The sequence below is a fragment of the Epargyreus clarus genome, unplaced genomic scaffold, assembly GCF_041222505.1.
Source record: "Epargyreus clarus isolate Ecla_fem2 unplaced genomic scaffold, WU_Ecla_fem_2.2 ptg000032l, whole genome shotgun sequence".
In the NCBI taxonomy this organism is placed as follows: domain Eukaryota; kingdom Metazoa; phylum Arthropoda; class Insecta; order Lepidoptera; family Hesperiidae; genus Epargyreus; species Epargyreus clarus.
The window spans coordinates 45,295-187,998 of NW_027332237.1; the positions used below are offsets into that span (position 1 = coordinate 45,295).

A 142,704-nucleotide genomic window follows, 5' to 3' on the forward strand; every position below is an offset into this window, starting at 1 on the left:
TGTTGTTTTTAGAGCAAATATGGTAATGACCTTCAACGGAATAATAATAATCTATCTGAAATTGAACTTTACAAATCTGTCTCACCACACTCTTCAATATGAAAATTGTACAGTAGAATACAATGCAATCTACTCTTCAATATGAAAATTTTACGGGTGACCAAACAACAAAAACAAACAATTTGAGCAACAGGCTCAAATTAATCTCGAAATAGAAAATTTAATTCGTTTAAATGAATTGAATTTTATCTACGTTCGTTATAAATATTCAATGTATCCAACATTTTGTATGTATTGATGTAATGTAATGTATTGACATTTTGCCTAGATATATGAACATTTTGATGACTGGTAGAAATAAAATCATATATTGTTTATTAATGGCAAGCGCTAATAGAGCATGATTGTGTTGTTTAAGACATTCTCCATATTTGACCTGATCAATGCGATAAACGGTGCCCTACCTACTTAGGAAATAGTGGCGTAATTAAAACTCATAGGCGGTGACATACCACATGGCCCGTGGCTAATACTGTTGGTCACATCGTGAGCGGCGCACAGAGCCACCGCGACCCCTGCGCTCACCACACACTGGGATATACACGCTTCATGCTATGGGATGATCGCGTTGAAAAAATAAACATAAATAAATATTTATATAGTGATAAGTAATTGGTGATAAGGTTGTTAATTATAATGTCGTTATGATTAACGGTTATGTATTAATTTTAAAAAGATGTGGTGGTAGTCCCGTGATATTAGGTGATTCCACTTAGACGAAGGGATGAAATTTAGTAGATGACTGAAGCTATGAGCATAATAATAGTTACTTGCTCTTCTATCCTAGAGAATATAACATTATAAGGAGGCTGACTCTATTCCCTTGACGTTTTATCAAAAGCAATATTAACCTTATCCCATTGTAACACAAAAGCCAAGCATCGAAAAGCGCATGTAGTGGATGATATCGAATAACATAGACTCTTGCCACTAAAACATTGATTTGTGTTTAATAAATATAACAAGCGTGTGTTAGTCCCAGTGTGCGTCGCGGCGAGGCTATCCGGTGTAAAGAAGGGTACAAATCGCTGTATAAACTTAATATCGGCTAAATTGCCGGCGCCGGCGGCCGCGGGGGTGGCGGGGGGTGGTCGGGGCGAGGGGTGAGGGGCGAGGGGGGCGGGGGTGCAAACATCTGGAGCTTTTATTGCGATGATCGCGTATTGATTCCATTCATAAGCCGCTGTTACAAGGATAATTTCATCGGCGACTCGTACATTTATTAGTTTATTCAGCGACTTGTGGGGAGTTACCGGTGTCTATAGAAATCTGTCGGGTGCGGACACAGATAGGTGGCTTACCGGTCTGCTTGCTGGATATATAGAGAGGATTACGGGTTTTTAAGGGTGAAGAATATTCTTAATTTTCATTTTTAGACTGGATACATTGGATATTTGTAACAATTAAGTTCAAATATTCTTATAACTTAAACGATAAATTGGCTTTAATATTGACCCCGATAAGGTTTATTCACCTACTAAATAAGGAAAAATGTTTTTGTTTAAATCAATATGTAATACCCATAATCGGTATTTTTGAAGGATAAGAAATTAGCTAATGGCATAATGTTTACAATATAGAAAAAATATGATGCTAGGGTAAGAATAAAAATAAATAAAAACTAAAAATATTAATTATATTTAGTAGTAACAAAGATAGAGTAGGTACTTAGGTAGGTGCTAAAAGGTATAATAATTATGTAAATTAGTTAGTAGTTTTTCTCCTACAAAATTAACATCGGTACAGATTCTGTAAAAAGTCCACCTACAGTAGCACCCTGTGGGTATTCTATGGGTGTTGCAGGGTGTGGTAGGTGAGGCTGCGGCGTTTAATGAAGCTTTTTCAATAGCGGTGGTAACCGCTAACGCAATTGCAAGGCTCGCGGCCACCGCTCTGGGCGGGCGGTGTTGTGGGAGAAGAGGTCGTCATTTCACTCCACTGTTTGTAGAACGATTAAGGCACTCCGCTTTATATCACTTTTATATGATCTGCATTTATCGCTCTCTGATGCTTTTTTCGGAACTAAATAATGTTATTGACAAGAGTAATTATTGTGAACTTACAGCGAACTAGCAGACGAGCATGCAGTCCACTTGATGGTTAATGCTTAGTGCCACCTATGGATCTTTCTTATCAACCCCAAATGAGATAAAAATATTTCTGCCCAATTTTGACTAGAGATGCGTTGCTACCCCTGAGAACTGTGTTGGAACGCCTCCAATAGGTATGTGTGTTTTATAGCGTATGTGTATTCATAGCTTTGTTTAAAGTGGAACAGAGCAGCGCTTAACACTGTTTTTATAAGTTAGGAAAACAGTAGTTAGTAGGATAGTGAAATATGTTTTCATGATAAGGGTGTCGTGCCATGAAAAAGTTTGAGATACACTGCTCTAGATTACCCCTAATCCATATTAACGTGAATAAAATTGTTCCATTTATCGCAAAATGTAGTTTGATTGTGATAAGAAACATAATTATGTTCTCACATAACGATAAATAATGATAACGCACTCATAACGTAATGAAATGTTATTGATTACATGCAATAACGAGGTAATGAGTCGGGCGCGAGATAATGTGATGGAGTCAATTGATTGCGTTATGAAAAAATATGTATGTACCATGTATATAGAACAAGGCTTGTTAAGTTATGATGATGATGGACTTGAAATTCGTGTGTAAGAAAATATAGTTACTTGCCTATGACGTTTCAACTTTATCTTGAGGGGTCTGAAGCAAATGAATGTCGACGACACAGAATGTCGTAGACGTAGTCATAACGACACTTCCGAAGGTCGTAGGGTTAACCCTCTGTAGTTCGACTCTGAGGCTGGGAGTCCCAGCGCCACCTATTTCTGCCTAATAACAACAATGTTAAGCATTGCTGTGTTCTGGTTTAAAAGCTGTGGTAAGGAAGACTTCTACTTATCCGAAGCGTTCCAAATTAGTCCTCGGTGGTAGCAAACCTTAGGCAGGGATCTAATCTTATCTGAGATTGATTATAGATGTCCATGGTTTATCTTATAAAATAATTTACATTACAAATGGTATTAACTATAAAAAACTCAATATATGTACAATGTAGGTTTTATTGAATAAGCGATAATCCGTCTCGTTAAAAAGTATTAAAGTGTAGGAATGCCGCTAATTGGCGATACGCTGCACACAGGGGGCGCCACTGAAACATACGTGAGATTTATTATATTTAGTCCATCTTTTTTGTAATATTGTTATAATATTACAAAATAGTTGGTGGGCGATTTAAATTTTAGGACCTTACCTAAAATATTTCACTAATAATATATTAATCAGACGCATTTTCAGAGTATAAACAATGTATGATTTCAAGGAAATGTCGGTTGCACATGTAGGTGTAGATTTTACAAATATTTATAAAAAAACAATATTAGTAAATGTATTTATTTATAAATAATCAACCTGTACGATCGAGTCCAGTTAAACCAATCCGATGGTAATTGGCGCAATCAATTAGTGAGCTCTATGTAGAGTTACACTGTTAGTACGGGCGCCGGTATGATTGGTGCAGCTCTCATCTGGTTGTATTTTATCTCCTATGTGCTTGCTTATGGCGAGGGTAAGGGATATAAATAATTCTAAAAATTAAACAACTTCTATTTTTTTTAAAAATACATATTATTTTTTGTATATATTGCAATAGTATTTCTGCCACATCTATTTCTGATACATTCCACTTGAAAGGGTGTGGTAAGGGAAACATGCTTATTCGAGGCGTCCCAACTCCAACTTGGCCACGCTACTAAGAGGTAGTAAAATATTTGTGGCCAACCTCTGGTAGCAGTGTAATCGTATATAGGGTTAATTACGTCCACGGGCGGCGGTAGCTACTTCAAACATGGTAGAATCCTTTGTGCCTCACCTATTTCTGCCTCAAAACAGGAGTCTTAGGCGCTGCTGTGTTCTGGTTTGAAGGGTGTGGGAAGAGAGATACTTTTCCGAGGTGTTCCAGCTTAGTCCTCAGGGGTAGCGGCGCATCTGTGACCGACTTCAGGTAGGAATATCTAATCCTATCCGGGGTTGATTACAGATGTCCATGCGCGGTAGTAGCCATTTACCTGTGGACTGCATGCTCGCCTGCTACTCCTATAATTATTATATAAATAAAACCTCAAGTGGACTGTATAGTCGCCTTCGACTCATCAATTATAATGCTGCAGAGCCCAGACGGGGCACTCCGATGGCGGGCACGCTGAGCTCGGTGGGCGGCGGCGGAGAGCACGCGCCGCCGATATACCGGCCTCCCTCGCAGGCGTGAGTACAATCACATGTTAATAGCATTGGGTATTTACCTAAAAACCTTTAAAAATCTACTACGATTATTTTAAAAGAGGTACATCTAAGTCATCGAACTCGGTTTGTACATATAGAAAACAGGTTTTTTATAATACATTTTTTTGCATAAAACATAAACGAACAATAAATAGATCTCAGTTAAATATTCTATTTTTTTTCTGGGTAATAAGGGTCCTCAAAACCTCTACTTGATGGGAGAAATTGTCTTCTCAAGGGCTTGCGTCTCAGCGCTGCGAATAATAGACTTTATTCCTAAATCTCCAGATACGTAGTCTCCCAGTTCGTGAAGCCGAAGCCGCCCCACCAGTACTGGGAGGAGGAGACATCGGTGAGCATGATCCCGGAGAACCGCAACTGCTTGCTGTGCGAGGCGCAGGACTCGGGTGCCTGCCGCGCCATGCCCTCCTGCGTCTACTGCGAGCCCACTGTCACCGCGCTCTGTGAGAGAAGCACACCGTGTCTACGGTGTACTGGTAGGTATAATCCGCGCAAAACTTCTAGTCCGCTCTGAAGTTTTACCTGTGGGCAAGAGCGGGCAGCGGACAGGTGCCAGTGGGGGTTCCGCACTGTCTTCGTCTCGCTAATATCTATAATTTGCTGTTACGACGCGACTCGTTTCTATATTCAGAGCGTACTAGTACTTCAGCGCTGACTTCACTTGAAATACAAACGCTAAACTTTTCAATTCTAAGGTTATCTGGATCTTACTAGGTCACCCTGGCAAGGAATGTAATAAGCTGGTTACACTTTGAGTTGGCAGACAGCAGCTGTCCAGTGGACAGGTCTGTCAGTACAGTCCTGATCATCAAAATGCAAGGCACATAAGTTCATAGTGATCATTTAGTTAAAAAAGTCGTACTAATGTTAATTGTATGTTGACATCGCCAAAGCTCCTCATCGGAAAATCTTTGGACTAAAACTTCTTCAAAGTTTTTAGATAATGTTATTTGTAATTTGTGTTTCTCCAGTGATAAAGAACCCATTCTTCAAATGCGTGCCGGGCGAGAAGTACATGGACGAGTGCGACTCGTGCCGCTGCTCGGACGGCCACGCCGGCTGGTGCACCAACCAGTATTGCGAGTTCCGCTCGCTCCATCTCTACGCGCTCAAGCTGTCAGACGGGGAGTTCTATTAAACGTCTCTTGTATTTATGGTGTTTTAGTATTCTTTTTTATATATAATATAGAAGTCGCAGAAGAGCATGCTATCTGATATTAAGTAGCTACTGTCGTCCATGGACATCTGCAATCAAACCTAGAAAAGACTAGATTCTCACCTGAGGTAGAGCATAGATGTGCTGCTACCTCGGAGGACTAAGCTGGAATGCCTCGGAAAAGTATGTCTCCCTTACCACACCCTTTAAATCACAACACAGTAGCGTTTAACACTTAAAATAAATATAGAAATAGGTGTGGCGATGGTGCCGCCGGAGTCGAACCACTAAGAGTTCTACCACCTTTAATTTAAATTAATCACTTTTTCATGTTATAGAAGTTAAAGTAAACAAGTAAGTTTACAGTTTATCTGATGTTATAATTACGATGCCTATTTGCCATGGGCATTATGGTCATCATAATACCCTGCAAACAGTTGATATTTTGCATTGCTGCCCCCTGGGAATTTGTTAAAAAAACATCGTGTACCTAAGTAAGTCTGCATGACTAAATCCATTAAGTTTAACTCCTTCATAAAATGATTTATTCTTGAAGATTTTTTTCTGTTTCGTACTATTAACCCTTCATTGAACGAACCAAGCGTATGCCCCGACTTCCTGCTTCCTATTTCACACTTCAGCAAACAACTATGAAATGTTACTACCGCTTTCACATTCGAAATTACTATTTAATAAACTTTCATTATTCACACCGATATTTTATATACTGCTGTCATACCGCTGGCGATATGAGAGGGATAAAGTTAGCTACAAAAATCAAGTTATTGTTATACTATTTATTTTGTTGATAAATAAATAAATAAGTATTTACCATATTACTTTTGTAATCAGCGAAAAGTAAGAAAATTTCGTATTATTAAAAATATTGCAATTGTTTAAAAATTACGATAGTTTAAACGAAAATCATTCTTAATTTATGTTAAAACGAATGTTTGTTGGAATAGTTTAATCTCGTCATCAAAATGCATTAGGTACTTACGGTACCTTACAAATATAGCTACAAATAAGTTTATTTTACTTTAAATCGATAATCTTTTCTCGTTCGCGGTGAAACATCAACAACAGCATACAATTTATTTACAACCAAATCCTGATTGAATCATTGTAACATCAGAAACGCCGACACCAATACGGTGACGGAACCGCGCTCGCAAACTAATTGCTGCAAATATTTAGACTCCGTGTGAACCAATCAACCGTGTATCCTCTAACAACACTATTACCTTAACCACAGGATAATAGAGTTTAGTTTAATTTCTAGTCATAGTGGGTGGGCGAAGGGATTATGACCACAAAAGGGTGTAATCGTTAGGATTTTGTTCTCGGCTTAAATCGATACGTTTCGTAGTAAATCCGAACGCTTTCTTGATAAGTTTTAGCCTCTTGTGTTACTGAAAGCAGTTTTAAATGTTTTTAAAACGTTTTTATACTCAATGTTATAACTACTAACTGCTAAAGACGTATTAAATTTTAAGGATTAATAGTTAAAGCGAACTAGTAAGAAGGCACATAAGTTATATGTTTATTATTTATTATGAGGTGTAAAACAACTTCTACGTTTAATTTCTGTTACACATTAATTTCCCGCAAAGAAAGGAAATTACCTTAGGTTCAATCTCATTAGGTATATTATGTAAATCATTTATTTATTTAAGATAGAGAAATCTCTATAGTGTAACAGTCTATGAGTGATTAAAATTAATCACTTTATTTTAATCAAAATAAATCAATACGGTTCTAAATTTTGGGCAAAAAAGTTATAGATTCGAAATGAGTACGGTGTTTAGGTCGATCTTGACTTGACTTTAGGTGGTTAACTGTGAGTTTATAGTTCTTTATTTTGATATTTTTTTGTCTTCGTTAAAGTAACAGAATATCAAACTGTATATATATATATCCCGTTTTCAACAAAGAGAGTTTAAAAGTATCGCATGTGTAAATCCAGGTCATAAACTATTTCTGTGCCAAATTGTTTTCAAATCCTATTAGTAACTTTTGCGTAAAACAGTAACACATAGTACGTACAACATCTATCATTCCACCCATTTTCACAGTTTCTCTTTTATCAATTTGAAAAATATATAAGATAAGATATGTATCCCCAACTTTAATTAAACTAGAACTTGTAGGTCTCTCCATATTACTTCACTAACTGACAGATAATGAGGCATAATTGTAAGCTCTACCATATACACACATACATACATACATAGGAACCATTATCATGTCGTGAATGAAATCGTTGAAAAGCGTAACATGGATACCTTTTTCAAATGACTATTCCATTTGTACACATGAACGATGGAGGTATAATAGTTAAGGCATCGGTTACACAAAGCAGGCGATTTCATTTGTCACCACAATGGGCGGCAAATCGGCCCAATTGTTTGTGTCGTGCGGTTTCATCTCACTAAGACACCTCATTTGTCTTTATGCACAGATTTTTAAGGTCGAATTTCCTATGTACCATGTGCCGTCATGAGATGCAAAATACACAATTGCATTTGTTATAATGACAATGTGTCAAAAGCGATACATTTCGCCGGAAATGAGCGATTTGTCGCCAAACTACCAAAGAACTGACAGTTTCCTTACAGCCGTCGATAAATGTAAGGTAATATTGTACCCGAGATGTAACCTTACTGGATGTGGCTATACTTAATACTAGATATTTTTTACTGTTATTGAAGGTACAGCCTAGAAAAAGTTTGTGAAGGAATATTTCTATTGCAAAGCAGTTCTACATTTTGGTGGAAGGGTGTGGATGCTGATTGAGTATATGAGGTGACTCGTTTAGTCCTCGGATATGGTCCGCATTTGTGATCAACGTTAGGTAGAACTCTGATCATATAATAAGTGAATTAAATAATGGGAATGTGATATACCTAATGTTAATGTGGCTATCATATTACTCAGCGATCTACGCAAAATAAAATGTTTTATTCCAGTATTCTTTAAAAAAATCATTTATAGTATTCTGTACCAATACTTGCTAATACCGTACGGCTTTTTAGTTATGTATTTACATATTATTTTTTATCTTTATATTGGTATTTTAGGCTTAAGGTATAGTAGATAAGTAGATAGTCATAATAAAATACGGGTAAAAAATCATCATTAAAAAAAATTACATACAACAACAAACTTCTATGTCCCTTCCAGTCATCTTTAAACTCAACATTCTTAATACATACTTAAACCTCATGTCGGTACAAATTGACCCGCTTTGTGAATGTTACAATTTAATATACTTTGACCACATTGTGAGGCAAAAAATGGAAACATACGAGCTTATTGAGACCTCACGGTTGGTGGTAGAATGGCTTCTACTTGCAACAAATGAAATGAAACTGTAGGCTAATGTATTAAAGTACAAATCAGTTTGTACCAACTCGATTTGTATTGTAGAGATGCAAAAACCTGTGAATACTTATAACACAATCTGTTAAGCACTTGTCATACAATTTTAAAAGCTATGTCATAAACATAAGGTCGAAATTAGGTTGGTTTTAAACGGTATATTTAGATATTTCATGGTTGAAAAGTGGTGCGGTACCGCCCGTGGAGACATTGTATGCGCCTGCGCAGGGGGTAGTAGCAGCTATTAAACAGCCATAACCACAAATATCAATATTAGGAAGGATTAGCCATTGTGCTCTCATTGTGTTTGTACAAGTTTTTGTAGCGATAATATTTATGGCTTTGTGTTGCAAGTAGCTGGGAATAATGCCGTAACTCGAGTAGTGTTGTAATGTTATAAATTTTAGTAATTACGGGTTGAAGAGTTATTTAGATTGAACGGTTGAGTTATGTAACTGTTATGTTAAAAAATGAAATTATAATCCACATTGATCTACATATAAGGACCTCAGTTGATACCTCCAGTTTAAATGGAGTTGATAGATGGGTAGCAGTAACCACTTTAGTCTGTTAAAAAAGTCGAATGTTATGTCCGTGGCCGTGAAAAAGTCTCTAACCTAACGGCCTCCAGTAGGAGAGGCACTTCAAGAAGAAGAATCTAATAACGAATATTATTAATAAAGGTGTGTGGAAATCTGTAACTTAATAATACGCAGATACCTCATTTTTACCACAAGACCCGTCTATTCATACCACCTAACATGAAATTTTATTCTTTGCTATCAAAAAGAACATCAAAATACAACAAAAGCATTGTAACATCCTCCACAATTTGGTATCACATCACGCATCACTCGCTCTGTATGAGACAAACATCGGAACAGTTCACCTTGATATTTCCCATCATTATAGTTAAACGGCTCCATTGACGGCTTAACCTAAAAACCGAATTCGCATTAAAGAAAAAATGTCGAAAGCAAATTATGAAAAAACCGGGCAAGTGCGTTAGACTTGTGAGGAGAGGGTTCCGTACGTTGATTATTTACGTTCCATTAGTTATTTTAAATCTGACCCAAATCGAAAATATGTTTACCAACTATAAATGTAAGTTTTGTTGCAAAACTCTGCAATATCAAGGGATTTCCTGTTTTCTTTTTTTTTTCAATTTTCATAGCTTTTCCTGTAAAATTTAGGTAAAGAACTATTTTCTGTATTGTTTTTACAAAATTTGTTTCCGAGCTAAAACGTTCAATTTTCGTCTTCTTTGTTAAGTAATTTTGAAATTATCTCTTCTAGAACTATGACTAAAATATACTTAAGATCACTGTAATCCTTACAACAAACCTGCTCTTTTTATATGCCACACAATATAGATTGCAAAACTTTTTATTTTTTTCATTCCGATCCTAAAAGTCAATTGTTTAAAAAAATATATGTCTTACGTTATATCTTCGTGTTTGGGTCACAGGAAATCATATGAGTTAGACAATTTTGAACTCATTTGGGCTAGTAGTTATGGAGCAAATAAGCTGTGACAGACGGTCGGACAGATACACGAGTTATCGTATAAGGGTTCCGTCTTTTGCTTTTTCGTACGGAACCCTAAAAATATGAAAAGAAACACGTTTGTCGGTCGCAGTGGGCCAGCGTGGGCGGGGCTGAGTAATGACATATTCGCTCAATGAGCTTCCAGTGACATACATTCGGGTTAATAATACCGCACTACGTTAAAGCTCGTAGAACATATTCGATTTCGATATGGAATTTTATCTTATTATGAACGTAATTTACTGTTTAATAATAGCGGTTTATTACATACTAATTTATTTAAAAATATTTATAAGCTGTGTAGAATTTTCATAGACTCTAGAAACTAGACGTTTATGTACCTACTGATTTGATGCTTGAGTAATTATTATTATTAATTAACTTAAGGACATTCAGTGTCATAGTTCAGAGTCATAATTTAATTAGTAACTAATTTTAATTTATAATAATTTTGTTGTATTTTGCAAACCATAATATCTAACTAGTGTTCCGGCGAATAGTGTTCTGGCAAATAACTTAAAGAACTTTGGAAATGTATAGAAAAATATATTTGAGTCGCATTTTTCGATTTATTTACTTTTGTGGAAAATGAAGTTTTTGTTTTAAACCCGTGTGTGTTAAATAAGAACGATACCGTGATAGGATTTCTGAAAATGAAAATGTCTGAAACCGAATTTCGTATTGTTAATATAAATAAATATTATCTAATATTATTATTACAGGGCAAAGACCATAAGTGGTACTAGCTTTTTTTCTTTTGTTCACGAGGGGGAAACCTTCAAAAGGTACCCGATGCCTTGGGAGCGACACAGGGTTATGTGGACCCCCGATGGCCGTCCTCAGCGCTGCGTAGAGGACTCCGGGATCTCCAAAGGAGAGCAACCGGAGTCCTCTTAGCGCATTGCCCCGTCGGGCTCCGCGCAGGTGAGCTTATCGCTCACCGCACCGTCTTGTGCGTACGACACACACATACCGCCGTCCTTCCCGGGGCCGTTGGCCCCGACCCCAGTAGCCCCCTTTTAGTCACCTCTTACGACAGGCAGGGGACACCGTAGCCCTATTCTAAGTGGTACTAGCTACGGAATATCATCCTCTATTTATGAGTAAGCTTCACTACTTTATATACAGAGGTATACGGATAAGTTTAGATGATTATATACGTTTGGCTACACTGAGGCGCGATAGTTTTCGAATGAAACATCTTGTAATAAAATGCATTGATTCGATGTCTACCATGTATCTAATATGTATGTACCTTCTTTGTTTTCTTGGAAATCTTCAAAAGGTACCCAATGCCGTGGGAGCGCCACGGGGTTATGTGGGACTCTTACCGCACTAAAACCCCCCTGGTGGCCGTCCTCGGCGCTGCGTAGAGGACTCTGGGATTTCTAAAGAAACGCAACCGGAGTCCTCTTATCGCACGGCCTCTTCAGGCTCCGCCCAGGTGATATTGAATCACCACACCTTCTGATGTATCTGACGGTATGCGACCACACTACTACCGTCCTTTCCGGGGTCACTATTCGGGCGGTTCGAGCTCCCACTCTTGTCGCCCGCAACCCCGAAAGCCCCTTTAAGTCGCCTCTTACGACAGGCAGGGGATACCGTAGCCCTATTCTGGACCCGGAACTACAGGCATAACCTATGTATGTACCTATAGAGTCAGTAAGGTGTAATCCTTCTGAATCTGCAATTGAATAAAAATTAAGCGTCTCTCGGTGATTCCAAATATGACACCTCGTAAATATCCAAACATAATATTGCACGCATAACTGGCATACACTATCTTTCTACATAGCGAGTCGCGAAATGTACTTCAATAATACGATTGAAGATAATTATTAAATGTACCACTTAATCTTTGAAACTAATATAACAAATGAACTCAACGTAAGAACCGAACTATTTTTCAACATAGTAACATTATCTTTACACGTCTAAATATACTCATCAATAATTAAAAACTGCGTAGCTACTCTATATGTACATAAGCTATTTTTATTTACGAAGATTTTCTAACAATTTACTGAATAATTATACAACGTTCTACGAAAATACTTTTAAAAATGAAAAATTTTCGAAATTATACAATTAAATTAGTATCACACCACGAAACCACATGGAGAGGTCGAAATAGATCCAATGCTGGCTACTATACGTTGTTTGCTTTCCATTACTCGTTCGATCCGCAATGATTTTGAATAGATCGATGTATTTACGAAATGTACAACAAAATGAAATAAAACAATACGTGCGGCCACTTCAAGTATTTCTGTGTAACTGGGGGCGCTGAAGCGCGCGCTGAAAATTGCGCTGGAGTCGGCCGACGGGATTACAGACGGGCCGGTTACACAACTGATGATTATCTAAAGTTATTATTTTGAACATGTTTCTGGGTCAAACAATACACGCGAGTTTCTTCATTGACAATAAATATAATATATTGAGTAAGACTTACCTATTTATTTTTGAAAAAACAAATATACGGATTGTATATTTGTTCAAAAATAATGTGGTTGTTATGTCTTAGCTATGCTTGTATTAAGTGTACCTGTGTAGAATAGCAAATAATAATTAATTAATAAAGGAGAACAATATTATTTATCATGTCTATTTCTCTTATCGGTGGTAGAGAAACGTGATCGATGAATTTAGGCCCCCTAGCGAATCTATTCAATTATCTACTTCTGATTTATACTTTATATTATTATAAATAAAATGTCACAAGGGAATGCTGAGGCTTTTAAATATTTTGTTATCAAAAAGTATTTCGCTAATGCTATGTCTTATTCTGAGATGGTATTAAGCCCAGCATGTTACTTTGCCATAGATATGTTAAGTGAAATTTAGTAGTAATTGATAAACTCAGAAGGTCGTTGAATTGATTTTAATAATTATTTGACCATTACAAAGTAGCGTCCATTTTACTGGTCATGACATCGCGCATGAAGCCGCGGTTATTTAGTTAAATGAAAGAATATCAAATATTTAGTCCAAGTTACTATATTCGGAGTATACTTTAGTAGTCGCCAAGACATATTAGTGTACAATAGCAGAATAAACAGTAACCAGAGTTTAAAGTTATTTCCAGCACAGTGCCACTGGTCCGCTCCCACCCACACATTAACATGATTTCACCACACACGTATCCTACGTCACACTACATGCCTACGCATACACATAGTCAAAACTATACCAGTTAATCTTGAGTTATTGTTATATTTCAAAGCTTAGTAAATGATTTATGAAAAGAGTATGGTATGGAAGGTCAAGTTATGTTGGACACGCTGTTTGTAGTATTTACAGTAGTAGGTCTCGTACTCGCCTTATTTAGTGTGACGCATCAGACATCAGTTAAACGCCGCCTATTTTTTTGTTTCTAAAGTAAATATTTATAAGAATAATATTAAACCACTTGTTTTTAATTATAGTGAAATATTAAATTTAGGTATATTACGATTATTAACTAATGTGTCGAATACAAAATATATACAGTTGTTACATTGTGCTAAATTTTGTAATCGTAGTTATTTATCATACTTGTGTACCAACTAATAAATAAAAATGTTAGATTTTCACATTTACATTGAAATTGAACTTCCGCTAAATATATGTGCACGGTTTTCAATAGTTATAAGCGTGCAAATTTCATGAAACAATCTATTTTCATACCATTCTAATGTTAATCTAAGAACCAAAACTTTGAAGTGAATGAATAACAGTTTTCCGAAAATCACATCTTAAAAGTTAAACCCGTAGTTAAACGTGAAATGCTCCTTCACCGCTCTCCGCGCTCTCCGCTCTCACCAAATAAGCCAGCCTCGCATTCTGCAACATTCTATTAATACCTCGACACAATCCGCCCGCGCGACTAACGCTCTTATACTGCTAACCATAACGGCTACTATTCCCTGAATGGCTCCCTCAATTCTTCTATTTTACCTGCCCTGTTATTATAAATCGTATCTCGTAAGCCTGCGCGCGTTTTCCACCTGCCGACACACAGCGACACCGTGCCCCCGTCGGCAAACAGTTTAAACTCGGCCCGAGACTTCCCCGCTGTTCTGTGTTGTAACTTTGCAACACACAATCCACAATATGAAGTGGGAAAGCAGACTAAATCGTGAATACGCTCCGCGGCTGCACCCACAATATTTAAATTGCACTTTAAACTTTTAGCGGTTGAAATGAAATTTGTTCCTCGCACTGTGTAAATCCAAAAATAACCCTTCCACTTTTCACAGCGCCAATATATACCTTATAGCCCGTTAACAAGACCGAAATTGTATTCTTAGATTTACTGTTACATACGTTATCTGTATAATTACGTAGACGCGCGCTTCGCCTGAAATGGTGTCGTGATGCAGTCATGCTGTCTTATTCTGTCGTGTCCATAAACACATTTGATGTTATGTCTATCTCGTTCTTGCTAAATTAGTTAGCCGTGCACGTGGACGTTTTAGTCAATAGAATATTTTAAGTGCGCTCCGTAATGCTATGTTTACATCGGGGCAATCACGCCTACGCGCGAGTGTGGGAATGCCTTAAACGTCCATAGTAGAGTAGTGTGGAAATGGATTATGAGTCAACGGGTTTTGGCGATTGTTTCTGGCGTAAACCGAGCACATATGTAACGATTTATGTGCGAATGTGAATGAGTTAGTCATTCTATAGCTACGTTACGACATACACGCTAAATACCTATTAAATGTACGTTACTATTTCAATCATTGTTTCTGATATTAACATAAGGAAATTACATTATTATGAAATGCTATTTGTTTATATTTTTTGCTCCTTTGACCTTCTGCATCTTGGACTTTGGGTGTATTTAATAATTATTATTATATTAATAATTATTCTTTACTTGTGTTTACAATGCACATATATTATATACAATATACATATTTGTACATACGTAGATATTCGTATTCGTATGTTGGTTTGTGATTCAGAAGCATTATATAAGTTTATTGTCATACATAGAGTCAATATTCTTACTCACTCATGTAGGTACGATTTTTTTCTCTTCGCCCTCTTACACTTATCTTGACAACCATTGAACAACCATTGATAGTACCTACTTTTATTTGAAGTTAAATAAAAGTTTAAAAATTACACAACTTTTTATAGGCATGAACATTTATTGAAAACAACAGGTACCAGTATATATTTTTTGTTTTGATATTTGTAGCCATGGACAGTAAACCAAACAACAACACCAGACACCATGCAGATGTAAGGACGGGAGATGTCATATTCGCAGCTTCCGGGACACATCTCTCTATAGACATCTCATAGACGCGGGAACGCTCTCCCCGCAGACTGTCCCACACTGACGCTACCATCTGGTATCTGATATAGGTACTGGAAACACGTGACAATTGCATCAATACTATGTTTACTATTTTGTATTTTTGCAAATATAATATCAATGTACTTTTAAAGATGGTAGAACCCTTCGTTCCTTATAAAAGCATCGTGCCTTATAAAAGCAGTGTTAAAAGATGTTGTGTTCTGGTTTTCAGTGTACAGCAAGAGAAGAGCCACTCATACTAAAAGTTTTAATTTAGCCATCGGGCATAGTAATGCAGCTGTGTTCGACTTTAGGTAGGTCTTCAATGCTATTTTGGGTTGATTACAGATGCCATTAGAGACAATTACCATCTATCATAGACTGGTACTTCTAAAATAAAAAAATCATAGAATCATACATCATTGATCTTCGATATTCGGTCACATCACGTCTCATAATCATCAACTATACTGTCCATCTGCTAGGCACGGGACACTCGCTGCAGAATGAGAAGGATTTTAATAATTGCTAGACATAGTAATTGGTAGACTTCACATACGTTTGTAAACTTTTCTTTTCTCAGGTATGCAGGTTTCCTCACGATGTTTACACCGTTTAAGCCAGTAATATACTGCTAACACACATAACTTTGAAAAATCAGAGGTGCGTGCCTGGGATATGAACCTCGGACCCCGATCGAGAGGCCGTGATTCTTAACCAGTAGACTATCACTGCTGATTTCTTACAAATCCTATTTTAGACATTATTGTATTAAAATAATACAAAATATATTAAAAACAAAGTTATTTTCAAAAATATTTCGAGCGTCAGTAACCTACTATCGTTTCGCTTCAAGGTAGTGTCCTTGACGTCGTTGCATAAATTGAATGCATCGTCATAATCAGAAATACCTTCACATGAATATGAACGGAGTTTATTAGTAATGTTGTAACGCGAAATATATACAGTATTTTCATGTTTTCATTCATAATCATTTTCACTTTAGATATACCTATAAAATGTATACGTCTTGTTCCAAAAGTTCTAGAGCACACTTAGCTATTGCTTATATATTTCTACCTTCAGAGCAGTGTAATCTTTTTTTTTTTACAATATAAGAGTAGCAGACGAGCATGCAGTCCACCTGATGGTAAGTGGCTACTACCGCCCATGGACATCTGTAATCAACCCCAGATAGGATTAGATATTCCTACCTGAGGTCGGCCACAGATGCGCCACTATCCCTGAGGACTAAGCTGGAACGCCTCGGAAAAGTCTGTCTCCCTTACCACACCCTTCAAACCGGAACACAGCAGCGCATAACACTGCTGTTATTAGGTAGAAATAGGTGTGGCGGTGGTGACGCCGGAGTCGAACCACAAAGGGTTCTACCACCTTCAGGTTCTTTTTGTTACGGCATAGTCCATCGCGGTGCCCAAGTGTAAATTAGTAGATTTCACATATACTTGAGAACTTACAGGCATGTAGGTTTCCTCACGACGTTTTTGTGCATCGTTTAAGCAAGTGATAATTTCTAAAATGCAGACAATTACCAAAAATCAAAGGTGTATCTGGGATTCGAACTCCTTATTGAGAGGTCGAGTTTCAAACCGCTAGGCTTCTTACTAAAGACTAGTAAATCAGAATTGTAAAAATTATTGTGGCGGTGGTGTCTCCGCTGTAAATTTTAACTCTCCTTATATTATAGCGGTAAAGTAGCCAAGAATGCAATCCATCTGAAGGTAAGTGGCTACTGCCGCCCATGGACGTCTATAATAAATCGTATAATGACTCATAACGCCTCAAAATCCAGCTTCTATTCAGCTTTCTGTGGATAAGGAAAATTAAAGGTCCATACATTGCTTTCAGAACAAATCATAACGTACAGTAACAGGAAATATGTTAAATATTGTGTTGTTCCAGATCGCGTGACGTAACAAGCGTAATGAATATCAGATGTATTATAGTTTGTGTGGAAGCCGGCGTTATTTATACGCGCAGTCGTATGTGGAGCAGTTCCCACGCTGCTGACATACTGAGCGATTTGGGAGCGACACCGAAAATCACTGTTATTTGTGTGTTTGGATATGTATATACTTAATACATAAATAGATTTTACAGAATTTATATAATTAACTAGCTTACCAGGCAAACGTTGTGTTGCCATATAAATAAAAAAAATGTTAAGGGTGAACAACCCTTATCACTTAGTGGTATGAAAAATAGATAGTAGCCGATTCTCAGACCTACTGAATATGCATAAAAAAATTGGTGAAAATCGGTAAAGCCGTTTCGGAGGAGTACGGTAACTAACATTGTGACACGAGAATTTTATTTTATTTTATATATAAGATTTTGGATGTCGATAATTTAGTAGATAAGGATACTAAAGCTTCTTCTACAAAAGTCGATATACTTATATAATAAAGAATAGATAGATAGATAGATAGATTATTTATTTCAGGAACTTAAGCAACAACAACAAATTATAACACACAATAAACAATGAAATCCAAAAATACACATATGGAAACACAAACTTAAATTATGAACTTATTGACTAAATTTTCTTAAGAAATAAAATTACACAATATATAAAAAAAAAAAACTGAAAATAATAAAGTAAATTAAAAAATAAAAACAAACAAAATACATAATCGAGTGTTGCAGCTAAAGTCTGTGAAAAAGGTTCCGGAGCTCAGAAAAAAACCGAGATTGGATCTCGGCAACTGATTTTCAGCCCGGACCGTATGCGAACGTTGCTCGGAAGGCTGTGCAGTATACATCGTGCCAAGTGTTGTAAACGGGAGAAAAAAAGAAAAAAATCTTCTACCCTTTTTTTTTATTAATTTTATATTAACCTACTATAAACATTGTGATGCTCAATAAGTGCCGTTTTGTGTTACAAAAGTGAACTAATATTAAGAAAATTACGATTACGAGTAAGAACGAGTATGTTAAACGAAAAGTTAGTATATCTTTTATCTAAGTTCTATTAGAGTATTTAATTTAACCTTGTATTATATGTAGTTTAATTTTTAAGGTGCCGAAGCGTAAGGAAGGATGCTGGAACATGCTATGCGCGATAATAAAGTATAACCTACAATTGAACAGATTACCGTCGGTTACCCAGCTGCTGGAAATCAGTTTAGGAACAACGCCAACCACTCATTAGCAACACAGAATAGGTAAGTAGATCAACAGGTTAATTCATAATAATTAATAAACGTATTGCAAATTACTTTAACGAGATATATACCTTTATCTACCCTAAATATACGTAAAATTAATAGTATAATTAAATAACTACAGTTGTAATATAAATTGTAATGTATTAAGATATGTATGCGATTTATGAAATATGTAATTGTGGTGAGTAATGTCTAATAATAATCCTAGGATATGCTAAATTGTTAGATATAATAAATTAATAGATTATGTTAATTTTATCTTCGGGTATACGTATATATAAAGTTCCAAGTATAGTGGCACTTGGTTGATCTACTTAACCACTCAATTTTTGTTCATCCAATAAGAACAGTTTGTAATTTTTATTGAATGATATTATTGTTTTTTTTTAGGCTACGAAGAGGCGGAGGCAGATTGTTCCAGCATTTCGTGGCGCTGTATTTGAAACTTCCTCTAAAAGCAGCCGAGGAGCTATACGGATATAGTAGCGGCCTACAGGTGGACCTAGAACTATGCGTCTGATTATAATCTCTTGCCCATTTCAACTTGTCAAACAGGTATTTAGGCTCCTCTTTCTTTACAATACCGAATAGTAAAGTGGCGAAGTGTAAGCGCCTACGGAAGTCCATCTTCAATATATTTGCGCTATTTAAGAAAGGAGTAACGTGGGCACGTGGTGGAATATTGAAACAGAACCTTGCACAGGCATTTTGAACACGCTGTATTACTTTTTTGGAATACACACACATATATATCAGTTTTTATAAGATTGAAGTAACAAATGACCATCTAATAAGTGTTCACTGCCGCCCCTGGACATCTGTGACCAACTGCATGTTTTATTAGAAGACGATCATTGATTCATTACTAGTTTTAAGGACCAAGATGGTCGCCTCATGTGTAAGTTAGTCGGTCTCTATACTCTTCTATTGAAAGCGAATTAATTAACGAATTAATTAATTAATTAGATAGATACCATATTGGTACTACCACCGTTATTTGTTACAAATATTCATGTAACAGGCGGTGAATTGAAATTGAATTTTTTAGATACATAGAACGTGTTTGGGTTACAAGTGGTTGCAAAGTGATATTCATCCGATAAGTAGAATACATCTTTTGTAGTCTCTTGCTATTAACAGGCTATGAATATGTAATAAACACGTCCAAAGCAGTCTTTTTTCGAATTTAAGTAGATATAAAAATTTATAAAGTGTACTACTCCAATTGAATGTTAATTACGTTTACGTATATTTTAAAACTCAGGTACCTAAAATTTAAAAATGCGGCCATATGGCAAGAGTTGATACAACAAATCCTTACTTAGTATTATAAAGCCGAAAGTAACTCTGTCTGTCTGTCTGTCTGGTTGTCTCTTCTTCACGCCTAAACTACTGAACCGATTTTAATGAATTTTAGTACAAAGATAGTCAGAGACCCGAGAAAGGAAATAGGATAGTTTTTATCCCGGAAATCCCACGGGAAATAGGGATGGCGATCTAAGATCGATTAATCGGAGAATCGATCTTTTGGACCAAAAAAATCTATTATTTTAATCGATATTAGTAAGAATTGAATCGTAAACTATGCATTTGATCAAGTGATGATCTTTAGCAAAGTTGTTGTCCATTCCAATGACGGTACGAATTTTCAGTTTTATGTATGTTAATATGTCATATTATTTTCTCTTAAACGCGGGCGAAGCCGCGGGCAAAAACTAATTTCTGATAAACTAAAGCTCTACTCTGCCAATGAATATCCTACATCAAAATGTCACTCATGTTTACTAAGTTAATTAATTCGGCCGTTTAACCAAAAGGTCGCTACATTATTGAGACTGCGTCGGTCCGCAACTCTATATTGTTACTGTAAACACCAATTCGTGGGAACTCTACCCCCTGTCATTTGTCGTCACCGGTGGCCCGGGGGCTGTAGTTTGCAGATTACTGGTATTATTGGATAGAGTAGAGTTTAGTAGAGTTGGCAAAGTTAGATAGAGTTTCACAAACTTAAAAAGGAAAGTAACGTGGTGCACACGTTTATGATAATTAAATTATTTTAATACCAAGAGTATCAAATATTTTGCTCTACATTTTTTCATTAAGTAATATTTGGTCTTCTATTTATTACAGTCATATTAGATTTGTTAGTATGTATTCCATACTAATATTTGGCAATTAAATACTTACAGAATGTACGTCAATTCAATTTGAGAATTGACGTACATTGATTTCCTAGTTCAACATTAACTATACAGTAAATTTAGTGCAAAGAAACATTGTAATAAATATTTTTGACAATTTCTAATAAGAATTAATTCTGTTTTCAAAAATAAATCACATGACAATACCCCTAATAATTAAATTGGACATCTATGGGCACCCAACCAGTCAACATTAAAACCAATTTGCCCCATTATGTTGACAGACAGACTTCTAATATATCCACATTTCTCCTAGCATTTGCCAACCACGTCTAATTTAGTCGATTCACATCCCTAATACTATTGGGATACAGTACCGAACTAGTGATGTGACTCTATCAATGTATAAACCTAATAAAATCAATCTGTCAGCTGTACAAAGCCGGTCACGTGACTCGCTCCCAAAAGAGCAACAATGACCAATTAATGGAGCAAACGAGTCGTGAAGATATTATCACGCGAGGGGGCGGTACAGGGCAAATGAAGTACGGCCCCATCACTACGGCAGTGATTCCCAAGGATTAATAGCAAGGCATATGTGGTACACTGGTGGACAAAATAAAGTGATTGAATCGGTTAGTAAAATATTTCTTTAAAATATTTTCAGGGTAGATATTTAAGAAAGAAAGAAAGAAATAAATTATAAATTAATATTTAACTTTCTTTCTTACTTTTTAAAAGTACAATGATTAAATAACTTGGTACTACAGAAAGTTGTTATTGTACTTTGTATTAGTTGTTGCTATCATTACTCTAATGTGCATTAACACACTTGAACTTTAATACTACAAAATATGCATATACGATGTTGTACCTGATATTACGTATTTCTATTTTTAACGATGGTAGAAGCACTAATCGACTCCGGAGGCACCACTGCAACACCTATTTATGTTTAATAAGCAGGTTTAAGCGCTAATGTGCTCTGATTTGAAGGGTATGCCAAAGAAGACGCAGTGTTTCGAGGCATTTCAGTTTAGTTTTTAGGGACGCATCTGTGGCTGACCTCAGGTAGGTATCTAATTTTATCTGTGGCTTATTACAGAGGTCCACGGGCTGCAGTAGTCGCTTACCATCAGATGGACTACATGGGCATTTTTTACTCTTAAATTATAAAAAATATGTTTTTGCACAGAATTAGGCATATTTTATTACCTCGGTAGTATACAGGTCAGTCAATTAGCGCGATAGAGCCGGCGCCACGCGGCGCCACGCGGCGCGCTGCCGGGCACCGCCGTCACACCGATCACACCAATTAACCACGATTTCTCACTCCGTTGCCTTTATTAGATCTTGTCATCGGAATCAAATTATGAGGACTAACAATTGTATGTCTTTTGATTTCCGCCCGTTATCTGTCAAATCATTCAAGTTCATCATTGAGGTTCAGGGTACACGAATGCATTAGGAAAACCTGTAATGTTAGATTTAAGCTGTAAATAAATATTTTTTATGCCTATTAAATATCGAAACTTATCAATTTCTGTCAATACTAATTATCAAATTTAGATGTTATCTTTTATCTATTTATCTTTGTTAAATACGATTATTAATAACGACCATTCGTTAATATTATATAATTGAGGTGAACTTTAGATTTAGTGTATCTTATACTGAATTAAGGCAGTGATAGCTTAGTGGTTATGAAAGTCGGCCTCTCGATCGAGGGGTCCGAGGTTCAAGTGCCAGGCACCTCTGATTTTTCAAAGTTATGTGCGTATTAGAAATTAATTATCACTTGCTAAACGGTGAAGGAAAACATCGTGAGGAAACCTGCATACCTGAGATTTATAAAAAAAAAAGAAATCTTGAAGGTATATAAAGTCTATCAATACGCACTTGGCCAGCTCGGTGGAGTATGGCCTAATCCTTCTCATTCTGAGAGGAGACCCGTGCCCAGCAGTGGTACAGTAATGGGTTGATGATGATACTGAATTTCTGAATTCCTGTTACAACATTACACATGAAAGATTCAAGCAGTTAACAGAAGAGGAATGCTTTTGCTTTATAATGATTGATTTCAATTGAGGGGTCGAAAAAATACTTTTGCTGCATTGCCTATGCTCAGGGAAAAGGCATGTTTTGCGTCTAGGCGTTTATGAATTCGGTTTTTGTGTACCTACTAAAGAGGAAAAATCCTCGTTTGGGGCTATATTGAGGTTATTTCTAAAGAAAGTATTATAATTGTAAAGTATTTCGGATAGGCATAATTTGATGAGATCTACGGACATGGAATGATAGCCGGACTGCATTAAAAAGCACCTAAAAAGTTATGAAATAAAGATTACCTTTTGCATCATTCACTCCGCACATAAATTGAACCTCTAAACCACACGACAAACAGTGAAAACACCGCGAACTATCAAATAACGGAGATTTAATACACATAAAACTAATAACTGCTATGAATGGAACCAACCCCTAATTCTATAGAGACACTGACAATTCAAAATTTACCTAATATGTTTACGAGTAGAGTTTACAATCCTCTACAATTCCGATTCCTTCGAAAATCGTCTCGCTTGTAAAAGCGAAACTAATATCCGATAACTCAATAGATGCACATGATCATCCTTTACCTTTAGAAATAAAACCTTAATACCTCCTGATAAGTCTTCAAATCGATTGTAGCCGACAATTAAAAAAAATATGAGATTGGCTATATGTTTTAAAGTTTATTTGCCAATTAAAGGGATGAACTTCATTTTAAACTTGCTGAAGTGTCTTTGTCGTCATTCTTAATTACGAGTATGTTATAGAAATAATAAACAAGCATGAAGATCACCTGATAATGACAATTGCCACCCATGAACATTTATTATCAATCCAGGATAGGATTAGTCTTACTTGAAGTCGACCATAGATTCGTTGCTACCCTTGAGCACGAAGTTTGAAAGCCTCGAATAAATTTCTCTCTTACCATACCCTTTAAAGATGTAATCAAACGCATAGTTCTATCAACTTTAATAATAGATTATGAAAAAAATAATAATTACAATTGGTATAGTCGGCATTAAACATATACTGTCATATTATTATCTAAGATTGATTAGGCAGTGTTGGAAGGTAATAAAAAACGCATCATTTAAAATGAATAATGGCAATGAATGATACCATCTAATTATGATTGCAGTAGCCCCAATCCGCACGTCGGTGACGAGCGACCACGACAGGTGCGAACACTAAATCAGTGCTCGAGAGTGACCGCTAGAAAAATATATAGCAGAATAATTACATATACACGTTAATAAGGAATGTATTGAGAATTAATGGAAATACATGCGTTTTAACTTTTGTTTTAAATTCGAGTTATTTCTTAACGAAACGGTCATGAAAACCTTATTAATAAATAATAAATCTGTCCAAAGTCTTGCATGTTTGCTCACTAGAAATTGGCACATTTTGATCTTCGAGACAAAAAATCGATGTATTAATTATTGTATTTGTAACGGGCGTACCTACGTAGTATCAAGTTATTAAATTGTAGAATATTTTTTCACATTAGGTACATTTATCACACATATCTTTGCATTGGGGTAGGTATTTGTGATAATATGGGATTAAAACTTGTATCCTTTAATATAATTGTATGTTAATTAGAAAAATTATAACTTTTTACAGGACCACGATGCCATAAAGCTTTTAAAAACGAGATACCATACGCATTTGGTCAAGGTAGTGTACGATTTAAATATCCGTTCTCTGAAAACCTCCCCTTGATCAGCTTTACAATAACAATTTATCTGCTGTTGTTGCATCACTACATTCTAGTGTGTTACGGTTTTTGAAGTTTACGTAATCCTGTCAAAAACAAATGAACATCTTGTGCTCAAAACATTAGCAGGTGGAGTTGCATTGAGGAGTGCGGTATAAATAGTAAGCAAGTTCATTGTCGACGCCGCTCGTTGGGAGGCCACACAATCAGCGTGTAAAAATACATTTACAATTTTACGGTCAAATTAAATCAAATCATTTTTTAAATTCAAAATAGGTTATTTACAGAGCTCACTTTGAATGTCAATACATCTACCGACTCTTCGCAAGGTATTTCGTTATGGAGAAGAAGGTCAGTATCTATCTTATCAGCAGGGGTCCGAAGTTCAAATCCTAGGCACGCCAGGCACCGATTTTTCAATGTTATATGCGTATTAGAAATTAATTATCACTTGCGTTCACGGTAAACAAAAATATCGTTAGGAAACCTGCTCACCAAAAAGTCCTCAAAGGTATGTGAAGTCTACTAATACGTACTTGGCCAGCGCGGTGGAATTTGGCCTAATCCTTATCGTTCTGAGAGGAGATCCGTGCCCAGAAGTCTGACATTAATGGGTAGATAACGAAATAATTTAAAACAATTCTTCATTGTGATGATGGAATAAGTAAACTGAATGTTGATTTAATTTTCTAATCCCATATGAAAAAATAAGGAAATTGACGATAACGTTCTTTTTTACCCGACTGTCAAGGGAAGGGTTATGTCACACATCACATTTTAATTTTCTACTATAAATCTTGTTTTTTATTATTATTATTGAACAAAATTGAGGTAATATAAATATTAGCAAATCTGAATTGATCTTAATTTATTTAAATTATTATCGTTGAATTGCCTTAATATCGTCAAAAATAAGAAAGTATTATTTGAAACGTATTTTCTTGATAGGTAAACACATTTCTTTACATTTTGGAGAGCTAATTATGAATCGGATTATAGTTTAATAATGAAATGAGCGTGTAAAGCGTATGTCCGCTGTGCGCATGGCCCCGGAGCCCGAGCGCGCCGTGTAAGGCGGCGTGACGCGGCCACGCGCGAACTTATTTATACCGGCTGACCGCGCGCGGGCACGCACGCGTTTATTCACTTTATATGGAGATACTATCTCTAGGGCAAAATATAGTTTAAATAACCTTAGATTTGTATAAGTCTGTAAAATAAAAAATGCGTACCTTCGGTTTAAAGTCTGTTAAGTTCGATTCAGACAATCATTATTAATCATCATAGTGATAGAAGAGTTATTTGAAAAGACATAAAATAAAAAGATGACATTGTTTAGTCATATATATACTACTTTTTATGTGTTTTAGTCACATATATACTACTTTTTATAGTGGTAAGTGGTTACTGCCGTCCATGAAGATATATAACAACTCCAGATTTCAGTAGATTCCTTACCGAGGTTGCCCACACGTGCGTTGCTATCTCTGAGGTGTAAGTTTGAACGCCGGAACGCCGAATACAGCAGCGCTGTACACTGCTGTTATTACGCACAAGGTTTGTCGTTGTATCAGTCATAGTAATAAATGCTCTATAAAAATTCGAACAGACGGACACACAGACAGCCATCAAAGTTTTAATACAATTCTGTTCTTAATCTTTGAGTATCATCATCATAAATCCATTACTGACCCACTGCTGGGCATGGGTCTCCTCTCAGAATGATAAGGATTAGGCCATAGTCCACCGCGCTAGCCGAGTGTGCATTGGTAGACTTTACATACCTTTGAAAACTTTTTTTAAGATTTCTCAGATTTCCTCACGATGTTTTCCTTCACCGTTTAAGTTAGTTTCTAATACGCACATAATTTTGACAAGACAAGGGATTTGAACCTCTGACTCCTCGATTAAGAGGCCACTCTTCACTTTCTTAACTTCTTAACTTCTTTACTTTCCATCTTTGAAGCATCTTTGAGTATGGAACCTTAAAAACTATGTGTAAAAGCTAATAAACGCGCCATGGTAAGCACTACACGCTATTGTTTGTGTTGTAGCACCCCATTATGTAAAGCGTAACCAAACAACAAGTTTACCGAAGTCTATTGATATCGTTCACCAAACAAACGTAGCGTAGACCCGGCGCGCACCTGTTCCCGCAAATAGCCCGGCCAATGCACTTGCATGCACTTGCAGGCATCTACCATGCGACAATATTAACCATAACATCTTACTTACACATCCATTGCTCGGCTACTACGACAAAGTTTAGCTTAAGATGAAGTAAAGCCGGCGATGGATGCGAAACAATAGCGAGTGGTGGTGAACAAAATATGATTGATAGCACCAAAGTACAAGTATCGGCATGTTATTGAGTCCAATCAATGAATGATCCGGTACTAAAATAATATGAAGACTGTTATCTCAAATCAAAGTGACCAGTGAACTTCTCTATGCACTAATAATAATCTGCTAAATATATTAAATACATTCGGTCCTTTCAGTCTTGGATAACAATAGCTGATCATATCGACCGTTTTAGATTTATTGTTTAAGATTCTATTCTGGATGCTCTTAATATGAAAGTAGAAGTTATAAAATTATTTTTGGTAACGGAATATTGTTTCATAGAATTGAACTGAAAATATTTTTCATGGAAACTTTAATCGTCTAGGCTTTTCAAAAATAGAATTAATTGCACATTTTATATATGCACACACAAACACGAAGTGGTTAAATTTTATGATTTAGTTGTCAGTCTGATCTGTTGTCCATCCTGAAAATTTTCACATTACCAGTATACTACGTATGACTGAACTGCGTACGTATTCTAGTCTATATCTACCGTGCATAGTTGTTGTACCTAAATCATTTTGAATTTATTTACCAAAATTTTGCTAGAATAATAATCAAATATTAAACGTATTACACTATTTCTTTCACGGTGGTTTAATGACTTGAAGAAGGGTAAGGGGAACGCTGAATGCATACAGCAGAGAACCTTGTAGAGTTAACTTGGTTGATTGTAGCATGCTACGCTCATGAGCTCGTAGATCAGTGGCACGAAAGATAGTGTTGCATGCTGGGTGATCGGGTTAGAATCTTTGTTACGCGTTACACAAATCTGATTTGTTGAAGTCATTAATTTTTTAGAGTATACGAGTAGTAGACGAGCATGCAATACACCTGATGGTAAGTCACTACTGCCGCCCATGGACATCAGTAATCAAACCCAGATAGGATTAGATATTCTTACCTGAGGTCGACCACAAGTGCACCTGAGGCCTAAGCTGAATCGCTTCTGAAAAGTATGTCTCCCTTACCACACTCTTCTAACCAGGACAACGCATCGTTTAACACTACTGTTAATAGGCAGAAATATGTGTGGAGGTGGTGCCGCCGGAGTCGGACCACAAAGGTTTGTACCACCTTAAGCTTTGAATAAATGTTATATTATACATAAACACTTTTATATATTGTGGTTCGATGAAGGCACCACTGCCACATCTATACCTTATATATACTGCCGCTACCCCTGAGGACTAAGTTGGAATGTCTCAGATAAATTTGCCTCCCTTACCTTTTAAAGCGAGAGTTATGTGATTCACCAGTACAAAAGTCTCTATAAGTTCATCAATCTATAAGTTAATTCTATAAAGACCAAACAATTTCAGTCGATAAACTTAAATTGTTTGGCAATTATGTTTTATAAAATAAATAAATAAGCAATGGTTGTTTTATAAAATTAAGATAGGAATTAGCATGCAGTATATCTAATGGCATTAGTTCACTACCGCATCATCAACCCATTATTATCCCACTGCAGGGCACAGGTCTCCTCTCAGAATGAGAAAAATTAGGCCATAGTCCACCGCGCTGGACAAGTGCGTATTGGTAGACTTCACATTTATTTTTTTACATAAATCTCTTAGGGGTGCAAATTCCTCACATTGTTTTCCTTCACCGTTTAAGCAAGTGATAATTAATTTCTAATACGCTCATAACTTTGAAAAATCAGAGGTGCGTATTTCAACCTCGGACCCCTCGATCGAGAGACCGAGTTTCTTAACCATTAGGCTATCGCTGCTTTAATGCATATCTTGTAACTCTACGATTACATGTAAATCTACGATTAACTCCAATTACAATAAGATTCCTACTTGATTTGGTTACAGACGCATTAGTACCCCTGAAAACGAATAAAGATCGAGTTTATGTACCTAAATGTATATACCTCTAAAATCCGAACACATAATGCACTGAAAACGATGTCTGAAATCACTACAATGCTGTAAGCGGTTAAATAAATAAAGAGAAAACATATAAAACATAACTTTAATAGCTCGGTGGTTCTATTTGTCCTCTCACGTTGAAGCTTGAACGCAAACCACCTCATTTAAGTATTTGTGTATTGCAAATCAATCAGCTGTTACAATAATGGCATCAAAAATATTTCGAAACCCTTAATGATATGAATTTCTTAATAATATTTTCTTAGTTATGTGTAACTTACCAGTACTGGACCAGCGTGGCCGAACATGGATTGTTTGCTCTGATAAGACTCCCGTGGTTATCAGTTAAATAATAATGATAATCATACAAAGCTCATTATTGTATTAGTGTATCAATAACTATGATATATCAGTGGCATATTTACCTGCAAATCAATATTTAACTCAATTATAATGTTACTGTTTGGTGGCTAATTCGTAAATAACATTCAATTTGATTTGTTGTTTAATTAACTTTCCGTTTTGAATGAATTAATGATTATTTGGAACTTATGATACGAACTATAGATATGAATTATATATCATTTTACTTTTCATACAACTGAATAAAATTGAACCGAATGTTCAGTTGTAACATAGTTTGGCATTTCTATATGAAAATAGTGGAGGCAGCTATTTTTAGTACAAAATATTAGTTAACAATATTTAATGCTTGTACTGAAACATAAAAGTAGGCATTATTATTTTGATTAAAGATTAAACTTGATCGAGAATATCGATCGCTTGTATCGAGCGAGCGGAAGCGGCATCGCCTGAAATGGCTCAAGGCGGGCGCTGCGTTGCGCTAACTTTTGGGCGGCTGAAACTGTTTAAAATCATTATTTAGGGTTGTTTTATAAGGCTAAGGGTGTTATTGGGGTATGATAGATAATGTTTAGTAGAGTTATAGTAGCGAAGAGGCCGGAGGAACGTCGGCGGCAGCGGCGAGGGAGGGAGCGCGCGCGCGCCATGTATGGAGCGCGGCGCGTGCGCGGCCGCCGCCTATATAAACCTGGGACTCCTCTCTCCGCCGCACTCGCAGTCTCGCTGCCGTAGAGTCAACTTCCAGCGCGTCCCGACACAAACACAAACCGCCAAAATGTGCGACGACGATGTTGCTGCGCTCGTAGTAGACAATGGCTCCGGCATGTGCAAGGCCGGTTTCGCCGGCGACGACGCGCCCCGCGCCGTCTTCCCGTCCATCGTCGGTCGCCCGCGCCACCAGGGCGTCATGGTCGGTATGGGCCAGAAAGACTCCTACGTAGGTGACGAGGCCCAGAGCAAGAGAGGTATCCTCACCCTGAAGTACCCCATCGAGCACGGCATCATCACCAACTGGGATGACATGGAGAAGATCTGGCACCACACCTTCTACAACGAGCTGCGCGTCGCCCCCGAGGAGCACCCCGTCCTGCTCACCGAGGCTCCCCTCAACCCTAAGGCCAACAGGGAAAAGATGACCCAGATCATGTTTGAGACCTTCAACTCCCCCGCGATGTACGTCGCCATCCAGGCCGTGCTCTCCCTGTACGCCTCCGGTCGTACCACCGGTATCGTCCTGGACTCCGGTGATGGTGTCTCCCACACCGTCCCCATCTACGAAGGTTACGCCCTTCCCCACGCCATCCTCCGTCTGGACTTGGCCGGCCGTGACTTGACCGACTACCTCATGAAGATCCTCACCGAGAGGGGTTACTCTTTCACCACCACCGCTGAGAGGGAAATCGTGCGTGACATCAAGGAGAAGCTGTGCTATGTCGCCCTGGACTTCGAGCAGGAGATGGCCACCGCCGCCGCCTCCACCTCCCTCGAGAAGTCCTACGAACTTCCCGACGGTCAGGTCATCACCATCGGTAACGAGAGGTTCCGTTGCCCAGAGGCCCTGTTCCAGCCTTCCTTCCTGGGTATGGAATCCTGCGGTATCCACGAGACCGTGTACAACTCCATCATGAAGTGTGACGTGGACATCCGTAAGGACCTGTACGCCAACACCGTCATGTCCGGTGGTACCACCATGTACCCCGGTATCGCCGACAGGATGCAGAAGGAGATCACCGCCCTGGCTCCCTCCACCATCAAGATCAAGATCATCGCTCCCCCCGAGAGGAAATACTCCGTATGGATCGGTGGATCCATCCTGGCCTCCCTGTCCACCTTCCAGCAGATGTGGATCTCCAAGGAGGAATACGACGAGTCCGGCCCCGGCATCGTCCACCGCAAGTGCTTCTAAGCATCTCATTGACCGTCGCGCGGCCGCGGCCGCCGGCCCCCGCCGGGCCGCTGCCGGGCCGCTGCCGGGTCGCTGCCGGGCCGCTGCCGGGTAGCCGCCGGGCCGCTGCCGGGCCGCCGCCGCCGCGCGAGCGAGTGCTGTGTGTTGTGGTGCTCTCGGTTCGAGTTCGGAACGCAAGCATTTTGTACGTTGTACGTAGTGATACCTGACAGAACTGAACATCTAATATAACGCCATCTATCGTAATGTAATTTATTGTAAAATTTATATAAATTTAATTTTTCTTTTTTATTTTTATTATACTCGGGATCGTTATGGATCTCACGCCAAAATGTAATTAATAAATAAACGGTTAATTTATTTATTTTAATTACATCATTTCTTTTTATACAGTCGTTGACTTTGGTTTTTGATTGAAACTCCCCACCCGTTCCCACCCTTCTGTTGATGACGAGTAGTTCCGTCATCGCTACGACATTTTTTTCATAACATCTAATATTCTAAATGCAATACGCACCTGACCGAAAGTAGGTCAGCCTTCCAAAACATGTAAACATTCGACACCTACACATGAAACTTTTCAAAAGTCGTAGCTAATCATTTCATGATACAGGCGGCGCTGCGGGTGCCCGATCGTAGATACAGAATTAGAAGCGGAGGTTACCCCACACGCGTCAGAATTAGCCGCGGCGTGCACTACCATAAATAGTAAAGACAGCTCCCGCGTCCAAAAGCATTTCTAAATATACCGGCACCGCGCGGCGCCAGTTGCCACGGGAACCTGAGCCCAGTGAGCCAGTAACAAGTGAATAATTCACTTGAAACTCATGTTTCCGTAAATACCGTGTTTGCTCGCGGAGCCATCGACTGCGCTGGTCTAATAATACCCGGTCTCCCGGAGCGCGCCGCCACCGCTCCTACACTACTACACCACCATACCGACATACTACATTATCATACTCCACGAGTGACGAGTTATTGACTCGCATCATGAAACTCGTCAAACTATTTTGATAGCTTCGTGAACGTATCTTGTTCCCAAACAGAACGATCAACTTTGTCTATAATTGTATTAACAGTTGATCTTAGCAAACGTTTTATTTTCTGGTTGTCAGTAAACATCTTCAAAAACGCGGTCAATTAGCTTTTAATTTGTAACGTTGTTTTTCCGTGTGATAAGTGATAGGAGATATGGTCAGGAATAGAACCCGCGATGTCGGCAGCTGACGGGTTGTGTTACGCCGTACGCGGTGTCGCAAGCGCTGCGCACGCGCACTTCGCAGATGTAAACAATGAAACTATTGGTCGGTTTATTTTCGTGCGCTTATCTCCCGCGGTTCCGATGTCTTTTTATGGATCGACGAAAGTGATTGTATCATTCGTCTTTTTGCTTTAATTACTTTGTGAGTAGATGTAGCCTATACCAACGAATTAATTTCATATATTAGATTTGGTATCATTCTTTACCTACGTTACTCTTATATTTTGCAACTAGTTTGTTGATACTGTAGTATAGGAACTGTTTACAAATTGAAGCATGTGATAGGCAGTTAGATATAATTTTAGTATCTATGAGTATTCATTGTTAGTATCACAGTCACCAAACTACATAAACAATAATAGTAGAGTTAATTTAAGTAGAGTACTACGACTTTTATAAACTCGTAACATCTTAGATAAGTAGTTATTTATAAATTAAAAAGTTAGTATTTTGTTCAGTAGTTATGATATCTATTTAAAAAAAATCGTCTTTACTTCTGCTTTGTAATATCCCATAAAGTACGGCGTGTCGAGGAATTAGTATCGATGACTCTTGAAGCCGTGATGGGAACGCTTTGCGTCTTTGGGTCATATTGTACTGCTTTAGATTCCAGCACAAAACAACTGGGTTTATCTGTAATTATGTGTATCGTGATTTTGATATTCGTGGCCGTTTGACTGTTAAGCCCTTTGTGGTTGGGCTGCGGAGGCACCAGTGTCACATTTATTTCTATTTATTAACAGCAGTTTTATGCACTACTGTGTTCTGGTTTGAAGATTGTGGTAAGGCAACAGGAAGATTTACGTGGCATTCCAACTTAGCCCTTTGGGGTAGCAACGGATCTGTAGTTAACCTTAGATATGAACCTAATATTATCAGGGGTGGATGACAGATGTCCATGGGCAGTAGCCACTTACCATCAGGTGTACTGCACTGTCTAATTACTTCCCCAATATTTTTGAAAAAGAAAAAATAGAAAGTCTTCAAATTTCTTGTAATGATAAATATGGTTAAATATCGACCACCAGGCGAAAACTAGGCATGTTATATTATGGTCATTTGATTTCTTCACCAGACAAACGTAATGGTCCGAAAATTTGAGCTAACTTCACACGGTCGGGTCTGCGACCAACATCACATGACGATTAAATATTATTTTGTGAATCATTATAATACTCGTACTTTGTGAGCTTATACATTTCAGTTAATTTATAAATCATAGACATTCATAATTTGTTTATTTATCGTATAACTCCCATCAATCAGTCGATCCAATGTTTTACCACAGCTAATTAATTAGTAAGTGACTTATCACATTATTTAAACCAGATTACAGCAGCGCTTAACATTGCTGCCATAACCAAATAGGTATGATGTTTCAAAGTATACTTCAATTTTATAGTAATTAAATAATACCAGTATGTCTGAATCATACATCATAGAAAACGAAAATACAATTACGAAACGTATCCAAAATTAGAATCGCAACGCATAGTGCACCACAACGATGACCGATTGCAATGACACTAACTATGACGATAATAGAAGCAATTCGTGTGTTATTCTCGGCCGGGACTTTTATAGAAGTAAGTGTGGTGCCAAGAGAACAGCTGAGCACGCGCCTATTGGTGGTGAGCGCTGCCTGTTAAGGTATGAAGCGGTGGTGAGGCCTCGGCCTAGAGATACGAGGGTTAATAGTTCTTTTTTAAAGGTCGTAGAATCAGTATCTGTCTCAGGATGTACCATTTGTCATCAACCCATTACTGTCCCACTGTATTTTTATTTTTTATTTTTTTTTCTATAAAATCTTTCACATGTGCAGGTTTTCTCACGATATTTTCCTTCATCGTTTTTAACACATAACTTTGAAAAATCAGACAAAAATCCTGGGATTTGAATCTAGGACCCCTCGATCGAGAAGCCGAGTTTCTTAACCATTAGGCTATCACTGCTTATGTACCATCATCATCACTTTTAATGAGAAGGATTAGGCCATAGTCCACCCCGCCGGCTAAGTACAAATTGGTAGACTTCACATACCTTTAATTTTTTTTTTATAAATCTGAGGTATGCATGTTTCCTCACGATGTTTCCTTTCACCGTTTTAAGCAAGTGATCATTAATTTCTAATGCATTATGTGCGTATTAGAACGCACATATGAAAATCAGAGGGGCCTGGGATTTGAACCTCGGACCCTTCGATCGAGAGGACGAGTTCCTTAACCACTAGGCTATCGCTGTTTATCTTTTATCATCACAAATCCATTTATCACAAATCCATCACAAACGCGAAAACGAAAATGAAATTCCTTGAAGAATTTATTAAAACGTTAAAGTGTTATCGAGAATCACGTGTGAGAGTAACAATTTACATTCCAATTTATGCATCAGGAATTCAAATGTATAATATGAGATTAACTACTGGTATGAAAAGTCTTCATGGTTTATGCGGCTACTTTGTCGTTGAATTGCATGCCAACTGGGTATTGGCTAGATATGACAATTATCATTGAGTTAATAGCTAAATTACGACAAAGATTGATATAATTTGCATGTAGGTACTACTATCACATGACAGTGAATCATGTTCCTACTGATCATTGATACACTATATAATTCCCAAATTATTTATTGATTATATAAGTTCATCACTTTTTTTTATAATATAGGAGAAGCAGACGAGCATACAGTCCACCCAATGGTAAGTGGCTACCGCTGCTCATTGACAACTGTAATCAACCCCAGATAGGATTATATTCCTACCTGAGGCCGGCCACAGATGCGCCGCAACCCTTGAGGACTAAGCTGGAACGCCTCGGAAAAGTATGTCTCCCTCACACCCTTCAAAACGGAACACAGCAGCGCCTAGCACTGTTATGAGGTAGAAATAGGTGTGGCGATGGTGCCGCCGGAGTCGAACCACAAAGGGTTCTACCACCTTCCACTTATTTAACATTTTCTCTACTTTTTGTTTGTAAAAGGTCGGGTGGTCATTTTTATCGAAGGTGGTATAACCCTTTGTGGTTCTACTCCGGGGGCACCACCGCTACATTTATTTCTACCTAATGAGAACAGTGTGAAGCGTTCTGTGTGTTCACTTTGAAGGGTGTAGTAAAGGAGACATAGTTATCCCGAGGCGTTCCAGCTTAGTCCTCAGAGGTAGCAGCGCATCTGTGGCCGGCCTCAGGTAGGAATATAATCCTATCTGGGGTTGATTACAGTTGTCAATGAGCAGCGGTAGACACTTATCATCGGGTGGACTGTATGCTAATCTGCTACTCCAATTAAAAAAAAAACTGAAATTCGTCACTTATTTAATATTTTCTCTACTACTTATTTTTTTTGTAACAGGTCGGTGGTCATCTCCCTTGACTAGGGGGGCAATGTTCTTCAAACGTATGAATGTCTCATTCTTTGGCATGCCCTACAGTCCAAACGGCTTGAGCATAACATATGAAGCGTTGCTGGACTCGCCTAAATTGTAGGAGGGACATGGGCTATAATTTTAAGAAGTCAGCTAAAATTAATCATATATCATATAATGGAACAGTTCCTATTGCTGGGTACGGGTCTTTTCTCAGTATGAGAAGGGTTAAATTTCACTGCGCTGGCCAATTTGTAATCGGTAGACTTCACATACCTTTAAAACTTTTTTTAAGGTTTCTTAGGTATGTAGGTTTCCTTACAGTGTTTCACTGTTTAAGCAAGTGATAATTATTTTTTCAAATCATATAACTGTATGTGATTTAGGCGTGTCACATAAGGGACATGACAACAAACCGGCCGGGGATTGACCGACTTCTACCGCGTCACTGTACACAAACTATGTTTGATACGCAAACTTTATGGCGATCCACATACTCTTATTTAAAATAGTGGAACTAAAAGTGCTATTTGTAGAAAAATGAAGCACAATAATTATTAAATTAATAACGTCTAACCTAATAATTACGGGTAGAAACTCATTTACAAGTATTAGTCCTTAGGTAGTGTTCCAATTCATTTGGGAGTTGATTATAAATACCAATTGGCGACATATCTTCAATAACATTCGACAATCAAGCTATCAAAAACACAAGCTACATACAACTAAGCTACATAAACTTACTATTAGATATTGTCCATAGAAGCGAAACTTGTTTCCTGTTCCATGAAACTGTCAAATTGCGATCTTAGTTAGGCAAATTATTAGATCGATAATATCGAACTCAAAATTGTATTTTGTAAAAGTAATTATCTATTTTACTGCAACAACGCTGATAGAACAACGTGATTTCAAAATAAAACAAACCCACAAAAAAAATACAACAAAAATGTCACACCAAACAGAATACAGAGACATCCTCGAAACACGCTAAATGAATGAATACCTAAACAACTGAGCAACTCATTAACTAAGCGTTGAGTCCCACCGCTCAATGGCTCAGAGTTGAGCAAACTCAGTGGCTCAGAGTTGAGCAAACTCAGCCGCTCAGAGGCTAATGCGGCCGAACGACAATTTAATAAAGAAAGCTAAACCCGCGCGCCGACGACAGTAATAACGTTTGTAAAAATATCCGCAGACACACGTTTAAGGGGAAGTTGTTTGGGATTTGGATGGAATTTTTTTTAAGTATCTAATGCAAGTTAGCAAGTAGCATGCTGTTGATAGTAAGTAGTAATTGCTGCCCGTGGATATTCGTATTCAAGTAGGATTGAGAGCAACGCAATAATAACCTAGAAGTTCGAATTCCTGGCAAGTACAACTAATTTTCAAAAGTTATGTGTGTCTTAAAAATTGGCAAATTGATTTTCAATTCATCACTTACTATCATCCATGGTGCTGGAAACATCATGAGGAAACCTACCTGTTTGTAATTTATTTAAAAAATATCAATTGTGTTTAACACACAATTACACAATCGTCTACCAATCCACATTTAGCTAGTGAGTCGGTTATAGTCTGAACCCCTCTTAATCTAAAAAGAGACCAGTGCCCAGTAGGGGATAACGAGTTGACGACTAGCAGATACATTCCAAATTAGTCTTCACGATCTCTACCGCGTTTATGATTGACCTCAGGCCTTATATCCAGTTGAAGCTTTGTTACATATATCCATAAGCGGAAATAACCACTTAACATCGTATTTCTGCGTTGTATTTTTGCTAGTAACTGTAGAAACTATGCACAAATATGACTTACGACGACAGGTGTAGCGGCGTAGGCTCCGTAACAGCAAAATGAAATAAGCAGTTTAAGAATAAATTTTAAGTACAACTGAGGTAAAGTATCCATTAAAGTCTTTTCGTAGTACGGGTTGGTCCAGTACCGTACCACGCGTATCAGCAGAAGATGCAGCAATAAAATGAGACATGAAAGGAACGCGCTACGCCTAATGGGGGTGCGGTCTCATAGAGTAAATGTTGTCTCTTCATTACAGATATCCATGGGCATCAGTAGCATTTAGTATCGTGTGGACATTCTTGTCTGCTATTCTTATGTTATAAAATCCACCTTCATCAACAGAAAATTGGGGAATAAAATGAGACATGAAAGGAGCGCGCTTCGCTTTATGGGGGTGCGGTCTCATAGAGTTTTATTTGCACGCGCCTTAACCCGCCGCCGCCAATATTAAATTCTGCGTCTCCCCAGCGCCCCCTGTCGCTGCCGGTGGAATTACATTATGTGTTTGCTGTTACACTCCGCTGCTGCCGCGTTATGTTATGTAATTAATGGGTTTTTAGCGTATTCGCGAATTAATTGATGTTTTTCTATGTGGTTACTGTAAATACTCGTAATTCTAATGCCTGTGTAGGAGGAGGTTGGTTCACAAAATGTTTTAACAAGTGATTTTCATATTTTTTTTAATACAATTGAAGTAACAAACGAGTATCGTGATCTGATGATTAGATGTTACTGTTACTCATGGATCTGCAATTAATCACAAATGAATTTGTAGTTTTCAAACAAAGATACATATTTTATTTCTTGCTTCATCGATTTATTCAAGGATACCTGGAATTGTGGGTTGATATCGTACAATGTAATGGTCCACTATTTAGTTTATAAGTGAAGAACCGTTAGATAGCGGCTCTTATCAATAAATAGCCAATCCTTTAATTTTAGCCAACTAAACATTTCAATTGGACCATTTCTAGCAGGCAAAACTACATTAATATAATAATAACGCATTCGGCGTAAAGCTGATAAAACTGTGTTGTGTAACAATTATTCGATAATTTCAATACAATACAGAATTTCATACGTGTGAACACATATCGCTTACTCAATTAAATAAAAAAATCTCTAAAGAAACACGACACCGCACTTACTACAGTTTCTTTTTAAATAACATAGGATTAGAAGACAATCATGCAGTCTACCTGATGGTTAGCTGCTACTGACGCCCATAGACATCTGTAATCCAGATAGGATTAGACATTTCTACTTGAGGTCGGTCACAGATGCGCCGCTACCCCTGAGGACTAAGCTTTAACTTCTCGGAAAAGTATGTCTCCCTTACCACACCCTTCAGATGAAAACAGCAGCGCTTAACAAAACCTAAATAGTTATAATACATCGGTATGTCAGCGACCACGTTGCCGCTGCCGCGCTGGCCGGCCGCCAGCGCCGGGTTATTCTAACCGGCATTCCGCGCCTGACGGAGACATTGAAAGAAAAATAATTATATCTCCAGCACCAAGGTTGGGTGCGAACGTTAGAACTAGAAAATTGTATGTTTTTGTAATAGATGTAATAATCGCATGTTGTATAATGTAAAATACATTGAAAGTAGACCACTACCCCAAAAGCTCTGCGCTATGTGACGTGCAAATATTATATTTTTGAAATTTGGCTACTTACACTGGAAGTCCGGTTTTGAAGTACGCACGTCTATGTTATGTGGGGATTATAAATTAATTATAACTTGCTTGAAGGATGGAGGAAAACATCAAGAGAATATCTACACGCTTTGAAGTTCATTAAAAAATACAAAAGTGTGTGAAGTCTACTAATTCGGTTAATCTTGGTTGCAGCAATGTGGTAGCAGTGGGACTATAATAAGCAGTATTTTTAATATAAGTTTTTACGTTTGCACAAAAACGGTCACCGTTTAAGTTTTCGCTCACACAGCGCCGGCGTGGATCATATCGGAACTAAAATTACAGTATAACTTTTACAGACATTGTTTCTTTTATAATATAGGAGTAGCAGACTAGCATGCAGTCCACCTGATGGTAAGTGGCTACTGCCGCCCTTGGACATCTGTAATCAACCCCAGATAGGATTAGATATTCCTACCTGAGGTCGGCCACAGATGCGCCGCTACCCCTGAGGACTAAGCTGGAACGCCTCGGAAAAGTCTGTCTCCCTTACCACACCCTTCAAACTGGAACACAGCAGCGCCTAACACTGCTGTTATTAGGTAGAAATAGGTGTGGCGGTGGTGCCGCCGGAGTCGAACCACAAAGGGTTCTACCACCTTCATTGTTTTTTAAAAGCTGCTTATAAAAGTTTTTGTAACTGTACAACATTAAAACACATTCGATCAAAATTTAAGTGTAACTGACACAATATAGAGAAATCAATTTTGTGTCAGTTATACTTAAATTTTGATCGACTGAAAAATACTAAGTAGGTATGTAAATTTGTTAAACGCCAAATAGAATATACTCTTTTAAGTCATCATCAACCCACTATTGTTCCACTGCCGGGCACGGGTCTCCTCTCAGAGTGAGAAGGCCATAGTCCACCGCGCTGGCCAAGTGCATATTGGTGGACTTCACATACCTTTGAGATTTTTTTTATGAATCTTTCAGGTATGCAGGTTTCCTCAAAATGTTTTCCTTCACCGTTTAAGCAAGTGATAATTAATTTCTAATACGCACATAACTTTGAAAAATCAGAGGGGCGTGCCTGAGATTGGAACCTCGTACCCCTCGATCAAAGGTCCAGTTTCTTAACCAGTCTGCTATCACTGCTAAAACTCTTTTAAGCACCTCCGTGTAATCACATTATTATTGTATTCGTATCATTACAATACAACAATTGAGAACATTTGCAATTGACTGAATAGCATCAATACACTGCTACTGTTTTCCGAAAAAACAGCTAACAATGACAAAACTCATTTAAGTACCAGCGAAAAGGAACCCTAATAGTTAGCGAAAAAGATAAATAAGGGTTTAAATAAACAGATGCCCCTACAAAAGGGTCGTGAGGACGAATGGATTAGATTTGTTCAGTTTTTTGTTGTTTTTGTAGCAATAAGCCCTTGACTACTCGTGCGTTGAATTGAGGTGCTGGCAAACTAAAGCTGTATTGTGTGTGCGTAAATAGTAACTATTCGCTACGAAGTCATTTTGGATACGCTTTATTTTTAAAATGGTAGAAGAAGGAAATTAGCATATAGTCCACCTGATGGCAAATGTTGTTCTTGTACATCAGTTATGATCTGCAGATATTATAAGAATGTTTTATTTTAAATATTGAAGTAACAAATAAGTAAACAGTCCATCAAATAGTAAGTGCCCATGGAGATGTGTAATCAACCGATGTTAAGATTAGATCAAATCTCCCATAAATTCGCCGCTATCCCTAGGGCCTAAGCTGGACCGCCTCTGAAAAGTATGGCTTACCCTTACCACACCCTTCAAACTAGAACACAGCAGCGCGTAACACTGATGTTATTAGGCAGAAATAGATGTGTACCTATGTGCCACCGGAGTCGACCCACAGAGGATTCTACCACCTGTCGATAGCAGTGATAGCCTAATGGTAGAAACGTTGCCTCTCAATCAAGGAGTCCGAGGTTCAAATCGCGGGCACGTGCCTCTGATTTTTATAGTTATGTGCTTATTAAAAAATAATTATCACTTGCTTCCACGGTAAAGAAAACATCGTGAAGAAACCTGCATACCTGAGACATTCAAAAAGTGCTCTGTAAATAACCTATTTTGAATAAAAAAAAAAACATTTGATTTGATTTGATTTGAGAAATCTTAAAAAAAGTTACTAAATATATGTGAAGTCTACCAATACGCTCTTGGCCAGCGCGATGGACTATGGCCTCCTTCTCACTCTGAGAGGAGACCAGTGCCCAGCAATGGGACAGTAATGGGTTGATGTTGAATACTAGTCTATTATCATATAAATATGCCGTCATCTGTACAGTGGATTGAGCACTGACCCAGTTGGCGGCGGCAGTTCGGTTCGCGGAAGAGCGTCGTGCCAGCGTCGCATGCCCCATTGTTATTGTAATTGCTATTAGTCAATAATTGTTTACTGTCAATACTAATTAACAATTAATTACTACATGGATCAAACGGGTCGATAGTTGTGCTATTGATGTAACTGATATAAGTGAATGTAGTATCAACCAAACGATTGATTGTAACCATTGTAATCTGAAAAAATATTTTATATGTCTGTTTAGTAGGTAACATCAGTGTTAAGCGCTGCTGTGTTATGGTTTGAAGGGTGTGATAAGGGATACTTAGGTATTAATCAAAGAGATTTCAACTTAGGTAGTCCTCTAGAGTAGCAACAGATATGTGGTCGATCACAGGTAGGAATCATATCTTATCTGCGATTAAGTTCAGAGTCCATGAGCGGCAGTAACCCCTTACTATGAGATTGACTGCATGCTCGTTTTCTATTTCAATATGAAGTATCATATTTTGATATAAAAGTAGGTACTTTATGCGTACCTATATAGATTTATTTCCATACATACACGTTAAAGTAAGAACGAAAACATCATAAACTCTTTAGACACATACATAGAATCTCTTAAATAATTACGCAAAATCCTTTTCAAAGATTACAGAAACAAGTTATAGAATACCCATTGTCTTATTATTGCTGTTAATTCAAAGGCATGGATTAAATTCGTTTAAAACTTCCGTCGATGATAACAATAGTATTTCAATTTTGCTTAACTTGCGACGTTTATTATATTATAAGAAGTTAATAGGTAATTAGAAGTAAAGCCGGGTTGCTAAGACGATAAGCTGTTATGTAAGACATTATTAAAATAAGAAAAGGTAGCTTTGCAGGCTTTGTATTAATGTTTTGTGAAGAATTTTTAGAATGAGTAAAGATAATAGTTTTTCGCTTGTCTTGCAATTCAGGTAGCTAGAAGTAATATTTCAATGCCATTACTACGAATGCTTTATTCAATTAACAAAACAAAATTGATGAGAATGATTAGGATGATTTCTCACTAATGTAAATGTAAGTATTTTTTTTAATATAGGAGTAGCAGACGAGCATGCAGTCCACCTGATCTATGAGTAAGTAACTACGGTATCCCATGAACATCTGAAATAAATCCCAGTTAAGATTACATTCCTACCCGAGGTCGGCCATAGATGCGCCGCTACCTCTAAGGACTAAGCTGGAACGCCTCGGAAAAGTATGTCTCCCTTACCATACCCTTCAAACAAGAATACAGCAGCGCTTAACACTGCTGTTATGAGGCAGAAATAGGTGTGGCGGTGGTGCGGCCGGAGTCGCACCACAAAGGGTTCTACCACCTTCAAATAGAATAATTATGTAGAATAGAAGTAGCAAACGAGCTCGTTGCCCACCTGATGGTAAGTGGACTCTATTGCCAACAGACGTCAGTAATTAAACCCTGAGATTAGAGATCAGATTGGAGTACCACCTGATATCGGCTATAGAAGCGTCGCTACCCCCAAGGACTGAGTTGAAACTCCTCGGATAAATATGTCTCAATTAGCCCAGTACCACACCATACGGGCCGCAAGTTTCACGTTCTTTTGTCAGGATATAATTTTTATTTAAATAATAGCAATTATTACTTGCAATAACGGTGAAGGAATTCCTCGTGAGGAGCTACACACTTGAGTATTCTTAAAATGTTCTTCAAGATGTGTGACGTCTACTGTGCTACTACTACTGTACCCTTACCAGGAGTTTTTACGTTTTGACGAATATGACTGTTTTGGTATTTGTTTACGTATTGGCCGATACGATTTCCTAGTTCTGACACAATCCGCTAGGGGTGCTGATTGGAATTTGTATGGGCAAATACGTAAACAAATACCAAAACAGTCGTATTAGTCGAAACGTAAAAACTCCTGGTAAGGGTACTGATGAGTAAAAGTAGCTTTACAGATTTTGTATTAATGTTTTATGAGTGGTGAGTAGTAGTAGCACTGTATATAATTAGGAATATAATCCACCTATGACCAAAAATCCTCTCATTTTGGTAGGAGACCAATGCCCAGAGACACAGTAATGGATTGACAATCAATTTCATTTCAAGTTACACAAATAATCCGCTTACACGATAAACGCTTAATATTCCGTACAATATTAAAATTAATATTCATAATCCGTGAGAACTCCGCAGCAATATTTACGAAATTAATAACGTTGTATAAGTAATCTGTATTGAAAATCGTTTTAATAATTCCATTTCGCTTCACATCGAACTATATCAAAGGACGGCGCTACATTGTCGCCGAGCAAAAAACATCCGAATGGAATATCTGCAAAAGTTATTAAGGTCGAAATTAATAAAAAGCTGCAAAGCTCGCTCGGTTGAGCGCCTTCGAAAGAGCAACACCAGTGACACGCCATAATGGCCTCTATTGACGGCGCGCCAATTAAATTCATCCGCGCTTTGACAGATCACGGCACATTCCTACAATGGTTCCGATACAGGGCTGGGACTCGCGTTTTAAATGTTATAACATAAAACTATATCACTAAATATGTACGGAAAGAACTAGTTGATGGTTTAAGTTTAAATTAATTATCATTTGCTAGGTATAGCGCTGAAGGAAATCACTGTGAGTTAATCCACATACTTGAGAGATCTTTAAAACATTTTTTTTTATAATATAGGAGTAGCAGACGATCCTGCAGTCCACCTGATGGTAAGTGGCTACTGCCGTCCAAGGACATCTGTAATCAACCCCGGATAGGATTAGATATTCCTACCTGAAGTCGGCCACAGATGCACCGCTACCCTTAAGGACTAAGCTGGAACGTCTCGGTAAAGTATGTCTCCCTTACCACACCCTTCAAACCGGAACACAGCGCCTAACACTGCTGTTATTAGGTAGAAATAGGTGTGGCGGTGGTGCCGCCGGAGTCGAACAACAAAGGGTTCTACCATCTTCAAAGGTCCCAAAAGTGTGTGAAGCCTACTAGTACTAACACGCATTCCAAGTTACTAAGTCCAACCTATACGTACTGGTTCTACCACCATTAGAAGATGGTAGAACTTTCTGTGGTTTGATTCCAGCGGCACTACCACCAAACCTATTTCTGCCTAATAGCAGCAGTTACAAGCGCTGCTGTGTTCTGGTTTGAAGAGTGTGGAGAGAGGGAGACGTACTTATCTTCCACATTAGTCATCAGTAGCAACTCATTTGTGGCTACCCTCCTAACGAATTTAAGTAATCTTATAATGTAAAAGTAGTAACTTGTCACTTTTTAAGTAATTCGATGTTCAAAATGTACTTATTTGGTCCTTAATTCGCGTCGGAGGCTAGCAGCCCTACCAGGCGGTCCGCCCACGCCTTCCCCCGCAGGTTAATAACGATTATTAATATAGTTTATAGTCGTTAGCTGCGAATGAGCTGCCAACTTGTCTAATATCGTCGCGCGCAAATAACCGCGGTCGCGCGCCCTACTGCAGGCGCTGGGGACGGAATAACGCATGGATGTGAACTAAAGTCACAAAGTTATACACTAGTGATATATTCATTTTTAATATATAATATAGGAGTAGCAGACGAGAATGCACATGATGGTAAGTGGCTATTGCCGCCCATGGATATCTATAATCAACCCCAGATATTCCTAGATATTTCTAGATATTTAGATATTCCTACCTGAGATCGACCACAGATGCGCAGCTACCCCTGAGGACTAACGGAACGCAACGGAAAAGTATGACTCCTTTACCCACACCCTTCAAACCAGAACACAGCAGCGCTTAACACGGCTGGTATTAGACAGAAATACGTTCTTGTGTAAAAGATAATAGACAATCGACAAAGGCGGTAATACAAAAACACAAACAAACAGACAAACCAACCTATTTCAATTATTGATTTGATCACTATTTTATAATCAAACTAACCAACTGAAGGACAAACTGAAACTTTCTGCACTAGAGATTGGCACTACACATATAGGTGGCGCAAAATTAATCATCCAATTTTGTTTTGGAATAACTTTTGTACTGAATAAAAAAGTGATTTTGAGTAAGGAGAATATTCGACTGGAGTGCGAAGTGTTACCGGCGGAAACTTTAAGGAAAGTCGTGGAAAATGTGATAAAACAGTGCAAAAGTTATCCAAAAACAAAATTGGATGATTAATTTTGCGCCATCCTGTATAATTATAATAAGTTTTACAACGTGGCATCTTGCACAACCGACCCCCAGACTACAACCAACAGCGCTCTCCGCTGCCGTATATTAAACGTTCTGCAGATATTTCAATTATTCCTCGGCTTCCACTCTTCTCTCGACGTTACAACTAACTCAATTACTTTACTCATTTGATGACGTTTTAATCAATAATTATAATAAGTTAAGGAAATATATTAATTTTAAAGATGATTTATTTTCAATTGAGGGTACAGGAACTACCACACTTGTTTCTGGTCACGATCTACTCACGTTGGGGGCTATGAGACTGTACACTATGAATTAATGAATGTAAAGTAATTAATGGAAATTAAACTTAAATTTCATTGTCAACATCCTTAACTCCTACTATAAACGTGGGAGACTTCGTGTCGGTACAAGAGTACAAGTACAAGTACAAGGTACAAAAGGTACACATATTAATGTAATTAATGGCGCCATATTTTAAAGTTGCACTTAGGTATGTATCACGAAAGGTGGTAGATCCAGTTGATTTTGACCAGGAAGTTGCCATATCTATTTCTACCGTGAAGCAGTTCTATGTTTCGGAGGAAGGGTGTGTATTTCAACTAACCTATAAATGAGGCAACTATCTTAGTTTTCAGGACTGGAAGCTGTGATTGATTTCAGATAGAACCTATTTTATTCGGAGTTAATTACAGATGTCCATGAGTGGCAGAAACCACTTACCATCACGTGGACTGCAATTTGGACTCTGATCTTATAAAATAATAATTATAGTTTAAAATCAATAATACCACTCTAAAATCGCACAAGGATAATCGTTCATCCTGATTCCTGACGATCCTGATAAGGCGAATGGGATAAGATTATTAAAATCGTATATTGTCATGTATTCTTGAAAATTGTTCAAAATTTTAAATTAATCGGACCGTTCAAAGTGGGTAAATATCGAATTCAAAGATTCCGTTACATACATACATATAGGTCAACCTAATAAAAGCGTGGTAAGAATTAAAGTTAAAAGAAACATTATTTTACGCGTTAAAATAAAACCATAATCCATATAACATTTGTATCAAAACGCGCTATCTAAACATTACTAGCTCCTACAAGTATGTAACAGAAGGGTTGACTAACCAAGTATATTAGCGGATCAGAGGTCCGCCGAACTATCAACATCAACAGGCGAGCCTTTGAGCCGCACAAATTGATGACAAATAGCTTGTTTACCCGATCCTACTAGCTGGTAATGTGGAGTGATTCGGAAACTGTCGAGTTTGATCGAAATATTGACTTAGATACTATATTATTAATGCGCAATATATACATTTTTTGTTTTTTTTAATTTTGTAGTAGCAGACGAGCATGCAGTCCACCTGATGGTAAGTGGCTACTGCCGCCCTTAGATATCTGTATTTAACCCCAGATAGGATTAGATATTTCTACCTGAGGTCGGCCACAGATGCGCCGCTACCCCCGAGGACTAAGCTGGAACGCCTCGGAAAAGTCTGTCTCCCTTACCACACCCTTCAAACCGGAACACAGCAGCGCCTAACACTGCTGTTATTAGGTAGAAATAGGTGTGGCGGTGGTGCCGCTGGAGTCGAACCACAAAAGGTTCTAGCACCTTCATACCATAAGGACTTACTACGGTTATGTGTTTTAGAAAATTATAAAGACATACATAAAATAGTAAATGATGATATATCCAGTAGGTAATGATATATTAAGAAAGTAGGTTTATAAGTGATCGAACCTTTCTTGGTTCGACGGAGGTAATTTAACGCCACACCTATTTTTCTATACCTGACGTTACCATATTCTGTTTTAAAGGACAAGGTAAATTCTCACCACAATTAACAAAGGTCCTACTGGAAATCGAAAGAACACATGGTGGTTCGAATCTGGAGGCGTCAACGCCAGTTCTATCTCTGGTTCATAACAGCAGTGTTAAGCGCTCAGTCCTGTACCCTTACCATGAATTTTAACGTTTTGGCAAACAGGACTATTCTGGTTATTGTTTACGTATTGGCCCATACGATTACCTAGTTCTGACACAATCCGCTAGGGGCGCTGATTGGAAATTGTATGGGCAAATACGTAAACAAATACCAAAACAGTCATATTTTTCAAAACGTAAAAACTCATGGTAAGGGTACTGAAAGGTGCAATGCACCTTTGGCAGTTTTATAAGTGTAATACGAGTATTATTAGGGACTCATTACAAGTGTCTATGGGCGGCAGTAGCTACTTTTCATCAGGTGAGCTGCATTTTGGATTTTTCTTCAATATATTTGAATAAAAACTTAGGTAGTAGTCATGGACAGTAGCGACCACTTAACATAGGCTGCAATATTCATTTACTTTACTTCTAATAGATTTGATGATATATACGGAAACTGTACATACAGTAAGGCCAATTAACAAGGGACCGTGTGTACTCTCCCTTGGAGCTCGCTAACCGTTCAACTATTTCGACTGGTGTGTGGGTATTACGGGCTAATTGAGGTAATTAACATCGTCATTGCGAATCTGATTTACTGTTTAGCATTCATTATTAGAATTATAGTTTGGGGTCTTATTACTGTGTTATATCATAGAAAGTGTATGATTAAAGCTTAAATTTCCTTTTACTAGCATTTACTGCGATTACAAGAAATTTCCAGAACTTATTATATTGTATGTGGTACCTTACCTTATAAATTAATTGAAGACAGTAGAACCCCTTATGGCTCGGTTCCAGCGGCACCACCGCCTACCCTATTTCTGCCTGACAGCAGCTGTGTTAATCGCTGCTGTTGTGGTTGGTGTTCTGGTAAGGTACTTTACCGTCCCACTTACTCCTCAGGGGTAGCGGCGCATCTGTGGCCGACTCCAGGTAGAAGTTTTATTTGATTACAGATGTCTTTGGGCAACAGTAGCTACTCACCGTCAGGTGAACTGCATACTCGTCTGCTACTCCTATATTATAAAAATATATATATACATAGTTTTGCCGGTAATCGACCACAGAACGAACCATTAATAAGCTTCGATTGTAATTTTATTGTCAAGTAGGTATCTGTTGCTTGCCAAAGCTTTTATTGCTCACCTGATAAACCATCTACACAACTTATAAACCATAATCAAAGCAATGCAGTCCTTACCACATCGTATTAAGGGTGGTAGTTGTCTCAAGTTTTCAAATTAAGTTGGTCTTAGCGAACTGAATGTTCTCCGGTTAATTACTTTTGGAGTTTTCGGGAGAGGAGCGCCGGAGAGCCCATTACGTGCGTTAAGCTCCTCATTTGAATATCGGAAACGGAATTGCGGAATTAGGTTACGCACTCTACAATCGAAAGTTCGGTTACTTATACGTACGACCAAAATCGTAATTATTATCTAACATATTACTGATTTTGCTAATTGCTGCTATTGATTGCTTTTGTAATGCTACTGTCATATGTACCTTAATGATTATGTGTGTTAAAAACCATATCATAATTAAATAGATTAATTATTATTCACATCTGCTCATAGCAAAATTAGCCATATTTTAGTGCCTACGCATAGACATTTCGCATACTTTATGATAACATTTTGACATTACACTTTTGACAAAACGTATGGAGCTACTTATAAATAAGCGTTTATAAATCAAATTAAATTAAATCATTTAGAAGTTTCCTAATAGTATACGTATTGTCATGGTAAACTAGTCTCTTAACTTACTTTTATCGACCCTCAGAGTTGTAGCTTCTCATTAGGTTTTAGATTATGTTTATACTAATTAGTTAAATTTTGATACTACTCATAAGGATATCCAAAAAAGCAAGAATGAAAATAAATATACACACAGACAGCCGTCGAGTTACCTCAATACCGGGACAGGACTGAAAATCAGTGTCGTGGTTTCGCGACTTACGCTGAGTTCCGGTAACCTTTTTGCGAGCTTGGCCTGCAGCACGGTATGCAAAACATTATCCGTAAAAAGTAGGCATATTTATAAGTCGAAATTAATTTTGTGTGAGTGTGTTGTTTTTATAAGTGATTTTGTATTTTGTTATAATGATTACTGTAGTCCTTGTTTTCGTAAATATTTAATATTTATTATAATTATTATAAATAGTTGTTAGATGGTAAGTAGGTAATGGTAATCACTGTCGCCTTTGATTGCTCTGAACATTTCACGGCTTCAAACCGTAAGGGTGTATAAACATACGTGTTTTGTTTTGTTACGTCATTTGTTTCCAAAGTTGACAATACACAATCTCTCAGTAGATTATAATAACAGGTATGTTAACATTTTTTAAGAAAACATTAAAAACTTTTTGACGTAAAGAAAAGTTTTCTGTTTTCCTGACTTCTGATAAATACGGATGTTCCGTATAGGCCCAAATCGATTGAAGGCCCGAACTTCGGTTTCAGGTGAGTTGCTACTGTTGTCCTTGAGGACAAAGCTGGTTTGAAGGAGAGAGCTAGGTATAGCATTGATAAAGTAAAGCAGTGATATATGTTATAAATAAACTCCAAACGATTTTATTTTTTGCTGGTCTAGTTGGCTGGCGATTTCTCAGTAAATTTTTATTGTTTACATTGTTTGAAATAGCGCCAATCTGCTGTTCCCAGCGCTGACTCACATTTCACCTATATTTTCATTTTCATTTTCAATTTCACTTTTATTTTCTCTGACTATTGCGTAGCGGTTTTTGAATAACATCAGATCGGCAATCAGTCAACTAATCCGTTGTTACACATGTAAAAATAAAGTTATAGTTCTTGAAAAACAAACGAGATTAATATTAAAAGTAAAACTTATTTTCAGTAAGTTGGTTAGGTATTATTTTCACTGTTATTAAAATTTCTATTCTTGACCAAGTTTTACTAAGAATGGCTTTAGTAGGTTAATTTAGTAGGTGAATGTACCTACCCATATATCGAAGCGCACTATAGATTTTTTAATTTTTATGTTTTAATAATTATATCTTCTAATGCTTCAGGAAATAAGAACACTGCGTCAAAATAATCTTTCATAATAATTTTTCATATTTTTTTGAAATGTATTTTCGGCAAAATAACAATTATTCACCTACTTTCCAATTATTTACAGCGTATGATACATCATTTAATAGACTTTAAGAAAACTACCAATACTTAAAAAGTCTCGGTCGACCATCTGGCTTCGCGAGCGAGAGTTAAAATTAGACTATCGAGACAGAAATGATAAGTACAGCAATGCCATCTACGTGTCATTTCGCGCAACTTATAATGTACGCTACTCAACAATAGATGGCGTTGCATGAGGTGATATGTTTCCGTAACGATACGAGTTGTATTTAACAAATTACCGCAGAGGTCGCTATGGAGCATACTTTGTAATGTTGTATCTTTACATAAAAAGTAACAGCTTTGTACAATAAATGGGGATATTGATATAATTAATGAATATTTTCTTATATTTGAAGGTAGTAGAAGCCATCAGTGGCACCGCCACACCATTTTTTGCTTAATAACAGTGATTAGCTCTGCTGTTCTTGTTTGCAGGGTGTAGTAAGGAAGACATACTTATACGAGGCATTTCAACTTAGTAGCCATGGGTAGCGACGCATCGACGGCCGACTTTAGGTAGGCTTCATATCTTATCTGGGATTAATTATTATAGATATCTACTATCACTTATATTCGGTGGACTGCATGTTCAGTTGCTACTTATATGTTATAAAACAATATAATATAAGTACACCTTAAATTAATATTTCATTTAATTACATTTTTCCTCAAGATTTTCTTCAATACAATAATTTAATCTTCACATTTTATACTTACTACGTACCTACTACTTCTTTTGCTACTCTACTTATTTTACTTTTAATATAAACAATTTATCAGATAAAATAAAATAGTACATAAGAACCTATATCAATAAAATCAATTGAAGTCCAAACCAATTTAAGGTATTTAAAGACAAAATCTTTCCCGAAGAAGCAAATTACGGTGAAAAGGAAGCAATCTAACGAAGTAGGATTTGACAATGAAAACTTCAAAGTGTAATGAGTTGGCTTGATCTATTAAAGCTCTTTGGAAAGAGCCAATAAGCGCGTCGATAGCGGCGGCCTCATATCTCCAGCAATTACCCCGGGACAAATGAACGCTAACGAAATTCACCCGCAGATAGCGGCACAGGAGAGGCGTGGAGACGACTTTGTTTAAAGTTAAATTAAACAAAAATATATTGTTATACCAGAAAATTAAATAAAAATGTTGGATGTATTTTTACAATATATGATTTTAGACTAAAATTATCGCGGAATTGAGACATTTTATTATGTAACGGGTACTCACGATATGCGTTTTTTATTGCCGATATTTCGACCCAGTTGCATGGATCGTGGTCACGGCGAAACTGAGGTGGAGGGGAGAAACCGTTGACAAGTACTAGTGGTAGATTAATCTATCTACCCTACGTCTAGTTCGTTTTTCTTTTCTAGTTTACACAAACCTCAGGTGATCTCCACTGAGCGTCATTACTTTCCTCGTTTAGTAAGAGAAGCAATAGAGATCAAGAAACATCCTAGGAACTTCAATAGAGAAGATGGTTTTAAGTTAGCCTAAACGTGGAATCCAGTGGTTAGTTTACGCAAGTCACAAATAGTGCAAAGTACGGAGCGTAAGGATATTGTCAGTGTTGTGTGTCGTGATATGAAACCTAGAAAAGGAAAACGAACTAGACGTAGGGTAGATAGATTAATCTACCACTAGTACTTGTCAAAGGTTTCTCCCCTCCACCTCAGTTTCGCCGTGACCACCATCCATGCAACTGGGTCGAAATATCGGCAATAAAAAACGCATATCGTGAGTACCCGTTACATAATAAAATGTGTTTTTACACTTTTTTAAACTCTTTAAAGCGGAATTTAAAATAATTTAAAAAGTAAATACTCGTTTTATACAATTTTATGAGATTTATATATTGCTTAATAGTCTGTTTGTACTAGATGATGACGTGTTCGCCCAGCGAAAAAATTCCACTATAAATTAAAAATAAATAAATAAACTCTTTAAAATCCTCTACAATGTACTCAAATTAAAATTGTCAATATATTTCATAATTCAAAGCTCTATCTAAAACGGCAAAGTATGAAAATAATTATTTAAAATATTTTGGTTATATTTTGCTGTTTATACCTCAATAATTTCTGTTTCCAGAACTGAACACAGTGGGCAGTGTGTGGAATATAATCGTATGTATAATATGGCGTTTCACTAACCATCACTACCTTTAATAACTGGCATAAAGATAGTAATCGCTTTTTGTCACACCTACTCACCAACAATAATGACTCTATACATAGATTATGCAGCATATTGCATGAACGTACATGAATAGAGTTAGATAGTTTTTACAATAATTAAATCTGCATAAACTACCTTCTAAAATACGTTTTGATGACGCCTCAACATATTTTGTGTTCGTAACAGAACGCCAAAGGGCTGTGTGTCGGGTGTTTTTAGGGTTTTTCAGCGGCTTTGACTTGCAAATTGTTCCGTGCACCGCGCGCCCGGGGGAAGCGTAATTAAAAATCAGATGCGACGCCAGCGCCGCAGTGGCGAGTAGCTGAACTAAATGCATTTGCAATAAAACTTAAATGTTACGTTTTCAAACTTAATTTAAAACAGGCCACATTTTGAACGTCCTAAAATTATTAGATAATTTTTATAAAATGTCAAAGGAGAATGCCCATTCTGGGTACTGATTTTTCTCATGCGTCAAAATGAAAGTAATATTAAAATTATTTTTTGATTTTTTAACATAATTTGTCGATCAGAATAGTTTCTTTGAACACGGGATTCCATTTAAGATAAAATAAGACGAAATGTTGATTGTTGTTCTTAAAAATTAAAATGGCGGCATTTTAGACTCGAAATTCAATAAGATCAATTAATGTTTTGACTAATGATTTTTCTCATGTGTCAAAATGAAAGTAATATTAAAATTATTTTTTGATTTTTTTACATATTTTGTCGATCAGAATAGTTTCTTTGAACAGGGGATTCCATTTTAGATAAAATAAGACGAAATGTTGATTGTTGTTCTTAAAAATTAAAATGGCTGTATTTTATACTCGGTATTCATTATTTTAGGTTTTTAGGATTATTTTAGGTTTTTTTTACCTACTACCTTTAAAAGTAAATGGAATATGTTAATCGAACTACATTATAGGTACCTACTATCAGTTAAAACCTACCATGAATCTATCGTTGGATGTTTTCGATGTTGAGGTTATGTAACATTTCGGTAAATAACTTCAGAACCCGGGTGCTGATCTAAAAAGTAATTATTGGTGGTAGTATTTGGTTAATTATACATCGTCTACAACAAGTTTCAATTTGATGCAACTCTGGACGGCGGTCCATACATTCATGGGCATTGTCCTTTGAGCAATTCTTCGAATAACTAGGTATCATTAACGCATTATTTATATAATTATAAGGTTAACTAAATATATAAACTATAACTAATCAAATTTAAATCTTTACTTAAAATGTAATTAAAATACTGGAATTATTTTAAAATATCAGTTTACGCTTTTCCTTTACTTAGGTTTTATTTCCATTATATTGCGTTCTATTTGGCAACAGATGGCGCTTCTGGGTGTATTTAAATAATTCCTGTTTACAAAGCATGTAAGAATCCCTATTTTTTTAAATGAAATTCAAATTTAATGCTCCTGTTTACCTTCGAAGTCGTCATAATAACATGCGAATAATACTTATAATACAAAATTTAGCTCTTATTTTACTCCTTTATATTGTAGTCCAAAAATGGTGAAAAATTACGTGTTTCATTATTTCTTAATGGAAAGATTGGCTTTACTAAATTTTTAGAGTTTGCGTTAAAAATAGCAACCTCTATATAGCCCCTTTAGGGGTGTTATACCACAAACACATTCATTAGTGTGTGACAAGGCCTTAAAAATAACCTGTTATCCAAATTTCATGCTTTTATCTTCAATAGTTTAGAATCCGTCAGTCAGTCAGGACAAGTACCTACTTTATAACAGCAGTGTTAAGTGCTGCGCATCTGTAACCGACTTCAGGAATATGTAATTCAATCTGGGGTTGATTACTGATGTCTATCAGCTCGTCTGCTACTCTTACCTTATAAAAAAAACTACAAAGGATAGATATTATCTACCCAATGTTGTTTGTTCAGTAGAACTTATAAATGGTGATGTAAATATGTTTTAAATGCTAAGCTAATGTGGGTATTAGCGTTGGTGAGTTATTAACACGGTATTATCGCTGTCGCTAATGTGTGTGTTCCGTGCGCGCAGGTTGTCAGCGGGCGGGGACGGTAGGCCGGGAGTCGGCTTCGTAGGAGAGCTAGACTTCACAGGCAGTCTGACTAGTTAGTACTAGTAGTAAAATACTTGAGCCTGAAAATCTGATCCTTATGTGTGATTTTTTCTGTACAGGATGAGCTGATCATGCAGAACACCTGATGATAAGTGGCTACTGCTCATAGACATCTGTGACCAACCAACCCTAGATATGATAACCCTACTTGAGGTCGGCCACAGATACGTTGCTACCCCTGAGGACAAAGCTGGAATGCTCCAGAAAAGTATTTCTCTCTTACTAAACCCTTCAAAACGGAGCAGGAGCTCTTAACACTGCTGTTATTTAGGTAGAAATAGGGTTAGCGATGGTGCCGCTGGACTCGAACCTCAAAGATTTCTACGACTTTCTAAATACGTGTATGCAAAATAAGAAATCAATAAAAAGATAAAACACTACGTGCCTGCCTCTTCTACTTAATCCATGTGACATGTACTTTGCATGACGTATACCTTACACTTCACAAAACTTTAAGATTCACAATGTGGGCAACATTGTGAATCATGTATTATATTACGTGTTTTTTTTATTTATAATTTTCTGATGTATTCATTTGTCTACTCAAGTTTTCCATATTTACAATCGGTAAATTATTCTATTTAACGTTTACATGTGTATATTATGTTCAATTTATTTCCCAAAAAAATCTCAAATTTAATTTTTACATAGTTTTCGCTCTATTTTCTAACCAGCCCCTGTACTACACCAGCGGTACAAATGCTCCCAGCATTGGTTTTAATGCGTTGATTTGGGCGCAGCGCTCGGCTAATGAGAAAAATGCGCGCGCTAATTACGATAATTACGTATCGTTTAATTATTAGGGTACCGTGATTTGTAAACAAAACCCATTTCTCAAATTACCCGCTTCTATTTTTTTCATAGATTCCTAGGTCGGTGACAGATGGGTTGCTATTCTTAAAGACTAAGCTGAAACAGTAATATTAATCTTTAGTTGCTAAAGTAAGATACCGAAAATTAGGTGTAATAAATATGTCCTCTTATTTAATCTTTAAGGCATGTAAAATTACATGAATGTTAAAATATACAAACTAAATATAATGCTACAACAATTATAATGGAATGTTATTGTCACCTACAATATTTCTTATACCAACTACTACTGGATCTCAAATAAACATAAAACATTTTTTTTAAATGTTTGTAAAACACGTCCTTTCATTTCATATCCACAAAAATAATCGTCGTCGTGGCGACAATTAAACATTATATATACGAACGAACGAATATTATATCTACGAACTAACAAATCAAGTTAAATAAAAGCTTATAATTAGTAAAATATATGACAAGAAAAATGTAACGAAACAATGCATTATTTATTTATTAACAATGTTACTTATTTATGAAACGGTTAAAAGATAATAATAGTTTTGGTATATTAATAAAATTAGGATACGGAACCTTTAATAAGATTAATATAAAAGTTAGAAAGCGGCAATTAATTCCAGTCACAACGCCAATAAATTAACGCACGAGTCGCGTTATGACGTCAGATAGCGCTGACTGATGTCGTCGCACTAATGCGGGGCCGCACTATGCCATAGAGAGTCAGCAAATAAATAAACAAGATTTTATTGGTACTGTCCCACCGCTGGACACAGGCCTATGTGTTATTGCTGGCAGATGTCTCCCTCTAGCCAAATGATTTCTGCTTCATTCAAGTTTGGGATTATCGAATACTGACCTCTAATCGTGATCACTAATATAAATTCACATAATTTTACAAAACCATTTTCAAAACATTAGATGCCTTCCTTAAGAAGAAGAAGAAAAATCTATCACTACTTTTTTACATTACTCATATTCATTTAGTATTGGAATATAAAAGAACTGAAAAATGTCAATAGTGCAGCCTTATGCACCCTGCTTAGTGCCTAATGTTTTTATGTTTTATAAATCTGCGCTTTTTCAATAAAGAATTTTCTGAAAGGTATAAAATTAACTAAAAGTCTAGCTTAATGCTGATTCGATAATACAAATATTTTATTTATACTACTTACATATTTATAGGTAAGTGACTATTACAACTATGTGGCATAACGCCATTACACGCATAATTGTTCCAACTATTTGAGTTTTTAGTTTCCCGTCACATAAATCGTCGTAAACTTAACTCATGAAATTATATATGCCTCTTCACTTATTTTCAGGGTTACAAATGAACAAAATCATGAAATTCCTTATCTGTATCATAATTAATTTTGACGTTTTACGCATGTTACAATTATTATTGTGATAGTCGTGAATTCCTTCATTATTTTATTATTATTAAGATTTGTAGGATATATCCTTTTTTCTTTCATATTTTACAACAATTTGCAATTTTTAATTTGGAAACAAATGGTGATTACGATGAGGGTAAAGATATACTTTTCCGAGGTGATCCAGCTTAGTCCTTATGGGTAGCGGCGCATCTGTGGCCTACATCAAGTGGATCAAGTGGACTACATGCTCGTCTGCTAACATTATTACAAAGAATACAAATAGGCAATAATAAACGACTACATAGTCGTTTATTACACCCAAATATTTATAAGTGCCTATGAACATCAATAATTAATTTGTTAAATAAATAAATATACTCAGAATTGATGTGCTATCCGAAGTAGGGCAAATGTGCTATTGTCTGTCTAACCATTACATATATTTTTTAATCAATCACATAAAATAACTTTTTAGCAATAACCAACTTTTATTTTCCGACACACTGTCAGAACCCAATCCTAAATTTGATTTGATTGAACCCACTACTCATTCACGACAATAATTGTTTATTGACACGATGCAACCTACCCTTAGAACTCGCGAGGGGGTGAGGGGTGAGGGAGGCAATAACATGTTAATGGGTCGTTCGCGCGCTAATCGGGTGTGATGGCGCGGACTACTAGTTTTGTTGCGTAGACTATAAGGGAGGCTTACATGGAGGCGAATAAATGATAAAATGACTTCATTTTTAAATACAGTAATTCTTATTTTAACTTTATTAAATTTATTTATTTCAACATAATAATCAAAAACTAGACTAAAATGCAAGGTTAAAGTTAAACTAAAGATGTAAAATTAAATTATAAGTAATAATACAATTATACTAATTAAATAAAGACGTCTTTTCTTTTTCTTGTGGCATGGCGTCCAGTACGCTGGCATTGTTACCTGGCTTTATAACAAGGCTAATTTAAGGTTACATTTTACTACTGTTCATTATAGTTTTGTATAGTTGAAAAAATCTATTTATCATGTAATCACCCAATAAATTCACAGAATACTGTAAATGTACAGAATAGGGATAAAATATGTCCTTGAAATTATTTTTGGAACCATTAGAGCAACAGGATGGAATAAGATATTTTCACTAATGAATAAATAGATCTTTTTTCAGCAAAACAGCAATAGCACTCTGACTGATTATGTCTCACTCATTGATATTTGCATTTAACTTAAGCCAACAGTTAATTCATAGCCATGCAATAATAAAACTAAACACATACATTACATTATACATTTGAAATTTTAAGGCCTAACATATTTTAATGCCGTATTTACAGATTAGATCTATAAAAAATAACCTTTATCTTGGTTACTGGGAAATATCGTATTAACTAACTTGTACTAATAATATTACATTTAAAAACGTATGTAAACCAACGCTTAATCAAAGGAAACAAATACATCGGCCGAGAAAAACAATAATTGAGTGTCGTCGAGTTTATTAATCGCTACGATGTAGCGCGTAGAGGCGCGTAGCTAGGGTCGCTACGGTGCGCTACGAGTGTTTTAAAAGGCGTAGCTCCAAAGAGATCATTTTTTGCATAAAATGCATTAAATTATTTAAATTTCAAAGTACAATTAAATGAAGTAAAGATGTGATAAATATATTCGTGTATGCTGTATACGACTAAGGGATTAGAAATAAAGAAAGCAGTATTTAAATCTGCGAGGTTAATTTTCTTTTGTGGTCCTTATTACACTGGAAAGACGTGATATCGTGAAATACCCTACTTTGCAGGATTGTTGAACGGATAAACGGCTTCATTACTGTATAACTCATTGTAGTAAACTTACTAAGTTTATTTTCATAATCATCATCATCATCATCATCAACCCATTACTGTCCCACTGCTGGGCACGGGTCTCCTCTCAGAATGAGAAGGATTAGGTCATAGTCCACCGCGCTGTCCAAGTGCGTATTGGTAGACTTCACATACCTTTAAGATTTTTTATAAATCTCTCAGGTATGCAGGTTTCCTCACGATGTTTTCCTTCACCGTTTAAGCAAGTGATAATTAATTTCTAATACGCACATAAATTTGAAAATCAGAGGTGCGTGCCTGGGATTTGAACCTCGGACCCCTCGATCGAGAGGCCGCGTTTCTTAACCACTAGGCTATCACTGCTTATATTTCATAATACCCACATTATTTTCATACACACTCATTTTCATAATACCTTATTCACACACATTATTTTCATAATACCCACATGGAAGTAGATCTTGATTTATTTTAATTCAATTTGTAATTACTTACTGCTTCTCGAAACATTTTTGTTCTGTACCCTTACCATGAGTTTTTACGTTTTGACAAGTATGACTCTTTTTTGGTGTTTATTTGCGTATTGGCCCAGATTATTTCCAAGTTCTGACACAATCCCCTAGCTGATTGGAAATTATATGGGCAAATACGTAAACAAATACCAAAACAGCCATATTTGTCAAAACGTAAAAACTCATGGTAGGGGTACTGAAACTGAAAATGTGTAAATTCTTCTGCAGGCCTTTATAGGGTATAACAATGAATTTTATTTTATTTTATGATTTTTGAAAGCGTTATTCAGATAGAAACTCAGAAACGGGCGAAGTAAAATTTTCCTATGACATTTTATTTTCAATTCGACAGAATTTTGTGTTAAAATTCTCTAAGGGATTACAGGGTGTTATTAAAACTTGTTTTATGAAAGAACACATTTATTAATCTCTCATGTACATACCTAGTGTGTAGTATATGATATATTTCTTAGGCTACGTTTGTTCTGCTCGCTATAACATCCATATGTACACATATAAATACTATGTCTAAGTAGCTACTGTCATACTTAAAGTTAAACAAAAACATATTATTGAAGTTATACTTCTTTAGGCGCTTTAGGAAAAAGAGATCATGATGAGTAAAAATAGATGCGTAACGTGGGGCAAAGATGGGTGTATATGTAACACATAGGATGTAACACATAATTTGTTAAAAAAAATAATGCGTAAATAATATTTTATTTATAACGCCATAGAAGTATAACTTCTCACATGTGTACATTAGTACATACACGGTTTATGTTTAGTCAAAAATATGTTTTGTATCATACGTGGTACTTAAAATACTAAGTTATCCATAATGACTAAAAGGTAAAATAAAAAACTCATATATACCTATGAATGGAATGAAATGAAAGTCAAATATAATTTTAATTTCACAGTATGGTAAAATATATTTATAAAAGTAGTGAAGGAGCTTGTAGTCTTTATGGTAAGTGGCAACTACCGCCATCTATAATCAAAACCGGAGAACTAACGTTAGTCGCAAATACGTTACTATCCCTACCGACTAAATTGGGACACCTCGTATAAGTTCAAACCAAACTTGAAACTAAAACACAGCAGCGCTTAACACTGCTGTTACAAGCCAGCCATATAAGTATGGTGAAGGTGCTTCCGGAATAGAACCTCAAAGGATTTATATTATGTTTAGATGTTAAATTAATGTTTAAGTTACTCCCTTATGACAATTTAAATTACGTATTCATATATACATTATAATATTTTTATTTAAATTTTAAGCAAACCTAGTTATTACATTTTAAGTGATAAATATTTAATTGAAAATTATTTACACTATGAGTATTTACATCAGAAGTGAATTCTTATTAATTTTAATATATTCCTAATTTTACATATTTAGTTGTATTTTTAGTAAAATTATTTACTAAAATAATTTTGCAATTCCGTCGAGTTATCCATTTTTTGGAAATCATGTAGTAGAAGATCCGAAGCTAAATCGAACTGGACCGAGCTGATAATAGAATGAAACTCATTTTATAACGAAATAATACATTGGGTAATACATTAAAAATGGGTTTGCTAAAAAAATCCTGGACAGGATAATTTTAATTATTTTTTGAAAAATTAATTTTCATTTTGCAGACAACCCTATATCAACGTGTTCACAATAAAACAGCGCTTCTACTGATATAAAATTTTATCTATTATCATCATGAGTGAAAGTAGTTGCCAGCGAAATACCTGTTTATACCTGACAACCCAGTAGTTCGTCCACGTAAATAATAGGCAACCCAAAGCCTGCACATTCTGTATGTTTTTAACATTCACTCAGAATAGAATTTTCTTATTATCTTGATGTTGCAAAATTTAATTTTCAATTAAATTTTAATTTTTCAAAAAATAATTAAAATTATCCTGTCCAGGATTTTTTTAGCAAACCCATTTTTAATGTATTACCCAATGTACTAATTTCATTATAAAATGAGTTTCATTCTATTATCAGCTCGGTCCAGTTCGATTTAGCTTCGGATCTTAGACCAATGTCTTATATTTGAATTATCATAAACAATAGCATCGCTGAATGAGAATTAATAAAATGGATAGAATAAATAAACCTTTTGCTTTAAGATACACAGAATTGTACAAGAACAAGAACTTAAAAATATTTATAAATAATATTTACTAAAAATGTTTTCAAAGATTAAATGTTACCCTTTAAACTTAGAAAGATTACGTTACTCTTTGTTTGTAAAACATTAGATCTTGTATAAAAATATAATGAATATAAAATAATAAAACGGAATAAGACTATTTTATGAAAATCAAGATACACTGAGAATAATAATAGCTATAGTTATTTTAAGAACTGACCATTCAAAAAATGTGTTAACTATAGGAATTCACAACAGTTAACGTTTTTCGAAATATATTTCAAAAAATTCGAATAATATAGATATTGTTTAAGACATATTAGATAATATCATGCCGATATTACAATAGCACGCCACACTGAGTAAATCGTATGCTTTATACTCGTACATACATTAAAATAATTTACTACCTAACTTAATAGGAAATTGTTTACAATATTTACAGACGAACATATTGCAGTACTTCCTATACATGAATATAATCATGAGACTCGTTTTGATAAGTTTTAAAACAACCCGCCTTAGTATATAGTCGTCTATAAGTACGTTAGTATTAATTTTTCAAAATTTGTAAAATGATGCATAAATATTTTCTAAGAAGAAATTAAGAAATTAATCAGACCGTGCATATATTCATATATTAAGGAATACTGCATTTATTAAATATCTATTTACAATTTATTGCTGTATCATCTACATATAAAACACTAGACCTCATGACACCAATTTTTCATATTATCTACTAAATATAAATATTGGAGATAGTATTACATAAGAGAACAGAAATATGTGTAGTATTGAATATAACTTAAGATTCTTGAAATAAACTAATTAAAATAATAGATATATAGTTTAGTTTAGATTAAGTACAATTGCCAATTATAAGATTAATTAGAAATAAAAGTATTTTCTTACTTTCATAATAACAGGCAAAGGACTTCATTGCTTACTGGTTTATGGCACAATTTCAAATCAATTTCCGAAAAAATGTTATTTTTCCAAATGTTTGAAATTAATAAACTTACGTACCCAAATGAACACATGGTTAAAACAATCAAATTCATTTGCGTACAAAATAATACAAGAAAATCCAGATTAATGTATATTTACACATACATATACAATAATATATGTTCATTATGAATCAATTATTTTGCTAAATTAAGTGATATTTTAAATATTTCTAGTAAAAAATAACCTGAGCTATTGGATATGTCAAAATTATTAGTGATATGTTAACTTTTCTGTGGTACAATAGGTTTTTTAATCATGACAACCTTTTGTTTACCAATCAACAGAATCTAAAGCAATTTTGGAATGAACTTAAGACTACAGATTAAATGCAAAAACGATAAAAACAATCTTGAGTTAGCGATTAAACAGAAAGGTTAAATTTTAAATACATAAATCGATACATAATTTCATTTTTATTTAGATAAACAGACACAATCAACTGACAACTGACGTCACAATCTTAAACCGCTATAAATACACATATACACCATATATTGGGGCTAGTATTAGACCATCTGCAGTCCTTTGCTGAGGCTCTCCACGTGTTCCTTGGCCTTCATCCGGAGCGCGGCGATGGAGGAGGAGCGCGGGTCGGGCGGCGCGGGCGCGGGGGCGGCGGGCGCCGGCGGTGTTAGGTAGCTCGGGTAGCCGGAGGGCGGGTGGCTTAGGAACCCTGGGAGACAACAATATTATTAGTATTTACTATCAATAGTATCAATTCAATAGGTTCATCATTGAGGAAGAAGTCCCGAAATGTCGATCGGTCGTAATTCTGATGTATCGCTCTATCGAAGTAAATAAAGTGTTCCAACTTAGCCGTTAAGGGTAGCGAAGTTAGGGACCGACTTCAAGACTGATCCTATTTACTTTAATTTTATAAGGAAATAGTTTGACCCATGACTGCAAACTACAGGTAAGAATTTTCTCAAAATGGTTGTAGGTCATGAAAAAAGGACAAATTGAATCAAGTCTCAGAACAAGAGTTATTATGTTAAACAGCGATACATTCTGTAATTGTTAATCCATCCTTCTCCTATCCATGTGACGAAAAAATAACTGTTCCCGGTTACACAGTGGAACAATAAAATGCGTTTTTAATCTACAGTAAACAGTTAAATTAGGATCTACAGTACACATAATGTTAAGAATAGCATAACCAACTACCAATTTATCCCCAACTATATGACACAAGACACTTTTTTTGGGGACGGCCGATATTCAACAACGAAATATAAGATCCTAGGGATCTTATAGAGCAATAAATTAGAATGACCCAGTTGCTATAACACACTTTTAAAATAGCGATATGACGCAATTCACTTTTTTAGAAACAGCCTACATGCAGCAACGAATCTTTAGGATCTGATAGATCAACAAACTAGAATCACCCACTTGCTACTCTTTGCTATAGTATACATTTTTGCTATATGCACTTTTAAAACAGTCATTCACCTGGTAGTGCGGTGAGCAGCGGCGGCGCGAGCCAAGGGTCCACGGGCAGGCCGAGGCCGGACAGCCGCGGCACGGGCGCGCAGCCGTACTCCGACAGCCCGAGCCGCGCCGCCTCCATCTTCTCCTGCCGACGCCACTTCGCGCGACGGTTCTGGAACCACACCTGGAAGAGAAAGAGGTTTGGATTTAGCTTTTCATTCCTAAATGATTGCAAAATATTTGTTGTTTATCTTGGCTGCTTGCATGTTTAAAATTTCAGTTCCATGTTGGTTGGTTCTAAGTCTGTAAAAGTGTACTAAATGATAGCTAGATGTAGTATAGATATATGGTATTAATTTTGTAGCATAGGTTTGTGCTATTAAATTTTAATTATTTGTTAATAAGTGTAATTGGTGCATGATCGTTCTTTTTAACATTAAACAATAAATAAATAAATGAATAATGGAATACAATGCCATCGAGTGGTGACATTCTGAAGCTTCATTAGAATTCTGTAGCTTCCTCAGTCTTCAATAAGACCTTATAATTTTGTTATGTCATTGTTATATTCATAAAGACTGATTTAGATAGGATTGTCGATAGATATAAAGATGTAAAATTAAATAAAGGAAGATTTCAAATTCTATATAGTAGGGAAGTTTTTTTAATGGCAATATTAATCTGCCTATTAATATAAATAAATTTAAGCGGATATATTTGTTATACTATATATGTATTTAAAAGATAAACAATAACTTCTTCTAATCGTTTATCTTTCTCTTTTACAAGCCAAATTATCCCTGAAAACGAAAGTCACGAACAAAAAACAAAATAAAACAGTAAACAGCACGAACCAAAGTTACGAAATTAAACTGGTAATAATAATCAAAAGTAGGTGAAGTTAACGCCATAAACTACCACGAAATAACGACAACGGCTTGATTGCGAACACCCAAACATTTCCAAAGAATAGTCGTTCCACGGATTAAATGATGAGAAACAGGCTGGTACTAAGTTGCTTGTAATTGATGTGTCACCATTTATTACAGCATCGAACTTTACAGCCCTCAGTCTCGGCAATAAACCCCGAACGCTCGCCCATAAATCAGACAGCAAACACGTCACTAAACAGTTTGTAAGGCCAGACATAACAAAACAAAACTTTGAATACTGTAGAGCATGGAACGCGAGCTCAATCACATAAATGTACCATCATTGTGCCATCCACCCTGCGAAGTCTCCAAAGACGGAAAACCAACCTTAGCAGTAGAAGGGAAAGTTGTTTTTGTAGGAATGGGAGTCGATATGTGGCATGAATGTGGTGTCAAATTGTAGTGTGAAATGATATATTCAGGGGGAACAGAGTAAAAATACGCCGTGATCGCGTGTCGTCTTCGATTTCGGTTCGGGAGCCGGTTAGCGGCATGCGACGCTTGATGGCTTTCCCGTCAAACGTATTAAATTCGTTCAGCTTTGAACAGATATACGAGCATGTGGAGCTAGACTTCGAAGGAGCATAAGTACCGTTTGCGTGGTAGATTTAAAACTGTTTAATATTTGTGAAGGAATGCCTGAAATGTCTCTTAGTCAAACCTTATTAAATAGCAAATTTAAAACAGTGATGGGAATGAGCTGGAATATCTCGTATAATGTTTGTATATTCTGGATAAATTAATTTCCAATTTCGATTTAATTTAAACACAATATATATTTATATATCTTTATTTGCTAGAATAAGGTTTTCAAATGTTCTTAAAATTATACAGTTCTCTTATTCTGCCTCGTCAGCATGAAAATTATCAGTCAGGTTTGTATTATGTACACTATATTTTTTAAATAAAATAATAATTACCACAAGCAATATTAATATACTAAATTTCTTTAAAATGTCAATTTACCAATATAAATTAAATTCTTATAATATGTCAAACAAATAAATATTTTTTAGTCAAATTAATTTTCATTCCATTAAATTATATCTTAAAATCTAAATACTCATTAATTGTATAAAAGCATTTCTCTTGTAACCATGTTGTCAATTGGGACTTAAATTTATTGTATGTCAGATATTTAAATGAGTTCGGAAGTCGATTATATAGTGCAATAGCCATAAAATACACATTTTTCTTGCACAATTTTAGTCTAGGCATCACCAATGTGTTTTCATATTTCTGTCTTATTGGTCTATTGGTTACATCATTTTTTTTCATAAAGTTCTTTGGATATCTATGTACAAATAAACATATACATATAATAAGCACATGCTAATTTAATTATGGACTTAGTTGTGATTGTGTGATTAGATCTTTGTTTCGAAATAAGCTAATTATAAGAACATTTATCGAAATCTATTACACGTTCAATCTTACAATTTATATTTATTATCGACGTTTCATCGACTAAACTTTTGTTTTACATTACAACCAGAATTTAGCAGAGGTTAGAGGTTCTGTATTGCTACATCCAAGGAGCCAACCAGCTTTACCGCCGTACGGCGGTGGTGGTGCCGGAATCGAACCGAAAAGACCTCTACCACCTTCAATGCTGCAGGCTTTGATAAATAAAGATACATCGCCGCCTTGAAATTGAATGAAGCCACAAACGGCTGATTTATCAGTTATTTTTTATTTTTAGGGAAATATTACGAATAAATAACGAATACTGTGTAATTTACATAATAAATAAATAAATCTTTCAAATATTTTAGGGACAGTTTAGCACTGGTTACATTTTGTCTGGTACTATCACTGGTGTTGCAGGCGAAAGTTAAAATGTACCTTTAACTAGTATAACCAATAACCATGTGCGAGTGAGCTCATTGACAGCTACAAATGTCCCCAGCTCGGCAACACCTGAGCTCACGCGAGGTGAGGCGCGGCGGTGACGGTACACGCCTGATACTGCTGCATTTTTAATGCTTTTATCAACTGTTATACTATTATGATGGGTCGGTGTTTCTTTGACTGTGTTTATCGTATTTAAATTTAAAAGTGTTTCGTAAATTTGAAGAGTAGGTGTTTGATTTCTCGCTTTCTCTTTTGTTTGAAATAAAGAAACAATCATGCCTGAATCCTCTATGAATAAAAATTTTGTTAGTTGAAAATACACTTGAGTTAACGAACATTTGAGTAAACCGAGACAGTAGAGCGAATAAGGTTCGGAGACATGTCAATACTGACTTTTAGCGTAAAGTTCTGCATTTCAGTATAAAGCTGTGAATGCCAACTAATTTACAGAAATAGCGACCATCTCAGTTCTCAGACGTGGCAGCACATTATAATCATATGGACTGTTATAGATATTAATGTAAGGGAGTGATTATTTAGCATCATTTTCTATGTGTAGTGGACTAGGGGCGAAAAAAAGGATGTTTTGCAATACTGCTAAGCAAAAAATCAGTGATACCCTAGTGGTTAAGAAACTCGGCCTCTCGATCGAGGAGTCCGAGGTACAAATCCCAGGCAACGCACCTCTGATTTTTTCATGATGATGATGACTGCTAAGCTTCAACTCTCACTGAGTTTTCCAGCCAGACACAATAGCCATAGCTCGTATATCATAACTATGAGGGTGATGTAGGATCGTATAAATCCATCAAAATGAAACAAACACGTTTAGTATAGCAGTTATCGCGTGTCCCGGTCGCCGCTCTATCCATTACCCTGTTACAGCTTGTTCCTCTAATTACATTCACTAACTTGTTTCACAAGGAACAATACCTTCATTAGCATGTTCATGTTGAAAAATTAATTTGGCTCCCAGGTAGTATTAAGCGCTCCTGAGTTCTGGTTTGAAGGGTGTGGTAAGGGACATATATTTCCGAGGTGTTATTTCTTAGTCCTCGAGGGTAACAAATAATCTGTAGTCGACCTCAGACAGGACTCAGTCAGACCTTGAATACTGACATTTTACTTCACTGTGGATGATTTTCGAGCGTATGTATATCTCATTATATGATAAACCTTACAGTCAAACAGCTTGACAGATATTAACATATGAGGTGATGTTCTCTAAATTGTACGAGTAATAAGTTTAAACTTTCAAGTAGTTGGCATTTTTTATTTTTATAATAATACTACTAGTCTTTATAGATACAATTTCATATAAGTGTCATGGGGAAGGATCGTAAGTAACATAAAACGATATCCAGCAGTCCGCCGCGCCGCGCCGCGTTCGTGCCACTTACACTTTTGCTCCACGCGATATCATGTTTTCACTTTCAACTTGCTTAAGGAAATAACGTGTTTATTTAATGAATTATTAGACTCAATGCCATCAGCACACAATAGAGACAAAGCTTTGCATTATTTTTTTACGCTGCTTAATAAATCACATTTTGCATACACTTAATTTATAAGCCTATATAGAGCTAGTTATATAGAGCACGTTAAAACTAAAAATTAAAATTAAACAGATCACTTTTGAAGTAACCATGTGGAGACAAAATATATACCTACTATGTATTATAACAAATTTTATATTTTTTCAGGATATAATAAAAAGTATGTAGGCCTAAACATCGTTTTTAAATGTTTTGAGAAATTCTATAAAATTCGTAAATCAAAAAAAAATGTGATAAGCCAAATCGTCAAACTAACTTCCATGTAAAGTTTTAACAATATTATAATATAAATCATTTTTGTAAAAGATGTAGAGACCAGTAATTGCCCAAACAATAGTAGGACTATAAATACTTCTTGAACTTAGAATGTACGTACGATACATTAATATTACGTATAAAATAAACTTCGTATAAAATGACGAAATAATCAAATCCATACCAGACAATTGAACATACGTAATATCGAAATAATCATTTATACAAAGTTATCGAAAACTAACAAATAAGTTTGTAAGTAACATACGTAATAGGCCCCCCGCCTATTACGTATGTTACTTACAAATCAATGGCTATAACAAAACGGAATTAGAGCCACCCGCGCCAACTGTCGCGGTAAAAAGCAAATGTCAAAACAGTCACAATGGCGGCCCATTGTGACAGATGTCACGGTTTCGATTCGAGACATCCCTCGAGTTAGACGTAGTGAACTTGAAATTGACGGCGAGAGAAAAAAATATCTTAATATTCCATTTCATAAATTTCATGAATATTGTGACTTTGCCCATTTTTACATTTAATTATATACCTATAAATAAAACAATTTCCTTCAGACAACTCGTGTACTGAATTTTTGCGAACTATTGATTTTATTTTACGAACAATATTTAGAAAAACTATACATAAGAGCAACTCATGTATTGTAAAACTTATGCATCGTTTTTGATTCTTCTGCATAGGCTAAAACAATTCGCACCTTTAGACTACAACGGCGTAACTCCAAAAATCTTCAAATTGACTTATTTAAAAACGACGCCACGAAAGCATCAAACTGTCCAATTTAATATTGACTCTCGTGTCATTATCGTGATTTCCTCCAAATAGAAGTACCTAGTATCAAATCGACCTAAAAGGAAATGAAAGTCAACAAATAATTCTGAAGTTTGCATGGTCATAATGTACCTTTACTTTTTTTGAAATAAAAATAAGCAAGTGAGTTCCAATATTTATCGCCGATTTCAAAGTGACTCTACATCGACGCGGGTTACACTCTCTGATTGGTCCCTCGCTCATTTAAATATAATCCGTTATTCTCGAGTACTCGATGTGCTGTTACATTCGAATAATCGAGTTAAGTTGCTCTAATCGACTAGCAAATTGACTTCGTAATATTAAATGGAATGAATAGTGACGATAATGCACACAAATCTAATTTTGTGTTTGTTTTTGATGGCGCTTTGTTGGGGGCTTTGTTATTATGATTGTAAGTGATTTGGTCGAATTAAATGTGATTGTTTTTTTTTATAAGATTGGAGTAGAAAATGAGGTTATGGTCCATCTGTTGGTAAGTGGTTAATACCGCCCATAGACATCTGTGTCTTCATATAGAATAAGTTCTACCGTCCCTGTAGTTCCGGGATCAGAATAGGGCTACGGTATCCCATGCCTCTCGTAAGAGATTAAAAGACGCCCAGCCAGTGAACCCGGGATGGATGGCGGTATGTGTGGTAGCATACCGTCGTGAACACCAGACGGTGTGGTAAGTGTCGAACTAACCTGGGCGGAGCCCGACGGGGCAACGCGCCAAGAGGTTCGTTCCGTTCGGTTGCGTTCCGTTGGAGATCCCGGAGTACTCTACGCAGCGCCGAGGACGGCTACCGGGGGGGTTTTAGTGCGTTAAGAGTCCCACATAACCCTGTGTCGCTCTCACGGCACCGGGTACCTTTTGAAGGTTTCCCCCTCGTTAACAAAAAAGAAAAAAAGATGCTTTGCCACTTAAGAACTAAGATGATCACCTCATACATATTCACCTCGATGCTGACATGTATATGAAGCGACTATGTATGGAAAAAACGCAAAACTGCTTCGCTTCAGAAATAGGCGTGGCGGTGGTACATCCTTATTCGAACTAGCTACTAGCTATATCACCTTTCAACAACAAAATCTTGCAGGCAATTCACTAAAACTTTTTCATAAAACCTAATTCAACCTACCTTCCTCAATTCGCCTTCACCTGCTCCCAACGGCATTATATTCACCAGATGAGTCAGTCACATGTTTACATGACAGCTCACTCCTCCGGATTATTAAATCGGAAACGTTGGCAAACAGGCGAGGGGGGGGGGAGTGAGGGGTGGAGGGGGAAGACACTGACACTTCCGCGGGGTAACGTCTCGCCAATAACGAGATGCGTTGAGGAAAACTGCAGGGATGTGCTTGAAATTTACTGAATTTATGGGCTTCCTACACTCAATCTCACACTAGGACTGTTAGTGGGCTTCACGAATATAAATGCATGGTACATATGATATTTTGTAAGTCTGGATGTAAGTGTATTTAAAGCTGGCGGACCCTTTCTTGTTTCGACTCCGGAGACACCACCGTCATACCTATTGCTGCTTTATAACAGCAGCGTAGCGCTGCTATGTTTAGGTTTTATTTAAAATATTCGTGTGGTAAATAATATATTAATACTAGCTGACCCAAAAAACGTTGTGTTGCCATATAAATTTAACAAAAAATAAGGGACAACAACCCTTATCACTTAGGGGTATGAAAAATAGATAGTAGCCGATTCTCAGACCTACTGAATATGCATATAAATTATTAAATTTGGTGAAAATCAGTAAAGCTGTTTCGGAGGAGTACGGTAACTAACATTGTGACACGAGAATTTTATATACAAAATATAATACTCGGAAAATTGCAACTTAATCCTCAAAGGTGCCTATGCATGTGTGATCGTCATCAAGAAGGTCTCAAATCCTGTTCTTTTGTTCTGTTTCCATATCTGAGGTTGATTATAGATTTTCTAAAGCAGGAATGGCCACTTATCATCATTATTACGCTGTACGACTACAATCTTAGATTGATCACAGTTTTCGGGTTGGTGAAGCCATTTACTATCATATGGACGGCATTTTTGCTACTTTTATATTACACAAAGATGTAAAAAGCAGGGGCTAAGTGTTTTAAACACAGTTTACGTTTTTATCGCTGTAGTGCGATTGGTGTCGCGCGCTGAGGGAGTCGTTACGTAACACGAACGTTTACTGTTTACACTGACAATATTTTATACAGATACCTACTGTAATTAAAGGGCGGCAGTTCATGTTATGTCACTACCACTGAGGAATGATTCTATCACCTTAGAAAATATTTTAAAATGAAATTAAATGAAATATGTTTATTTTGTATAGGCCTAGTGGTACTTATAAATTATCAGTTACAATATTTTTTTCTTCAACTACTACCGGATCGGAAGGTGTTAGAACACCATAATTTCCTTACGTCGGCGTTCATTATTTTTTTTAAAGTAGAATAGAATTCGCCAACAGGTATAGAGTTATAATATAATGATAACTGGCCCCCATTATAACAGATATGTATAATCACACTCAAAAAGTTTAACAGTGGTGCTGAGTTGCTTACATTATTCTATCAACAAATATATGATTTATTTTAAAACTGAAAATATACTGAAGAGTCTGTCGAATATAAAATTATTCAATGTTTCACATTGATAACGTTTAATTAATATAAGTTAGTTTAATGATGATGACCATCATAATAAATTGTCAAGTGCGCGTCAAACTCGCACACGGAGGGTTCCGTACCACAAAAAGTTAATTTGTTTAGTATTTCTTATCGTAGCAATCATACGTTCAATATCTAGTCTCTAGTCTCGTCTGCCTATTACGGCGACCCCCATTTATTAAAACTATTTTTATTTTTCTGCCTACTACGATGACCCTCATTTATTTTCAAGTATTATTTTTAGTATTTTTTGTTTTAATAGCTACCGTTATACACATACAGTGTAATTCAAGTATCTATTTATTACCGACCAAAAGATAGAGCCTTGTTACAGACGGACAGTGAAGCCTTAGTAGTAGGGTTACGCCTTTACCTTTTGAGTACGGAACCCTAAAATATTTTTTTCGTTTTATCAAATCACTGCAGTCAAACTTGACAGTTGTATTCCAGCTGTCACAATCAATAACAGGTGGACAGCACAAAACGAGGAAAAACAATCGTATTGGAAACCGGAAAGGAATGGCCACCAATTAAAAAATGTTGACATATTTATTTCGTGGAAGAAGATTGTTGCTTTTTATCGTGTGTCTTATTTTATTGAAATTGATAAAAAATAAATGCAGCTCTGTGGCGCTAGAATCTCTATCGTAAAAGTAGTAAATAAATTTGACTTGTGACTAATTTCAGTGAGCAATTCATGGATAATGAAATAATACAGTTATTTCATGTGGAATATTTCATGTTATAATATCAGGGTGACTCCTGCAATCGGAAATAAGAAGAAATGATAATAAAGTAAAGGTTGAACAAAATGTCACTTATTTTTTAAAGTCGATTATCATCTAATTTTGCGTTAAAACAAACAGTTACAAACAACCATTTATACTTATTTTCCGACATCAATACAGTAGAAATATGCAAAAGTAAAATGTACTGTTTGTTCCCACTTTATACATTTTCAATCAAGAACGACGCTCCCCAATAACGTAGTTAAAACAAAGTAGAAAGACAAACGAGCCAACGTTTTAATTTAGTTGCCAATAAAAAAGATATTTTCAGTACAAAAAGTATTCAATTGCGTTCAAAGTGTGAGAGCGCACGCCGCCCCAACCTCTCGCCCGAGTTAGGGTGCCTATACTGGTTATTTTATTTCTGCGATTTTGCGATTTTAGCATCGTCTGTATTTACGAAGTAAAAATTTTGCAAAATACATTTTCATAACAAATAAAACAATATAGAGAAGTCGGTATTTTTTATGTTAAAAGTTAATTTTGTGAAATATTAGAAATAACAATAATTAACATGGTATTTTTTTCTATAATATTCATTAAATTAATTGTACAAGGTTAGGTTAGGAAATGAAAAAACAGTCAGAGCAAGGGTTGGTGTTTGTAAATATTTTAGGTGTTAATATAGACTTATTACCAATTAGATATTTGTTTTTCATTTTTGATAATGACTGTTTTAATTATCAGAATATATGTGATCAATATTTCGGGTATTATTTAAATTGTAAAATGAAAATAAAATGGTTAAAAGTATTTAATTGAAAAGAGAAATAATGTAACATATATTACTCACACAATTTAAACTAATCCAATGGCGATACTTGGGCTGTAGGGCATGCCAAAAATAAGACATATTCGTAATATTGTCGTCGGGTCCCTTCGTTGTCGGGTTAAAATACAAAGATAAACTGTCCAAGTTTAACAGAGAGACTCGACAAGACCAGCGTGCAGTACACGACCGTACCGCGAAACGCAGTCGCAAAATCGCACCGCCCAGGACCACGTTACACTCGCCCCATCCTGGGCGCCGCCCCGCCGGTTTTATTGCGACCCTTGTCTGCCCTCTTCCTTTTTTCTCCCGTAATTGGATGCGTGGCCCGGCCTATATTGAAGAGGTAATTGGAGTTTGTCTCTGTAAGCGTATTACGTTTGCTACAAACATCACTCTATTAACTTGTGCACTCTATTATGTGCGGCTTGGGGGAAAAGGAACTCGAATTGGAAATTGTTTTCTAATAAGTTCATATTGGATTGGTATTCCGAGTTATTTGTTAGAGCTTTTTATATCTGTGCAGGTAGCGGTAGAGAATGGCTGTGCGGTTCGTCTGTTTATTAGGCACTCCAGCTCCTGAGAGATCTAATAAAACAAGGTTATCGCTCTACGTAGAGTCGGTTTCAAGCAAAAGGTACTAGTCTACATAGCTAAATTAGGTAATTGCCTATGTCTGCCTTACTACAGCCATTCCTTAGCCTTAAAACATAAATGTTTCTCTGATCCAATTGGGATTCATTAAAAAACTTAGGTACGTAACTATTACTTGCTTAGGTATTTTTTAATTAAATGTGTGCTTAAGACACAATTATATATAATTAGCGATGTTAAGTCACAGCGAATATTATTTTTAATTTTCTACAAATTATAGAAATCTTACAATAGTCTTTCATACAAGTACGATATAGCGGGTAAATTATTAAAAAAGTACCATGTAACAAAAAAATAATAAATTTATAAAATTTTACACATAGGTATTAATAATTAATACTGTAAGTTCAAATCAAAATTTGCAGTAAATTAGATTTTGTTAAAATTATCCACGTAATAGGTACCTAATATTTGTTAAATTGAAGTTGCGGCCGAATCATAGATAATATAATTGGCCGGAGGCGGCGGCTTTGTGCCGGACCGCCCAACGGCTATCGGCGATGCAATATTCATATTGCCGGCTAAGTAGGTATATATTGTATGCCTAGATACATGTTGTATACATTAGTAATAGCTTAGTGGTTCATACCAGCAACAATCAGATTTCTACAATCTTCATAGATTGGTTTCAGGTTTATATTTAGGTTGCAAGATCTTTTTAAGTTATACAAATATTGTATTATTATGTTGTCGTCGATCCTCTACTATTCAATTGCTGAGAATGATGATGATGATGAATGCTGTGCGAGAGGTTTTGGACATACTCAATCCGTAACACTTTTACTGCAATAGTGCTCAGAGTAAAGGAGATTTAGACTAGAAATAGACTGGTCAAGTGCATATTAGTAGAGTTAACAACGCTTTTGAGAACTGTTTTAAATAACTCTCTAGTAGAGTTTCCCTTCCGATGTTTTTGTCGTTCATGCGAGTAATAAATTAAGCAATACCTAGTGTATTTTTTTAATCCGCGCCTGAATTTTAAATCTCGGCTTCCTTGATTAAAAGCCAAAATAAAAAATCCACAGGCTATAACTCCTTTTTGCTTCTTCATGTGAATTAAAATTGGACTTACCTATTTATAAATGACTTGTGAAATTTGCTTTCATGCTTATTATTTATACATGAGTATAACGATATTTTTAAAAGGTAAGATATTTGAAATAGAATAACAAAAATAACAATACGTGTCAGGTACAGCCAGTCAAAAATAAGTAGCAGCGTGACAATGACACGTACAAGCCTCCAGCCATCTCCAGCGGTAGGTATCGCCCATCGATCGCCGATACCTCTTTATTTACTTTACAAACGAAATTGACTCTTGACAGCCCCTCTCTCTCTAACACCCTACACAAACACCGCTTTCTTTCATTACGTAAGAAACCGAGCGAGACGCGGCTATCGGAAACCTGTTCGAGCGAAAGGGAGCGCGCTACATCGCCATCTTAGATGCAGCCCGTGGACCAAAAGTTAGCCAATAACTCGCTTGGCGGGCGCAAGAACGACGTAACTCACAGACAATTGGTACAGGGAATTGAACTTTGTTCGGTACTTATTGGGTTCCGTTTTATCTGTGGGTTGTGAAGTGAAATTAATAATAACGTTTGTCAGAGGTTACAGACTCCTTAGGGGAGGGCTTCAGAATAATGACTGCGTGTCCGTGATGGGTCTATTGTGAGTGCTTCTGATGCCTTTTAATATAAAATGCCTAATAGCCCAAATTGCATATCCCGCTTGTTATTAGGGCAGCCCATATTTTGGGGTTTATAATAAGGGTACTTTCAAAGAGTCAACTTTGGCTTGAAGGTGACAGGTTAATCATACTAAGTAGAGCTAATTGTATTGTTTATGCGCGGTTCTCAAAATCAGGCTTGTTATTGTTGTGTGTTACTGAAAATAAAATTGCGGATATCAGCAAGCGTTCTAAAAATGCCTATTTTTAAAATTAAACGCTTTTTAAATTAAACTTTATAGGGAATGATATTAAATAAATCCAATTTGAAGTTGAGTTTATTACTGAACAACTTGTGACGTAGTTGAATTAATTGTCCGAACTTTTATGTAAAAAAACTTTACAGTAAAAGCCCGTAAATTGACGATGATCCCGGGTAGAGCGATGTTTGTTGAATCTTTTACGTTGAATGAGAACTTAATAAGACAAATAAATACGTAATTTTACATGTATCTCTTTTTATTATAATACTAAATAAGGAGAATTTTAATTAGGGAATTAATTTTATAGACTAATTAGGTTTTTTGGTTATTTTTTGTCAATGATCACGATTTAAAGCTCACAATTTCTGACCATAATTATTGGTAGATAGGAGTCGTTTAAGCGAAGAGATTTGTCATTCGAGGTCCTTCTGAGGTCAAGATCTCTAGGTACGGACCCCGTGTAATTATGGTAAAGACGAAATAGCTGATACAGAGCAGCTTTATTTGCTGAGCAAGCAAGCAAGATGGTTTTGCCTATCGAAATATAAGTTCGATCTGTACATTACGCTGAGTAACTTAAATGTCTCTGTTACATAAAATTTATGACATAACTACTAAAATCAATTAACAATTACTTATTTGTTTAACAAAATGTCACAACTAAAGACCGATTAATTACTTTCTATTTCAGTTAAACGATTTGAAAATTAATAAAGTTATAGCCGGCGGGTCCTCAGACGCATCAAACGCCCAAAAACATCAATCACTCAAAGTGAATTAATCCACAACGAAATTAACTGTGCACAAACAGGGTACTTCACCCTACAACACGACAATGCAAGCGATAAACAACTTTATTGCTGTATACGAAGGGTTATAATCGCGTATATAAATATAACAAATCGGGTTTTCGGATTTCAACTTTAACACAACGTTGTATAATAGAGAATTGGATGTAGGAACGCGTTCATCTCTTGATTTCATCCCATCTTCACATCATTTAGCTGTTCATTCTACCCACAACGACGTAAATGCCGTTCATGTTGCGTGGAATTATGCTACTTATTACTTAGTTATAGAGGTGGTTTCCGTGTGAGGTGGGGAATGTGGTGGAGTTTTTATTTGATTCATTACCGCAATATTTAGCAGCCATTAGACGCAAATTCGTTTCTTTGAGACGCGGTCATTTGTTACGTTATTGTTTGGTTGTTGCTTTTTGCGTGACTAACGTGAATGTATATTGCAATTTGATGTCATTGCCTATGAAATGAGAGGGATGGAATAGGTAAACTAACAGTGCTAACAGTGGAATGTCAATATCAGTTCATTTGTGTAGCATTACTGGGTACAAGTTTAGAATGTGAAACCCTTAGTATGAGTTTTTACGTTTTGACAAAAATAACTGTTTTCGTATTTGTGTATGTATTTGCCCATCTATCTCTAATCAGCGCCCCTAGCGGATTGTATTAAAACTGATTGGAAATATATGGGAAATACGTAAACAAAAACAAAAGCAATAATTTTTGTAAAAACATAAAAACTCATACTAAGGGTAAATGTCTGGTTAATGCTATTTTAGCTATTTCGCGCTGACCTTTGCGAATTCCTACATTTAATACATTCTCGAAAACATTATCTAGGTATATAGAATTTTAACATATGGGTATAATAATATTACGAATATGTATATTTATCATTTTATCGTTTTTAACCAACAATATAGAAAAAACTAAACGTAACTATGATATCAGTATACTTCAACACTTTTGAGTATGTGTATTATGCCAATAATATATCTTTTTAATAATTTCGTCTGTCCAGCTTTCTACTCGGGTTACCTAACCTGGGATTTTTTAACGATATATAACGGGATGTCAACTTTACATTATGTTTATCATTAGCGTACTGTAGATACTTTACATTTCAAATTTGTCAGACTCTAGTGACAGAATTAAAAAAAAAATCGCTTGTAAGATTCCTCATCTATTCAAAATAATTCAATAATTCCGAGCAATCCGCAATGTTAAAAATGAGCATGAATTGACTTACACAATAAATATTGAAGAATTTAATAAAGCCCTCAGCTACCCTTGTTTGTGCGTCTGTCGGGCAACGGGCAATACGAGGACTATTAGCTGAGCACGCGGCGATGTTTGCGACGCACCGCGCACTCTACTGGAATGAGGGCTCTTTAATTGCATAAATTAGTGTAGTTTTCATATAAATGAAAATTAGTTTTGGAGTTTGAGGTATTCAAAGGCGTGTGAAGGTTGCACGTTGAGTAGTGAACTATGATTTGAATCTTTTCAATTAATGGCCATTCCAGTCATTCTTAATGGCCAACGTTTTAACTTAAGTAAATAGGTTTAAAAAATAGGTTTAAATAATAGAGGTTAAAAAAATCCACATAACGATTTACCTATCTTCTACTGTCCCAATAATATTTTTTAATAAAATTAAATCCATTTAACATTGCTGTTATGAGGGAGAAATGGGTGTGGCGGTAGTACTACCGGAGTCCAACCACAAAGAGGTCTACCACCTTTAAAACTTTACTAACGATAAATAGAAATGAAATTGTATCCTTATGCTGTCTGTCAAATAAATAAATGGATTTTAGTATAAAATTGACAATATATAACGTTTAAATATACACAGAAATAACTAATCTCCAATAAACGATACAATTTTCGGAAATTAATAATAGAAATTGATTTTAGAAGGAAATTGACAATATTGAACACTTATATCACAAATAACTGAACTTAAATGAACACAATACAATTTCGGAAATCAATGAGAGCAGTCATTAATGTCCGGAGTGTCGGTGGCGGTGGCGGCGCAAAAAACGCAAATGAAAACAAATTACTGGCCGTCGTTAGCAACATTGTTGTGGGCGGGCGGCGGCGGGCGGCGGCGAGCGGCGGGCGGGCGGTACAAAACTAAAAATGGTATTGTTTGGTTATAGAATATTTTTTTCTTTTTTTTTATAATATAAGGGTAGCAGACGAGCATGCAGTCCACCTGATGGTAAGTGGCTACTGCCGCCCATGGACATCTGTAATCAACCCCAGATAGGATTAGATATTCCTACCTGAGGTCGGCCACAGATGCGCCGCTACCCCTGAGGACTAAGCTGGAACGCCTCGGAAAAGTCTGTCTCCCTTACCACACCCTTCAAACCGGAACACAGCAGCGCCTAACACGGCTGTTATTAGGTAGAAATAGGTGTGACGGTGGTGCCGCCGGAGTCGAACCACAAAGGGTTCTACCACCTTCAGAATATGTTCGCGATTTAATGTTGATACTTCAAAATTTAATTTGATTTAAAAGTGGGTATCTGGTTTGAGATAGAAAACGAGTATGAATTTTGAAGGTGGTAGAACCCGCTGTGGTTCGACTCCGGCGGTACCACCGCCACACTGCTGTATTTTGTTGTTAAGGGAGACATAATTTTTCGAGACGTTCAAGCTAGTACTCAGGGATAGCGGCGCATCTGTGGCCGACCTAGGTAGGTAGGCAGGTAGGAATCTAATCTTATCTGTGGTAGATCACATATGTCTATGGCGGCTGAAGCCAATTACCATTAGGTGGACTGCATGCTCGTCAGTTACTATTATATTATAATTTTTTTTTCTAATTTAATGTACCTAATTTAAGTTAAAAGCTGTATAGGTTATTTATTTTATAAACATCGCCCTTCGTATGCGCCTCCGCCTCTCACTTGGCCTATTTTATTCGTAAAACTGAAATATAGTAATTTAAAAACCATCTTTTGTACGTTTTTAGTGACGTTTATAAATAACCTACCCTTAGATAGGTACTCAAATCTTATACGAATAGTAACGTACACGTTAAATATTCAAATTAATGAATAATATTTTATAAAATATTTTCCCTTTCAAATATTTATTCATTCATGCCATCCCCGACAATAATTGTTTTTCTGGAATATGCCACACATTAGGGCTGTACATTAACAATACTACCCCTACCCCCGGCCCGGACGGAAAAACAGCAAATTAAACGGTAATAGTAATCGAGACGCGACAAAACGTGCGCATAACGTGGGGCACGTTGTAGGGTTGTCACTAGCGAATATTATTTCAATATTTTTTAAAATTTTTATTAATACATACAAAAAATATGTATTTTTTTATATACTTTGCAGGTGGTACAACCCTTTTTAACACGCTTTTATTAGCTTCAGACGTATGTATGTTGGTATGTTGGTATGTTAGTATGTAACGGAATCTTTGAACATGATTTTAACCCCCTTCAAAACGTCGGATTAACTCGAAATTTGGCATACTTATTAAGGACCGGTGACAATTCAATATTTTAAACATTAATAGTTTTGTACCATTGTCCTTATCAACATCCTCTGGATTAACGATTTTCGAGGCGAGAATGTTCAAGCACCTTCAGCAAAGTTCATCGCAACTTTAGATTGCAAATAATTATTGCTATTTAGTTTCAATAGGCGTAACTTTTATATCGTGATTTTTAGTTTAGAAAATAATAATGTTATTTCCCTATAACTCAAATGTTCTGAAACATATCTATAATGCGCTCTTGTAGAATGATTTTTAGGATTCCGTACTCAAAGGTTAAAACGAAACCCTCTGCGGTCTGTTCGTCTGTCGTTGGGCTTTATCTCTTAAATCGTAATAGATAGACACTTGATTTTTTTACAAACGATGAATAATGGTGGTCGCTATAACGAGAAATACTAAAAATTAATAAATAATTATAGTTCAAAAAACTAAAAAACACGCTTTTATGATTCTTAGATTGAAAATTATTTTCTACTTTTTAGTTGAATTTATCATAAAAGCGTGTTTTTTAGTTTTTTGAACTATAATTATTAGTTTGACTCTGAAGTGACCACCGCCACACCTTTCTCCGCAGTATAATAAGAGTGTTCCGGGCTGCTGTGCTCCGGTTTGAAGGGTGTAATAAGGGAACATGCCTAAGCATTTTTTAAAGCCGTTCCACTTAATCTACAAGGATTGCAATACTAGGCATCTAATATTATCTGGGGTCAATTACAGATGTGGACTGCATGCATTTTACCTATATCATATGGAATTTATGTAAAGATACAGTTTTTCGCTATTATTGACAAAAATATAAATTGTATCTACTAATTATAATGTGAATTAAATAAATAATGTCATTAGATTTATTTATTTATTTAAATAATATAGTAAGTGGCAACCCTAAGCAAGCACCCCTGTGACCCGTAGCCGCATTGTTCGCAACTGATACTATTTGTAGTCGACGCTTTCCGCACCAACTGGGAAACTAATTAGACGGTGATTTGTATGGATTTTACATTGTTGCATTGTTGTTTATGTTAACGTGGTTTGCCAATGAAAGGATAATTATATTTTTGGGGTTTAGAAACAATATTTATTCATTTTATATATTATAGGTTGGTAACTATTATGGCTTATTAAAAATCAAGATAGCCTGACTTCTTCCTGTCAAAGACTTTGCATTAGATAAAGGTTGGTTTTGGCAAACTGTTTATTTTTATCCAATAGACGCAAAAACTATAAGATAGAGCATGGCGTTAAAATGTCTTAAGCCACATTAAGTCACATATTAATTAATATAACAGAACGCAAATTAGTTTTAAATGCTATCTTAGATTGCACTATTATCCTGCGCCTCAAATAAAAAGTATTACCTACTGTTTATGGCAAAAATAAAAAAAAAGTCTTCAAACCGAAATATCCTAACATGACCTAAATACCTACTAAATTTAACCCCCGAAAATACAAAAATGGAACCCGTGCAAGTTCAACAACAATTCTTACAGAGACAATGTCGCATGCACAGCTACCACCGCTACGTCACGCGACGCAACCACCCTAAACAAATAGATTAATCTCCAATATTTCCACGACTTATAACTTACATGTCCGATTTAGTCATAGATTATAATGAAAATAGAAGTGGTACTTGCTTGAATTATGACGTCATAAAAATTAATTAAAATTTTTGAAAAGCGTTAAAAATTTTATCGTATCTTAAGCTATTCAATTTTTTTAATGTAAATACGAGCTGTGCTTACGACTTTTTTCATGTGGATTCAGAATATAACGTCCATTGTACCTACAAAGGCATCTATCAACCATATGGGTAAAGTCAAAATTCTCCGGTCTACATTTTATGAAATGTTAAAAAAAATCACATCTTATTTTTGATTTTAATAACTTTTGATAGAGTTACAGTTTTAATGAAATAAATATTAAATACATATTAAGTCAAAACAATGACTATGATTCGGTGAATTCAATTTAGTAGTTTTCTATTTCAAACGTACAGACAAACAGACAGACGAAAAGTCAAAAAATCTGCATTGAACATTTCTGCCAACATAACGCAATATTTGAATAGTTGCGAACAATCTGCAGTATCATTCGCCGTGTAACGACGAATGTGTAAACGCGTATTCGTGAATACACCTGAGAATTTTATTTACAAACTCGTACTCCGATCTATTCGTCTCTACTCGGCGAGCCTTGCACAATAGTTCATCCTCGCACAAGTAGCTCAACAAACACTGTTTTTCTGTCAGTGTGTAGTGTTTGCCCGCCACGTGTCCGCCACGTGGCCACCACGTGATCGCCACTGATTGGCCGCGAGTTGACGTCACGCAACGTATCCAGTTACAACGTAATGAGCTGGTAACTCCTCATTGTTGAATTGTAACGGACTTTTAATAATGTCCTCCGGGAATAAATTAGTGGGTGACGTGGAATTAAATGGGAATCGGAAAACAGAGATCGTCTGATTCTAATAATATTTGTGTGATTGTCCGGGATGCCTTAGAAATAGATGACCAATTTCGACTGAAATATTACACAAAGATTACTAACCTTACCTAACTATTTAGCTTTGCATTTTTTTTACAGAAAATCAATTTTTATAAATAGTTACACCTAATAAGGCAAATGGGCTGTCTAATAATTTTGCAACACCTCCTATACAGGGTGAATTTTTCAAACAGGCCTTCAGGGCCAAATCCTAAACTATAAGGATTAGCGAAAAATGCTGAAAGGAGTTACGAGGCCGATTTTGATATAAACTAAAACTGCATCATTACTTTTTTAAAATAACTTTTTCCCTAGCCGGGAATCGAACGAGTTCATTTTGAAAAAAAAATACACCTTCTATATTATTTCACTAACTGATAGTGTGGCTAATAAGGATCAAAATCTGGAAAGTAATGTTATGTGACAAATTAAAGGAAAAGGAACATTTTGAAGAAATTCCTGAAAAAGTTATTTTAAAAAAGTAATGATGCAGTATTCGTTTTTATCAAAATCGGCCTCGTAACTCCTTTCAGCATTTTTCGCTAATCCTTATAGTTTCGGATTTGGCCCTGAAGGCCCGTTTGAAAAATTCACCCTGTATACTTATTATTATTATTGTCATAATGTTGATCTTTTATAGATTATTTTTCATACGCTTGACACTTGTTGCAAACTGTCAACCTCTACAAATGCACGAAGATGTGGACGCACCGCAAGCGCTTGTTGCAAAGTCCTTTAGATATGCTAACCACATTTGAATTTATAAAAGATTTTTAATATTTGTCTAGTGTGTGGCATTAGAGTTTATCGATCCTAAGATGAAATATCACTAAGATTTGTCGTTAGATGGCGCTGATTGTTATATGTGAGCTTTATGTATACTTAATCAGTCGCTGAAAAAAGTCACTACACCGTGCACTTGTATAGAAAACAATTTGTTACATTTTTGCGGTTAAGCGCGCGCTCTATAAGAGCTGTGAAACAAATTATTAAACTAGCTAATTTATCATACTTCTTAACATATATTGAATATCAAATATTCGATTAAAAATAAAGTAGGCGGAGTCGTAAGGCAAGACAAAAAGCCATAGTACAGTGCAACATGAGCAGGCTGGCCGCGGATCCGCCAGTACGCAGACTGCTCGCTATGTAACTATGTAACTACGTACATAGTGACGCGCGTAATTGATTTATTGTGCCCACAGCGCTGCAAGCGATGGAGACGGCTTTCATTTTAATTAATTATCGGCTATAAATTGAGCTAGTCCGTGGAAGTGGAGTATGCTCCTGTTATCTCCATGGTTCGACAAATTCACGATTAGTACGTAGGACATATTGTATTAGGTTCAAAATTATACGCCAATAAAACATTCGGAGTATAAATGGAGCAGCATCTATCGATCTACGATAGATGCATCTGTCTATCGTATCATTTATAAGAGTCGGAGGTTAAAATGCCAAACCCTTTGATTGTTCAAAGTTACATATGTGCGTAATTAGATATGGTTATAACATTGAAAGAAAACAGTGAGGAAACCTGCTTACCTCAGGGATCTAAAATGAGGTATATGAAGTCTACCAACACGCACTTGGCCAGCGCAGTGAACTATGATATTATCCTTCTCTATCCAGGAAGAACCCGTGCCAAACAAAGTGACAATAATGTAACACGATTGTTGATTACGTTGATAGGCAATTCAGCCTTTATTAAATCACTTACTTTCGTCAAAGGTTTTTATATTCTTTTTTGGGATAAAAGGTACTGCTCTTTGCTTTGATATTTTGTACTAAATTTTATGAAGTATTAGTTGGATAAGGCTTTAAACTGTAGCAAACAAACAAACAAACTCATATTCTCATTTATAATATTATTTAGGATATATCGAACAATAGCCATCTCCACACTACCCATCCCGGTGCAAACTTGAAACCGTTAATTAAATTTCGCACTAACCGGTTGTCGCCATACTTGCCGAGCTTTAGTATTGTGTTCCAAAACGACGTATCCGCCAATTAACTTTCAGACGAACTCGCGTTTCGCGTTAAGGTTCATTATCGTTTCATTATTTAGTTTATTTGGCAAATTCAAAAGGTAATAAGGTCTGCGCGTTAAGGTATGTTCTAGCTTGTTGATGCAAAGTAGGTTCTGTTTATATTTCTAATGTTGGCATTAGAGTGGCTTTACAGCAATGATTTAAGGTGGTAGAATCAATTGTGGTTCGACTCCGGCGGCACCATCGCCACACCTATTTCTGCATCATAACAGCAGTGTTCTGTTTGAAGGGTGTGTTCAGGGAGACATACTTTTCACAGGGCATTCCAGCTTAGTCCTCATGGGTAGCGGCACATCTGTGGCTTTGATCGAGTGGTCTGCGGTTCAAATCTCAGGCACCTCTGATTTTTCAAAGTTATATGCGTATTAGAAATTAATTATCACCTGCTTAAACGGTAAAGGAAAACATCGTGAGGAAATCTGCACACCTGAGAGATTAAAAAAATCTCAAAGATATGTAAAGTCTACCAAAACGCACTTGGCCAGCGTGGTGGACTATGGCCTAATCATTCTGAGAGGAAACCCGTGCCCAGCAGTGGGACAGTAATGGGTTGATGATGATGATGACCATTTTTCAGATACTCATTTGTTATTTAAAGTATAATATAAAAATGTGCCTTCAAAGAAATAATCTTCATCGTCATAAAATAGATATTCAATAGAAAAGCTCCAATACCGAGCTTTCATCGATTCATAGTCGCGGAGTTAATGAGAAAGGCGCAGTAATGGAGTAATTAAAGTAATTATGTAATTAAGCGATGATTTGCCGGCGCTAATTGCTCTGCGGACGGTCCGCAAACGCGCCGCCATTTTTAATTAATTAAAAATTAAAATGCACCATTAACTCGGTGAAGCTGAAGTCACTTTTTGCAATGGTATTGGTGGAGGTGGTAATTGTGGATGGTAATTTATTTAATGCGGAAGGTAATGTTTTTCTAGAGAATGTATGTAGGTATGTATGTCTCATTATTTGACCCGCCCTACGGTCCAAACGGCTTGACGGTTGTAACATATTTTAAAGGTGGTAGAACCTTTTGTGGTCGACTCCGGCGGCACCATCGCCACACCTATTTCTACCTAATAACAACAGTGTTAAGCGCTGCTGTGTTCCGGTTTGAAGGGTGTGGTAAGGGAGACAGACTTTTCCGAGGCGTTCCAGCTTAGTCCTCAGGGGTAGCGGCGCATCTGTGGCCGACCTCAAGTAGGAATATCTAATCCTATCTGGGGTTGATTACAGATGTCCATGAGCGGCAGTAGCCACTTACCATCAGGTGGACTATATGCTAGTCTGCTACTCCTATATTATAAAAAAAAACATATGAGGTTTCAGTGGGTTCATCCAAATTATAGGATTGAGAAAGGCTACAACTTCTTCTCTTTTCTGTTCACTATTACGTTACTAATTGTTACATAAAATATTTATGTATGTATGTCTTTTACATATGATAGAAATAGAAAATTAGCAAGTAGATAAAGCATATGTTGTTTACTGGTCATCGTCACTCAAGGACGTCTCCTAGAAATTCCAAAAATAACAGGAACCTTCTGTTACTAGACTACAGATTCTCTACTAAATTATATTTCAAACCAGGAACACAGCCACTTTAACAGTTATAAGGCAGACACTTAACCGAAATATGAGAAGTCAAACTACGAGGCGTTGCAGTTCACTCGACTTGCTATGGCTTAGTTAGAAAATCTCCTATATTTTAGGGAGATTCCCTTGCTTAACAAATCAGAACACAGCTCCTAACACTGCTGTTATGAAGCAGAAACAGGTGTGGCGATAGTGTGATAGTTAATCACGACAGGGTCTTCAACAGTATTATTTATTTATTTATTTATTTATTGTTAATTATTTTATTGACATTATTATAATTTAAATTTACTGTAATTTATTCAATCTAATTCCATTGAACTCGACTTATTAATTATTCATAGCTTTAGACACTTTTTTATATTTAATGTAATATTTCAAAAATATGTAACTTGTAATATAATGCATGATGTGATTGCCCGTAATAATAAGAACAGTTGTTATGTATCCTTTAAGCTTATTCAAATTGGTTTATTGTAAACACTGTATCTTATGTGGGTAATCTATTTAATAAATAAATTAGAACGATACATGGATCACTTACACTAATGCTTTTTGAGCGATAAAAATAAGTAATCCAATTTGTTATCAAGTCATATTGAATGTCATAATTGTTAGAATTAAAATTATAATAATAGTACATTACAATACGAGGACGAAAATTTTTTTTCTGACAAGTGTGAGTTTGCAGGCCGAGCCGCAGGCGAGGACTGCAATCACACGAGTCAGAAAAACATTTTTCGTCCGCGTGTTGTATAAAATTTTATATTACGGGGTCGGAAATGGGGGCTTTGCGCACGCGAAGCGTGCGTAAAACGTCCATTTACGCACGCCGTGATATAATAGTTTTTAGATGACATGTATATTTGTAAGCCACTTAGTGGCAGAATAAGCGACTATGTAACAAAAATGTGTAACAACTAACAATTACCTTATTTACAAATAAACAGATTTGATTTGATTTGATTTGATTAATGAACATGTCAAATTCAATGTCACAATACAGAGGAAATTAATTATTAAATAGAATAAAATATTTATATAACAGCTGGAAGTAAAATTGTAGTAGTAGTAATAGATTTCTTTGTGTACCCGCCACTTCTGTTAATTCAGCTAATAATAAAACATGAAACAGCACCAAATCGCCATTGACCCATTCACCGAACAAAGCGCACAAACTTAAATAAGCCGGTGTAATCTCCCATCAGAACATAATGCGAAGAACTTAATACTTTCGGCCTCTAAAGAAACTTACCGTGGACTCAATGACAGTGTCAAGTAACACATATGACCGGTGTAACACATAATTTGGGTTCTCTCTTAAATTCTTTATAATAAAGCTTGGAATCGACTGACAGAAGTGTGTATTTAAAATGGTTAAGCTTCTTTATTCTACCGCTCCAGATTTTAAAGACCAAATTTTATTTTGTTTTCTGGACTGAAAGCCGGTAGATATAAGGTTGAGAACTGAGTATGTGTAATATTTTAAGGGAGTCTTTAAAACACCGCCAGTCAACGCCGAATTGAATAGATCCAACCTGAATCCCATGAAGAATCCATAGAGCTTATATGAAATAGAAATGAATGGACGTTGCGTTGGTGATTTGTTTGTGGTGTTTAAAGCGTAACATTATTTTTTTACCAAAACTATTAAACAAAAAATTAGGTTAGTTGGTGGGCATCGCCTATGGAAACTGAATTATTTGCCAATATATTGCAGCAAAAGAATTCTTAATGCACCTGGTTAGGAAATCTCTTGGAGAATGTCTATGTGTGTTTTTACACGAGCTTTCAAATATAGGTATATGAACATTCATTTCGAAGATCATAATACTATAGACGCAGCTTAACACTCTTCTTCTACGTATAATATAATGTGATTCTACAATTATAGAAAAAGAAAGAAAAATAACCCTTCTTTAAAACACACAACCCTGAAGCCCAGAAGAAAATGTTATTGAATTTGTATACCTCTTTAGATGATGTAAATGATTTTGCATCGCATCATCTGTAACTATGCCATATCTATTCTATATCTACTCTGTGGACAGATTGCAAATTGGACGGATAATCCGCTTGTGCGCTTGCGCAAGCCGCCATTGTTATAAGATGGCGGCTAATGGCGCCAAATACGTTGTCAATTGACAGCGATATTAGCCGGAATGTGTTTAACAATGGACGATTGATTTTATTTAAGAAGTTTTTCTGGGAATTTGTTAGCTTAGACATGGCGGTATTTTCGAAGTTGAAAAATTTCAGACAGTTTGTCTGCATACTAATTGTGATCAATGTTTTGTAAAACCAAAACCATTTTTGATGTACTTGAAGTATGTAAAATAAATGAATGAATCCAGAATACTGTACTACGATAAATATAATTAAATTTAATGTAAGTATTTCGACTTTGAAGAGCATTTGCTATGAAAGCAAATAAATAGAAAGGAAATGATATCGCTCTGAATAAAATTTCCAAATTAACAAATATGTTTATTTTCCACCGTTCTGAAGAGATTTGCTACCAAACAAGAGCCAGACAACCTGCCTGTTTACTTAAATTCCCTTTAATTCAATTTGGTGTTTAAAAGAAACTAGGCATGCATTTAAGACTAAAAACAAGATCAGTTCTTGCTCCAAAATTCCCATAATAAAAACTCCCGGCGGAAATATCAAGTTTAGAGTTCCGCCGGCCATCTCGTAATCCACACCGCCATGATATGTACGGAACCCGCTATTATCCTTTCTATAGCCAATTCTTTGCAAGACTTCTTTATTAAAACAACCAGTATAACTTGGTCTTTGGCTCGGGAAGAAATCATTTTAGCAGAGATCTTTTGAAGGGTCTTGTACAATTGGTGGTTATTTTATAGGTAGTAATTGAATTACCCTTATATTTAGTTGTTTCCTGCTTTTTTTCCAACAGGAAGGAGCCGTCAAATTTTAATCAAATTATTCCTTCACAAAAGGATTATGATTAGGGCGCACTGAATACGGCATTATGAGTATTGATTATTAACGGCGTTTTTGTACTCATAATGGATTTAATTTATTGATTGCCTGTGCATTCGTTTTTTTTTTAAGTATTTTAAGGTCAATACAGATTTTTAATAACCATCAAATTGAATAGAGATAGCAGTAGAGACGTTTAAGGTTAAAACTATAGAAAAGGTGGACAGGCCACTCAATAATATGTAATTAAAGAATCACCGAAGCCTATGATCATTTCCATATTAGAGGAGTCGCCAATGCGTGCTTTGAAGAAGAACATTTGCTGGTTGCTCCCCGGGGAATACCTATTTAAAAGAATTGGAGTAACAATAGCGCACGCAGCCTGGCCATACTGGTGGTGAGAAAGTGACCACTATTGCCCAATATTAAGTCACCTCCGTAAAGAGGGGGTTCTACCTAAAGTTATTTACAGATAGTTGTCACTCTTGAGGACTAAGATGGTCGCCTGATTAAAGGTTGTAGGTACCAGATAGGTGTTTTTGTGTACACAACATAGTCCTCATTCCCCCAGTGTTCCTTCCCCCTGAGACGTCGCAAATCGTCGCCACCGCGCGTCTCCCACGCGTCTTATATGTTATTGCCTCAATATTTATTGAGTGTTTTTATTATTTTATGGAATTAGGCGAGTAGAGCCTTAAGTAGGAACCATTTATATCATGCTCACACGTGCAAGTAGTGATTTGAACCTCTATTTCTCAATAGGGAGTCCGACGTTCTAATCTCAGGCACTACTGATATTTATGTTACGTATAAGAAATTAAAAATCACTTACTTAAAAAAAAAAACCTTCCTAGAAAAGCTGTAATCAAGTTAACTTCCCTAATAAATGCTTCATTCAGAATTCAATATGTTCCAGACTTATGGAAGGTAGCTGAAGTAATAATGATACCAAAACCGGGTAAACCGCCACATGAAGCTGCATCATACAGGCCTATCTCCCTATTGCCTATAATGTCTAAGGTCTTTGAGAAGCTCTTGTTAAAGCGACTCAAACCCATATTAGAACATAAAAACTTTATACCAGATCACCAGTTTGGTTTCAGAGAAAAACACTCCACGATAGATCAGATTCATAGGATCTCTAGTACAATAGAAAAATCATTAGAAGAGAAGAAAATCTGCTCTGCAGTATTTTTAGATGTAGCGCAAGCCTTCGATAAAGTTTGGCATGAAGGCTTGATATTGAAGCTAAGAGCAATGCTACCAAAGCAATTCTCAGAAATATTAATATCTTATATTTCAAACAGAGCTTTCCGAGTGAGACAAGGAGAAGCATACTCAGATCTCAAGCAAATAAATGCTGGCGTACCACAAGGCAGTGTATTGGGGCCGGTCCTGTACCTCTTATACACCTGTGACATTCCAGAAACAGAAAATAACATCTTCGCAACTTTTGCTGATGATACTGCAATTATAGCTGTAGGGAATGATCACGCTGAAGCAGCGGAGAATTGCCAAGTAGCTATCAACAAAGTAATCAATTGGACGAAGAAGTGGCGAATGAAACTCAATGAAACCAAATCAGTGCACATTGATTTTACAAATAGGCATCCTAATTATCAACCTATATATATTAACAATACACCCATTCCATACGCAAACACAGCCAAATATCTTGGCATGACCCTTGATGCGAAGCTGCGCTGGAGAGCTCACGTCAAGAAAAAACGTGACGAGCTGGAGCTCAAATACAGAGCTATGCATTGGCTGCTTGGGAAACATTCCTCGCTGTCTATATACAATAAAATATTGCTATATAAACAAGTCCTAATGCCTGTATGGACATATGGTATTCAACTCTGGGGCTGTACCAAAAAAAGTAATTTAAATATCATACAAACGTTCCAAAATAAAGTACTTAGGGGTATTGCAAATGCACCTTGGTATGTAAGAAACGAAGATCTACATCGGGACCTTCAAGTAGACCTTGTTAAAAAAGTGATTAGCACTTATGCTGAAGGCCATCAAAAAAGACTTCACCATCACGTCAATATCGAGGCGATCCAGCTCCTCGATACGACGGACTTAGTGAGAAGACTCAAAAGGACTAAACCGTTTGAGTTAGTGACATGACACAGTGTAGTGTTAGTGAAGAAGTGATAAGTGAACATTATAGAACACAAGAACAATGTGTCTACTCCTTTATGTGATAAGACAAAGAAGTGCAGTGTCAGAGGACGCCGCCTTCATTATATGATTATTTAGCAGTTTAAGTTAGCGTAAAATTACTCATTAGTCTTATAGTAGGCTAGATTGTAATAAATATAAAGTACCTTATTATTCATTCGGTACTTTATACAAGGAAAAAAAAAAAAAAAAAAAAACTTACTTAAAAAGGTAAAAAGATAATCGTGAGAAACGGTACACGTTTGAGGTTTCTTTAAAAAAAGGTGTGTGAAGTCTACAGATTCGCAATTTATTTATTTTATTGTGTAAAGCATTTAGACCAATAGTCAATAAGGATATATAAAGTCTCTCTCCCACCCAAACCCAAACCCATCTCACCCAAATCCAAACCTCTCTCATTCTTATGGGAGCCATTTAGAAGTGGTAAAATAGTGTTAGGATCACTAATTATGGTAAATAATTGACGGAGATCCAGGCGCCCACAAAACACCTTTACAAAATAATATACAAAAAATATGATTATCGCTACGTATTATTTTTATAACCCCGGCATATCACAGACAATAAACAATATTATAGGTATATTAAGTCCCCGTCTGAGCTATGAGTGGAAATAAAAAGAAACGGAATGAGATCGCTGGGAACACAATTTCCCAGTTGCAACCTCCGATACACTCGTATTACGTAGGGTTACCATAATACTTGGAGGAGTAAGGACATTTGAATAAAACATAAAATATTGTATTACTTTCGCAAATTTTGACAGTGTGTTAATTCCTTATCATAGGAATTGAAGAGCATAAAATATAAGTATTTAATTAAATAAATTCCTAAGTAATAATTAGTTTATGTTCTTTCTAGAACAAAATATGTGCCTTTACGGTATGTAATTTTTACATTATGAAAATAAGCGATACACTGGGAGCCAGTATTGTGACAGAGCATAAAAATAAGTAGTTAAATATTAACTTTCGAAACAAAAAAACCGATATCAACAGATACTCTAAGAATCTAAGGACGTAGAAACGTAGAGGACGTAAGAAATTTCCCCCCATAATATTTGTGATACCTACTTTAAAACTGAACTGTACACAGTATTATGAACAGACCGCGTAGTCACAATAAATATAAACACTTAATAAATGTTAAAGCAAGTTCCGTGGTGAAACTACCCAATACAGTAAATACGATTACACGACACGTCGCGCCCCGGCCGCGCCGCGTCGCGTCTCCTAAACGCATTACGAGCTACACGCACCGCCGCAAGCTGGAAGCGACCAGGTAACTTGACCTGGAGTTAACATCTGCAACTGAAACTTAACATACTAAGGTCAATATGGACGTGATGACGTTTTTATGTCAGGATTTTAGCGAATGAACGCAGTCTAGAAGTGAACGCTAATGTTAACTTGGCCTGAAGTTATCGTTGTCAATTCATTACTGCCCCACTCCTGGGTACGTTAACCCTTTCAAAGTGAAACTCACAATACTGGCTTTATGCGAAATGGTAGACGTGACACACATTTGTGAACTTTATTGTCACCTTTCAGGTGTGTCGATTTCCTCATGACGTTTTCCATCACCGTTAAAGTAAGTGATAATTAATTTTCTAATACGTACATAACTTTTAAAATTCAGAAATTCGAACATTTCTTTTCTAAGCATTTGTTATATTAACACTTAGTAAATGTTAATCGCAAGTTCCATGGTGAAACTACCCAATACAGTAAATCCGATAACACGACACGTCGCGCCCCGGCCGCGCCGCGTCGCGTCTCCTAAACGGATTACGAGCTACACGCACCGCCGCAAGCTGGAAGTGACCAGGTAACTTGACCTGGAGTTAACACTTCGAACTCAACATTAATGCATTAACGTTTTTGATGTATAAAATGTGAGGGTATCAGTGGAAGAACGCACGCTGGAAATGATCAACAATGTTAACTCCAGTTAACGTCTGCAAGTAACACGATAGCACTGGGACTTTACTGAGGTTGTTTATATGAGGGCAAGAGCAATTGAGCGTAAAATTAAACGCTAATGTTAAGTTGACCTGGAGTTAACATGTGGAACTGAAGATTAATAAAATATGAACGTTATTGACGTATTTGTGAAGACTGGAAGTGAACGCTAGTGTTAAGTTGTTCTGGGCTTAACATCTGGGATTAAATATACATGAAATAGCGTTATAGTCGCCCAAAATATATATTACTACATATGTTCAAATAAGACATAAATAATTCACAAGCTTCAAGACATTTTAGATACGTCATCTAGACCCGCTAAGGCAGAGTTCGGCGACATGTGATTAAGTTATAATAGTAATTAATAGCGCACTAACTGAGTTGGCGCGACGGCAACTCGTTAGCTCTGTTACCTCGTTACTCTGTGCTTGTCGAACGTACTACATTTTGTTAACGGAACAATTTTAAGTGGATTTTGTACGAAATTCATGGAAATTCCACTGTAAGTATATCAAGCACAAAATTACAAGGGTAGGGGCAATTAGCCTGTATTTTTATATAAAAGCAAATGAGCATGAAGTATACCTGATGATAAATCATTACTGTCGCCCAATGGCATTTGTAGGTAACTCCATATAGAGCAGGGTCCTACCTAATTCACAACATAGTTAGTAGCAGACGAGCATGCAGTCCACCTGATGGGAAGGGACTACTGACGCCCATGGACATCTGTAATCACCCCAGACAAGATTCCTACCCGAGGTCAATCACAGATGCACCACCACCCCTGAAAACTGAGCTAGAATACATGGAAAAAATATGCTTCTCAAATTCTTCTGTATAAAACAGAACATAGGAGCACTTTAAGACTGCTGTTATTAGGCAGAAATAGTTGTAGCGGTGGTGACTCCGGAGTCGAACCATAAAGGGTTTTACCACCTTAAAAATGGCGGTACCTTCGAACGGTCGAACTATATAGATTCTAACTTCATTCCAATTTAATGATATCATTATTTTATCCCAATATCTTAAAGATAAATTAAGCGCGATGGGAGAACACAGCTGCGGTGCGAGTAAGGTAACCATAATCCCGCACTTCGAGGGACTTATACGAGCACAGTTCATTTTACACACGATCCGCTTCGGTTGAAAGGGTGTGTTTATGTTTCGTGTGACAATAAAACTGAATGTTATGGACGATTTAAACTTACAAGACACGGAATTTTAGTTTTTTGTGTGTTTATAGTAAGCAAAAGATTGCATTAATATAGTTGATTTTAAGTGCTTAAAATATTAATAGCACAAAAGCATATCACTGAAGCCTTTTGGAAATTGATACCATGAGAAATAAGCTATTTCCTGTAAGTTTTTTTGGCTTACAAAATCTTTTAAAAACACATCGATGCTACATAACTACGAAAGAAAGGATCTAGAATACGAAAAGCAGCGTTGCTGACGCGGCAGTAAAACTTTGCAGAGTGCTTATGTTTAAAACTATAAGTACTTAATTCTGCGCTAACAAAATAATATAATGAATGCAAAACTGCATGAGGAATTAGTGATGCCACACTTTAGCGTTATCTAATTGAACACTAGAATATTTAAATAAGATTCTATAAGAAATATATACTCATTTGATAATGATTTCATGGATATTTTTCAGCATACCCCTAATACATCAATAAGAGAACATTAACACATTCCCACATACGTATCGTGTAATTGGTCCACAATTCAAGCATCACAGCGCTTGATAGGCGCACGGAGCGTGTAATAGCTGTAACGCAGCTGTGCGCTCTCACTGCGTTCAATTTGACACCCAACTCTGCAGCTCGAGACTGTTGAGGTAATACTCTGAATTAGGTACCGCTTTATATAAAAGTGAGGCTTGGGGAATATAATTTGGATTCTATGTATGAGGCTCAGAGGATGAGTTTTAGATTTTTAAATTAATTACCATTTTAAACATAAAATAAAGCATTGTTAGAAAGTTTATATGTTAAAGCTTCTTTATTGATCTCAAAGCTCTACTAATCTGCAGTTTGAACAGTATCCAGTATGACAGCATGATATAATAGCAAAAAAATATAATATGTATTTTGATTTTCAACTAATATTCAATTAAATGTAACAATATTACAATATCAATTTTGAAGGTGGTAGAACCCTTTGTGATTTGACTCCGGCGGCACCACCGCCACACCTATTTCTACCTAATAACAGCCGTGTTAGGCGCTGCTGTGTTCCGGTTTGAAGGGTGTGGTAAGGGAGACAGACTTTTCCGAGGCGTTCCAGCTTAGTCCTCAGGGGTAGCGGCGCATCTGTGGCCGACCTCAGGTAGGAATATCTAATCCTATCTGGGGTTGATTACTGATGTCCATGGGCGGCAGTAGCCACTTACCATCAGGTGGACTGCATGCTCGTCTGCTACTCTTATATTATAAAAAAAAACACTTTACACTTGTTCCTTTTGTTAGAAAGTTAGTTGGTTAACGAAATATAAAGTAAACGGCATTTTTTTCAAAAACAACGAGTAATCATTTTATAAAGCTCCATTTATATCAATATATTTCAACGTTAATAAAATCATATTTTTGTATATAATATTTTGACAGGCATGGCCCATGTCTGCGCAGTCCTCGTGGAAGAAATAAATATGCATCGTATAAATCGATATGATTTTGTTTTGGCGCGGACTGTTGCGTAAGATGTATATATAAATGTAGTACATAACATCTATTCCTTCTCATCAAGCAGAGAACAGGATAATAAGAGTTAATGACTCAACAAAACGTTTCTAATCGCTTAAGTCGTTTGCGGGTTATTTGCGGAACTAACTGGCTATTATCTCCGAGCTGACGCGGTGGAAACTAATCCTAACTACTTTAGTAAAATGACAGCCGTATCTGTAGGAAATTGGTGTAATCTAGGATTATTCATTTATTAATAAAGTATTGAGCTAGAAATACAGAGAAACTTACCATAAGCCATGAAAATATAATCAAGATAGTTGTGAAGCTTAAATTCTTAAAGGTTTGTTAAGTACAGAAAGTAGTAAGTAAGAGAATAAGGTGAAGTTAAGACAAATTATTTTTTATTCAATTTATATAGTAAACAAGTTTACCAATCAGGTAAACTTGTTTATTATATTAATGGCAATTGAAGTCTAAGGACATACCTATTTATCTAACCTAAAACATATACTGTAGATAGTCTACTGATTCTTAAACACTTATATAGCGTTATATGAGGGAAGTAAAATTTAACCCGAATTATATTATGTCATTTTCTGGTTGCATTTATTTTAACCACATAAATTTACCTGTAACAAGGTTTAAATTTTATTTTTTACAGTAAACCTAAAATATGCTACACCATCCAAGACCATAGAAAATGAAGCAAAAAGTGTTATCAAGAAACATTAAAATTTGTTCGCTCTTTCAAGACTCATATGCCAAAGTAATCAAAAGAAACGAGACAAATAAATAACCGTTGAGATCCTAATCCTAAACTGAAACCCATAATTACTCTAAAGCTGCTATTATACCCGATACAAAAAGCACATTTCACACGAGGACAAACGAACAAAACAATGTATTCACTTAAACAAACATTATAAAACTCAATTTCGTCGACGACCCTTCAAAGAAAACGATAAAACATTGCCTCAAACTGTACCTAACGACAATTGGTATAAAACACATTTTCCCTTACTACCAAATTTACGTTTAACGACAAATTGAATACTGATAAATTTGCACTTGCATCCCAAAGTGTATTTTATTTAGTCGCAAATAAGTCTGGTGATACAATGTAGGGTAAGGGTGCACGGGGCGTTTGGCACAAAAACGCGTATTAGTTCGCGCAAGTCGAGCGGGTGACAACCACTTGAGGGGAAGTGAGGGCGCACGGGACTTTATTGCGCTTTTATTTTGAATTGGCTTCAAGGGTCAAGATGAAACGTTTTGACGTTTGAGATCAAACTAACATACAGTTAGTTGAATGAAGTAAATAATAAAATGAGAACAATTTTCTTTCACAAATAATATGTTTTATATTATTGACAAAATGTGTACTATACTTTTTTCAGCTGTACATGAGTGTTTAATAAAATACCTTAACTTTAATTACTTATATTATTATAATTATTGACTTTAATGAAAGTACTTCACACGATACAGAAATAGAGAGTTTTAGAGATATTTTTACCCGACTGCCAAGGAAGGGTTATGTTTTTCGCGCGTATCTTGTATGTTTGTCTTTCTTTATTTGACCCGATCTAACAAACGGCTGGATAAATTTCAACAGTTAAGGTGTCATTATATTTGTCTCAATGACCCGAGTGTCCTTAGATAGGTGTTAGTAAAAAAAAACCAAAATGGCGGATTTTTGGCGCGAAATAGTAACACATTTAAAAAAAAAAGTTAACCGAACCTATCGAGTAGGATATCAAATGAAAGGAAATTAAACGGAGATTATAAAAACATATTTGTATATATATAAAACAGCAAGGTAACTGACTGACTGACTAACTAAATGACTTTTTAATTTTTCAGAAATCAACGTACATCCTAAACCAAGGACCTTACACTTCTGAAATCTTGCACATTGGTTCTCTATATAGAGTGAATAAGTACTAAGAAAGGCCTTTTGAAAATTCTACCCTAAAGAGGGTAAAATAGGGTAAAACAGTTTTTTTGAAATCCTTTAATTTTGAAGCAACTACTATAAAATTTTATATTTGGCTTTCTGGATAGGAACAAGGACGCATTTATTTATCGTCCTCCGAAAAATCAACCCCGTAGAGGGTAAAATAAGGGTTTAAAGTTCATTTGAACAATCGTCAATTTTGAAGCAAACACTATGAAATTTTGCATCAGGCTTGTTAGATAAAAATAATGAAATTCTACCTCTAACGAGGTAAAATAATGACCGAAACTTTGATTTACTGAAGTTATATATTTTATAGACCGTAAATGGTGAATTTTTGAAATACGAGTAGTAACACGTTTTAAAAAAAGTTAACCAAACCTATCGAGTAGGGTGTCAAAATACAGGAAATTAAGAGGAGACTACACATACGTTATATAATATATGTTATATATAAAATTCTCGTGTTAGTTACCGTACTCCTCCGAAACGGCTTCACCGATTTTCACCAAATTTTATATACATATTCACTAGGTCTGAGAATCGGCCACATCTATATTTTTTTACTCTTAAGTGATAAGGGTTGTTCACCCTTAACATTTTTTTATTTATTTGGCAACATAACGTTTGCCGGGTCAGCTAGTACATATAAACTCGTATATACACATCAAGATGACTGTCTGACTAAATGAGTGAGTTGCTGTACCAGAGATCGACGCAAAGGGAAACCGCTGAACTTAAGCGTGCTGGAATTTTACACATTTTTTAGGATCTTTATATAGCGTAAATGAGCACTACGAGGATAAAATAGGATAATATTGTTTGAACATCTTTTGTTTTTGAAGCAGTCACCTACTTTGAAACTTTATATGTGGCTTTCTGGATAAAAATAACGAAATGCCTATTTCACTGCTTTTGGAAATTCTACTTCAGCCTTTTTGGTGCAGTCGGGTTTTTGATTTTTTTAATTAATTACTTGTTATGACTCACTATTTTAAATGGAAATGTTAATATTTATAATTTGATGAGAAGCAGGTGTTTTTTTAACGATAGTTATTTAATGTGCAATATATCTTAATTAACATAAAAACTGTTATTTAACAGACAACACATAAACGAATTATACAAAAACCTAATAACATAAACATAAAAGAAGGATAGAGGACGTATTTATGGAATATCCCCCATTTAGTTTCGTCATGGCCACCCTAATCTAATGGAGCTACGCGAATTCGATTATCATCGCTCTCTCATTGTGTCTGTTTGTCTGTTAATGTACTTTTAATACACCTCTTGAACATGAAAGACCGTTTAATAGTAACATTTCACCCATTACAAAACCAGCCAAATCACAAGACCTCGTATTGCTTATTAAATGTATGTAGCTAGAGGTCTCTTATGCTGGTTATATCATTCCAAACAATATCCATGGATTTCAACAGTCTAAAGTTAGAGCTCTTTAAACGCTTGGATACCAATGAATGTAGACCCCTAAATTCGATTGTTTTATTCAGATTCAAAGACCATTATTTTATGGTTCTGTTGTTACATGCATTTAACAATGGCTGTTTATGAGCGACTGATTTTATAGACGTTTAATAGTTAACGAGATCAGATAAGAAGATGTACTTAGAGATAGTGTTTTAAGAGTTACTTTTGCATTTTTTCAAGTGAAATGGAAAGGTGCGGGATCATAGGGGTAGATTTTTTAAGCACTTTGCAATGGTGGTGTACAAAATCTTTGCCCTGCAGTGGAGAGCAATGATTCGTATATGGTATTGATATATTAATTTAGTCCAATATTGAAATAGTCCAAATTGAAGTTGGTAGAACCCATTGTTGTTCGACACCAGCGGCACCACCGTCACATCTATTTCTGCCGCATAACAGCAGTGTTAAGTTCTGCTTTGTTCTGGTTTGAAGGGTGTCGTAAAACATACTTTTTCAACACGTTGCAGCTTAGTCCTCAGGGTTAGCGGCACATCTGTGGCCGACATAAGGTAGGAATATCTTATTCTATCTGGGGTTGATTAGAGATGTCCAGGTGGCAGTAGCCACTTACCATCAGGTGAACTGCATGTTCGTCTGCTACTCCTATATTATAACAAAAACTCATTATGGTTCACCGAAAAAAAAACACTATTTTTAAAACTACTTTTACTGCTCGCTAGTGGAAGTACTAGGCGAGCATAGCACCGAGGCGACGGACGCGGCCGGTAATTCGCTTAAACCAGCGCCGACAACACCTCGCTACACCGTTTTAATTCGACTACATCTACTCGTACCTACACTTTCTGAGTTCCTGGTAGCTAGGTTTACTGGGTTAAGATTAACTTTCATTTTAACTATCCAAGAAAGATAGTAATTAAACTACTTTTTCTCGCAACTCTATTGGATAACTTAGAAGGGTTACTTAAGGCTGCCAACGTTTCTCTTATTCTAAAAAATAATCAATTTAGGCTATAGTTTACCGCGTTGGCTAATCATTTTAACTATACTATACAAGAAAGATAGTAATTAAACAACTTTTTCTCGTAACCCTGGAGGGCTTAGAAGGGCTGACAAATCTTCTCTGGTTGTAAAGCATAATCCATTTAGGCCATAGTCTGCCGCGCTGGCTAAGTGCGAATTTGTAGACTTCACAACCTTCAAACCTTTTTTACCACACTTTTATTAGCTTGACTGTATCTGGGTATGTAAGGGAAGTGTCGAAGTCGATTCTTACTCACTTTGAACGGTCAGATTAATTTAAAATTTTGAACAATTATCAAGAATCGATGACAATATACGATTTTAATATCTTTTTCCCTTCAACTTATGATGATCATCAGGAATAACGATTTTTCTTGGGCAATTTTAGCGTGTTTTTTCTGTCTTTAAATAACTCCTAGGCTTAAAATTTCCTTCACCGTTTAAGTAAGAAATAATTAATTTCTAATACGCACATACTGGATCTATATATACCATTCATTTAATTTTCTATTAGCTCAGTATAATTAGTTAAAAACAATAATTGTTTCGTTTCGGCAACATTGGGGATGACCGCAGAGAAGGGTTGCTAATTGAAACGTCTCTCATTACGGACCTGACGGATAATTAAAGTAAATTCATTTAGTCTTTGTCTAATAGCTGTTGAGTTGAATAAACCTTCGTAGTACATACATATATTTTGCCCATATTTCTATAAAAGGGGCCACCATATCATTGATACGCGGAGTGTACTGGATTCGATTCCGGATCAGGCCCAAATCTAAATAATGAATTTAGACGTTTCTTGAATGTGTTCGTCTTAGTGTGTGTGTTCGTTTTACTGTAGAATTTTTAATAGACTTCCCAAAGGAAATAAGTTATCTATTTCTCGTTTATTTTTTATTCACCGAGAAACACTCAACTTTTTTATCGTAGAAAGAGAAGTCTCTACACATTATTTGTCACTAATTCAAAACAATATTCTCACAATTTCTATTTCACATCATATTTTTTTGCTATATAGTAAATGAAGATTTAGGAAGCTAAACTATTGTATCATCCACGATGTGCAAAAAAGTCGATAAAAAATAAAACGATGACAGGTATCATCGTTTTATTTAGAAAAAATACCGTTATAATAAAAAAAATATGTACTTATGATGTAAAAATAGTGCTAGGTTACAGACTAATATTATATTTCCAATAGAACATTACACTACTCCAAGATAGTTCATGTCCAAACCCTTTACAAATAGCTCGCGGTCCTTCAGTAATATGGGCAAAATGACACAGTTTCCCATCGACACGGCGCAACCCTTTATTACCGACAAAGTGGGAGATTAGCTCACAACCGCATTATTTAGCGAGAGCTCAGAAACCAACATCCACATACATTATCCTTCACTTTACTGCAATGCAATAAAAACTATATTTCCTTAAACGTACGCACTTTTATCGCGGTATAAGAAAGCAATTAGGAATGGACCAGTTTAGTGAGACACCCGAAATCGGCTACAGCTTCCCCTTTATCATCTATTTTATTAGAGTAGAGGAGGGTGGGTAGGTTCCTGTCATTCTGGTTAGGGGCGCTTGACATATGTTCGTCTCGGGGATTGAGTGGCATAAGCCCCTTTGGGTTCATTATTGCCATTTACCCTTCTCTACGACCCTCTGTTTGCGAAGTGTTCTTATTTCACTTAATAGAGGATATTTCGTTTAGTTTGATTTTTGAATATTAAACGGCGTGTTTGCGCACAAGTCAAGCGGGGTCGTACCGGCTAATCTACTCGAGAGGCCTTTGTTATACTCAGCCACATTGCACGAATGTAAAGCTAATTGTTCATAATCGATAAGTTAATTAACAAAATGTGGTAAAATTTATTATATTATCGTCACCACGTAATTAAAATAATATCATGTAAAACTCATGAAACTAATAATACTGGAAAATCTCATTGTCATTATTTAATTAACTGGACAGAAATTCATAAATAAATCAAGAAACCTGTATTCAGACTTGATGGCATATTCGTACTGTATCCAAATAAATAGGGACGCCATACATTAGTAACGCCTCACCTTTAAAACTATTTTGTAGCAGCTCTACATCGTCGTCACAAGACTCAATAGACAAGAATAAACATAGCGTTTCTATCACCCGACAAATAAAAGTTTACTACATTACGACATTAGACAGAAGTTGTGGCGACACTGTGAAAGCAAGAAAAGTTCTTCAAAGTACTAACCTGTACGCGGACCTCCGGCAAGTTGACCTTCATAGCGAGCTCCTCCCGCGAGTACACGTCAGGGTAGTGGCTCTTCTCGAAGGCGCGCTCGAGCTCGTGCAGCTGGTACGTGGTGAAGGTGGTGCGGTTGCGACGATGCTTCTTCTTGCCGTCTGCAGCGGAGCCTGGTCGGGGACCCTCGTCGTCGCTCGCGGACTTGTCGTCTGGTGGCGTGCGGCTGAAGCCGTCGTTGCTGTTGCAGGAACCCTCGCCTGGGAACAGATAAATGGAATGAGTCCAGTTTGGCTTTTTTATTGAAGCATTTGGACTAAAGTACTGACTATATTCAATATCACTATAGTTGTCATTTCTTCGAGCTAGAAAAGTGCACAGAAAGTATAATTCTGGGTGCACCAGTTGTCAATTGCCTGAGCAGATCAAATATCAGTTCTTGTTATAAAAATGTTTTCTACTCAAATTAAACATCTGAAAAATTTTTACAAATTTTCTTTATATGTTATTGAATATTACAATACCTTCTACAAATTTAGCTTTTAATAATAACTTTCCAATACAATTGTTTACGTTATGTCTTAAGTCTACCTACATAGTTGCATAACTAAACTATTACGTTATTTTTCTTATAAATACGCCAGTAGGTAGGTACATAAATAAACAGTTATCTAAATTGGTAGAAGATCAATTTACTAGGGACTCGGTCAAAAAGGGTATTTCACATAGGTAAGTAGAAGGTATATAATAAGCAAAAGTATTTTTTTTCGCGAAACAGCCCGGCGTATACCAGGCGATTATATTTCCTTCGAATTTCTAACCCGAGGCCTACTATTACTTTCCATTTGTTTCACGAAATCATGTATCATATCCAAAGATAGCGGAAGATAGCGGAGCCGCAATTACCCGCTACAAGGCAGTAAAGCAAACAGGCCGATGTTTGCGTATGCAAATGCATTTCCCGCCGTGTCCTGCTAATGCAATTATATTCCAATTTACACACTACAACGAGGACGGACTAATTGCACTGAATTATATTGTTATTGAAATATACATTAATGCTGCAATCGTTTGTTGTGACCCAATGCTGGGCACCACGCCCATAATTGAGCTGTAGGTTGGTAGAGAAAATATTATTAAGCAAAATAAAAAAAAATGTCTATGCTAATGTAAAACAAATAATTTTCTGTGAAAACCATATCTATGTGTAATGATTATAATACGGGCACTTACTTTTTTAATTTTTATTGTCATACGTATCAGCAAAATCAAAATCTACTTTTTTCATATACATTTTTATAAAACAGTTACATTAACATAGTTAAAAGTGTAATTAAATTTACGCTATTAAAACTGTCCATTTAAAGCTTTTCGATGGTGCGTCGCTTTTTCATGAAATCGTTGTGGCATTGCTAAATATCAGTATCTTCACATTGACAGACCAAACACAGCACAGTGACTTTACAAAATGGTCATTTAGAACACCAAATGTTGAAAAGTTCTTACAAAACATTATTTTATTAGACACCTATTAGGAGTGCATAAAATAATTAATTAGTCTTAGTGTGTCCGCCATGTTAAGTTTAAAATGAAATGATATTAATACCGAACCGTTATACAAAATATCAGCTTAATACATTGAGGATAACTGGTTTAATTTTCAGTTACAAGATGTCTCACCCGTGGACTAACAAAGCAGTTAAATGAGTTTGTAAAAATATAACTGCCACAAAAATATTTACATCCAAAAAAGCACCTGCAATACGAGATATGAACGACAGCAGAACTGCAATTATCCACAACACCGCAATAAATCAGCCGGAACGCTACAGTTTGTGTATGCTAATGCACTTCCGACCGCCGCCCGATAATGCAATTACATTCAAATCTCGACACGCATAACACGAGGATACCAACGATATTAATTGTCTGACAAAAACACAGCTGAACACCTAATTCACTTGAATAATACGCGAGAACTTTGTATAAAGCTGTACATTTTCAACCGTTTTCAACCGAGTTTCCTGAATTTATTTTTATAATATAGGAGTAGCATACGAGCCACCTGATGGTAAGTGGCTACTGCCGAACATAAACATTGTAATCAACCCCAGATAGGATTAGATATTCCTACCTGAGTTTGACCACAGATGCGCCGCTACCCCTGAGGAATAAACTGGAACGCCTCGGACAAGTATGTCTCCCTTACCACATTATTCTGGAAGTTCTATAATTTTCAAGATTACAAACAAAATTAAATCCAAATAACCTAACTGGGAATCGAACAAGACATTTTGCATGAAAAACCATTAATTGCAACAACCACAGTACCTCTCATTCATTAGGCATATTAGACAAAAGTGAAACAATAGATCTAAATTTCGTTAAATTAACTGCGAGAAATTTAGCATTTATCTGAAAATTCAAACAAAGAGTCACCTGACGGGTTAATTACGGGTTCGTAGATACCGTGTTTACATGAATAGTGTTGTGCACATTCGCTCAGAATGTAAACGAAAAATTATACTTTTTTATAATATAGGAGTAGCACACGAGCATGCAGTCCACCTGATGGTAAGTGGCTCCTGCCGCCCATGGACATCTGTAATCAACCCCAGATAGGATTAGATATTCCTACCTGAGGTCGGCCACAGATGCGCCACTACCCCTGAGGACTAAGCTGGAACGCCTCGGAAAAGTTTGTCTGCCTTACCACACCCTTCAAAACGGAACACAGAAGTGCCTAACACTGCTGTTATTAGGTAGACGTAGGCGTGGCGGTGGTGACGTTGGAGTCGAACCACAAAGGGTTCTACCACTTTCAAACTATTAGCAGTAATCTAGTTATGGAACTTCGGCGTCTCAAATGAGGATTCCAAGGTTGACAGGCATTCAGTTAAGCGCCTTTCAGAAATTAATTATCACTTGCTTAAACGGTTAAGAAAAACATCCTAAGGAAACCTTTGCAAATGTTCTCAAGGACGCGTGAAGTCTAGATACTAATTCGCACTTGACCTGAACGTCTGTTACAATTTAGGCACTTCTGGGCATGTATGTCCTATGCCCAAAAGTGGGACAGTATGAGTTTACGAAAACTGCAACGCAAAAAAAAACTTTAGTTGCAGTTTTTGTCTACTGCAATACAAAGTTTCGATTTTTAGTAAGTCCTTAGTAGGTCCGATTGAATTAACAACATGAGATTGGATTTACAGCTTATATCAACTCATACTGTCAGAATCGAAACGCCAAATTCAACTGGCAGTTTAATTACGAGTTTTACGCCATGTTTACATAATGTTGTGCACATTCGCTCAGAATGTAAACGAAAAATGATAACATTTGCAGCTGGCCGGCGGCGCGTGTCTGTTGGTCCATCAATTTTCGAGTTGACTTGAATTTATGAACTTTTGTTATTCCAGCGTGTCCAGCCTCGGCCGTTTTATAAACAAGCGTTTGTGTGTGTTGGTGTGAAATGCCGTATTCTGTACCCTTACCCTGAGTTTTTACGTTTTGACAAATATGACTGTTTTGGTATTTGTTTATGTATTTGCCCATATAATTTCCAATCAGCGCCCCTAGCGGGTTGTGTCAGATCTTGGAACTGTTCCGGTATTATAAAATATATAGGATCCAACAAATTGTAAATGCACCCGTAGAGTTGTACATTTAATTTGACTTCTTTATGTATGTGTGTGTATCAATGTATGTACGTAATTGGTATCTATTAATATACTTGTGGCGCATTATGTATGTGAATGCATGTAATGTCTGTATGTAGCTGGCACCTCTGTACTTGTTGGCGAAGTAGTAAAAATATTGTAATTGGAGATTACACATTCTTCGCTCATATTACCATACAAGAATAGTCCATTTGTCCTGGATGATATGGTCACATCAGAGAAGTACCTAAACAACTGTCTGCTTAGTCGGGAATTAAACTCGGAAAGGGTAGTGTCTTTATGAAAGGTAGGGACCCTAAGACGAGCGCATAAATACTACATATTCATTCAGAGATAATTAAATATCGGTTTACATGTAGCAATGTTTGCATATGAGTTAGGAAGTCTACCTACTACATAATAGTGATACAGCGAATATTATATTTTAATGCGAATACTCGTTACATCACTAACATAACATACCTCGTCTCATATCATTGCAAATAATTATAAAAGAAAGTTCCGTGAGAATGTCAGTCCATCCGTTAAGCTTAATAATAATATAACCTTTTACATTTTATCAAAAAAATAAACAATATTGTATAAACCAACAATAAATATTAAAGGAAAGTGAGCAGTTATATTACATCTTAAAGTGGCATGAATTAATGGACAAATAATACTAATAAAAGTGACACTGAAAAAAATGTGAAAGATGTACCTCGGCAATGCCATTTGCGCCACTATCTGACGATCTAAAGATAAAATGGGCAAGTGTGTGTAGTCACGCGTAGTGATGGGTTCCGTAGTCAAATCAAATTAAATCATTTTCTTTTATTCAAAATAGGTTCTTTACAGAGCATTTTTTGAATGTCAATACAACTACCATCACTTCACAAGGTGTTTCGTTATGAAAAAGAAGAAACTCTTTAACACACATCTTTTAAAAAAATGTTTTTTACAATGTTAATCTTAACCTAATGGTACAGTCGAGACATTATTTTACTGACAGCAAAAAAAAATTATAAAACTGTTTTCCTATTTTTTACTCCCGTGTAAATCTCGATTTTAAGAGTTTTAGACCACCATAATCTAAGAATGAATGAAAAGTATACTTTAGGAACTTATCGAGTAATTTTTAAACTTTTATGTACATATTTTTGCAGACTTATGTAAAAATTTACGCCTCACATGTATACTTATTTACTAACTTACATACTTTTATGCTGACATTGTTTTATCCCTCCATTGAACATATGTAGAGTGCACCCCTATTTATTGTTGTTATTTCATTAAACCATTGTACAGCGATTGATTTTAAATTCAGAATAATACCTTTATAATTTCCTATATATAGCACTATATGGCTAATGGTCTCTGTATTAAACGACAAACAGTCTGACGGACGGACAGAACAGAATATAAGGATTATTTTTGGTTTGTTTTTACGTTTGAGCTCTAAAAATATGCATTGGTTATTTATCAATGTCTATTTAATATTATCTAAAATTTCCTACATGTAGTGCTAATATTCTCCATATTAAACGACAAACGGCAATCCGTTAGAACATAATATATGGATTTTCTTTTTGCCTTTTGGCCACGGAACCCTAAAAATATGCAAGTTGGTTATAAATAAATATTTTATATTAAGTATTTCGATAACACAAGGCTTACAACCTCTTACGTCTCACGTTGAACTTAGCACACGATTATAAAACCATTACAATCTTAAGTCCTTTTATCTAACAGTAAATAAGATAGAGACATCAGTTTAATTCAATCTTCGAACCCGACGGCCGCTGTCATTCTTAGCCGATTAAGAAATCAGGAATCGTACAGCGACAAAACCTGAGTTGTGCCAGCCCTGTCAGAGCAGATTGAGCGATCAAAACACGCCAACTACCATACATCTGTCCCTCTCACTCGTTACCATACTAACAAAGTGCGACAGAGACGGATCGTCGCATTAAGATTACCGAGAGATTACAAGCGGCAGGCCAAAACAAATAAAAACATTATGAGCAACGCATTAAGATGTTTTACACTTATCACGATACGATCTCGCCTCTCCTTTTTGTAATAATTATCGATAATCTGGCAACACTCGCGGCATTATCGACCATAATGGGTTGTCTCGTTGTTTTTTCGATGTTGCAACCCTAATCACGTGTCAGATTTGGTGTGTTGGTACATATTAAAGCTCTTCGGCATTAATGATTTTTTTTAATTAAATTTCTTTTTTGTGCTTATTAATTGGTAATGATTGAGTCGTTCGTGGCAGTCGGTTCGTCCATGACAGTTTAATGACTCTTATGTTAATGATAATTTCATTGTGCGATGATGCTGGCTTAATTTGTAGTGAATTACAATACATTTGCGAGCGAATCCGAACACGATTAATTATAGACTAATGAAAATGAATAACACGTTTATCTACCACGAGAGTGTAAAGATGTCAGAGGAATGATAATATGCTTAATTACTACATGATGTTAATGTTAATTTATTGTATGTTAATTCAATTTGGATAATCATTAACATTGCTTATTTCTAGTGTGAAGTAGTTGTTGCGTTGTTGGAAGGATGTGGATGCAGGCTAACTTACATGACCATTTTATTTCACACTAGCTGACCCGGCAAACTTTGTACCACCTCAAAATCTATTTATAAAATATATTTCATATAAAATATAGCCTATGTTACTCGTGGATAATGTAGCTTTCGAATGGTAAAAGAATTTTTAAAATCGGTCCATTAGTTTTTGAGCCTATTCATTACAACCAAACAAACAAACAAAGTTTTCCTCTTTATAATATTAGAGTAGATAGAGTAGAGAAGAGTGGCAATGATACATTGCGGATCATAGATATGATCGGCTTCAGGTAGAATAGAGCCTTTGTTTTACATAGAGTTAGTATCACCTCCATACGCGACGATAAACACTTAAATCAGTGTTATAAAAAATCACGTAATATTTTTAATGCCATCTTGTTTTGTCTAAAGGTAATCCCTTAATAAAAACAATCTTCCGTGTAAGGTAATTTCGACTTCAGTTTCAATAATATCTTTTATGTCATTATCGTCAACCGATTTTTGTCCCACTGCTATCCAGCTGTATCCACAGTACCCTTAGTATGAGTTTTTACTTTTTTACAAAAATGACTGCTTTTGAATTTTCGCCCAGCGAACTGTTAATTCGTAAACAAATACGAAAACAGATATTTTTGTAAAAAAATAAAAACTCATACTAAGGGTACTGATGACCTGAAGCGGACGTCGGGTAACCGCTGGATTCAGACGGCTCAAGACCGGTCGGAGTGGCGCAGATTAGGGGAGGCCTATGTCCAACAGTGGACTTTTAAAGACTGATGGATGACACAGAATCCTAGTACGGGGCTATGTATAAAGCGTCTACATAACTATATTCGAGTCAAAACATACCCGAGCACATCATAGATGGCGTTATAATCGATGCTTTATTAACGTAAGTGAATTGTGGCGACAATCGATTCGCATTCGGCATTCAATTACGCTGCGGCCGGCGCTCGTATGCACGCTGAATTACAGCATTGGTGTTATGAGTCGCTTATATAGTACCTATTCACATTATATGGGGCTCTGGAGTAGGTATATTAGAGGAGGGTATCGTGGGATTTCAATATAGATAAAACATTAGATATTAAAAATTAATGTTTTCTTGTTAACTAATTATTTTTTGCTGTAACGGGTAAGGATGACATCGTAAGGAAACCTGAGAGATCTTTACAAAACAAAAAGTGTGTGAAGCCTTCCAATGTGTGTTTTGTTCAGCCAATTTTAAATGGAACACAGGTTTAGCTAACAATTTCATATAATGAAATCTAAAATAGCAAAATGTTGATGTTCAGACACGCAAGACTAATGTTGGTACTCGTAGCACCATATATCTTTTATGTGTATTTTACATAACGCATCTCATGTATTTCATTTGTTCTATATGGAGATGATTACAGATTTTTATATGTTGCTAGCTGACCCGGCAAACTTTGTACCGCCTCAAAATCTATTTATCAAATATATTTCATATAAAATATAGCCTATGTTACTCGTAGATAATGTAGCTTTCGAATGGTGAAAGAAATTTTAAAATCGGTCCAGTAGTTTTTGAGCCTTACAAGCATTATAATCAAACAAACAAAGTTTTCCTCTTTATAATATTAGTGTACACTAGCTGACCCGGCAAACGTTGTGTTGCCATATAAATAAAAAATTGTTAAGGGTGAACAACCCTTATCATTTAGGGGTATGAAAAATAGATAGTAGTCGATTCTCAGACCTATTGAATACGCATATAAAATTTGATGAAAATCGGTAAAGTCGTTTCGGAGGAGTACGGTAACTAACATTGTGACACGAGAATCTTATATACATAATAAGATTCTCGTGTCACAATGTTAGTGTTAGTTAGTAGCAACACAACGTTTACCGGGGCAGCTAGTGTTACTATCTACTACAGCTAGAGTTACTATACTAAATATCATCACAGTACATAATGAACATTATTACAGGACACACAATCGAAGGGTCTATTAGCAATTGGATTGTGGTGATTGGTTCGCAATGGGCCCGCGATTGCTCGACCGCCGATCAGCGCCGCTAATGGATGTTACGACGGACTGGGATGGAGGTGGAATGGGTAGCTACCCATATAGACGGAACTAGTTTTGATTTATTAATTAAACCATAAGTCAGACGTCATCTAGATTCTAGACGTCTAGGTGAGGTTGTAGGCAACCTTATAACACTATCTTTAAGTGACAGTGATAAAAGGTTAATATCTTTCTGTTATTTAAATATATTTAAATTTAAATATAAAACAGTATATAAATAACGCCAATTTTGAGCCATATCTACAAAGAGAAATGGTGTTTATGTGTGACAACTGTGCCAACTCAAATATGATAGAAGTCGTCCTTTCGATTTATTAAGAAAAACAATAGCATAATAGTATGTCTTCTGCCTACAACATACAAGAGAGAACAAAACCCCTTTATATGAACCCCTTTATATTGAAATCAAAAATTATTCTAACCATAAAATTTAATTGCATCACCACAAAATAAAAAGATTCTAGATTATATTTCACAAAATAATTACGAATACTTTTACATTACATTACATTACATTATTGAGAGTTGCTGAACACACTAAATGCCCAAAAAAAACGACTTGGGTTTTGAACACACACAAAGCGAAGTAAGTCTACAAATGTCATCCAAAATTTACCCTTAAACATCCAAATTTCTGATAACAAAGCCCAGGACTCATTCGGCAGCCCTACATTTAAACGTCACGTAGTAACATGTAAAGTTCCAAAGTAACATAAACACCGCCATTTTCCTCAACAAACGTTATTCATAATTGGAAGCGTGCTCCAAGCAAAACCATTCGTATTTGTTCTCTGATTATTTTAATGGCCGTTATAAATCGTGTAGAAATGTGAAATATAAACGAATGCTAATTAATACAAATTCGGTCGGAACCAGCAATTAACGACGCAGGAGGACGCACGCGATACTACACAAATGTTTGTTGAGCGACCTCACCGCTGGGTCAAGTATAATTCTTATGACACGCGGTTATAATTCCATAAAATGTGTAATAGAAGTAGCAATAACATGCAGTGCATAGTAAGTGGCTTCTGCTCTCACAAATGAATATATTTAATCAAGTCCACTAAGATTAGACTCCCTGAGGTCGGCCATAGATGTGACCTCTGAATTTGAACGCGTCGGGTAAGTATGTCTTCCTTACCTCACTCTTCAAACCAAAGCACAGCAGCGGCTTAAGCTGGTATATGTTACCGCGGTTTTGGGCTAATATAAGCATTTTGAAAAGTGCTATATAAATATGTTTTAATGCTAAGTTATACGAACAAAAAATATTTATTTTAACAAAAAAATTAGTTAAATAAACTTTTATTTCTATTTTAGGCATTTTGCCTATTATCTACTTTTTGTTTGAAAATAAGTTCTTGTGTAAGGGCTTTGGAATTCTAAAAAGGTTCTGGTAGTAACATATTTATTGGTTTAAAGTAAAATTTGGCATACATAGATAATAAGTTCATAAGGTTTCGAACAGAAGTTTTGAGTAGCGAAGCATTGGAGTAGCTGTATTTTTTTGATACAATCTTATGTGTCTTGGCATTTAATGGCAGGTGTAACTAAAATGTAAACTAAGCAGCCTCATGTACACTGTATAGTTGTTTGGTAGTGGTATAAAAAGTTTAAATGTTTTAATAATATGTACAAACTGATCCGTATATATATAAAAAATATTTGTATGATTGTAATAAACAAAAAGTGAAAAGAAATAAAAAATATTTTTAACAGTTAGTGCCTTATAAAAATTACAATTGTATTAAGATTTTAATTGTAAGTAGTAGTCATACTTATGTTTAATGATCATCATCATCAACCTATTACTGTCCCACTGCTGGGCACGGGTCTCCTCTCAGAATGAGAAGGATTAGGCCATAGTCCACCGCGCTGGCCAAGTGCGTATTGGTAGACTTCACATACCTTTAAGATTTTTTATAAATCTCTCAGGTATGCAGGTTTCCTCACGATGTTTTCCTTCACCGTTTAAGCAAGTGATAATTAATTTCTAATACGCACATAAATTTGAAAATCAGAGGTGCGTGCCTGGGATTTGAACCTCGGACCCCTCGATCGAGAGGCCGCGTTTCTTAACCACTAGGCTATCACTGCTATTAATGTTTAATGATAGTAAACCATTATACATTTTATTGTAGGTATGTACATTGTTCATGTAGTCAAACATTTTTGCAATTATTATGATGATTTTAAATTTTGATTATTTAAATGAACTGTTATTCTTTTAACAACTGTCGACTAGTTAATAAGACAGAACAGGCGTAGCATTAGAAAATAGAAATTAATTATCACTTGCTTAAACGGTGAAGGAAAACATCGTGAGGAAACCTGCATACCTGATGGATTTATAAAAAAAAAAAAATCTCCAAGGTATGTGAAGTCTACCAATACGCACATGGCCAGCGCGGAGGACTATGACCTAATCCTTCTCATTCTGAGAGGAGACCCGTGCCCAGCAGTGGGACAGTAATGGGTTGATGATGAGGCGTAGCATTGTAGTGCAGCTACGCAAAGTTCCATCACCTATAAACAATATTTTAACGGAGCGCGTAGCACCGCGTAGACGTTCGTAGACCTATCGTAGCAGGCTATTAGATGTCATAAAAGTTATTAAATATCCTTTCCTATTAAGAGATCAACATTTGGGCGTGATCTCTTCTATGAAATCAATTAAAAAGGCTTTACAGTTCTACCTGGCCTTGAAGTTTTCCTTATCGTAGATTCGTCCAACTATAAAAAATATGAATGATCAGGAATGAATTAATTATGAAGCCTTTACAAGATATTCAGAAATTATAGAGCAAATCCTTAAATACTTTTAATAATTTGATAATCAATCAAAATACGGTTATTTATTCCTAAAACAAATGTAATTTATCCTTGAATACATTATAAATAATTGAAAAATATGACCAAGATCGTTGTATAAACTTTTGCCTATTCGTTTAATATCTTACATACATACATACATACACACTTCATACATACACTAAAATACAATAACACGCTGTACATACATACATACATAGATTTTACATTACCATGTATAAAAATGGGTAACTTTAACTTAACCTTTATGAATACCTATCCAAAATGTATAGAGAACGTTATAGAACAAAAAAGTTGTGAAAAATGTCACAATAATAGAAAATTGAACAAACCATCTCATACAGAAAGTTCTTACTGTATTATTAAACAGAATAACAAAATAACAGAATGAAAAATTATTTAACCAGTAACGGTGTACGCACGGCCGCTGTAGATCTAAGATAACATTAGCCTAATTAATAATTTCACACAAATTAGAGCGAGCCGGCCTCGTTGCACGTTACCTTTTAATAGTTTTATGTCTTGAAATAAAAATACTTCAAGGTTGTGATAATCCATGGAGACAAGAGGTTAAATTAATATGAATGGAAACTGAGTGGACATTACTATGAATGAAACGACCGAAAGAAATAGATAAAAAATGATTTTATTGGTAATTTTAATAAATATTTAGGTATATTAAACTGATTTTCCTAACGTTTTTTTTATTTGGAAGTAGGTAGCTAATGAGTCTGTAGTCCACCGAATGCTAAGTTGTCACTGCCGCTCATGGATATCTATAACTAACTTCACTTACAGCAGGAGATCTGCTAAATGCTATATACAACTAAGGCCGTAAGGCCACTTACATGTAAATTGAAGTCACCAAAACACAAAAATGCTTTACGATAAATATAAATGACGCAATGGTACCTCCTCGGTCGAACTCTTCCGATTCTACATAAAGAAAATGAAGAACATAAATTGTAATTTTCTGTAACTCTTTTGCCCCGCTGCCCATAAGTCTCTTCTTACAACTGAAGCTTAGATATTACTCAACAAATACGGATTGTTAGATTTAACAAGGGTAGTTATGAGGAGTTCCACCCCATTACTCAAAGATCTAATCATCAGACTATACCCATGCTAAGGTAAGAAAGTACCGTAAAGTACAAATTGGTCTGGAAACACTTGAATTTTTCAAGTTTATATGAAATTAGGTTTTCCTGATCTACCAGGAAAACTGTCAAATCTCTAATGTATTTTATATTAAGATGTTCCTTGTAAGATTTGCTTTCAGATAACTAAAACGCACACAACGGCATACACGTTTGCATAAAACATAGCGATCGTATACCGAACCTCCTTTTTTGAAGTCGGTTAAAAAAGAAATTAAGACCTATGCAAAAAAATGGATAGGTATAAAAATAACTTTAGAATTTATCATCTCTTACTATCAATGATATGTTATCTCACATGCCAATATAAAATACAATCAGTTATATAAATAAACTACTTAGTAATAAATATTACAGCTACAATATACTTCACATGCAACTACGCAATACTTCTAGCAATCACTCTTATTTATCTGTGGTTGCCATCTACAGCTGCCATCTTGTTTTGTAAAAAATAAACGATACGTAATGGCGGTTAATAAAAACATATATGTTTTGTGCCTATTTAATCGAAGATGTTTTGAAATATTTTCTTTGATTTTGTATTGGTACTATAATTTATGGTAAATACCTTATGAAAATAAAAAAGCTGTTTAATAAATTTTTAGAGATATTCTTGAAACAAATTCCTTTTATGTATTTTTTTAATTCTTAAAATAAATTAAATCATAAACTTTGAATACCTACGATACCTGGCTATTACATTAAATATTATCGACGGTAATAAAAAATATTGAAACCTTAAAATCACAATATTGAGATTTTGTATACATAACTACTGTCATTCGCGGTAATCTATTTAATATATTATCACCCTTCACTTTATGTATTTCTATTTGTAAAATGATTTGAATAAAAATAATTGGCTATCTATAATATCTATTAAAATGAATATTCTTTCTAATAAAAATATTCAAACTATTGAATATTGAATTTAAGAATTCTACTAAAACATAGATGTCGTTTTAATATTATTGAACTTCAATATTATTGAATAACCCGAAAAAATCTTATACCTACAAATATGCCTTAACTTATGCGTTCTCATACAAACAAAATACAAGAACACACACAAAAATACTTATTCTCAAACTGAAATTAATTTAAAGCCGTCGGCGGCTATCCCTAGTATATAGTCACTGCACTTCATTTTACCAACTTATTTTACATTACAACACATCAAACACAACATTAGAAAGATACATTTATTAAACAGATTGCTATCGCAAATATTACAGAACAAATCAATGTACCTTCTGATTTCCCAATAGATCGATTGTGTATTAACTCGTTAATGTATCGATAATGATTTAGTTTCTCAACCGGGTCGGATGACGGGCGTTTCCGGTCGGAGAGTCGCACGGCATTCTGAGGTCAAGTTAGTTCTTTTAATATAACTTATGTACCGAATATGATACAATGTTTAGCAATTATATATTTCTTAAAGTATAGGCACGGTTGAAAGATTGAAAATAAATGATGATGATTATTATTTTCTTATATATAAAATTCTTGTGTCACTATGTTAGTTACTATACTCCTCCGAAACGGCTTTACCGATTTTCAACAAATTTTATATGCATATTCAGTAGGTCTGAGAATCGGCTACTATCTATTTTTCATACCCCTAAGTGATAAGGGTTGTTCACCCTTAACATTTTTTTATTTATATGGCAACACAACGTTTGCCGGGTCAGCTCGTTTAATGTAATTTTCTAAAAGGGAAGTGAAGAATCCAACGGTGCCTCGTATGTTAAAATCCGTCAAGCCTTTTGGGCTGTAAAGCGTGCCAAGGAATTACAACAAGAACATACACTTGACATACATACATACATACATACGCACATACGTACAAACTCTCGAAAAATATTAACTGGTAGTAATAGTCGGGTAGAAGGAGTAGGTAGGAGTAGTCGGGTAGAAAGAAATATAAATGAAGTGGATACGTAAAGTTTGGATAGGCTCAAAAATCGACGATAACTTCAACGGTAAGGCAAAGGTCTTGTTTGTACATTTGAATTTCAGTGTATGTCATGTTTGAGAAAACATTTTATTGATGTCTCTTTTTAACTTTGTAGAAAATTAATTTTAAAATTGAACATCAATCATCTTTGAGGTTTTCGTTTTTAATGCGATTTATATTGCAATACCGAGTAACCACCAAATTACTAACAGTCATGTTTATTATATGAAAGATATGTATTGTACCTATCTGCTAAAACAAATATTGCGAAATTCCAAATGATAAATTTTGATAATGAAACATAATTTCTCTTCTAGATTTTCTTAGAACTGAGGTAATGTAGTGCCAAAATAAATGAATTATTCACTATTTTACGCAGTTTACAAAAATGTTGATGTTAGTAAGATATTATTGTTGACTTAAAATATACACAAAAGTTAAGCCTAACTTTAAAATATACAGAGACGTACATTTATTTAAGAAATATTAAATACAAATCAACAAAACATGAAAAAAGACAAATAATTAAAGTAAACATAAACTAAAATTTTAAATTAAAATATAAATAATAATAAAATTAAACTTATAAAATAAAAACGTCGTCCAAAATTCTTTCTTGCGGCATAGTGCCCAGAACGCTGGCAGCGTTTCCTCGCTATACAGCGAGGCTAATTTTTTGTGCGAAATAACTTTAAAATTGTAAATGTAATATCCATTCATATTTTAGAATAATCTAAATCTAAAAACACCTACCTTATTAAATATTAAGATTGACTAATTTAACTTTGTAGGTACTTATTAAATCTCCTATTTTATTTTTTCAGACCAGGAGTAAATGTGATTAAATTTAAACTAAAACACCTATACAGATATTATGAAACTAAAACAGGTACAAAACATTTAATTTCAGCCTCTGATTTAAGGGGCGGTATAAAATAAGTGTCTGTAATTTTAAATTTGAAAAACTTGGTTTAATATTTATTATAACTTGATATTCGCATTTTAGTAAGGACGCTTAATTGTCCTCTATAAATGATCCAAGACGGTACGTTAGCAAATCAAGCCGTAAAAGACATGTCAGTTAGTAAACCCGTATCTGACAATAGAACGTTTTGCGAATGTTCATGAATAAAGTATTTTGTTTACTTATTTCTCACTTACTTACCTAATAATGGTGATGATAAAATTAGTGACCAAATCAGCCTCATTCTATTTTGTATTTTTTCATTGCAATACTCTAGAGTTACCCGCATAGACATAGGTATAATCTTTACATAATTATTTATTTACTACATAAGCTGTGCTTCCGGTCTACGCCGTAGAACCGTGGACTCTAAGCTAATAGTCATATACTGATCTTGGATTAAATTCCTTTTTTTTTAAGAATATAGAAGTAGCAGACGAGCATGCAGTCCACCTGATGGTAAGCAGCTACTGCCGCCTATGGACATCTGTAATCAATCCTATAGGATTAGATATTCCTACCCAAGGTCGGCCATAGATGCGCCGCTACCCCTGAGGACTAAGCTGAAACACTTCGTAAAACTATTTCTCCCTTACCACGCAAGCTAATAGTAATCAGTATTTTTACTGATTTAGCTAAAAATTGAGGAAATTAATATAATTAGAGAAGTATGTATGGAGGCCATTGATTGGTAATTGGTGTTCACCGACATTTAGCACTTAGCAAGCCGAGGGTAGTGGCCGTACGGCAGATAGTGGTATGAAAAACCAGCGGCGGAATGTAAAAGGATCCTGAAGAATATCTGCTGTAAAATGGTAACTGCGTTCATAGACACGGCATCTAGAACTAAGTCATAAAGTGGAGACCGTAGAAAATTTGGATGAGACTGTAGGTATAGATAGAGACATTTTTGAAAAATAAAAAAAATCGCTACCAAATTACGTTTGGACAAACAACCTCGAAACTTCTGATTTCCATAACTTGTAGCAACAGCTTTATCTTAGTTTCAATTGCGATTTAGGTGTATATGAAATAATAATCTCAGTCCTCGGAGGGGCCAAACGGCTTAAGTAAAGCGTGCGTTCTATATTGAGTTGGTCCATGGGCTGCAGGAACTACTTACCATGCCTCTTCACAAAACTTATAATGGAAACCCACTCCGTCGGCGATAAATAAAGTTATTTGTGAATAGAAAATCTTTACATTGATATCTAAATTATTATTATTCAAAGTTAATTAGATATTTCCGTTTTTAAACAACCACTATATAAATAAATAATTAATCACTTTTTATTTATTGTATTTGTATGTACATAATAATATTATTTCTTTATTTGTTTATATTTAATTGTTAAAATATCACTTAGGGCTTGATAAAATTAAATCAACATTAAAAGTTATCCTGAACAATTTGTTTCAACGTGTAACCCGTGCAACGCGAATGTTATCTATCTTTTTTCTTTTTAATAAAAAACATAATGAAAATAGAATATGAAAATTGTTTTAAGATGTTTCTACAATCCTTATTATACAGATTGTCCTAAAGTTTTGAATATAAGTGAACTATTAACAGTTGAATAAAGCATTGTTTCAGATTGGCACTGGCTCCATTAGTAGCTGATTATTTGTTGTATATCACCAAACTCAAACACTCAAACATTTTCAATGACAAATGGAATCGTGTTTGGATAATCAAAATGTAATCTCCTGTTTTGGACGCATGGATACTTTATGACATTTTGGTACTTTAGTGAACAATGACAGTCTAATGAAGTTTTCGGTAGAATATATTGCATATAAACAGTTAGAACTTTACCAGCACTTTCGACGGCACCCGGCGACACGGGAACAGCGTCACACTCCCGTTCCCTCTCGTCTCTCCTCTGTTCGAACTCACTCTGCACTCTGCCCACCTGCCGGCCCGCGTTCAGTCCTAGGATAGCGTCTATCGTGTGCCGTGGGCCCTGACTCACACCGGCCACTTGGGTCAACCCTAACCGCGACTTCACAGCGTCAAAACTTTGATTCAGATGCATCTGTTGCGCATGGAAGAACATCCCCATTCTGTTCAACGTCTCTAAGTTCTGTTGGTGCTGCGACAGCGATATGGACTGGTCGGTCACATTTATCGAGGAGGTCGAGTTCGGACTACTCATCTGCGATCGCGGACTGTTGGTCTCAGATCGGTCCGGCGTCTGAGAGCCATAATACCGATCCTCAGGCACGTCCATCTCACTCGAGCGCGCGAGCGTCACTAACTCCCGCGTTCCGGGCCTCGCTCGAGGTTACGAATGGGGCGGAGCTTGCTCGAGGGGGGGCAAAATTGCCCATTGAAAGTGCGAATTTGGGGTCGCGAAGTGATTTTGTTTGGCAAGGCGCAAGAAGCAGCGTATTAGCATTTTCCCCTCGGAGTTCCTTACGGTATTGAGGCGCTCAATAGTGTTTTTTACCTCTGATTGGGCCGATTGTGCGAGGTGTTAGAGTTGATCGCGCTCTTTGAGCCGCGCTCGACTTGTTAGTGTTTAGTTGGGTTCACTTCAAAGAGTTTTATTAAGACGTTAAGGTAACAATGCCAATTTGGTCGGAACTTTATTGTCTTGTATTGTTTCTACAGGCTTTGCATTTTCTTGGTGTTTATCTAGTTTTAGATCATGAAGTAATCAGAATCATCGTAAACCTTTGAATAGGAATAATACTTCAACAAAATACAAGTGAATTCATAGTATCTTAAATAGGTAAGCATATGCATATACCTATTATAATACTAAAGCATTCATTAATCATCACTCCATTCAAATTGTTTTTCAATTAATCAGTTCGCAGTCAATTAGGTGCATACGTTTGTGTGAGCGAGTCCAGAGAGCAAACAGCACATTGCTTGTTAACACACGAATTTAACCAAATCGGTTAACCGGTGACCAAACAATAACAGCTTTTCCGACTGACCGCTTGAACGAATCTTTTAACGGGAAAAACTGATCTATTTCAATCAAAACAAAACTCTAACTTACTTAGCTACAATCGAAAATCAATCAACAATTAACAGGCGCTTACATCCTATCATTCCCGATTAACCTTCCGTCAATAGTACTGTTGTCTCCTTCTGCATGAATCTATTTCTTTCGCACTCATCTCAAAGTAGCGACGGTTGCTAGGGGGCGGGGCGTGTGACGTCACGCGGTGATCGACCAATGGCGTACCGAGTTGTTTTTTTCTTTTGGCGCGAATTCTTTTGTGGACGGGTTTCTTTTGTGAAGCGGCGGAGGGTTAGCGACGTGTTGGCTCCGGGCTTTGTCCTTAACTACTTAAATGGCTTGACGCCTTAGTAGCAATGTAGTCCAGTTATTCTTTCCCTAACTTTATGTTCGGCTAATGTAGGTTATGTCTATTAAACTTCATGATTTTATTTCGAATAGAATAATTAGGTAAACTTGTTTGGTGGTACGATAAAGTCTGTAATGAAATGTAATGATTATAAATTAATCTGATAAAGTTTACAAGATATGCCGGACTCCTACCGGCTAAAACCCCACGGTGTTCCTCTGAACGCTCTTTGTCGGGACCACGGATACGCTAATAGCACTCGTCCGCGGTATTACTTTGTTGGCCTATTGGTACAAATTGATACGTTTCATTTTCTTATTTAGGTACCTACCATAACTAAGTAAAACTTTTACTTAAAACGTTTGTGGTCAGTTACCTACTTAGTAGGTAAGCAAAAAATGTATGTGAGACACTTGTTAGATCTGAACAAAGATACTCCTAATTACTACTACCTAAATTCGGACTGCAGTGGAGATAATGACTACCAATTGTATATTTTTAGGAATATGAGTTAATTTTGTATAGGCCTACGGAGGTAGTTACAAGAGCTGCACTGTTATCACAAGACCGAATTAGGTGTGACGATGATTTTTTGAACATCAAATCACAAAGAACCTGCCATATTTTATCTTTTTCGCCTGTTTGAGCTGAAGATAGGGTATCAAGAAGCAGCTCGTCAGATCATCCACAGAGGCTTACCAGAGCATGAACTTCTGAAACGAAGAAAACGACGAATAAGAAGACCTTTTAGTGCAAAATAAAACACACTAACAGTGCGCGAGCAAACCCGCTAACAAAGCACAGTGGCAGCAATCATGCGCCACTTACAGCGATGCAACTCATTAGCGGGATTGCACTGTAAATATTTAACACAGAAACAATTGCCGCGGCTCTTCCCCTGATTGGGCGCACGCTAACCGTTCCGAACGCGTTTCCATTGTGGCATGACGGACGATGTTTGTGACGCTACGGGAATTACCGCGGGAAGGCTTTGACTTGAATCTCCTTTCGAAGGTGGTAGAACCCTTTGTGGTTCGACTCCGGCGGCACCACCGCCACACCTATTTCTACCTAATAACAACAGTGTTAGGCGCTGCTGTGTTCCGGTTTGAAGGGTGTGGTAAGGGAGACAGACTTTTCCGAGGCGTTCCAGCTTAGTCCTCAGGGGTAGCGGCGCATCTGTAACCGACCTTAGCTGGGAATATCTAATCCTATCTGGGGTTGATTGCAGATGTCCATGGGCGGCAGTAGCCACTTACCATCAGGTGGACTGTATGCTCGTCTGCTACTCCTATATTATAAAAAAAAAAAAAAAAAAAAAAATTACAGATATTCAAAATGTCGTGTCAGATAAAAGTACATTTTTGTATACAATATTTTGACAGCCTTGGTCGCGTCATGGAAGATATAAATACATACACATTGTACTTATTTCTCTAAGTACCTACCTACGCAATTTTGTGTAAATGCAAGATAAAAGGCCTATTTTTTCTTTATTTCTTTTGAGATTATTGACAACATAACGTTAAATATTTTAATAAATATTGAACCCTACGTACCTACCTAGTGGAAAGGGAACAACTTGCACTGGGTCTATTTTACGAATAATAGTTTTCTTACTTAAAAATATTAGAAAGGCTTTATCTTGTTCCGGATAATCTACGAAACAGCTGAACGGAATTTGCCGGAACTTTTTCTGCCATAGTTAGCTGTTTTTTCTTACAAAAAAAAAAATAATTATATTCACTTTACCAAATTGTATTAATCAAAGATCAAAATTTAACAATTTATTATCATGAATTCGATCTTTGGTAGACAAAACATTGAACAGATTGTCTATTAAGGACGTAATTTTTTAAACGCAGTAGTAATGTGAGATAACGTTACAAATAAACAGTGGAAACACACCGAACGTGTTTTAATTGCGCGTTCCGTTACGTTTTTAAAGCAATTTAATTTATTGCGGCAATCGGCGTAAAGTTTCAATTTTCATTTTGATCGTTTATCACCGATGGCAGATCGTGGGGCGATTGTGTTGTGAATGCCACTTCTATTGAAATCATCACTTCAAATCAATTTATGGTTATTAAAAAGTAATAATGACACGTGTTTTATTGTTTTACTTTAGACACTTTTTGTTTATTACTTTTATTAAGTAGTCAGGGCTATTAATAATATTTTTTATAATACTTAACTCTTACCGTGAGATATGAGAAAATGATCATAGATAAAGGAGAGTTTTTTTGAAAATAAATACATATGTGGTACGAGCTTTTGCCCGCGGCTTCGCTCGCGTATCGAAGTAATATTTTCATCCCCTATTTTATCCCCTTGGGGGTAGAATTGATCAAAATCCTTTCTTAGCTGATGCTTACGTCATAACATCTACCTGCATGCCAAATTTCAGCCCGATCCGTCCAGTGGTTTGGGCTGTGCGTTGATAGATCACTACGTCAGTCAGTCACCTTTGAGTTATATATATTTAGATGCATTTTTAGCTCCTAATAAATATCTAATACACATTATATTACATAAGTAACTAAAGGAAAAGAAAAAAAGGAATAAATTCAGTTTTAATAATATTATCAAAACATACCTTACTACCTTCTAGGAATAAGTAGAATGAACGTTTAAAGTAAGTAACTCTGGCTATCTATGCTAATCTATGTGGCGTAGCGCTCACCTGTTATAGAAATTTGGATTCAATCCAGGCCAAGCAGACCGATGTATATTCCATAATATTCTATTCTATTTAGTAAACTGTTTGAATTATATCATACTTTTTTCTTTTTAAGTGTATCGCACATACAACACAGAACACAGGGAATATTTGTATTTATCTATGTAAACAATTAGAAAGCCCTAGATATTTATCTTTATTTTTATCTATACGAACGTATTATAATAGGTAGCATAAACACAATTATTAGATACCTATAAGAAATAAATATATCAAGTTCAAGGCAGAAAACTCTACTTTCATTTCAGCATAGCAACTTCACTTCCTGTAAACTATTGAAAATCAATCGCTAAACAATAAATGGAATAATGAGGCTTTAATGTAATCAGGTGGAAAGGCTTCGCGGTGTGATGGCGGAGGTAATTGGGATTGGGTGGAGTTGTTCCAGGTTGATTGGGGCTGGAGGGGCGCTAATCTAATGCCATACAACAATTTGGTGCAAGGGATGATGCGTATCGATAACATGAAGTCAATTAAAATTAAATAAATAAATAAATAAATAAACGCTTTCTACACTCACAGCCCCACACTAGGATTCCCTGTGTCGTGGATGCCATGGACACACACATAAGACAAATACATAAACACCCAAACCCAGAATCAGAAATCTAAATGTATCATTTAGATATCTGTCTGGCCGGGGATCGAACCCGGGACCCTTTGCACGTCAGACCGGTATGGTGACCGCTCCGCCACGCGGGTCGTCATGCCGGGGTTGGAAAATTTGTCGAACAAAAAAATTTTTGAAATAGATGTGATTTGAACCAAGTAGGAATCTACTAAGTTTTTTTTTTTTTTAATTTTGTGTGCGCCACAAATAAAGCCTCATTAGATTAAGACCAAGAAAAGAGAGTCTTATTTATTTATTTATTGCATCAAGTATGGTATACTAGATGTAATATTTTAACAATGATTTGCATTTTTGGCCAATATCATGTCGATATTGGCCAAATATAGCAATATATTGCAATGATATAGAAGTAATGTTAAGTTAACAGAATTTCCATAACGTCCTTATTATATTAACACTGCCTTTATAACTCTGACAAATCCTTTCTATGTAGGTACTTAATAATTTTCTCGTCCTAAGTGAAGATCCAATCCAAGAATGGAATAGTAGGCATGGACATTAGTAGCCACTTAGCATGAGGTGGATTGCATGCTCGTTTGCTTAATATTAAAAAAAAAACTAAAATCTGGTTACCAAAAGTTGCCCTTAAATAAAATTGTCACTTTAGTTTTTCTGACTAGTATCTATATCTAGATAAAATCGACAAGCCGGCGGTAATTCCCGGCACTATCGCCAGTTGACGGCGAGGCCTGTAATTGTTGAATAAGGCACATTAAAGCGCCAATTAACCAACATTGATTGGTTTCCCTCCCCCTCCCCCTCCCCGACCCTCCCCCGCTAACCCCCGCGCGGCAGAACAGGTTCCGGAGAAAATTATGTACAGGTATAATGAATGGTCAATATTAGTCTAGCGGTTATATTAGTCTAGCCTAGTGGTTAAAAACTCGGTCTCCATCGAGTGGTCCGAGGTTTAAGTCCTGGCACCTCTGATTTTCCAAAGTTATGTGCGTATTAGAAATTATTTATCACTTGTATTAACGGTGTAGGAAAACATCGTGAGGAAATCACACTTGAGATATTTTAAAAAAAGTTCCCAAAGGTATGTGAAGTCTACCAATACGCACTTGGGCAGCGCGGTAGACTACGGCCTAATCCTTCTCATTTTGAGAGAAGACCCGTGCCCAGCAGTGGGACAGTAATGGACAACATTATAAGCTTCAGATTCTTAACCAAGAATAAGAATATAGGAAAGTCTAGTAATGAGAATGCACTAAAGTGTAGCATTCCTATTAATATTATACTATTAAGCTTTGGACTTGATTTTACTAACCGTATTCCTAACATTTAGGACTTATAAAATACCTATCTATGTAGTGTAATGGGAAAGTGGGTAAAATATCTATTAACTACTCTACAAAGTGTTACAAAGAATACAAATTCAGACTTATTCATTTTTGGAGCAGACAAGCATGAGATAAATAAAGGGATAATGAAATATTTATTAAAGGTGGCCATTCCTGATACGACACTTTATTTTTGTATAAAAGTAATTATATTTTTCTTCCCAACTAAAATATTATCATTTACCTACTATATTTTTTCTAAAACGTTTCTAAAAATCATACATGTTTTCTTATTGTTTTGTGATAAAACAATATTGAACATTGTCGTTCACTATGTCGAATTGATATAATTGAGTGCCCTCAATTATATCTATATAGTATATAGTTGCATCTTATTTTTCACACCATGAACCGTATCAAAAATCAATTTAACCGGAAAATTGTACTGGAAGTGCATGAAGTTTCGTGAACAGGCAGCTTTACGCAGAGAACCCTTAGTTAATAAACAAAGCAGGTCGCCACGACCATTAACGTCGGCCGCCGCGGGCGGTAGCTGAGACCACGCTAACTGGAAATCAATGGGACAAATTTTAATAAGATTTTTTTAACACTGATATAGAAATTAGCATGTAGTCTGATCATATGTGGTCATCACAACCAGCATCTCTTGTTATCAATCCCAGGAAAAGTTTGGTAACCTTATTTACCGCATCTTTCGAACAATGAGCTAGTGAGAAGAATGCTTCGTTGAATATAAAATACTTTTTACACTCACAGGTCCACACTTGGTGTCCCTGTAGTTCCGGGACCAGAATAGGGCTACGGTATCCCCTGCCTGTCGTAAGAGGCGACTAAAAGGGGCTTCCGGGGTTGCGGGCGGCAAGAGTGGGGGCTCGAACCGCCCGGCTAGTGGCCCCGGGAAGGACGGCGGTATGTGTGGTCGCATACCGTCGTGCCCACCAGACGGTGTGGCGAGCATCAAGCTCACCTGGGCAGAGCCCGATGGGGAAACGCGCTAGGAGGACTCCGGTTGCGTTCCTTTGGAGATCCCGGAGTCCTCTACGCAGCGCCGAGGACGGCCACCGGGGGGGTTTTAGTGCGGTAAGAATCCCACATAACTCCGTGCCGCTCCCACGGCATAGGGTACCTTTTGAAGGTTTCCCCCTCGTAAACAAAAAAAAAAAAAAGGTCCACACTTGGATTCCTTGTGTCGTGGGTGCCATAGACACATACACAGTAGAATACCCAAAAACCCAGACCCAGAAGAGAAAACTAAATTCATCATTTAGATATCTTGGCCGGGGATCGGAACCAGGGCTGAAGGAGTTATAGGATAATATAAACGAACTTGCAGGATTAATCACGATATATTACTTGGAATCTGTACACTACATTATACATACACTTGACAGACAGACTGATCAAATCAAAGAGTGACACATAGATATATTTAAAAGTAAATTAATTTACATTGAGTTTATATATGTATCTTCAACAAGGGCCCTAATTGTTTTTATAACAATCTGCAAATTTAAAAAAAATGTACCTGCATTGTAATGACAGTGGTGCCATCTGTCGGAAATTGGTCTTACCAACTCCCAAACCCCCGTGGGCTCTTGAACAACAACTTTGCTAAAGATCATCACTTGATCAAATGCATAGTTTCCGATTCTATAACTACTCTTTTCATTTTATACATAAACGACCTCCCAGACTGCATAGATGATAAATGTATTTTATTTGCGGATGACACCACATTAATGATTAAATGCCATAACGAAATTAATTATAATAAGAAAATTGAAATGTCCTTGAATAATGTCATGAATTGGCTTACAGATAACAATTTAAAAATTAATATCGAAAAAACCAAATTAATACAATTTCAATACCAAAATAGTAACAAACCACAACTTGACATATCTTATCAAAATAATCCAATCACTAATGTAATTTCGAGTAACTTTTTGGGACTTACTATTGATAATTCTCTAAAATGGGACATGCATGTACACAAAAATGTCAAGAAACTAGACAAATTTATATATGTAATAAAAAGATTACGTCAAACAGTGTCAATGCAAGCTGCTCTAATAGCCTATCATGGATATGTTGCGTCTGTTCTTCGGTATGGAATATTACTCTGGGGTAACGCTGTTAGCGCTCTAAAAGCTTTTAGATTTCAAAAAAGATGTGTAAGATCCATCTGCGGCTTAGGACCAGCAGATAGTTGTAAAAATTACTTTAAGAAACATAAAATACTACCTTTACCATGTATCTATTTATATGAAATATGTGTATTTGTAATTAAAAATATTAATTTATTTAAAACAAACCGCGATGTTGGTCAAAATAGATGTAGACATAAAAACAAATTATGGTTACGTACAAAGAATAAAACAATTTAAAACAAATGCATATTGTATGGCAATAAAAATATATAATCACTTGCCGGACAGACTGAAAAAATTAGAATTGACAAAATTTTAATATGAACTATTAAATATATTATTAAACAAACAGTATTATAGTGTTAAGGACTTTTTTGATGACAAATTAAAGTAATTGCTTATAAATATAATTTAATAAATGACATGATTTAATTATAGTGACAATATATTGTAATAAATATTTATATGTAAATTGTAATGGACAACTAAGTATGTAAATTAATGTTTACTTATAAGAATAAAACAAAGATTTGTACACCGGATCAACCGGTAGATTATGCCGAACGCAATTACTATGTATGAACTACTTTATAAACGCATGCTTTTACAAATAAATAAATTCATTCATTCATTCATACTTACGAATTAAATATAAATTAAAAAATCTTTTCCCACGGACTAAATTGTGAATCTAAACCATTCTCAAGTCCCCTTGAACACACACAACAAATTTCATCAAAATCAGTCCAGTCGTTTAGGAGGAGTTCAGTGACATACACACGCACATAAGAAATATATATATATATATATATATATATATATATATATATATATATATATATATATATATATATATATAAAGATAATAAGAAACGCTTTCTAGACTCACAGCCCCACACTAGGATTCCCCGTGTCGTGGGTGCCATGGACACACACATAGACAAATACACAAACACCCAGACCCAGAAACAGAAATCTAAATTCATCATTTAGACATCTGTCTGGCCGGGGATCGAACCCAGGACCCTTTGCGCGTCAGACCGGTATGGTGGCCACTCCGCCACGCGGGTCGTCGGCTTAGTTATTAAATAAATGCCATCAATATTCCTACTTAGCACAAAATTTTATCTCCGTGTCATAAATAAATAGCATAGTCATTATCTCTAAATACCATAAATAAATAATTATCTACCAAACTCCTTAATAAAAATACAAAATAGACACCATAAACCACCATAACCAACCCCTCAAAACCTTAAATAAATGTCCTCCGTCCCACAAACGCATACCCACCCCCGCACCTGTGGTTGTCAGGCTTTGATCTCCGCTATCCTTTCGCGATGAGGCCTGATTGTTCGCCCCATTACTCCATTACTGCCGTAATTACTTGCGAGCTACAGCCTTATTTTAGAGGTCTATGATAAAGGTAGGTTTGTGTGTACAGCAGTATGCAATCATATCAGAGTTACATTATCAATTTTAATAGTAAATTAATTTGTAAACGGTATTATTAGGTTAGGTTAGGTTAGGTTAGGTGTAATGAAGGGGAAGACATGTTTATCTTATGTTTAGACAATGCAGCCTTTTTTGTTGACGAGGGGGAACCTGCAAAAGGTACCCAGTGTCGTGGGAGCGACACGGGGTTATGTGGAATTTTCACCGCACTAAAACCCCCGGTGGCCATCCTCAGCGCTGCGAAGAGGACTCCAGGATCTCCAACGGAACGCTAGACAATGCAGCCTATCCAACAATGCAATCATACTCTACGCTAAAAAAAGAGCTAAATGAATGGGATGTTACCTCTAAGTCCTAAGATGAAGTGTTTTATCATGTCTGCCTTACCACAATCATAAAAAAGGGGAGTGCTAACTTCCCTTTGCTTTACATTTTACATTTATTTCATTACATTTTATTTTTTAATTATAAATTGTGGAGCAAGCGAGCAAACAAGATTTATGGTCAGTGATGGCCATGGACATTTTTAATCAATCCCAGATAAGACCGTAGTACCTGAAGGCGGCTACAAATGTGTTGCTACCTTTTCCGAGGTGTTCCAGCTTAGTCCTCAGGGGTAGCGGCGCATCTGTGGCCGACCTCAGGTAGGAATATCTAATCCTATCTGGGCTTGATCACAGATGTCCATGGGCGGCAGTAGCCACTTACCATCAGGTGGACTGCATGCTCGTCTGCTACTCCTATATTATAAAAAAAAAACATAAAAGACAGATCTGAAAACGCAGATAATTCCGTACGCCTAAACTAGTTTCATAAAAGGAAAGCTATTGATAAAAACAACATAAATTAATAATCTAAGAAGAAACTGTAAGGAAATTGAGCGGAGGTTGCTTCAGTTTTATCCTATAAAGGGTTAATTAACTAAGTAATTGATTGCTTTTCTTGATCGCTTCTGTTCGGTGATTATGGACGGAATTTGTAAGTAAATATTTTGTTTATAATCCATTTGGAGGAGCGGTCACCATACCGGTATAAATTGCAGAGGATTCCGGATTCGATCCCCGGTCAGACAGATACCTGATGGATGTTGGATTTTAAACCACTAGGCTTGTTTTAATTTGCAGTAGCAGACGAGCATGTAGTCCACCTGATGGTAAGTGGCTTCTGCCGCCCATGGACCTCTGTAATCGACTCCAGATAGGATTAGATATTCGTACCGGAGGTTGGCCACAGATGCGCCGCTACCCCTGAGGACAAAGCTGGAACGCCTCGGAAAAGTATGTCTCCCTTACCACGCCCTTCAAACCAGAACACAGCAGCGTTTAATACTGTTGTTATAAGGCAGAAATAGGTGTGGCGGTGGTGCCGCCGGAATAGAACCAGCGGAATAGAAAGCGTTCTAAAATCTTCATTGCTATCACTGTTATATGAATTATCACTTCTATAATGTTTTTTATAATCATTCTAATAGGGTACTTTTTATTTGAAATATAGGTATAATTTTCAAATTTACACCATGTTTGCAGGAGGTTTCAGAAATCTTTCATTCAGTATCTTAATACCTTTCTTAAAAAGTCTCTAATATCCAGTGATCTAGTATCTTTTTTACTTACCTACTTACTTTAGAGTTTTTAGACTTGAACTCTCATCTCAGCACTAGATTTATTATATTTTGTTAAATTAGAATGGTAATTAATTTTCTAAATTGAAAGTAGTCAAAGTAGCTATTTATAACATCAGTTAACTGCCAGTAGGTTCTGCAAAAATCGGTGCAACCATTTCGGAAATAATACAATATGAACAGACACTTCCTTTTTATTCATTACTAGCTGACCCGGCAAACGTTGTGTTGCCGGGTCAGCTAGTAATGAAAAAATGTTAAGGGTGAACAACCCATATCACTTAGGGGTATGAAAAATAGATAGTAGCCAATTCTCAGACCTACTGAATATGCATATAAAATTCGGTGAAAATCGGGAAAGCCGTTTCGGAGGAGTACGGTAACTAACACTGTTTCACGAGAATTTTATATATAAGATTTAGAAAAACATTACCAAATCTTAAGACTTAAAAATCACACATAACAGCCTTAGATATATAGCTATAAAGGAGGTGACGTCACTAATAACTTTGCAATATTAGATTGCAAATAGTTAAGTGGAAGTGGAACAATATCGCAATTACCGCGGCGGACGAGTTGGCGACGCAAGATGGAGCGCCGGTCATCTCGGCACGAATCGAGTTACCGACTTGTGGACACTCACACAGTACACACACGATTGTAAGAGGCATCTACAGTCATCTATATTATAAGCTGTAGGTAGATACGGCACGAATTCAGCCGCGTTTTAAAGTCCAAATACTGCGGTGATTTTATTGGTTTTAATCCTAATTATTTTTAGAAAATAAAAGCAGCCAAACTTTGTTTTTAACATCAGCAAACTATTTCATAGATAAGCGGGAACAATTAAAGAGACCGACATAAACTTTAAAAATTGTTTTTGTGTTAAAAGTACCCTGTATCTATATAATCATGTCCAATTTGTAAAAAGCTGTTATTTTGAGAATACCAACAGACACCTTTTTCCTTAGTAAAAACCTTTAAAATCCTTCAAGTCTGAACATCACATATCCTTAATCTAAGATTTATGTCTGTAACGACTATGATGTCACTGATAACTCTGCAATATTGGATTGTAAGATGAAGCGCCGGTCATTGGAGTAATTTAAAGTAATTTTAATTGGTAACTACCATTCATAGATATATCTTACTGAATGTAAATACAACAAGAATCCAACTCAAGATCAATAAAAAACGCTTTGCTGGCACTGAAAACTTTATATGGAACTTATCCCTGCTCTACCATGCAACAAAATAAGTCTGTTATAAGACCAGTACCCTTACCAAGAGTTTTTACGTTTCAACCAATATGACTGTTTTGGTATTTGTTTACGTATTTGCCAATACAAATTCCAATCAGCGCCCCTAGCGGATTGTGTCAGAAATAGGAAATCGTATGGGCCAATACGTAAACAAATACCAAAACAGTCATATATGTCGAAACGTAAAAACTCCTGGTAAGGGTGCAGTATCAAATTATTTAACCTTATTCAAATCTTATTGTAAATGTGATGCATGTGCATAACTTGCCTGTACTACGGCGACAGCATGCAATCATAGGAGAAGGAACAAGCGGCTAACTGACCGCCCGATGGGCTGTTATGTTCATAATCTACTACAGGTACATCCTCTTATATACATACTTACATATCTTATGTTACTCCTACATACTCGAGAAGGGTGGTAGAATACGGTCCATGCTGTCACAGAAAAATATATAGGAAATAATGCATTTATGAAAATATATTTTTACATAACAAGTAGTTAGTACCTAAAGGGTATATAATATACTTTTAAATTATGGCTATCTTTGCAAAATATGAATACTAATGTTACTTATATTTTGACTTAAATCTTCTTATTTCTTGATTTAATGTTTTAATAGATAAATACATGCTGTAATACGTATGTAAAATGTATTACAGTATGTACGTATGCTCCAATGGGCCCTGCATGCAAAATCTTGGGGAAAAAATAATAACAAAAAAATTGTCATCATATAAAGATTTTTTTGTAAATAAAATGTTGATCAATGTTAATAAAACTATCCTACTGGCGTATTTAACATACATTCAACTCGAAGGTGGTAGAGCCCTTTGTGGTTCGACTCCGGCGGCACCACCGCCACACCTATTTCTACCTAATAACAGCAGTGTTTGGCGCTGCTGTGTTCCGATTTGAAGGGTGTGGTGAGGGAGACAGACTTTTCCGAGGCATTCCAGCTCAGTCCTCAGGGGTAGCAACGCATCTGTGGCCGACCTCAGGTAGGAATATCTAATCCTATCTGGGGTTGATTACAGATGTCCATGGGCGGCAGTAGCCACTTACCATCAGGTGTACTGCATGCTCGTCTGCTACTCTTATATTATAAAAAAAAATTCATAGCTTATAGAAAGGCACCCTTAAACTCGTGCTGCCCTTTAGAAAAAAAAAACGACCACAAAAACTGAGGAAAGCTCTTAACTAATCGCTCAAATTAGCACTCTTCTCGAATAAGATGTTTTAACAACAAACCAGGTATATTTACAATCGTCTCTATTATTAAGGCTTTTTGCTTGCTTTTTGATAATAATCAGCAATGATTATTATGTTAAGTCCTTCCATTATTATTCTTGGGTAATCATATATTATTTTTAAAAACACATCGACTATCATTGAATATTTTGTTGCCTAAAAACGTTATACTTTCTTAACTTCTCTATTCTATTATCAATTCAGAGTTGTGTGTGTTGAATTCTAGAAACCGACCCTAAAACATTGATAGATCTGCAAAAAAACTAAATTCCTACGTACCTGCCTATATACCAACCTAAAAGTAACTTACGCTCATTATTAATAATTAATCTATCTAATGTTTTGACAACTTTAACCTACTAGATATTAATGCAATTTCTGTCTACAAATTGTCAAATTTCGATCTTTTGTAATACATTGGATGGATTGATTATCAATAAAGTGGGGCTATCTAACATTAATAGTACCACAATAAATGTATACTTTACAATTTACAAGTACTATTGTACAATACAACATCTATATTAAACAAAGAACCTACCCCAAAGAAACCTTCGTCAAATGACATACGCAATATTTGGGCCAACATTTGCTCCAATTATCGGCACAAAATCTCAAAACAAATATTCGCCAACTCATCCAATCCATCACCGGGATCATAATAACACGCACTCAAATTAATACCTGCCCGCTTTGAAATAGATTTGAAAAAAATATAACCAATTTCACTTGATCCTTTCGTCGTGAGGAATTGGAACAAGTTTACGCTCTTTAAAGTGCTATGGTACCCTCAACAAATGTTGTAATTCGGTCAAAAACTGGTGAAGATCGGTTTAGTCGTTGTCAAGATGAAACCTTTTCTAAGTACCTAATATACTACTTTTGGTGTCTTGGAGAATACACCTAAAGATTACTAGATTGTAGATTCTCAAAAGTGTGAAAACTTTATAGTCACACAATGAGGAAGTTCATGGTCTTTTTGCTTACCGATTGAAATGATCTGAAGCTTATGAGTAATTTGATGCAGGGATATAAGTCTCGTATGAATAGCGTCAACTAAAGGCTTGTGACCAGCAGTGGACCTAAAGCTGATAGAAGAAAGATGCCTAACGGATTCAAATATCTAGAAATTATATTTTCTCATACTTTAACTGGAACATATTTCGTTTTATTTGAAATATTATTATCCAAATTTTAAATATATCAATTATCAATAGTAAAAATAAATTTACTACTAATCAAAAAAAAAATAAATTATATTGAAAAAGATTGGGCCTATTTATCATAATAAATATATCTCGAGGCGGTTAGTAGAAAGATTCCAGCTGAGAGCTCATTTAAAACTGGTCACGCAGTAATACAGGCTTATTAGTGATGTTAATTTTTGTGATATTTCCAGTGAAAAAGTTCCGAATGGCATTTAGAGTGCTTTTAGAATTGCTACCGATATATTTATGGATAACATTATACTTGAAAGGCCCTTGTTAACGCGTAGACATACATTAATTTTTTATTGTAATTTACACTGATTTCTCTAGATAAGTTTATTATATTTAACTATATGAAGTAGAATGTATTGAAATGTTTAATAAATAGTGATGTATAATATTATATTTATGAAGATGTGAGTTTCTTGCGCCGCTTCTTCTCCATAGCGAAATACCTTCCGAAGCGGTGGTAGTTTGTTGACTTTCAAAAAGTATTCTATATGAATCAATTTTGAATAAATGAAATTTGAATTTGAATTGAATTTGAATATTTACGCAAATCAAATCAAATTATTTTTTTACATTCAAAATAGGTTTTTTACGGAGCACTTTTTGAAAGTCAATATCAACTATCAACTATCACCACTTCACAAGGTGTTTCGTTATGGAGAAGAAGCACACCCCTGGTATGGTATTTTTTTTATCTGCAGTAATATATAGTAAAACTCTGCTTTAACTTCGGCGGCACCATCGTCACTCATTCTGCATTAGAATAGCAGAGTTAAGCGGTACTGTGTTCTGGTGTAAAGATTAGAAAAGGGACATACATACATTCTAATTTATTCCTCATGCGATGAGAATAAATTTACCAGTCTTTAATATTTCTAACCGACTACCTACTTGTACTTTTGGTTCCAAGCTAGGCACCGTTTATAATTTGAGACGATTTTGTACGTATCAGGCCAGGGTCATGGCAGACAAAAATATTCTTCTATATAACTTTTATGAAAGTATAATTATATTTTCCGTAGCACGATCGCCAACACTGACCAATCTGACCATGCCCCTCAAAATATTGTATAGAAAATGTTAATTTTGTGTGATGCGACACGTTCTTTATTAATAGATATAAAGTAGGAAAAAGAGCTTATCAATCCACTATAGATAAATACTTAAAATATCTACACAAAGTTATGAAAAAAATAAGAAAGTTACTATAGCTATGGTCCAATTCTTATAAGTTTACACAATAAGTAAAGTAAATAAATAAATAATGTTAAGTAAAGCAGCAAATATTTGTCAAACTTAGTTGTCCTTTAACACAATATGATTATTGACTAACGAATGAATGGGAAGGTGGGAAAAAATGAATGGATACATACAGCATTGAGAAAGTGAATGAACTAATCCTTTCTCTGAATTTCAAATTCATTGCTCATTTAAGTTGTATTGGTTTATTGAATAGCATCTACTCGTATTTTGTAGGGAAAAAATATTTTGTAACTTTTGTATTATTCATGATAATGATACAAATAAAAGTTATATTTTTATTTGTATGTAGATACTTTTAATTGTATCATTGATGATAATGATACAAATGTAAGAAATAATACGATTTCCTGATATTTAAAACACTTATTCTGTATCAGTTCTATACTACACTTTTAGAACATGCGCTCGGTAGCGCTTCCAACAACCAACTGCCGAGCTCGTGTCGTTACAACAATTCAAGTTATTTCATCGCCACCTGAGCGCCATCTATGCAAAGTAATCGGAAGTTGTACGACACGAGGACGGACATCCGTTTAACATAAATAATCTAGTTTGTTTGTACACCTTGTTTAATATTACTAAAAATTAATAAAACATTTAATAGTATAATAAGTTATTTAAAATTAATTTAATACAATATAATAATTTTCACATCATAACTTCCGTTTTACATTAATTCATCTAAGTGTTAATCTCAGTAGTAATTACATCAAAATTACCAAGACATTTAAATAAGTCTGTATTGGGTATTTTCATAATTGTTTACAGTCGGCCTTTCCTGGCATATTCACGTCTCGTGAAATAGTAGTGTTAAAATGAACAAATAAACAGTAAATACAAAAAAAAAATAATAATAATAATACATAAATTCATTGGAAACTGGCTATGAACTGGCCCTTTATCTACAGTTATAACAAATAAATTACTGCCACTTGAAACCCCTTCATGTTTTCAAGTAGATAATTAGAATCTGTTAATAATATAGCAGTGGCATTGCTCACAGCAATATTAGAATACGGAAGCTCACACTCATCCCAGCGAGACCCCTACATGTTCTCACTAGGTACAATACTAAACTTAACCCAGTGAGACCCCTACATGTTCTCACTAGGTAAAATACTAAACTTAACCCAGTGAGACCCCTACATGTTCTCACTAGGTACAATACTAAAGTTACTTACCCCAATGAGACCCCTACATGTTCTCATCAGGTAAAATGCCAGACTTACTTATCCCAGTGAGACCCCTACATGTTTTCACTAAGAAGTAAGAATACTACATTCATGCACACATATATTCATTAAACATAAACAAATAATTTCAGTTCATTTTAATTAATTCGTTAATCACAATTGATTTCAAAATATAACCTTTATACGCTACTTTAAACATATTACATTTAAATGTAAATATATATTTAGTGCTCATCTTCATTATTCGAACTATTAGAATCAGATTCATAGCTCCGATTGTAAACCAGCCAAGGATGAATTTTATCTATCGAAAATATACCACTAAAGGGCCTACCTTTACGTGATACAAGCGTATCCTCAATTACATACCTATCGTTATCTAAGACTTCCTTAATACGATATGGTCCTCTAATTTTAGATATTAATTTCTTGCTATTACCAGTTGAAGGAACATCTCTTTCCACCCTTACCAGATCGCCAATATTAAATTTTAAAATTTTCCTACTTCTATCGAATTGTTCTTTTTGTTTCATTTGGTTTAATTCAATCTGTCGTGATGCTTCGTTCCTAATAAGATCAATATTGGGCACTTGTGTATCGTCAATGTCTAAATCACTCAATATACTAGTTTGTATTAGGGAATCATTTGTACCTATTGTTTTTATTCCAAACAACACTTCAGCAGGAGTTTTACCGATTGACTTATTTATTGTATTGTTTAAGCCCCACTGTATACTACTCACACACTCATCCCATAAATTTTCAGATTTGTTATGATTTGAAGCGGTTAGTGCAGCCAAGACCGTTCGATTATACCTCTCAATTTGGCCATTAGCCCGAGGAGTTGCCACCGCATTTAATATATGTTTTACTCCAAGGGATTCTAGATATGTTTTAAAATGTTTTGACGTAAACGAAGTTCCTCTATCGGAAATAAGTCGTCGAGGAACACTGAAAGTATGAAAATAATGTTTTATTGCTCTAATAGTATGAACGGTCTTAGTGCTTTTAACCGGAACCAAAACTATGAATTTCGTAAACGCGTCAATTATTAATAATAAATGTGTATTTTTCTTTTTACTGCGCACAAATGGGCCTAAGTGGTCAATATGAATAGTATCAAATGGACGGTCAATTTTAGGAATTGGATGTAGCTGTCCAGCCTTTTTACCAGATGGAACTTTACTGCGGGCGCATTCTAAACACGACTCGACGTATTTTTTTATAAATTTACGCATTTTAGCAAACCAGTATTGGCTTTTAATTTTGTCAAATGTCTTTTCGAAACCAAAATGGCCTATATCATCATGATTAGCTTTTAATATTTGCCACCGAACTCCCTTTGGTACAACCCAGCGATCGCCATCTTGAGTTTTTCTGTACAAAAGTCCCCGCTTAACTACAAAATTGTTCCTAATTTCCACCAAATTATTAGTTTCAGAGTCTTGTAATATATCTACGATTCTTTGTAATTCTGAATCGCTGTGTTGTACCGTTGAGATCCAATTATAATCAATACAACGTACATTTACGCAATCTTGAACAAAATTTACAGGATTACGACTAAGGGCGTCAACGTGAGACATTGAAAGACCTGGTCTGTATACAATATTAAAATCATACTCCTGAATAACGTTCCACCATCGGGCGACCCTAGGCAACATATCGCGTTTTTCAAAAGTGGCTCTTAAAGAGTTACAATCTGTTACTATTGTAAAATGAACACCCAATAAGTACACGCGGAACCGTTGCAATGAAGTGGCAACAGCTAAAGTTTCCAAGTCATACGATGTAAATCTGCTTTCTTCGGGGGTGGTCTGCCTGCTGTAATATGCTACAGCATTAAACGGCGAATCTTTATTAGGTCTTTGTAACAAAATACCAGCAATACCGAGTTTGGAAGCATCAGTATGTACTTGAGTTTCGTTAGATTGATTAAAGAGTGCTAAAACGGGACGTTTGACTAACCATTTCCATTTCGTATCTTTTTTTAAAAGTTGCGTTAATGGTCTCGCTATGGTGGAAAATCCTTTAATGAATCTCCGAAAAAAACTGGCTAACCCGATAAACTGCCGAACATTATGTTGATCAACGGGTTCAGGAAGCTTTTCTACAGCCTCTATCTTTTTAACCCCAGGTCGTACGCCATCCTCACTTATCTCAAAACCTAAATAATCAACATTTTGCATAAGGGAATTACATTTAGACAATTTTAATGTTAAGCCTGCCTTTTGAAATAGTTTAAGTGCGTCTCGAAGCTTGCTAAGCCCTTCATCGATCGTTTTTGAAGGAATTATGACGTCGTCCATATACGCGAATGCTTCCTTAAACCGTGCATTTCCAAGAATATTATTTATTGTCCTTTGAAAAGTAGACGGCGCATTGGCTAAACCAAAGGGCATCCTGTTAAACTCATAATGCCCATCTGGAGTAACAAACGCCGTCAAACGTTTCGAAGTTTCAGACATGGGTACTTGGTAATAGCCCGATGCAAGGTCTAAGGAAGTATAATATTTGAACCCCGACAAATTATCCAGTTGGTCATCTATTCGTGGTAATGGATAGTGATCTTTTATGGTTTTTTTATTCAACGCTCTAAAATCTACACATAGACGATAATCTCCAGTTTTTTTTCTGACGAGCAATATGGGGGACGCATATTCTGACGTAGACTGCCTAATAATTCCGGAATCTTCTAACTCTTTTATCATTGTTCTAACACGCTCTCTTTCAAGTTGGGACAAACGATACGGTCTATATACAACGGGTGTTTCGTCATTTAATTTAATACTCATTTCAGACTCAAGAACACATCCGATTTCATTTATTGAAAAAGCAAAACAACTTCTAAATTCATTTAAAAGGTTCAACAATTTAGATTTGTCATTACTATCTATATTTTGGTTAACGTTAACCATGGAGCTTTCTATAACAGTAACAGCGGAATCGAATCTATGTTCAATTCTGTTAATACGAGAGGTTAAAATTTCTTTCATTGGTATAGCTCGAGCTAAGAGCATACCCTTAGTAAGTTGAAAACCATCAGCCGAAATACATTTAGTTATTAATTGACCATGACCATTATTTATTTGTACCACACTTTGAATTACTTCATATTGTCGATTGGGTTGTTGAGAAATACTAGTTTCAATAAATAAATCCCCAGAAAAATTGGGACACGTGTATACATTTATCTCATTATAACCGAAAGAAATGTGTTTAGAATCGGACACATATAACAAAATTTTAAATATTTTTTCTTGGTTCGTAGTTATTTTTAAGATATCATTATTCTTGTACACGATAATGTGTTCTTGTTCTGTAAAAGTTTGTCCCAACAACAAGGGAACCTGTAATAATTGGTCAGGAACAATGAGCGCTTGAACTCTAGCCTTAGCAGAATCTATTTCTATATCGATATCACATTTTCCTAGGCAGTTTACTACAGAATCCCCGAACCCTCTTAACACCGGCAAATCGTTGGTTGAAAGTGGCACACCTAATGTCTTAGCAACAGATTCCTTCAACATAGTGCATTGGCTACCAAAATCAATAAAACAATAAAAACTCTGGTCATTCACCTTGGCTGACTTAAAATACTTTAAATCGTTATCGACTTGTTCAGATATACGTAAAACAGTCTTAGTATTAGGAGTTCCTTGCGTGGAACATTCACTAGATATATGACCTACTTTATGGCAAGTGTCGCATTTCTTTATTGGATGTTTGCATTTAAAATATGGGTGACCTTCCTCACCACAATTATAACACTTAGGCGTGAACTTAGTGTCTGGGTTGTTCTGCATAGACTTATACAGCCTGGGTCGTCTGTTGTCAGAAGTGCTTGCTTGAGTTAGCGTTGAAATTCTATCAGGTTTCTTCATTATTTTTACATTTCTTAAGAAGACTAATAATTTATCCGGGTCTGTAAACTGTGCCGCCTCTGCGCTTGTCCTAACCGATCTATCTTCAATACCATGTAGAATACAGTCTATAGCATTTTTACCAGAAATTGAACATCTGTTTAGCAACACCATTTTCTCGTAAAAATATTCTTCTAACGAGTCTCCGAATCGTGCTTTACTTGCAAGCATTTCTGTCAACAATTGACCATAATTTTGACTACTAGGGAACGCTAATTTAAGTTTACTTTGCCAATCAGGCCAAGAAAACATTAAACTCGGTAAACCTTGGTACCATTTTTGGGCTAATCCCACAAGTTTCGGCAATGCATAATGAATAATCTGCCGCTCCGACCAACCATAGATCAATGCACATTCATTAACTTTATTAATCCAATTATCTATTGTTTGATTTCGTTTAGATGGATCAAATTCAGGAATTACATTTAAAGCAG

General features: G+C 35.9%; 3 protein-coding genes across 3 annotated transcripts; 2 read left to right on the forward strand and 1 right to left on the reverse strand.

Moving 5' to 3' along the window:
- Positions 1-3,594: 3,594 nt before the first annotated feature.
- LOC140754955 (uncharacterized) lies at positions 3,595-5,527 on the forward strand. Its single transcript, XM_073090114.1, has 4 exons — positions 3,595-3,655; positions 4,257-4,350; positions 4,657-4,865; positions 5,361-5,527. The coding sequence occupies exons 1-4, from the start codon at positions 3,595-3,597 to the stop codon at positions 5,525-5,527; spliced, it is 531 nt and encodes a 176-aa protein (XP_072946215.1).
- A 24,641-nt stretch (positions 5,528-30,168) lies between these two features.
- A1 (actin A1) lies at positions 30,169-31,407 on the forward strand. Its single transcript, XM_073090209.1, has one exon. The coding sequence runs from the start codon at positions 30,245-30,247 to the stop codon at positions 31,373-31,375; it is 1,131 nt and encodes a 376-aa protein (XP_072946310.1). The 5' UTR covers positions 30,169-30,244; the 3' UTR covers positions 31,376-31,407.
- Positions 31,408-63,532: 32,125 nt separating this feature from the next.
- LOC140755155 (retina and anterior neural fold homeobox protein 2) lies at positions 63,533-121,166 on the reverse strand. The gene is made up of 4 exons (XM_073090364.1): positions 120,752-121,166; positions 103,715-103,965; positions 64,559-64,721; positions 63,533-63,779 (listed from the first exon to the last, which is right to left on the reverse strand). Exons 1-4 carry the CDS (start codon positions 121,164-121,166, stop codon positions 63,613-63,615), a joined length of 996 nt encoding a protein of 331 aa, XP_072946465.1. The 3' UTR covers positions 63,533-63,612.
- Positions 121,167-142,704: the final 21,538 nt, after the last annotated feature.

Coding starts and splice junctions, on each gene's coding strand:
- LOC140754955 (XM_073090114.1), top strand. CDS start 3,595: ATGATTGGTGCAGCTCTCATCTGGTTGTATTTTATCTCCTATGTGCTT. Junction 3,656..4,256: donor TGTGCTTGCTTATGGCGAGG/GTAAGGGATATA, acceptor ATAATGCTGCAG/AGCCCAGACGGGGCACTCCG. Junction 4,351..4,656: donor TACCGGCCTCCCTCGCAGGC/GTGAGTACAATC, acceptor CTAAATCTCCAG/ATACGTAGTCTCCCAGTTCG.
- A1 (XM_073090209.1), top strand. CDS start 30,245: ATGTGCGACGACGATGTTGCTGCGCTCGTAGTAGACAATGGCTCCGGC.
- LOC140755155 (XM_073090364.1), bottom strand. CDS start 121,166: ATGGACGTGCCTGAGGATCGGTATTATGGCTCTCAGACGCCGGACCGA. Junction 64,722..103,714: donor TGCCGGAGGTCCGCGTACAG/GTTAGTACTTTG, acceptor TTTCTCTTCCAG/GTGTGGTTCCAGAACCGTCG. Junction 63,780..64,558: donor GCTGCTCACCGCACTACCAG/GTGAATGACTGT, acceptor GTTGTCTCCCAG/GGTTCCTAAGCCACCCGCCC.